The sequence below is a fragment of the Symphalangus syndactylus genome, chromosome 19 (genome assembly GCF_028878055.3).
Source record: "Symphalangus syndactylus isolate Jambi chromosome 19, NHGRI_mSymSyn1-v2.1_pri, whole genome shotgun sequence".
Lineage (NCBI taxonomy): Eukaryota > Metazoa > Chordata > Mammalia > Primates > Hylobatidae > Symphalangus > Symphalangus syndactylus.
Window position 1 is genome coordinate 56,900,040 of NC_072434.2, and position 144,179 is coordinate 57,044,218.

Sequence of the window (144,179 nt, forward strand, 5' to 3'; positions counted from 1 at the left end):
TATGGTCTAACCGTGATTGAATGTGACCGTCTGGAATACTTAGAATCTTTCAGAAATGTCACCTGCATAGACCTTTCCCAGGCTGCCTTCTGCCTTCTCATGTCTCTCAATTGTATGCTTGACCTACTTTTCATTCTAGAGTATCAGTTAAAAACTAAAGTGACACTTGGCTATGATAAACCTCTTATCAGCCATGGCCACTGAAAAGTGTGCCTTGCAATCAATAGTTCTGATTTCAGTCAAAAGTTTGAGGTTGAACCACGATCCTCATATTAGAAGGATGTGTTTAGAATTGCAAGCGGTAACCAGAAGAGAGAAAATTTGTCATTAAATGTCTCCTAATCCTCTTTGATAACTTGTAGATCAGTGAACAGGTATTAGCCAAGCCCTATACAGTATTCAAATATTTTCTGCCCATTATGGGCTCTTTTCTACATGCCATGTTTTTTCTAATTGCCAGGTCCTGTTGTATAAGAAGAAGATAACCAACTAATGGGGCCTACTATATTTCAGACACCATTGTAGGCTCTGGTGATACTTGATGAATGCAAGAGAGAGATTCTTGCTATCAAACTTATTCCAATGTAGCATGAATATAAGCAAATTCACTAGTCCACATGAAAATGATCATACTACTAAAAGGGACCTAAATAAAGGGGTCAGGTGTGCCCAGGGTACAAAGATATAATTCTTAGATTAATCAGGGTCGCAATCACCAAAAGTGAGTGAGCAAAAATTTAGAGGTTAAGGAGTAAGCAGATAGCTAACAGGAGGAGGCAGCCATGAGCCAGATTCTGCTGGGGACTTCCTCAGAGGCATGTGGAGCAACTCTACCAAATTCCCAAAAGATGAGAGGCAAGAGGACTTAGCCATCAGTATGTCTCCTATTAGCTGAGATTTGTCTCCACCTGTTAATTTTCAATGTAGTATATAAACAAAATTTTCAGGAGTTTGGAGTTGGTTTTTCTGACTCAAGCTTTCAAATTTCTTTACTAGACAAAGAAATGCCTGTCATCCTCCCATTTGAGAAATTTAGCCATCTTGAGGCTGGTGCCTAAAGGGAACATGCTGGTTGATTATTCCTTTGACTATTTACTCCTCAATTAGATAATCCTTCAGATCTGACTTCTGAGGCAGACAAGCAAACAGATGCTTTTCTACTTAACTGTAATAAGCACCAGAAAAGGATGCAAATACTCAGTTGACTGAATTATCAAGTGCTGCTTCTCTTTTCTGCAGTGACTTTTGGAGGCCTTTGATCTTTTGAGACAGAGACAAGCCTCCTACTTCCCCACTTTGTACCTTTCCCTTCAGTTCATCCAGTCTGTTTTGCTTTACCTGGCTAGAGCAACTGGCCATGCTGGCCAGATATTCAGAACCTAAATTATGGCTTTCCGTCATATCTCTGAACTAGACAGATCCCCACACTCTGCACAAAAGTACTAGAGGAACTTCTTCCCTGTTCTGACTTGGTGATCTATGCCCATGCCAAGAATTAGGGGTTTGTGGGGATCAGATCATCCTGGGTATTAGCACACTTTGATAGCTGTGTGCTTCCCCACTCCCCCACACCCCGTTCCACCCCTCACTTTAAGTCCAGGTATTTCCTTAACACAGAAACTTCTAAGTCTCAAGTTTCCATTTTACTTAAAGTTTTACTCCTTGAGTTTATTGTCATGTATGGCATAAGGTTGTATTCACTTTCTGATACCAGCCAATTATGCAAGAACCAATTTCGAAATAATCTTTCTACCTGAAACAGAAGCCCACTGGGGCTGCCAGGCCTCACACTTGACGTGACAGTGCTTCATTTGAGTATGAAAATGTGAGAAGAGCCAGAGTTTCTCTAGGCCTGCTAGAGTCCGGCCTGAGTGTTGAACCTGCCTCAGTCCCTGCCTAGGGTGGAGTGAGGTGGGTCACACCAAGTCAGGCTGAGGACAAGCTGAGGCAGTTGGTGCTGAAATATGATGGCAGTGGTCAGGCTCTTTTTGAGCAGGGGACTGGAGGGTACGGAAGGCAGGAGGCCTAAGAATCTAGGAGGCATGTGAATTCCTACCATATAATCACCAAAAGGGTTTTACATCAAGCTAATAAAAGTATCATATCCTCATATATTTCTGAAGTAGTATAGAAATTCATCTGATATACACAGGTTCCTTTTGGTCATAAACCTTAGAATTAGTGAGTACTGAATTCTCTCTAATATTATAGAATCGAAGCTAAAAGTTATTCTAAGGGTCATGGAAATTCCAGGCTTTTAGTGTAAAACCTGAGCATGGCGTATACCAATGTTTGAAGAAACCTAGATTTGTGGGCCAACTGAACAGACACCAATGTTTACCTGCACAAAAGGTGACTGAGTCAAAACTTGGTGAATAAGTATATCTTCACTCAAATCCAGATAGAGCATGAGATCAGCTAGGTGATCTTGGAATCATTTCTTGCGGGGTCTAGTAGAGAAAAAGACAAGCCCTCAAATGTGCTTTGTCATTCTATACTCAGACCTGGCAGGAACCTGGAAGAGAAACCTGCCTCCTGGAGGTCATCTCTCCTGTTTTCATCTGCTACTGCCAGTGTGTAGAAGACTGTATTCTAGGAATGACCAGCATGGGCACCAAAGGATAAACTCCTACATATTTAACTCTGCTACTCTTAGTTTACCAATGTGTCAGTGAAGGTCTTTCTGAAAAGACACCAAAATAGAATTGGACATATTAGAAAATGGCCCTTAAATGATATAATGAAGGTAGTAGAAGGTGGGGAGAGCCTTCAGAATGGTCATGAAGGTTTATACCTATTAGGAAGAGTGGGAGAAGGCAGAAGTATTGAGTAGAAAGAGCCTCTGAGCTACAGCTCAATCTCACACAGGCCACTGTGGAGCCCTAGAGCAGAATTCTGTATGGGACAGGACTAAGACTTAGACTGGGAGCAACCTGGGAAGAATGTGGCCTTGACATGAACATGGAAGTAGATCCTGAAGGTATGGAAGCTGGAGGCCATCTACACACCTCCATGGGTGGCACAATCAGTATTGAAATGGATATGGCCAGGCGCGGTGGCTCACGCCTCTAATCCCAGCACTTTGGGAGGCTGAGGTGGGCTGATCACCTGAGGTCAGGAGTTCAAGACAACCCTGGCCAACATGGTGAAAACCCCGTCTTTGCTAAAAATATAAAAATTAGCTGGGCATGATGGTGGGTGCCTGTAATCCCAGCTACTCGGGAGGCTGAGGTGGGAGCATTGCTTTGAACCTAGGAGGCTGAGGTTGCAGTGAGCTGAGACTGTGCCACTGCACTCCAGCCTGGGTGACAAAGACTCTCTCTCTCAAAAAAAAAAAAAAAAAAAAAAAGAATGGATAATTCTTTACTTGGTTTTAAACCAAGAAAAGAACAAATAGGTTTCATTTCAGGGACCAATGGTAGATGCCACTTAGAACAACACTGGGATCTCAATATAGTCTGTGAATCAAGACTGTTCGGTTGAATTATCAACGCACATTCTCGGAGAAATTCAGGATCAGTGCTTTGCAAATCCATGATTTGCTTTCCTGTTCTGGAGACTTTCTTTTTCAAGCTGTGTCCCTCAAATTAATGAAGAGAATTAGACTTGCAAAGCAGTTTCAACTCTTATCTAAACACTGTTATTAGGCAATCACTTAGATTTTATGTTGACTCTTTCTTGCCATATCTTAGAATTGGCTATACAAATTTCATGTAGAAATGTAAATTTTAACATTTTAACTGTATAGCACAGTAGCAGAATATACAGAGAATATTAGTACTCATGCTGAGTTTTCACTGAATTTTGTACTGGCCAAATCTGATAATTTGAATTTGATGTTCTTTAATATGTTAAACATAATGTATGTTATATATTCAAAAAATCCAAATTCTCTTTACAATAGACATTATATGCATGTATTTTACCGGGATAGGTAATATGGTATACCTGGTAAGTTATCTTCATTTAAACCCATTCTAATTATAATACCTGACTGAATGGCACTTAATACCTATAAGCTCATCAGTGTGACTGCTGGAAATTCATAGTATTAAGAATAATATCCACATTGATAAGGCTATTTATAAGTAATACATTCAATGTGTTAGCAACTGTTGAAGAACTTGTCAATTACATGAACTCTATTTTTCCACTTCTGAAAATTTAGATTTGGCGGAATATAGGGTTGTCACTATGCATGGCATTGGGGAAGGGCCAAACCCTTCTAGAGTTAGCAGATATGTCTTATATTCTGGTCTCCCTGCAGATTATAAGCATGTATATTGAAGAAATGAAGTTGTTTTGACTTATTTCTGAGCATTCCAAAATATCCAGGGTGGCTTTAAGTAAAAGGAAGACCTCGACTTAGGCTCAAGTTCCATAATTTCTCATCTTGTCTCTTTAGCAGCAAAGTTCTCTTCTGGATAGAGGGACATGTACTAGCTCCATTCAAATCCAGGCTGTTGGATAGCTGGAATTTTGGCAAGCTGTAACACATCCTAGGTAATTTAGATGTATAGGGTCTTAAGAGATCATGGAACCTTAGTGGTACCAGACCACAATCCTAATAGTCATATTAGCCTACGGAATAAAAGATATTATAGTGAAGAAGACCAAATAGAATATTCTAAAGCTCACCCTCTAATGGTTAAGACAGAAAATAAAATATTTATACCTTGAAAGGAAATGACATTACTGTCACATTTTAAAATGCCACTATTTTATCACATCTCCGTTAAATCAGTCTGACCACTACAAAAGTCAGGATCCTGGAAAGATCTGGGAGAAATGAAGTAGACAACTATAATCTCAAGAATATGAGGTATCTGCTATACAGGTTTATACAGCCTCAGGGATACATTAGCATACATGTATAGTCCAAGGGCTATCTCCACTACTATATCTGCAGTTAAAATGCTGTCTGAAGGGACCTGGTATACCTGGACATCACAGAATATCACATTAGCTATCTATATCAATGAGATCATATAATTGGCCCAGATAAACAAGTGGGAAATCTCTTGTAGGAACTCCAGAGGGTGAGAATTAAAACCTATGAAGATTCATGGGTCTGTCACTTCACTGAAGTTTTTAGGAGTCCAGGAATTGTGGGGCATACCAGGACATCCCCCCAGAGTAAAGGACATCCTTACCATGAAGAATGAAGGCTGACATGACTCTTCAGGATCTGAAGGCAGCATATGCTACCCTTGAGAGTAACGTTCTGACCTACATATTGGATGACACAAGAGGCTGCCAGCTTTGAATGACAGAATTGGAAAGGGCCCTGCTGCTTGGACCATACAACCTAGAAGATCCTATGGCATTAGAAGTGTTAGTGATGGCAGAAAAATATCATGTAGAGTTTATGGCATGTTCTAATAAAAATCCAACATAGATCTGTGTTACAGCAAGGGTATGCCTTCCATAGCAGAGAACTGTATCCTATTAAAAAAGTAGCTCCTGGCATGCTATTGGACCGCTAAAGATGGGGCATCTTATACTGAATGCCAAGGGAATCCTAGAACTGCCCATCTTGCGTGGGTTTCTATCAGACTCACAAAGTAATAAGTTCAGGTAGGCCCAGCAGTAATCCATCAAAAATGGAACACATGATTGAACACAAGCAAACCATAGTACACAATTATTTGGCTCAGACCACCATGTCATTCACAAATGTTCTACTGATAGCACTCACTCCACTCACACCTATGGACATGTAGAGGATTTCTTATGACCAATTGACAGAAGTAAAAAATGTTTGTCTCCATATGGATCATCCCATATGGAGGTATAAGCAAAAAAGGACTGCTACTATACTACAGCTCAATTCATAACTTGAGAGAGAAATCATCCCAATGGGCAGAACATTGAGTAGCACATGTAGACATACTTAGTGGGGAAAAATATGTAATTTATAACGTATACAGAATCATGGACTGTAGTGACTTGGCTAGCTGGTGAGGGACCTAAAACAAGTATTGGAAGATAAGTGTGAAGAAGGTCCAGGGAAGAGGCATATGGACATACTTACGAGAGTGGACACAAGATTTTCCTATTACACATTAATATCCACTATAGAATGCTTTCCACTAGAAGATTTACAATAAAGTAGACAGAACGTCTTTCACTTGACATCAGTGCTTTCCCAATAAGTCCATGAGTGGAATAGCTAGTGACAGAAATTGTCTATGCACGGGCCCCAAACCATTGGCTTCCATTCACCAAAGCTATTCTAACAAATGGTACCACAAAATACACAAATTACAAGCAACTAAAACATTCTGAACCTCTGAATATGGCACCACCTGTAGAGACCTACTGGTCATTTGGCAGTTTGTTTTATAGGAATAGACATGTACTCCAGGTAAAGGTTTGCCTTTCCTGCCAGCAGGGTCTTGACTATTACCACCTATCTAAGGCCCATAGAATGTTGGTCCAGTGACAAAATAATGGAACAAGGGATTCACATTACAGCAAACTAGGCTGGCCATGAGCACATGACCATGGGGCTTACTGGTACTATTCCATATTGGAACACCCAGAGCTCCTGGCTGGACGAAATGACAATAGCCTGTTAAAAGTACAGCCAAGATCACAGCTTAAAAATGATTATCCTGGGAGGATTCTTAATCATATAATAGGATATAACCTAAATTGATAACCATATAATGGTTCTATATCACCAATAGCAAAAATACATGGAGGCTAGGAATGGAAAAGAGTGGTTCTACTTCTATCATTTCCTGTGACCAACTTTGGTAACCTGTCTCCAGTCTCTGAAACCCTGTGGCCTTGGCTCAGAGGATCTTGTTACTAGAAGGCCAATCTTTCATTAGCGGACACAGTAAGAATCTCACTGTATATCAAGCAACGGCTGTCATCTGGTAACTTCAGTGCCCTTGTGCTTTGAGTCTAATTTGGGACATGCCTTCAACGCTCTGCCAAGCAGTTTACAACTCTGCCTTAGCCATAGCTCCTGCTCATGCAGAGCCTCAAGGCTAGTTGGAAATTCAGACCTTTTCGGGTCCTCCTGAGGATGCATACCACTCTTAGTGTGTGCATAGTTCTGAACATGTGTGTCACCCTCTAGATTCTCAGGGATATGTTGGAGCTTTCTTAAACTCTTTATGAGCATGTCATTTCCCAACTCCTTAACTTTGCCCAGCTGCTTGATTACCCCAACTGTTATCACTGCTACAGATGTTAAATGATATTTTTGATAAATGCCCTAGAGAAAAAGCTGTTTGCAAAGATTAAGCTAAGTCAGGTTCAATAAAGACAAGCCCTGTGATTGAAGATTTCCAGGAAATTGCCAGATAGATCAAATAATTATAGTCTAGAAACTGGGCTCCTTGGGAAGAAGCCAATCCTATTTTGCCCCTTCAGTGCTAGGCTATTTTTTCTGGCAACCATGATTATGAAGCTCTTGGTTTACTAGACTACCCTGGATCTGGGGGAAAGGAAATGGAAACAGGACATGTCAAAGCATGAGTCTGCTGTTCTTATAAGATTCAGCTGTTCATGCCTATAATCCCAGCACTTTGGGAGGCCGAGGTGGGCAGATCACGAGGTCGGGAGATCGAGACCATCCTGGCTAACAGGGTGAAACCCCGTCTCTACTAAAAATACAAAAAATTAGGCCTGGTGTCTACTTTTTTGTATTCCCAGCTACTAGGGAGGCTGAGGCAGGAGAATGGCATGAACCTGGGAGGCGGAGCTTGCAGTGAGCCAAGATCATGCCACTGCACTCCAGCCTGGGCAACAGAGCCAGACTGTCTCAAAAAAAAAAAAAAAGAAAAACAGTTGAATTTATTTAATACTTCTCAGATTCTTGCTGGTTTTCTTAGACACTCCTCAAATTGTTGCAGACTTTGATTTCCAGAGTTCTTAGAGTTGATTTTGATTTTTTTTTCTTTTTTTTTCTTTTTTTTTTTGGAGTCTCACTCTGTTGCTCAGGTCGGAGTGCAGTGGCGCAATCTCGGCTCACTGCAAGCTCCGCCTCCTGGTTCACGCCATTCTCCTGCCTCAACCTCCCGAGTAGCTGGGACTACAGGTGCCCGCCACCATGCCCGGCTAATTTTTTGTATTTTTAGTAGAGACGAGGTTTCACCGTGTTAGCCAGGATGGTCTCGATCTCCCGACCTCATGATCCGCCTGCCTCAGCCTCCCAAAGTGCTGGGATTACAGGCGTGAGCCACCACGCCCAGCCGATCTTGACAATTTTTTGCTAGCGTTATTACTTTTGATAAGGCCTAGATTTCTCATAGCTCCTTACTCTGCCATTCTGGAAGTGTTATGCCAATGAAAGAAACTTTTAAAGACTTAAGCAAATGGAGAGAGATCATGCTCATTCATCGAAGGACTCAACATTAAGTTCTCAGTTCTCCCAAAAATGACTATGAATTCTATGCAATCTCAGTCATACTCCTCCAGGCTCTTTAAGTAAAAATAAATACGCTTATTTAAAAATGCACATGGAAATTCAGAGGACCTAAAATATCCAAAACAATCTTAAAAATTGGACTCAACTGAGGTCAAGTCTTACTACAAAACTGTTGTGATCAGGATAGTGTGGCATTGACATAAGAATAAACAGGTCAAAGTTAAGACATTGGTCTGTACTTAATGATAACTTTATATCTTTGTCAAAAAAATCATCTTTTTAGTAAGTGGTACTGGAAATCATCAGACATCCACTTAGAAAAAATAAACCTCAACCTCCACCCCATGTCACATCATACAGAAAACTTAGTTTCAGATGGATTATACAACTAAACTTAAAATTACAATGCATCTAGAAAACCTAAGATCTTTACACTTAGAGACAGGAAGGATTTTTTTTTTTTTTAAGAGAGGATAACAGAATGAAATCCTATAAAATACAACACATCAAAATCGGACATTCTCACCAAAAAGATCATTAAGAAAATAGTCATGGTATAAACCAGGAGAAAATATTTATAAAACATATGTCTGACAAATAACTCATATCCAGAACACCAAAATAATTCCCAAATTTAACAATAAAAAGACAGCTCAAACTCAGCAAAATATTTGAATGGAGACTTCTCAAAGACAGCCACAGAAATAGCCAGTGAAGTGATCTCCACATGGCAGAAGAGAAGGTTTCCGACTTATTCCCCCACCAACAGATGCACCAGATAAACATCCATTCACAGATCCAGGCCCTCTGAAAGAAAGTCAGAAATAAGTTGAATCTGGCTGGGCACACTGACTCAGGCCTGTAATCCCAGCGCTTCAGGAGGCAGAAGCAGGGGGATCACTTGAGGTTAGGAGTTCAAGACCAGCCTGGACAACATGGTGAAACCCTGTCTCTACTAAAAATATAAAAATTAGCCAGGCATGGTGGCATGTTCCTGTAATCCCAGCTACTCAGGAGGCTGAGGCAAGAGAATCGCTTGAGCCTGGGAGGCGAAGGTTACAGTGAGCTAAGACTTGCACCATTGTACTCCACCCTGGGCAACAGAGCGAGGCTCCGTCCAAAAAAAGTTGAAGCTTCTATGTACTAGTCAACTGAGAAAGTGAGAAAGTGTTCACATCAAATGAGTAGAAAATAAGGCACACTTAGGCGTGGACCCTGTCCCAGGGAGTGTGTCATGCAATCACAAGAATTCCCAACACTCAGCTTCTCTCTTAGGAGGATTTGGATCACATTTATAATGCTCTAAGCCTCCCCACAGTTTGCCTCTTCTCTCACCAACTCAGAGTAAAGGGTGTACATGAGTCTCTCTAGATCATAGAAAGTGGTAGTCTTATGCAGGTGTGCAAGCACTTCCAGTGGCTTCATCCCTCGGGATAAGGGTAGAGAAGGGGCTAAAACTCAAAGGTCTGTTTCTCTGGAAGAAACTTGCCAGCAAGCTCAGCCAACTGCTACTGTTGGCAGCTGAGTCTGTATCAGGGAGTTAATTTCAATAAATAGTAGGCTTCTGGCAGCCTGACCTGCCTCAGTACTTCTCGAGCTATCTCCCCAAGTTCACCCATGTGATAAATCGAAGTTTACTAATTCCTCCTGGAAGGAGCTTGTCCACACATCAAGAACCCCAACTTTTACAGCTTACACCCAAAGGACTATATCTTAAACCTCTAAGCTCTGGAAGTAGAGAAGACTGGGAATGTGCAAGTCTCCCTAGATCACAAAATGAAGGAGTGGTTTTAAATGGGTGCGCAAGCACTCCCAAGAGCAGTACAGAGAAGGGGCTAAAGCAGTTTCATGCTTCTCCCCAGAAGGGATTGACAGTGCACCTTCCAGCGGTGACTTGACGGCCTGGCTTCTCATTAACCTGCATTAGGGCACTAAATGTGCAGACAAAAAATAAACCTGGTGTCCTGAACAGGAGCTCAGCATTTGCTGAGCCTTCTCTAGCTTGTCCCAGTGATAAATCCAGGTCTTCTCATCCTTCCTGGAAAGAGCATATATGTGCACTGAGTGCCACAGCTTCCGTAACTTTCACTAAAGGGGGGACTGCTTTAACAACCTAGCTCTGGAAGCTGTTGGGGCTCTGTATTTCCAAGTCTTTCTAAACTGCAGAAAACAAAGGTGGACATAAAGCAAGCCCACTTCCAGTGGCTATCTCAAGATCAAAGGGAAAAGTCTGAATGTGAGTACGGGCATTTGCCACAGATTCTCTCCTCAACTTAGTGCAGAGACAGTAGGAGGTAAACATCTGGTCCCAGCTTCACCATGAGTATAGAAGGAACTAGAACATTTAATACCCCAATCTTTTCAGCTATATCTAGAGGGTCTGGCTTCTAATTTAACTGTCTCTTCTGATAGGACATGGCACATCCTGATCTCCTGGAGGCCACAGAAAAAGTTTGGACAAACACTAAGATTTGAGATGCAATTTAAAACCTCTGGCAAGGTTAATTAGTGAGATTCTTCTCAATAAGTCCACTCTGACAATATTGGGATAAGCAGTTATCTAAAAGAACATACAGTAAATGCTTCATGACATTGGTCTGGGCAGTGACTTCTTGGATGTGACCCCAAAAGCACAAGCAGCAAAAGCAAAAATAGAATGTGGGATTGCAAAAAACTTAAAGCTTCTACACAGAAAAAGACAATGAAGGAACAACCCACTGATCAGAAGAAACTACTTGCAAATAATAGGATAAGGGGCTAATATCCAAAACACTAATCTGAAACTATGCAATAAGAAAACCCTATTTAAAAATGGGCAAATAATCTGAATAGACACTTCTCAAAAGACATACAAATTGTCATATGTGAAAAGATGCTCAACATCCTTAATCCAGGAAATGCAAATTAAAACCAGGAGATCACCTTATACCTGTTAGAATGGCTGTCATCAAAAAGATAAAATGGCTAGGGTGTGCAGAAAAAGGAACTCTCATATACTGGAAATGTAAACTAATATAGCCATTTTGGAAAACAGTATGGCAGTTCCTGAAACTAAAAATAGAATTACCATACGATCTAGCAGTCCTGACTTGGTATATATCCAAAGGAATTGATCAGTATGTCAAAGATCTGCACTTCCACATCCACTGCCACATGATTCACAATAGCCAATGTATGGAAACAGCCAAAGTGCCTATCAATGGGTAAATGGCCAAATAGTGGTATATATGCACTACACTACCACTCAGTCTTTAAAAAGAGAATTGTCAATTGACAACAGCATGGATAAACATAGAGGACATTGTGCTAAGTGAAAAAAGCCAGGCACAGAAAGACAAATACCACATGATCTCACATTTCAAATCTGAAGGTCAAACTCTGTAGAAGTACAGAGTATAGAATAGTGGTTAAGAGGGGCTGAGCAGGGGTGGTAGATGGAGAGATGGAAGATGGTGGTCAAAGGGTACAAAGTTGTTAGGAAGTTCTGGCGATCTATTGCACAGCATAATGACTACAGTTACTAATATATTTTAAAACTCTAAAAGAATAGATTTTAAATGTTCTCATCAAAAAGAAATGTGTATAGTAATATAATTAGCCTGATTATAGGCTATTATAGCCTGATATTATATATTTAGCCCATAAATACAATTGTCAACTAAAAACATTCTTAAAAAGCTAATGAGCACACAAATGCTCAAATATTAGTCATGATAGAAATACAAATAACTGAATTCTAGGTTATAGGAATATACCCCTTTCAAAACTCACGTGGCAAGTTTTATTTCATGATGTATCAACACTATACAAATGTGGAATTCTTTAACTCACATGGTTCAGGGGTAAAATGTCTGATTCTAAAACTAGGAAATGCATTTTTAAAATATTGAATTAAGTGAACAAATACTTATTGTAGAATTTAGGTTATAGACACATTATTTGCTGTATCATTCACCTTTTCTGTATTTATCAATTTCATAAAATGTTGGAAAAATAAGTAAAATACAAATAGAGGCTAGATTCGTTTGTGCAGGTTTGGATCATAATCCTGAAAGACAAAACCCCAAATGCCATAATGCCAAATGTTAGAATCTTGAAGGATCAAAATCCCACAAGTTACTAAAATTCAAATACATTTTTAAATGTCACCATTAATTTTTACAGCTTGCTATGCTATGTATATCATCTTTGCATCATTTCCAATACTGAAGGTATAAATTGTGTACTTCTAGAGTTCTAATTTATATATTTTTGCAAGTTTGATTCCATGAAAGTTATCACATTAGCTGTGTAGTTAGTATGTGTAAACATTGAAACTTAATAAATGAAGAGATGTCCTCTTTGTACATCTGCATTTGTGAAAAGATAAAATTTCTCCACCTCAGCTCTAAGAGTGACTGCATATGAAATTGTGACCCATTGTGGGTTTTCATTGATCTCATCAGAAAACTTGAGTTATCTGCCATGGTATTTCAGATAACCAAAATTATAAATTCGGATGCACATAATTGTAAGTGATATGCACTTACATGTTTCACTTTATGACCTATTTCTTTATGAACATGGTTCCTCTGCTCATAACTGTTATACCCAGGCAACTGTCACTAGTACACCTGAGTGTTCATGCTTGCGAAAAATATATGTTATTGCCTATTTTGTGTAAAGTGACCTATGAAGTATTGTTGTGGTTTTGTTTATCAAATCCTCCTTTATAAATGTAAATCTCTTTAAATTTGTCATTTTTCTTCTAGAATTTGATATTTTGATCTGTCAGGATTATTTAGACTTTAGGGACTTTGAGCTTTCAAGATTTCAACATTCAGGATTATGGTGTTTGGGACTGGTGTTTTTATGGGGCGGGGGGCAGGATGTGGATTATTATTGGTTCATTTGTACAACTGTTCATATGGCCACAACTGGTATTTGGCTTGTTTTCTACCCATTTCCTGTTCCCCTTGGCGATCAAGTACAACTTTGATTTATGTGCCACTTCAGATCAGCCCCCACCTGCCCTATGACCCCTGATTTTTGCGCGAAGTTGCTGCAGCCACAGTGACAGCTTCACCTATCTATGAGTCAATGTCTGCTTTCTATCACAGTTGGCTGTCTCTCCTTCCCCCAGGCAAAGATTGACAGTTTGTAAGACCTCCATCTCCCTTCCTGTCTGGGGGTGCTGAGAAGCTCCACTGCCTAGATCTGACTAGATTGCAACCACAGGATTTGGCTTCCCTAGTGTCCTAACAGCAGAGTCAGATTATCCAAACCTGGAAGCGTGGAAGAGCTCACACCCCCATGAGTCCCACTTTGAAGAATTGTAGGAAAGAAATAGAAGCATTTCATCCTTCATCAAATTTAGGGGGTCCATGTGCCTTTCTCGAGGCCTCGCCGTGACTAAGCAATTGGCTGTAGAGCTTTCTCAAAGCCATGGCCAGCTCAGTAATACCCCACACTTTATGTGATTTTCCTCCTTTCTTCCCCACTTCTACCCTTCGTTCTTGCTTCCTTGGGGTTGTACCTCCAGTGTGTGAGCTTATATTCCCTAGAAAATGGAGCCTGAGGCAGATCAAACGCTATTTTGCTTGTTCTGCAGCTATGTTTTTGTTTACTTCTCTAGTGCTCTCTAAACTATACAGAGTAGTTCCACACAACTGTACTGGAGAATCTAAATAACCAACAACAGGGAAATTAAGTTATGGCAAAAGTATGATACAATCATCCAACAAAAATATTTAACATTCAGAACATATAAAATTTTGACAGCATTTTTATTAAGTATATTTACATATTGAAAAGAGAAATTAGCTGTAAAATCAACAATGAAGAGACAAAAATAAGAATATTCATAGAAGCATATATGTGATAGCCAATAGCTGGAAACAATCCAAAAGTTTAAAAGTAGACTCTTTCTTGAATTTTGTGTCATAAAATTAGGTTTTCCAGATGAAATAGAGGATGTCCATCTTAATTTTAGGTAAACATCTTTTAATATAAATATGTTGCAAATAGCATATGGGACACTTACACCAAAAGTTACCTAAAATTCAGGACACCAGGTTAAATTTGAATTATTTGCTATATCTGTTAACCCAATGTAATAGAATACCATACAACAATCAAAATGAACTATAGCTACATGGAGCAATGTGAATAAATTAAGCAATATTGAGCAAAGATGTGATTCTCCTTACACAAAACTTGAACTCAGGCAAAACTAAATAATAGCTTAGAAATCTTCAGAATAATGGTTACAAAGTGAAGGAAGGAGAGGATAGTGATCTATGAGGGGAGTATGAGTACCTCCTAGGTAATGTCTTTTGGGCTATTCGGGAGATGTGGTTACACAAAGATTTTCACTTTGCTTTAACTCACTGAGCTTCAAGTATAATTCACTTAATTCAAGCATAATGGATTTTATACTTTTCTACATACATGATAACTTAGTACAGGGTCTTAAGGTTAATAGTAGTTACTTGGATGGAGTTTCCTTTGCATTTTTCTATATTTTTAAACTGAATCTCAGACTTGGATTATAATCAAAACATTGAAGCAATATTGTACATAATTTCTTTGGGTGGACAAAAAACATTCTGCCACAAAGTTTGGCCATGGACTCTCTGAACTGGAAGAACTCTTCAAATATTGTAAGATGAGTTTATTTTTAATTGGCATATCTGTTGTTTTCCTCCTGCCTCTTCACCATTCCTCAATTTGGAGTATTCAAGGGAAAGAAAATAAAATGTCCTCCTAGTGGGCTACAAAAGTTTTTTGCGACATCAGGGATGCCTTTGAACACTTGTCAAAAACAAATTTAGAAATATAAACAACCTGTCTCAACATAGGTTCAGAGCCTGGAAACTTGGCAAAACCAAGACTGAATCCAGACCTGAGTAGTCATATTGGGCAAGACATTACAGCCCCCTGAGCTTGAATTCTCTCACTTCAGAATCACTGAAGCAGGCCGGGCGCGGTGGCTGAAGCCTGTAATCCCAGCACTTTGGGAGGCCGATGCGGGTGGATCACGAGGTCAGGAGATCGAGACCATCCTGGCTTAACACGGTGAAACCCCGTCTCTACTAAAAATACAAAAAATTAGCCGGGCGTGGTGGTGGGTGCCTGTAGTCCCAGCTACTTGGGAGGTTGAGGCGGGAGAATGGCGTGAACCCGGGAGGCAGAACTTGCAGTGAGCCGAGATCGGGCCACTGCACTCCAGCCTGGGGGACAGAGCAAGACTCCGTCTCAAAAAAAAAAAAAAAAAAAAAAAACCCACTGAAGCTTCAATGTAAGGAGTAACCCGCTTAGCCCAGTGCCTGGCACAGAGCAGGCCTTTATGTATTGACATGATAACCCCATAATTGCTTTGAAGGTCTCTAATGGAGGGCTCTTCAGCCACGAACTTCCCGTGGACCTAGGTTTGCCTTTCTTCCTCCTGCTAGCAGCAGGCCTGAGATTGATTTACTCACAATTTCTTCCTTCCTTGATTTTTAGCTATAAAATACTCCATGAAAATGGGAGGCTGATGAAATTATGTAAGTTAAGATGTTTTCTTCCCAAGCCCTCTGATTCATTCCCAGAACAATCATCTGAGAAAAATACCTTGCCAGATAGACCAGCATCTTTGTAAATCTTGAGCAATGACTGTGAAACCACCTAAACTACAGGATGCTTATGTTTTAGGAAAGCAAAATATCTGTTCTCCCCGCACCTAATTAAAAGGGCTGATTTCACTATAACACTGTGTCACTTGGCTGCCCTCCATGGTCTGTCTTTATGAATATGCTGGGGAGAAAGGGATGAGAGATGTGCTTCATTTCATTTCTCAAACTCCCAGGAAACAGTAAAATGACAGAAACAGCAGTCTGAGATATTGGAGATAATTGCTGCTTAATTCTGGATTTGGTTAGTTAATGAGCACTGTACAGAAGGCATATGACAAGACCTCTTTTACAGCACAAACTGTCACTGTATATATTGGGTATGTGTCATCTGTGTGTATTTTTGCAAATTACATTTTTCAGTGTAAGCAGTAATCCTGCCAAACAATTACAGTGTTTACAGAATCTGATGTAATCCATCTGTTGAAAAGGCTCTTCTGTGTTTAGGCTGATAAAATATAAAACAGTTGGTGAAGACTTAACAAAATCCATAGATCTTTATTCTGTAGGAATTTGTTTTTGTATGCCATACAATGGCAATTCATGGTGAAAAGCTTCCAGAATCCTGCTGGACTCTGACAAGTTCTGTGAGATAGAGTGGCCAGCACTCATGAGGCCTAACTGCCTTCCTGAATACATTACCTTCTCACTAGCAACTGAATACCAAGGCATGGTTAGGTGCACTTGAAATACAAAGTAGAGTTGACCCTTCAACAATGTGGTCTTTAACTGTACAGGTCCACTTACATGCAGATTTCTCTTCAGCCAAGCAAAAATCAAAAATATAGTATTCTCAATATTTAGAATCTGCATATATGGAAGGCTGACTTTTTGTGTACATCGGTTCTGCAAGGCCAACTGCAGGACTTGAGTACATGGGTTTTGGTATATGTGGGGGTCCTGGAACCAATCCCTTGCGTATACTGGGAAATGACTCTGTCCAAGGTACGTATTCTCAGCTGGGTGCAGCAGCACATGCCTATCGTCTAAGGTTCTCAGGAGGCTGAGGAGGAAGGATCCCTTGAGGCCAGGAATCCAAGGCCACAGTGTGCTATGATTGTGCTTATGAATAGCCACTGCATTCTAGCCTGGGGAACATAGCAAGACCTCATGTCTTGAAGATATAGACATAATACATATTCTCTGCCGTCTTCTGGCTTCTTTTCTTCTAAATTTGGCATAACACTATAACAGAAAAAGCAACTCAAAGAATCTTAGTTGAATGTCCCCTCTCCCATGAAAGGTGTTTTGCTTTTCGTCTTTTTTGTTACTTGTAGGGTAAGATGAAAAAATAAACTACATGTTTTACAAATGTTAACAGTGATAGAGAATACAGCCAACCACTATATTTAGCTACCACTATGGGTAACTAGGGCTTAATCTCAGAAGAAATAGTGTAGTACATACCTTTTCACGATTATCCAGACTGAGAGGCAAGGGAGCTGGGGTATTTGTACACCAACTCTCATCCATAACTGGTTGACTGCTGCTGAGCTGTGGTCATCCTTCAGCGTTTCCAGCCTCCTGCATGTGGCATCAAGGCAGCTTCTGAACATAGACATGTAGGTGCTGGAAGTTGGAAGTGGAGTGAAACACAATAAAACAGTAAATTCTAAGGGATAAAAGTGGGCACCAACAATGCCTGCTTTATTCTATTTCCATCTTCCATTTTTGAGGAACTATTAATACTACTCATACTGACTCAGTAGTTCTATTCATGAGGGTTATGTGGGCAATAAAAATATAAAGGGGGATGGAATACAGAAGACATGTCTTGATGCCCTCTTGGCATAGCAAGCAGCCTGTTTTTCATAGGTGGTACAAGTATTTGCTATAACCCATAGGGAGGAAGAGGGAGGAATCTGAGGATGTGGTAAGAGGTACAAGTTACCTCCTTGAATCTGTGACTGTATTCTTCCTGCCTTTTTCAAATGGTGATTACAAAGGTTCTTTGAGTTGAGTTGCTTCCTTAAGACTGTACAACAAACGAGTAATGCCAGGATTCAAAAAAAGTCCATCTGATAGAAAAAAGTGTGGATAATTATTGCTCATGAGATATCATACCTTAGAACAGTAGAGATGTACATGGCCATTTTGCTCCTCAAGGGACATAACGATGACTAGAGATACCTTTTGTTTGTCACACTTGGAGAGACATTACTGACTCTAGGGAACAGAGGCCAGAGATGCTGCTAAAAGTCTTAAAGTGCATGAGACAGCACCCTACAATGAAGAATTATCTGGTCCAAAATGTCAATGGTATGAGGTTGACTTAAGCCCAAAGCCAGTTTCCTCATTTGTCACAAAAAGGAAGAGGTACAAATTACCTACTTTCTAGCAAGTGACTCTCATATCTTAACTGTGCATCATATCAGGGGTGCTTAAAATGCAACACTAAAGATCTGAGAATTGGAGCCCTAAAGATTCTAATTTAAGTAATTCTGGGAAAGAGCCCAAAAATCTGTTTCTAAAAAGTACCCCTAGTTATTTGAGGTGGGCCATACTTTGAGAAACTTCATTATAGGTTATGTTCCAGAATGCTAAATGTGCTTATCATCTTAGTACTTAATGTGCTTTGAAGTACCTCTCAAGTGTAAGCTGCTATCATGACTACTTGTGCTGACTTAATGGAAAAGCCCCAGCAGAGAAGTCAGAATCGTCCAGAATAATCAGATCAGGAAGCTGATAGAGGCAAACATCAGACAGGGCTATGAAAACATCTGGTGACTATAATATTTAATGTCCTGCCCTGATGATGGCTTTGCAACTGGTAGATTGTGGGACTTGAGTTGCTGTACAAAATCTTAGTTAATGCTGTCTATAAAATGCTAGAAATGGAGTGCTTATAAGAGCAAGATTGATTTATTTCTATATCTCTAAAACATATGTCTGCCACAGTCAAGATTTAACAAATATGCTGTTGACTAGATCAAGTGATAGTACAGTGAGGAAGTAGAGATATTCTAGTCTTACAACTGCCTAGGTTTCCCAGATTTGGAGGTTGGAATGGGGCACCTTCATGCTTAGTGACTGACAATCACCCCAAGGTAATCCAAACCCTTCAAGATGTGGTGACAAGATATGGTAGAGTCAACTGTTGGGGCCTCATCCAGATCTTCTTTCCTGGGCTGGCATGAGTAGGGGCTGCTAATGGCTCCAGATGCATACTTCTCCAGAAAACTGCCCTCAGCTGATGAAAGCCACTTCGTCTTGCTGTGCTGGCCCCAGAGTGGCTCAAGACAAAGCACTGCCTGGTTTCAAGATACAAAAGCACAGATCCCTTGTCTCAGGGTTGGATGTTACTATGGTACCATTCATGTTACTGTGCCATGACTATGGTACCATTCGGAGATCAAGGCGTCACGTTCAAGTAAACTTCAGCTGAAACCATATCTTTGCTTACCCCTTCCTCTGCCCTAATTTCCCCCTTACCTCCTGATACGGTTCGGATGTTTGTGTCCTCCAAATCTCATGTTGAAATATGATCCCCAACGTTGGAGGTGTTTTGATCATGAGAGTGGATCTCATAAATGGCTTGGTGCCCTTCCCATGATAATAAGTGAGTTCTCACTCAGTTCATGCAAGAGCTGATAGATTGAGTCTGGCATCTCTGTTGCTCCCTCTCTTGCATGCATTATACCTGCTCCCCCTTTGCATTCCACAGTGAGGGAAACCTTCCTGGGCTTCGCCAGAAGCCAAGCAGATGCCAGTTCCATGCTTGTACAAGTTGCAGAACCATGAGCCAAATAAGCCTCTTTATAAATTACTCAGTCTTAGTTATTCCTTTATAGCAATGCAAATGGACTAACACAGCTCCTTATGGATTTCTCTTGAACGCATTCCCTTAAATCACTTGCACAAGAATGGCTGGATTTAGGAAACCTGGCATAAGGCACTGAATTCCAGGAGTGAAGGTCAAATCCACATGAGCACATGTGCATAGAGCCAACTGAGTCTACCATACAACATACCACCCAGAAGCTTGCTGACCTGATGGAGTACTGAAGCAACCTCTTACAGGTACAGCTGAAGTGCCAGCTCAAGATGATACCTACCATACTATCCTTCTGGATACAGAATATACCCTGAACCCACAGTCACTATATGGTACTAGGTTCTTACTAGTAAAGCACATCATGAGTCTGGGAATCAAGAGGTAGAAATAGAAATGTCCCTCTTGCCAACATTCCCAGTAATTTATTTGGGGATTTGTGATTCTCTGTAACTTCAGAATTTATGTATCAGGAGATCCTAGTTCTCATGTGGAATGCTTCCACTAAGGAACAGAGTCCCACTAATCTTGGCACTATGACTGATGCCTGGTCAGTTTGGGATCCCTGTGCCTGTACAAGGAGTTATCATGCTGTAAGCTAACTACTATCAGTCCTGCTCATCATGAAGAGATAGAAACTGTAGCCTCACGATAGAGGCAGATGAAAAAGTTCAGCACCCAGATAATTGACTGTGGCATCTGTTGGTACTTCCATGGTCGTTGTCACTCTACGTGGTCAAGCACAGGAATAAGGGCCTGATAAGGGTATAGTAACCAGGGTCCAAGATTCTTCAGAGAGTTCACATCACATCAGTTACACCCATCTAGACTAGTGGAATTGCATAGCCAAGTGGAAGCAGAATATAGTTAGGTGGTAGAGGAGAAAAATATGTATATTAGTGGCTTTTGGCTCAGTCATAGCAGTGGAGGATCTCATTCATCCCACCAATATTGCTCTTCTAAGTTTCCCCAGAAATTGTCACCAACCAGAATCCTAGAGAAACTGTGCCAGAGTTGAGTAAACTTCATGTGAGCAGTAGAGCTGGGTGGTGGGCTACAATACATGATAATGGTGTCTTACCCATATTTTTTTTTTTTTTTTTTTTTGAGAGGGAGTCTTCTGTCACCAGGCTGGAGTGCAGTGGCGCGATCTCAGCTCACTGCAACCTCCATCTCCCGGGTTCAAGTGATTCTCCTGCCTCAGCCTCCCAAGTAGCTGGGACTACAGGCATGTGCCACCATGCCCAGCTAACTTTTTGTATTTTTAGTAGACACGGGGTTTCACCATGTTGGCCAGGATTGTCTCAATCTCTTGACCTCATGATCCACCCACCTCGGCCTCCCAAAGTGCTAGGATTACAGGCGTGAGCCACCGTGCCCAGCCCCCAGATCTTTTTTACTGGTACAAGCATCTTCTAGCTGCTTTGTTTGCTTAGAGCTCATAACAGCCTCCTTCTCTAGGGAATTTCTACATCTTCCCAAAGTGCCTAGGAGATTACACTTGCCCTCCTTAGGGCAGTGTACAGCCTATACCAATGAAAGATAACACAATCCCCTTCCTCCAAGGTGGGCCAACTCTGTAATACCACTTACACTCCAATACCCTTCATAGAAAGAAGGCTGAGATTTAACTTCAATTGACTTCACATCTTTGAAGTTCTGCTCTATTCTTTGGGTATTTCATCACTAAGTCGCTTTTACAAGAATACTTTTTCTGGCTCTGCTTCAAAGGAACCCGGCCTAAGACAAGGTACTTCAATCAAAATAACAGTCTTCTGCCTGCCTTTGAGATGCAGAAGTTAATCCAACACTTAATTTGCCAGATGATAAAACTGAGATCCTGAGAGGTTAACTGAATTACTCAGTAAGATGCAAATCTGATCTTGAACCTGGATAAGATTCAAAGCCTTTTCCCTTTCCACAGCAGTATTTCTGTTGATTGCCCAGGCTATCTCTTACAGTAGTAGGACTCACACTGCTTTGTTGCCATATCTCACCACCCTCTTATCTGGCCTGGCTGGAGAAGGGTAGGCCTGGTCAGGAAAATGAGAATAAGATAACCATCAATGGGATCTTAGATGGTCACAATAAACTAGAAATGGCACTCTGGAGGTGTCCCTTCAGCTCCAGCAGTGTGCACAGCTCTAACCTAGCATTTCTCTTGGAGCTAGGCATATCAATCTGATGTCTGGATATTTCTAGTTATCCCTCAATTCCAAAGATGGTACAAATTATGTTTCATCAAATATTGACCATTCTATCAAAGTTCATTTGGGCGCATCTCAAACTCCTAGTCCCTTTTCTAGCCATGACTGGTGCTAGTGAAAGTGAGGTATATGCCTCTCTCAAAGTACCAGGTTTACTTGCATTTACTCTGTTCTAGTCTTAAATGGACTTTGAGAGATGGAGAGTACTTAATGGACAGAACAAGGGGATGGAGCCCAGCACTGATGGGAAAGATTATGACTCATTTGCAGGGAATGAACAATCGTGCAGTAAGCATGCTTGTTGATGTCCACCTCATTCCACAAATCCAATTGCCAGGCAGGCTTTGTGCAACATATGATATGTCTCAAAGCCAGAAGGGGCTGGACTTCATATGCGTGGGCTGGTCTGGGTCTGGGAGACCCTTTGGTAATTTGAGACAGGAGAAAGTATTTAAAAAGTCACTCTGGGCCAGGAGCAGTGGCTCACGTCTGTAATCTCAGCATTTGGGGAAGCTGAGGTTGGCATATATCTTGACCCAGGAGTTTGAGACCATTTTGGGCAGCATGGTGAGACCCCATCTCTCCTAAAAACACAAAAAATTAGCTGGATGTGGTGGTGTGGGCCTGTGGTCCCAGCTACTCGGGAGGCTGAAGTGGGAGGATCACCTGAGCCCAGGAAGTTGAGGCTGCTGTGAGCCATGATTGTGCCACTGCACTCCAGCCTGGGTTACAGGAGCGAGACCCTTCTCAAAAACAAATGTGCTGGTAGCCAATGTGGAGAAGTAACTAGAAAGATTTATGGATGTTCTTTGCTGTCCAGTCACAGCAGACCTGTATCAAGCAAACTTTATGAACCTTCCCAGATTCTCTTGATTCCACCCACTTCCTGGACTCACAGCAGCTTGTTCTGCTCAGCTCGACTAACAACCCTAGGATCCACCTGAGGCCAACCAGTCACTTGCTCTAAGAATGCCAGAGTTGCCACCTCATAGCCAGGCTGACCAGCTGCATGCCTGGAGTTTCCGGCTGCACTTGATATTTCTAGTCTAGGGTAAATCATCACAGCCGAGGATATGGGGTCTGGCTGCCTAAGTAGCTGAAAGAGGATCCAGATGACACAACTTCTGTATGGCAAATTTTGACCAAGAGAAAATAGGACATGGGAGGTCACTGGGGAGATAAAATCTATTCCATCATAAATTGTCAGGTGCAGTTTTTTCTCATGGCTTCTCCGGAGAAGTCCCACATGCCATGCAACACGTGCCAAGCAATATGCTGTGTCTCCAGTTTATCATAAAGCAGTTGCCAGCATGACCATGTATCACTTCACATTGCTTCGGTACTTCCTTGCCTCACATCGCTTCTGCCTCATCCTTGCTGCCCTAGTTCTGCACTCTAATTAAATCGTCACAATTTTAACTCTTGTTTCGGGCTCTGCTCTCTAGGGAACACTGGCTCACTTAATTTTAGGCATGTTCTGCCTGCTCTTGGTTTGGTGAATTTCCCACCTACCCTTCATTAACACTTTTTTTTTTTTTTTTTTGAGCCTTTTCCATGACAATGACTGCCCCCTTTCTGGCAAACTGAGTCAATTCCCACTTTTATATGACTTTATAAGACTTTGGAATCTCATATCTCTTAGCACTTCACATTTATTGGCTTTGGTATCTAACAAAGTATGACATGTCTCATGCTCTGACTTCCCCCATTCACTTAATCAGGTCAACCCTTACTATGAGAAGCTCAGATATATTGTTTGTTTTACAAGCATCATCCACAATGATTAGCCTAGGTCTGTTGCTCAAATATTTATAAAATAAGTGTGGGGCAAGAATGAATGAATCTAGTCAGTTACTCCAGTTGGCTAACTGGGTTTCCTGGAACCATCTTAAAAGGAGCTGGAGTAGTTTCATGTAATTAGGGCAGCTGGCTCAGGAGCAGGGAGGATCAAACAGATTTTAACGTAGGAATAATTGGGTGGTTCAGAGCACCAGCCAAGGGCAGCTCTTATATAGGCATTGAGTATGGTTACATGTGAATAAATGCTGCCCCTTTAAGATGACAAAGCAATGCTTCCCAGACAACCCTCCTCTGACCTTAGAGTGCTGTCTTGGCTGTTTGAGGTTAAATAAGGGCTCTTAATATTTACAGTCCCAAAGGAAGGTGATGTTTTAATGGGCCATAATGAAACGAAAGCTGCTCAGGGGCAGGGGTTATTTGATTATCTCAACTTCCAAGACCCACATGCTAGGTGCTCAGTGACTGTTTCTTGAGTTAATGACTATCAGAAGACTCCACGGACCAAATTTTAAAATGGTTTCCAACAGGCTTATTTGTATACACAATTTCTAGTATAGTGTTTAATTAAATTGCCTAGGGACCATTATATGCACAGTCAAAGCTCATTCTTTTTACTAAGGGAATTTACGATACTCTGTGATAGATGGATCTCTAAAACTGACAGGGAAAAAGTTAATGTAAATATTCACAACCCCTTTGCTTCAGTCATACTCTCTCCCTCTGTCACATATCCTTTCCAGGAGAATTCAGTCTTTATCAGCTTAGTTCCTGAACCCTCTGTTTTGCAGAATTTGGTTAATTAGCATGGGAGAGAATTGAGGCACTGCATGACCAGGGCAATAATTTATATTGGAGAAGGCAAGCATTTAATGGCAGAAGAGAAACTAACATATCCAGAGAGTAAGTTAGATGTGAGCCACTGAAGGTCCAGGTTTGAAAATATGGAAAGTCTGGAACAAGGGAAGAGACTGCCAAGCATCTCTGCATGTGAGAGAAATGGGAATCTCTAGAACATGTGGCAACATATAGAACCTCTACCTTTTGCATTTTTGAAATATTTCTAAAAATGTGAAATAATTACTGACTTTCTTTTTTTCTTAAATGTGACATTCTTCTAAGGCTGAACCACTAAGGCAACTCAACTTTATTTGGATTATAATTAATCTTAATTCTACCAGAGAATTCAGAATCATGACTGGTTTTAAGGTGGTTTTTAATCAGTACCCACTATCTCAGAGAAAGTAACCTATTATGAGATACTGATATGTACATTAGACTGATATGTACATCAGATATCAATTTCTTCTAAAATGAGAGCTAAGATTTATCACTATTTTTTAAGTGACAATACAATGAATGGGTTCTTCTTGTGGACCTAATTCTTTTAACAAGGTTAGTATTTTTGAGTGTGAATATTTCAACATGATTATTAAAATACAGAATACCTACCCTATGCTCAGTGGGATTTGTGATGTCCTTAGCCAAAAGCAATATAATTGGCTAGAGCTGACTTAGCAGAAACATTTGCTTAATCCTCTTAACCTTCTCACTAATAAACTGTCCAGTGATCTAACAAGGGGGCCAAGATATCCAGGTGCCTCCCATCACAGGGCTAATTGTTAATATTTTTCAGTTACTTTGGTCCCATATAGCAACATAAGAACTGAGTGGGAGATTCTACATATCATCTTATTGGTCAATGACTTCTCTGACAAGCAATTGAAAATGGAAAAAACATGTTTTAAAGTCCAATTAGCCAAGGAGTTTCTTTTTTTTTCTTCATTATGGATTTAGAAGTTTTGAAAAGTCTTTTGGAAGATTTCCCGTTAGCTAGCATTTCTACCAAAAAAAGTAAGTGTGACAAAGCAGACATTTCAGTAATTATATAATCTGTTGACTGGACTTTGGAATTAAGCATTTGCAGAGCCTGGAATAGTGCACAGCAGAAAGATAGAGATAGGAGTAGCAACATTCTAAAGCTAGTCTGGAGGAACATAAGTGTGGGAGGGTAAGAATAAAGAACTTGGCACAGGGCATTCCCTCCACCACTGCCCAGAAACCAAATCCCCTAACTCTTTACCCGCTGGCAGGTCACCCATCTGCCTCCCACTTGCTTTGTCTACTTACTTCCCACGTCTTTAAGATCTCTGCTTAGTTGTCACTTCCTCTGGGACCTTCCATCTCAGATCAAACATGTCTGTGATATACTTTTTTATGGTACTGATTGTAGTCCTTGTCTTACATTTGTCATGTATGACTCATCTGCCAGTCTCTAAGCTCCATAAGGGCAAGAGTTCTTCTCCCACTATGTCACAGTGCCACAAGCAGTAAGGACTCATTTTGCTGAATGAAATTGATTCTCTAAGCCTACATTTCCCTACTTTTTAAAAGGAAGATTTTTAAGAAACTACTCAGCACTAATGTGATGACTACTTAGTTTTCAAGGAAGACATTCATCTGCTCTAGGGCATACCAGCTTTCTACGTCTAAAAGATGCTCTGTGTCCTTCAGAATTTACAGAGCAACACTAAGACAGGCCTGATGCCTTGATTTCTCATGAGAGGGCTTCAAACACCGATATTTGCTCGGGATCAGAGGCTTGCTGCTAAAACCCATTTGGGGCTGTTTTGGAAATGCGGACTCACTGAAGCCCTGTTGGCTTTAAAATATCACTCTGTGCAGGATGTTGCATGGATGCTGATAGAAATAGATCTAACATTTTTTTAAACCCCAAACATGCTCAAACGAACCTTAGATTAGAATCTCAAATGGCTGTTTTCTTAGTTTCTTTCAACCTTTTTTTTTCCTCTTGGCATGTCAGTGACTAATAAATTGCAGCTAAGCTTGAGTTTATACTAGCTTATAGGTGATTACACTGGACAAGTCGTTTTCCCAAACCCTAGGGCCCCTTGGAAAATGAAATAACCCACATATGGAAGGAATCAGCCAACAGAGGGGCCTCTACCTACCCGCATTCTCTAGCTGCTGAAACTGTGTTTTGATAAGATAAGAGGAAACAGGGCAAGAAGGAACTTAGTGTCCTGGAAACTGAACTATAGCTCTTGTTGCTGTAAAGCCCTCACCAAACGGGTCAGCTAGGCCTGAGTGACTGTGTTGCAGTATTGCTGAGTTTCATCCGAACTTAATGTTTAGTCTCCATCCCATCCCTACCTACCTTTATTACCTTTTACCCGCTACCATGACACTGTTACCAGCGACCATATATTTCGAAGTCCCATGAGAATCTGTTTCAGTGCTTTGGTCCTGATATTTTCATGACTGTATGCATTTTCATTGGACTAGATATTTTGATATTTGCCTTCTATAACAAGATCCCTGGAATCACACACAGGGTAGGAGTGCAGCCCTCAAAGCTGATGGCAGCGGCGGGGGGGTGGGGGGAGGGGAGGCGGATGGTCAACAGAGAGGAGTAAAGCCACCCCAGTGTAACAGGGCAGCTAGTAGTACAGGCCTGGCCAGTTGTTGACAGGGAGAAAGCAGGATCAACTTTTTAGATCTTCTGACCTTTCAAAATGCTGAATGCCCAAACTTCTGTGGGAAATATTCTAATTTTTTAAATGTCTATAACTAATTTAAAGTATGAGTATGCCAAGAAACAAACACAAAACTCCGTTTGTCTATGGGCCTCATTGGGCCACAGCTTGCCACGTTGTTTCAATCTTTTCCTAAAATCTCAAGGTTTTATCCCTGTTCATGAATCTCCCCCTGCACGAATACCATGTTATCAAATCTTGTGACAACTTTGTGAGATAGCTCATCATGTCCTCACTTTTAATTTGAGGACACCAAGGCTCAGCTGTTGCCAATTCATCCCTGGTTATAAATTTCAGACTAGATTTCGGGTTTGAAAAGAATTATTTCAGATCCCCATGTCTCTGCCATTTGTCCTGTTATGTCATTATCTGAAACAAATCATGCCCCCTCTACATTTAAGACACTACAATGGCGGCCCCTCAAATCTATAAAAAGTGAAATAAGTCTTAATGTGGAGTTATTTACCTACAAGAATTGGGAGTCTCGGGTGAAAAACAGTGAGAAGTAGACTCAAAAAGAGTAAGAAACAGTCAAATGCCTAGTGGCCAAATGGACACAAGACTGAAGAATAAGAATGTTGAAATACTTGAGTTGGTGTTGTGATTGCTACCGTTAAAAACTTTGTTCAATTAAACTCCTAATTCAGCTAAAGAACAATTTGTGAGTTGGGCGGCCTCCTGAGCCAGAGTAGGCTCAGAGACCCCAGTACAGCCCTGTGATGGAAGAAGATTTATGGTCAGAAAAAGGAAAGTGACTTACAGAAATGGCTGGATTGGTTATAGCTCAGCATTTGCCTTATTTGAACAAGGTTTGAACAGTTGACCATCTTTTAGATTGGCCAAAACTTGGTGACTGGCACAAGAGTAGGCTACAGTCTATTTACAACTATTTAGGTTACAGTTCATGATGTGCAGAGAAACATTTAGGCCGAAATTAAAATATGCAAGGAGGAAGCTTTAGGCTAAACTTGATTTGACACTACAATTTGAGACCCTTCTCTTTTCCAGTTATTTAGGAAAAGTCTGATGCTAGATAGCTGATGTCAGTGGCATTTAGAGGAGTGAAGCATGGGGTGGTTTTCAGTGTAGGAATTATGCAATGTGAAGAAAACGTGTGTGAGAGCCAGGCATTGATGAAATGGTCTAATTCATTAGAATCAGGAACCCATAGCCATTGTAACCAGGAAAAATATAAACCTCTTCAGAACCCTCCCATTCAAGATCTCAAGTTTTAGAAGGGCAGCGAGTTTCTCATCTTGTTTAAGCTAAAAAATGTTGACTCCCAAGGAGCAGGATGACTCATTGTGTCTGCATTATACCTGGAAATAAAAGGTTTCCATAACCACTCCCCACTCATGACAAGCAAAACGAATTGCTTTGGTGTGTGTTCCCATTGCACTTTGTTTTATATGCATTATATTGTAACTATATAATCCTGATAGAAGAGAATGAATCATTATCCCCATGTCTCTAGTACCTATCATGATAGGATACAAATGCTCAGTAATAACTTGATGTTTTTAAAATCCTACCAATCTCCAAATTAGTAGCCGTTTATATTGTGTCTGATTCAATCCATTGTGTTTATACTTAATATCCTTTTGTAACTCTGAGTTTAATTTGCCAGAAGGTACTAATTTTATTGCTTCCAAAGTGGTCACTTTTTCTGTTTATATGACACTTAATGTTTCAATTTTCTTTCAGACCCCTTTGCAGACAACCAGTCAGAATACACACTTGGTAACATAAACCCAAATTAATTTGCACAGTTTTGCTTGACTGGGCTTTTTTCTCAAAGTCACGCTCCATGAAAAATTCTAACCAGGTGAGCCTTGGCAAAGCAGCTGTTTCTCCCACAGTATATAAGGGAGGAATCCTCAAGGCATGAGCCTAAGAGGAGGCAGGTGATTGTCTGGCTTACTTGGGGTCTTCGTCTAATATTGACTTTTAATTATGAAGGCCAAATGTTTGTTTTCTTATGGGATCCATTTCTGCCCCATGGTATTGACACAGTTGCAAAATGAAACCTGTTTACGTTTTTAAACGGGGTAGATAAGTTTATATTACAGTAATACATTCTGAGTGTCAGCCCTTGGAAACTCGGATCCTATGTCTGTCTTGTATGAGTTTCTAACTAAATGTCCTACATGTCTTCATCAATCTACTTAGGTTTTCATTATACTTTGCAAGTTCACTAAAAATATATTAGAGATGCCATCTATTTTTGAAAACTCTTTGGAAATATATATATATATATATATAATACCTTCTGTGTGCTTATTCATTTAATATTAGGTCTGGCACAAAGAAGGGGTCCTTAATTTGTCAAGTGCTAAGCATTCAATGAAGAACAAAAAGGCCTGGCTCCTACCTCAAGAACTTTCATCTTATGGATCACAGGCAAAAATAGGCCATTACAAGAAAGGGTGTTAAGTGCTTACAGTAGCAACAGTCAGGAGGTATTTGGACCCAGAAATCCTACTTCTAGAAATCTATCCTAAGGAAATACTGTGTAAATCATGTCTGCATTTCAGATATGATTTGTTCACTCAGCAAACATTATTGGCAGACCAAATTCATGCCAATATGGTTCACCTAGTGCATTGCTTCACTGTGAAAACACTGTGGAAAGAGTAGAAAAACTGTATTTAGCCAATTTGCTATAATAAAAATAATAGAAAACACAATGTGTTAGCAATTCTGTGCCAGGCAAAGTTTAAAGCACTTAATCTGAATTAACATTCTCTCAAACTGTATGAAGATTATTACTATGATCTATTTTATATGTAAGAAAACTGACACTGTCTGGGAGCAGTGGCTCATGCCTATAATCCCAGCATTTGGGAGGCCGAGGCAGGTGGATCACCTGAGGTCAGGAGTTCATGACCAGCCTGACTAACATGGTGAATCTCCATCTCCACTAAATACAAAAAAATTAGCTGGAAGTGGTGATGACGCATGCCTGTAATCAGAGCTACTTGGAAGGCTGAGACAGGAGAATCACTTATACCTGGGAGGCGGAGGTTGCAGTGAGCCGAGATAGTGCCATTGCACTCCAGCCTGGGCAGCAAGAGTGAAACACTCCATCTCAGAAAACAAACAAACAAACAAACAAACAATAAAACATTAAAAAGTTAAATGATTTGTCCAAGGTTACATAAGAAGTCATTTGACAGGTAGTGTGGCTTGAGAGTCTGCCTTATGTTACAGCCATTAGAAATGTTTATGTACTTTATACTGATATAGAAAGGCTTATGATATTCAGAGTTGGATACATACTACTTATCTTAGCCTGAGTTCTCCTAGAAAGCACAGACTCAGATAAGGGCTTGCTAGCATGCAATTTATTGGGGAAAGTTATTTCAAGAAAGAGAGGAGTTTTGGAGATAGAAACAGTAAGACAGAAAAAGAGGAAAGCCAATGCAAGGATGCACCATCCATTTCATCACTGAACAGCCGGGGCTCAATCCCACTGGGACCTCTGAGGAGCTGTATAGAATGTGCCTCAGAATTATCCACTCAGTAGATGGAACTGGGGGGCAGGGGAAGATATAACCACTGATTCCATTCCTCATTGGTGAAGGGTTACTCATGGGTATCACCCCTCTCTATGTCCAGGTCAGCCTAAGCATGAGCATTGAGTGAGTACCCATCGACCTAACTCTGAGGTGCCAGGGAAGACCTAGGGCAGAAAGCAGGAAACAGGAGCTGTTGAGAGTTAATGGGTGAAATGAAAGGAAAGCCAAGAAGACAGGAGGCAGAGCAAAAAACATTTAATACCGTCCATCCTTTCCACCAGTCATGCCCATCACTATTTCTACTCCATTTCAGCCTTTGAGGTTACTCACTGCAATCGCCACAAGACTTAGTACAGGTGGATTAATCAAGATCCAATCTCCTCTATTACAGGTAGTCCCCAGGTTGTAATTGACAGTCAACACCTCCCTCCACTCTACCCATCCTTGTTTCCCTCCTGTTCAGCTTGCACCTGGGGAGGCCTAGGGTACTTATTTAGTAGAGCAATCCAGATTCTCTTTATCTAAAGACCCAGGCCTATTTCAAAAGGGAATCTGGGGGCTGTGGGCTTTATCACGGGGGAAGATGACTATGTTACAGGAAAAGACCTTTCTTCCCATGGTAGGCACTAAACTGGAGCCTTATAGACCTCTGGTCTGTGGTTTCTTTGGGGATACCACAGAAGCACAGCAGATGCCATGTCCATTCCACATTTCCTGAACCTTGTAGTGCACTCAGCAGACTCCTAGCTGCTGGCTCTGCATCCCTGAGCCCTCATCACTTTATTCTTATCAGGCTTTGGTTGCTGAACTTGGCCTTTTTGCAGCTATCGTAGGCATGGAATTTCCCAGAGATATGCTGTTGGACTCCCACCTGTGCCCTACACAATGGGGATAGGTAATAGCTGAAGGGGTGTTACTGCTACCAAATTGTGCTCTTCATAGTTAAAATGGAAACTTACGCACATTTTGCCACAATAAAAAAATACCTTAAAATGAGACGATACACTGTTCATATGCAATTTTAATTCCTTTTTTGCTTAACATTTATATGATGCCTCCCTTTATGTGGACATGTATATAATACTATGAATGGCTATTTCTAGGTATTATACAAGTGATTTGTTTCTTCCTAATACTTTTATATATCTTCCAAACATTCTCTAGAGTTTCTACAATGAGAATAATTAGCTTTCATAGTTTTGAAATTTTCCCAAGGAAAACAGTGGATATTAAGAAATGGCACCTGATCTTCAGAATCTAAATGGTTATAATGTTCCAATCAACCCATCCTTTCCATACTGACTTTTTGGTTAAAACATTTTGGGTAAGAAGGAAAAACAGATCTGTGTCCCTCAATTGTGGGAGATTTAGATTATGGCCCCTACAGGGTCTGCCCTCACCCAGCTTTCCGACTAGCTCAGCTCTAGAGAGGGCTGGTGTTATTGGCTTGATCTTGGACCCCCATCTCTGCAGCTTCCAGTGTTGCTATTAACAGGTGCTTGCAGACACTACTAGGAGCAGAGTTGATTGCTCCTAATCCCTTGGGTCCCTCAAGGGTGTGCCTTGTCAGTGCCTACCTGAAGCCCATACCACCGCCCCTTGCCTTCTGCCCTGGAGTTTTCATATCACAGTTCAGATGAGCCAACTTCCTCAGTTGAACAACCTAGAAGTTTCCAGTGGAGTCATATCTGTCCAGTGTGAGGTGGTGAACAAATTCTTGAAGAGACAGTCTGGAGACATAGCAGCTTCATAGGGTTCCTATAAAGGAGCCCAGCAAGACTAAGTAGTTGGCTTGTTGCCAAGCTGTGGTAACCCAGAATGCATGGTTACACTGATCTCCTCTCCCCTTCCCCATTCCTTTTTCCTTGCCTCTTCCCTTTCCTCCAACTCCTGTTTCCTTGGAATTTTATTCCCCAGCAAAGTGTTAGCACAGAATCTTTAACCTCAGGCTAGAGGTCTAAAGTTTCTAGCAGAACTGGGTAAAAATTCTATCCACACATTTTTTTAGGCCATGTGTGTGACTTTAAGCAAATCACTTAAACCTCTGAGTTACATCTTATGTAAAATGAAGCCAACAGAGCTTAAAGATTGAAGTGGTTGTACGTATAAAGAGTTGAGTGTTTGTTTAATGTAAAAAGTGCCCAGCATATTTCCTGACAAACTATACTCAACAAAAATTTATCTTTCTCATTTTGCCCTTGGCTATCGTACAGTTTTTACTGTGAGCCTGCTTGTGTGGCTGGTAACCTATAACATAAGTGGAAATTTAGGAAGGTGAATCAAAGGGAAAATTGTCAGTACAGAAGAGAATAGGGTGTTGGTGATTTCATGTGGTTCAGTTTCATGTGACCTAGGGAAACAACCACATAACCCACTACAAAATGCACTTGACCACATGAATCCAGGCCCTTTTAGGCAGAAGTCAGCCTGTGGGGTTTTCTGGGAGGTTAGCTGCGTCAGCATTTTGCTCAGTGTTTTCTTTGTAGGGCCAAGACAAGAACAGGATTTCCTTTCTCATCAGCTTGTTTCCCACATGTTGAAGTTACCTCTGTTAACCTTCCCAATTCCAAACAAGCTTGCCCAGTAGGGCTGTTTATCTTTTAAAGGGCCAGTTTTGTATGTATTTACATCTTACTGAGGTTTCATGTTATAATGGAGAGAGCATGGGTTGTGGAGTCAGACAGAATCTGGGTCTGAGTTGGCTTACTGTTTAGGTACATGACCTGGACAAGCCACTGAGTCTCTCAAGTGAGAATGAGAAAGGCTAATACCTGTAACATAAAAGCTGTTGAGAGAATGGTGACCTAATAGGAGTTTCCATTTAACATAATGCCCAATGTTTAGGGGATACTAAATCTTTATAAAATATTCTCTGTTCTTATTTTGGACTGTTAAATGGTTGACACATCTATTAGCAACCAGAGTTTTAGTTGAATGAATTCTAACATACAGTTGCCATTTCCTTCTGCCCAAGCTGCAACTGTGCAAAGCAGCTTCTGTTTGTCCTTTCGGATCCACTCCCCAGCCTTCCTGTTTTGCTCTCTGCCCAAGAGACCGGCTTATATGAACTACATCAGTGTGTTCCCCTGCTCTTTGACATCTGGCTGAGTTCAGCCAATGGGGGACCAGACAGAAAAGAGGGAGTGACGTTCAGTGTACTTACTCTAACTCCTTCCCTGTGAAATTGCCTCAGGCTGGCTGTGTTCCTCTTCTCTACAGTCTCTCCTTGAAGCTTCAGGAACCACTCCCATTCCCTCATTCTTTAGCTGACCCAAGGCCCAAGCTGGACTATGCCTCATGGTTCCTTTACTGCTACATCTCTAAAATAGCCAACTGTAAAAACTGTCAAACTCATCCTAATTGTGACATTGAGCAATACATAGAATCTACACATCATAGAAATGTTATTTCACCTATTCTTGTGTTGAATACATTTACTGTTTGTGGGGATTGTATTCCTGTTTAACTGAGGTGTTAGAAGAGGTTTGGTAACTTCCATGAGAACACCTGGGTAGTCAGTGGTGGTGATGAGACCTGTTTAGCTGCTCTAAGTCAGTCTCTTCTGCAGCCATTCCTTACCAGCAATGGTAGCAATAGCATAGGTTAATCCTTTCATCTGTCACCCTGATGTGAAAGCCTTTAGACAGAGCTAGCCAACAAGGATCAGGACTGGGAGCAGTCTTGCAGTCAACCTGAAAGACAAGCCCCTGGATGATTGCTATGTAAGGCAGGGAGAAGTGGGCTATAGATCTAGGCAGACAGAGTCCAGTGCCCAGAAGTTCAGGAGCGGCATGGGGAGAAAGAGGGATATGCTTTGATTCTAGAACAGTGACTACTTTGCTCAGTGGCCTGATCTATTTGCTCAGTGGCCTGATCTTCTCTGACCAGTATCATTTTACAAACACACATACCCACAACAAATAAAGAGACTGCAGAAATGTTTATCATTGTGGCAACTGTCCCAGGTGCCCCTTATTTTTTCCCCATCGTATTTATGATCCCATTTGATATTTATAATCTTGAACATAATGCATGGAATATAGATGCATTTGGGTTGATACCTCTGAAGATTTCGGTCCCCTAACCTATATGAATCTTCTGTGCTTGCATATGAGGCCTTCCCTTGTTTACTAAGAACTGGCACCCATCCCCTTGCCAAATAAAGTGCTGTAAGAATTGCAGAGATTTTGTGACCTAACTGCACCTCTTCTATCCTCCTGGTGACCAAGCTTAGGTTATGCTATAACTAAGCCTAATCATATCTGGAAACATGGATAGGAAGCCTTCTCCTAGCCAATATGTTACCAGAAAAGGATAGAATACACGGAGAACTGACTTCTGATATGGTTGATCAAAGAGGGCAAATAAAGAAAAGTTTATTTGGGCACAATCTCCTATGATGGCAGGACTTAACAGCCCGCCAAGGATCTCAGGAAATGGTATGAATCTGCTATTATGATGGCTTCTAGAAGCATGGACATTGTAGCTCATACTCAGTAAAGCTTAAATGCAAAAAAAAAAAAAAAAAAAAAAAAAAAATGCTGTGCTTAAATGGCAAAGGAAGATATTAAAAAGCTTAGAAACAGACTTGCTGAAGGGTATATAATGTATAACTGGAAGACCCAACACATGTGTCCCATAGGAAAATGCTGAAGGCAATTTTAAGAAGGCAGTAGAAAATGTGCCAGTGAGTAGAAAACTAGGATCACTAAAACATGCAATGGCAGCTGTCCTGTTAGCCAGATGGAATGAGCAATATACATTCACTGTTATCCCCAGGCCTAAGTTAACTTTCCTGCCTTATCTCATAAGTTTAAAGTTATCTGGACCATCTGGATACTCTGTAGAACATTACAGTGATCTATTACATCAATGAACTTCTGTTGATTGATCCAGATGAGTAAGAGTTAGCCAGCATACTGGCAGCCTTGGTAAGACACATATACTCCAGAATATTAAAAGGTTTGCCATATTCATAAAATATTTAGAGGTCCAATGGTCAAAGGTATTCTCAAATTTCCTCTAAAGTAAAAAAAAACAAATTGCTGCCACTTATATCTCCTGCCACAAAGGAGGAAGCACAATGCCTGATGGGCCTCAGGTTCTGGAGGAAGCTGATCCCACACACAGGGGAGCTGCTCTGGCTTATGTCCCCAGTGATGTGAAAGCCTGACAGCCTTGACCAGACCCAGAGCAGGGAAAAAAAAAAAAAAAAAAAAAAAACCGACGCTTGTCCAGGCCATGACGCAATCAGCCCTGTTGCTCGGGCCATATGATCTGGCAAACCCTATGATAGAAGTTTCCACTAGGGAAAAATGTGTGTGGAATTTATGGTAAGTCCTAGGATGACAATCACAACACTGGCCCCTGGAATGGACAATATACATTCACTGTTATCCCCAGGCCTATGTTAGCTTTTTTGAGCAATGCCATATCATCTCTAATGGATAACTGTACAACTCTTTATTTTACCAATTTAGAACTTCCTTTTTAAAAGGAATTCACGTAGTAAGGCATTTAACATAGTAGTTCCTCATAGATAGTTCTTTCTTCTTTATTCTCCACATGCTTAGTAATCTTTTCTAGAATTTACTAGGAGTCGACATTAAGCTCACTGACCTATAACTTTCAAAACTACCTTATCCTTTTACAAAAGTTGCATATTTTCAACTCTTGCAACCTATTCTTTCTCTGATTAACAGAAGTATCCTTATGTCAAACCTACAAGTTCTTAAAAATTACTTTCAGATGTGCTTTTCTGAGCCTAGAAAAAGTAGAGATAACTTTATAGTTTATAATTTAGTTGATCTTTTCTCTTAACTTTGTTTCTGCCCTCATAACTATTTCATACCTTGAAAAATGTTTTCTTTGATAGAAGTAGAAACAGAAGAGAGATTGAGTATTTTTGTACTATCACCAGTTAGTCCTTCAAACTGCTCTCAACTACCACCACCAAATTGAATGTTATAATACCCCCACACTCCCCATCATGAGCTGAATCCTGCCAGACCCACCAAGTCATAAGGTCAGATGGGCCCAGCAACACTCCATCAAAAGATTGAAATGGTACATTAAAGATCAAACATGGGCAGAACTGGAAGGCTCAAACAAGCTAATAAACAAGTATCTCAGACCCACCACTTATGCAGCAGCATGTTTCCCTTAGCTTATGCCTATGGCCCTGGGTTTGGCCATGTACAAGGTGGGAGAGAATAAAGTGGAGATACTGAGTCTGTGGCTGTATGTGTGATTCTGGAGCTTGGGAGAAATTCGTCAGATACTCAAGTCTTACTCTTGACACTAAAGTGCTCCACAATTAATATTAAGTTAACTTTTGTTACAACTCTTAGCCACCTTGGCATCTGGTGACCCTAATATCAGCCAAGTCCTTACTGTCTTGAGGTTTCATTTTTCAACTATGATGCAATGCCTCCTGACTTAGGATATGACCTGTAACCACTGACCCTTGACAACTGGCCTTGGTTTCACCTCCTTGGTCACTCCCTTTGCCTCCTAGGTAATATTTGCAGTCCATTTACCACTTTTTTGGCTCTTATCTCTGACTTGTCCTCAATATCCTGAAATTACGATGAACTGCTTGGTTCTCACAGAGTAACTCTACAATGACTCAGTCACAGCCTCTTCCAAAGACTGGAAAAAAAATGCTTTTTTTTTTTATTGAAACCAACAGTTTTGATAAGCGAAGAGTAATCAAAGAATCTCTTGAAACTTTATAGGATCATACATTTAACTTTTCCTAATGTTTGTGTACATAAAAAAGCATAGACGGTGCTTCTTTATTTTTGCCATTCACCGAGCAGTATTTTATAAACATCAGATACACTCAGCTCTCTCTGACTGCTACGTTTTGTTTCGATACTATCCATAAAGCAAAGGGCAGAATCCAGAAGCAGGTGCCCTTGCCATTGGAAGTAAGGGAGGATAGACAATTGACAGGGATACTCCATGAATTATTTGTGGGCAGGAGTAGAGGTGATGCATAGAGACCAAATGAAAGTCTTTTTTTCTCATACATAGAGATTATTGGGAGATATTTGATAGGCATAGGAACCATAGTTGCTGGTCTGGTCAGGGTCCTTAGGTTGACGTGTCAGCCCCAACACTTTAATTCAATTCCTATTCTTACAATGGGTTTATTCTTTGAAGCTAATTCTTGATATGGCTCCTCTGACCAACGCTCATAGCTTCTCTTATCTATACTCTATACTGATTTCCCTTCTTTTGGGTATATAACCAGCAGTGAGATTCCTAGATCACATGATAGTTAAACTTTTAGTTTTTTGAGGAACCTCTAAACTGCTTTCCATAGTGATTGTACTAACTTACATTCCCACTAATAGTGTACAAGGATTCCCTTTTCTACACATCCTCACCAGCATTTGTTACTGCCTTTCTTTTGGATATAAGCCATTTTAACTGGGGTGAGATGACATCTCATTATGGCTTTCATTTACATTTCTCTAATCAATGATGTTGAGCACCTTTTTCTATGCCTGTTTGACATTTGTCTTTTGAGAAATGTCTAATTCAAATATTTTGCCCATCTTTTGATCAGATTAGCTTTTGTTCTAGAGTTTGAGTTCCTTATATATTTTGGTTATTAATCTCTTGTCAGAGTAGTAGTTTACAACTATATTTTCTTTCTGTGGGTTGTCTCTTCACTTTGATTGTATCATTTGCTATGCAGAAGCTTTTTAACTTAATGTGATCCCCTTCGTCCTTGTTTGCTTGGTTGTCTGTGCTTGTGGGATAGTGCTCAAGATGTCTTTGCCCTGACCAGTGTCCTGGAGATTTTCCCCAATGTTTTCATAGTCTGTAGGAGTTTCATAGTCTGAGGTCTTAGATTTAAGTATGTAACCCATTTTGATTTGATTTTTGTATATGGTGAGAGATAGGGGTCTAGTTCCATTATTTTCCATATGGATATCCTGTTTTCCCAGCACCATTTATTGAAGAGACTGCCTTTTCCCCAGCATATATTCTTGGCACCTTTATCAAAAATCAGTTTACCATAGGTGTGTAGAATTGTTTCTGGGCTCTCTATTCTGATCCATTGGTCTATGTGTCTGTTTTTATGCCACTACCATGCTGTTTTGTTTACTAAAACTCTGTGGTATAATTTTGAAGTCAAGTAATGTGGTTCCTCCAGTTTTGTCCTTTTTGCTTAAGATAGCTTTGGCTATTCTGGGCCTTTTGTGATTCCACATAAATCTTAGGATTTTTTTTTCTTTTTCATGAAGAATGTCATTGGTATTTTGATAGGGATTGCATTGAATCTGTAGATTGCTTTGGGAAGTATGGACATTTTAACTATTGATTCTTGCAATCCATTCACAGAGTATTTTTCCATTTTTTTGTGTCCTCTTTAAATTTTCATCGGTGTCTCATAGTTTTCATTATAGAGATTTTTCACTTATTTGGTTAACATAATTTCCAGGTATTTAATCTTATGAGTGGCTATAATAAATGCAATTGCTTTTTAATTTTTTTTACATTGTTCACTGTTAGCATATAAAAATCCTCCCAGCACTTTGGGAGGCCGAGGCAGGCGGATCACGAGGTCAGGAGATCGAGACCATGGTGAAACCCCGTCTCTACTAAAAATACAAAAAATTAGCCGGGCGTGGTGGCGGGCGCCTGTAGTCCCAGCTACTCGGAGAGGCTGAGGCAGGAGAATGGCGTGAACCTGGGAGGCGGAGCTTGCAGTGAGCCGAGATCGCGCCACCACACTCCAACCTGGGTGACAGAGTGAGACTCCGTCTCAAAAAAAAAAAAAAAAAAAAAAAAAAAAAAAAAAAAAAAAAAAAAAATCCTACTGATTTTTGTATGTGGGTTTTTTCATCTTGCAACTTTACTAGATTTATCAGTCATAACAGTTTTCTTGTGAAGTCTAGGTTTTTCGTCAGCAAACAAGGATAATTTGACTTCTTCCTTTCCAATTTCGATGTCCTTTATGTCTTTCTCTTGTCTGATTGCTCTAGCTAGGACTTCTAGGAATATGTTGAATAACAGTGGTGACAGTGGACATCCTTGTTGTGTTCCAGATTTTAGAGAAAAGGCTTTCAGTTTTTCCCCATTCAGTATGATACTAGCTGTGGGTCTGTCATATGACTTTTATTATGTTGCGGTAGGTTCCTTCTATACCCAGTTTCTTTAGGGTTTTTATTATGAAGGGCTGTTAAATCTTATCAAATGCTTTTTCAGCATCAACTGGAATGATCATATGGTTTTTATCATTCTTTCTATTGATATATCATATTTTATTTATTTTTGCATATCTTGAACTATCTTGCATCCCAGAGATAAATCTCACATGGTCATGATGAATGGTCTTTCTAATGTATTGCTGAAATTGTTTGCTAATATATTAGGATTTTTGCATCAATATTCATCAGATATTGGCCTGTAGTTTTCTTCTGTTGATGTGTATTTCTCTGGTTTTGGCACTACTAGCCTCATAGAATGAGTTTGGAAGTATTCCCTCTATCTCTTGGAATAGTTTGAGTAGAATTGATATTAGTTATTCTTTAAATGTTTGGTAGAATTCAGCAATAAGCCATCAGGTCCTGGGCTTTTCTTTACTGGAAGATGTTTTATTATGGTTTTGATCTCGTTACTTGTTATTAGTCTGTTCAGGTTTTGAATTTCTTCCTGGTTCAATCTTGGTAGGTCATACATATCTAGGAATTCATCAATTTCTTTCAGATATTCCAGTTTATTGGCAGATAGTTGCTCATGGTAGCCACTAATTATCCTTTGAATTTCTGTAGTATCAGTTGTAATGTCTCCTTTTTCATTTCTGATTTTATTTATTTAGATCTTTTTTTCTTTGTCTGGCCAAAGCTTTGTTTTTATTTAACTTTTCAGAAAACCAACTTTTTATTTCATTGATCTTTTGTATTTTTTTCACTTATTTCTGCTCTAGTCTTTGTTTCTTCTAATTTGGGGTTTGGTTTGCTCTCGCTTTTCTCGTTCAGGATGTATCATTTAAAGTTTTTCCTCTTTTAGATGTAGGGACTTATAGCTATAAATTTCCCTCTGATTACTGCTTTTGCTGTATCCCACAGTTTTTGGCATGTTGTCTCCATTATCATTTGTTTTAGGAAGGTTTTCAGTTTCTTTAACTTCTTCATTAACCCACTTTTCGTGAGAAACATTGTTTAATTTCTATGTATTTGTATAGCTTCTCAAATTCCTCTTGTTTTCAGTTTTATTTCATTGTGGTCAGATAATATGCTTGATGTTATTTCAATTTTCTGAATGTTTTGAGAATTGTTTTGCGACCTAACATATCATCTATCCTTGAGAATGATCTGTGTGCTGAGGAAATGAATGTGTACTTTGCAGCTCTTGGATGAAATGTTTTTTAAATATCAGTTCCATTGGGTCTATAATGCAGATTTAAGTCTCTGACTTTCTGTCTGGAATATGTCTAATGCTGAAAGTACGGTGTTGAAGTCTCCAGCTATTACTCTATTAAGGTCTATCTATCTAGCTCTAATACTTCCCTTATGTATCTAGGTACTCCCATTATTTTGAGTGCATATATATTTAAAATTGTTACATCCTCTTGCTGAATTGTCCCCTTTATCATTATACAGTGACCTTCTTTGTCTCTTATAGTATTTGTCTTGAAATCTATTTTGTCTGATGTAAGTATAGTGTCTCCTGGTTTTATTTTTGTTTTCATTGGCGTGAGATATTTTTTTATTTTCAGCCTATGTGTGTCTTTATAGGTGAAGCAGGTTTCTTGTAGGCAACAGATCAATGAGTCTTCTTTCATCCATTTGGCCAGTCTGTCTCTTGGAGAGTTTAGTTCACTTACATTCAATGTTATTATTGATAAAGACTTCTGTCATTTTGTTATTTTCTGGTTGTTCTATGGTATTTCTTTCCTGTCTCCCTCTAGGGAAGATGATTTTCTCCGATATAATTTAGTTTCTTCCTTTTTTGTGTGTGTATCTGTTGCATGTTTTTTGGTTTGAGGTCACCACAAGGCTGGCATAAACATGCAAGCAAAAAGAGAACTAAAAATTCATCTTAAGTTTGCCCCTCACTTCTTAACTTTTTGTTTTTGTTTGTACTTATTGTACTGTTTCTCGAAGTTGTCGTTGTTATTTTTGTTTGATTCATTAGTCTTTCTACTTAGGATAAGAGTAGTTTATACAGTTAGTGTTTATAATATGGTGTTTTTCTGTGTACTATTACCAGTAAGTTTTATACCTTCAGGTGACTTATTGTTCATTAATGTCTTTTTCTTTCTGACTGAAGTCCTCCCTTTAGCATTTCTTATAGGATGGTCTGGCATTGATGAAATACCTTAGGTTTTATTAGTCTGGGAAGGTCTTTATTTCTCCATGTTTGAAGAATATTTTTTAGATGTACTACTCTAGGGTAAAAGGTTTCTCCTTCAGCACTTTAGCTGATGATGAATGCTGGCAGGACTGTTCTTTCCTTCAAGGCAGCTGGTTCTGTTCTGACCCAGGGTGTGTCTCTAGAAATGTTGTCTGGGGGGCTATGGGCTCGAAAGGGGGCTTCTTGACTCTGGTGCCCTATCCTTCTGTGGCTGAGCTGGTATCCAAAGTACGAGATAAAGTCCTCCCCGTTCTTCCTTCTCAAGTGGAAGGAAGGGGTCTCTTTTGGAGCTGTGAGCTGTACAGCCTGGGATTGGGGAGGGGTGAGGCTAGCACTCCCTCTGCTGCCCCAGTTGGTGTCTCAGTAGGTGGTGTGTACCCCTCGAGAACACTGTCTCTGGGCCTAGTTCAGCTCTAGGACTTGCCTACAGGTTGCAGTCATTATGGCCTAGACTGCCTTTCAAGTTTACTTGGAGACCAAGACCACTTAGGCCCTTGGTGGTAAGGTTGTGGGAATTCAAGTTCAGACTGCTGAGATCGGGGATTCTCCTCTGGCTAGGGGTGGATTAAATGCTTCCTTCATGGGTGTGGATCAGCTGAGTTTGGTCCAGGTTTCCTTTCTGCTCTAACAGAACATCACTGAGTTCATTGCCTCACAATCGCTGTGTTCTCCCTCCCTCAGCAATTTATTTTGCTGTGTTCTCCCTCCCTCAGCACTGACACTCCACACCACAAAGGTGTTGCTGGGGCTAGGGGAGAGGTGGTGATGGTGATTTAGGACTGTTTCTCCAACTCTTCAGTGCCTCTTTCAGCAATATGAAATAAAACCAGGTACTCAGAGGGCTCAGCTGACTCTTGGTTCTTCATAAAGATGTCTTTTTCTGTGTAGAGAGCTGTTAACTTGGTGTCCTTGTGGGGCAGGGGATGTTTGGTGGAATTTTCTGGTTTTTTTTGTTTTTTTTTTTTTGTTTTTTTTTTTGAGATGGAGTCTCGCTCAGTCATCCAGGCTGGAGTGCAGTGGCGCACTCTCTGCTCACTGCAAGCTCTGCCCCCTGGGTTCACGCCATTCTCCTGCCTCAGCCTCCCGAGTAGCTGGGATTACAGGCACCTACCACCATGCTCGCCTAATTTTTTGTATTTTTAGTAGAGACAGGGTTTCATCGTATTAGCCAGGATGGTCTCGATCTCTTGACCTCATGATCTGCCCACCTCAGCCTCCCAAAATGCTGGGATTACAGGAATGATCCACCATGCCTGACCAGAACTTTCTATTTCACCATCTTGCTCTGCTTCCACCTGTGTTCTTTTTCCCTCTGAAAATAGCCACTCTATTTCCTAAGCCATGAACCTTAGTCATATTAGACTTTTCCTCTCCCTTCTGCTACATTCAAGTTTTACTAATTCTACCTCTTCTACCATTGCTCCCCAACCTTCATCCAGGCTGTCATAATCTCATGCCTCAATTATTAAAGATGTTCCACCATGGCTTCCTGCCTGTTTCACTCATCTGGAGTTAATCCTGATGAGCAACATGGAGACTTGGTGACTTGGAAGAATGTTTAGAGGACCTCCTGAGTGAGGCAATCAAGGCCCCACACCCCTGCTACCTTTTCTAAACTCATCTTCCATCAGGTGCCCCTGGGAAAACTGCTTTCTCTATCCCGTTACAATTATCCACTTTTATGTGTGGTGATCCTTTCCCTTGGGGTGCCCTCAACCACCTCTACCCCATTTTTTCTACCTTTGGGTCTCCTTTAAAGTATCATTTCTTCTGAGACTTTTCCTTATTTCCTTAATTGACACCAATGCTTTCCCCTACACCTCCCTATTCCGTTATAGCATTTATCACAGAATGCTCTGATAACTGGTTTACATATTTTAAAAGGTAAGGGCTCAAACATATTTACTCCCTATATCCCTATTAGATTAGTTGATGTCCAATTAATACAGGATACAGGGAGGTAGCAGGAACCTAATAAAAACTGAATCAATGATTCTAACCTAAGCACTCTTGCTCTGGCTTCTATTCATTGGCTTAAATCCCTGAAACCATGTGAAAAGTATGTATATATTGTTTAGGATGTTGAGACTCTTTTATTATTGAAACACCAATGTGATAGTCTATCTTTCATGTCCTTTGTAATTCCACGTTTCAGATAACAGATACCAAAAGAAACTCAGAGGACCAGATCCACGACTCTTGGGATCCAGGGCAGATCAAGAGAATAAGAAAGGATAAGAATGTAGAGAAAACAAAGGATGTATGAAGAGAGCAGTTACTGTCTTGGAGATTCCACCTCCATCCAAAAGAGTCAGGGAAGGGTTGTGGGGGATGCTAATTTCTTCAATTTCAGCCTAATGTCAAGGAAGCTTCCATAGTACCATTGAAAGATGTGGGGAGACATAAGACTAATGCAGGACTCGCTCCTGGGAAAGCTGAAGCTACCTGTGGTACAGGGACAGAGACTGCTTTAAGGTCAATCTGCACCCCCCCCAGACTCTGTTGAGACTAGAGATATGGGAGTGTTTCCTGGGGCCAGAAGTAGGAGGGAGACCAATGCTCAAAGGTGATATGAAACCTCCTGTATTAGTCTATTCTCACACTGCTAATAAAGACACTCCCAAGGCTGGGTAATTCATAAAGGAAAGAGGTTTAATAGACTCACAGTTCCACATAGCTGGGGAGGCCTCACGATCATGGTGGAAAGCAAAGGAGAAGCAAAGGCTCATCTTATATGGTGGCAGGCAAGAGTTTGTGCAGGGCAACTCCCACTTATAAAACCATCAGATCTCATGAGGCTTATTCACTACCATGAGAACAGTATGGGAGAAACCTCACCCATGATTCAACTATCTCCGCCTGGCCCTGCCCTTGACATGTGGGCATTATGACAATTCAAAGTGAGATTTGAGTGGGGACACAGCCAAACCATATCACCTGCCCAAGAGCTTCTGCCACAGGTCTAGAAAATTTGAGAGCAAGGATCTAAAATCTAGACCTTAAGAGGCTCCCAGAAGCCGTGTAAAGAGAATGTTCCTGGCCCACATCACAGGTGGTGCCCAGCAAGAAGCTCCAAGGCCCCAAGGACAAGGAAACGAGTCTACTCCAAACATCTGCCACAACTAGAACATAAGGCCAGCTCCAGTAAGAACTTTCCTATCACCTTACTTCCCTCTTTCCCTTTTTGAGCCTTCCAAACAAGCAGGCCCAAACTGAGAAAGAACACACTATAAATAAAGTTTGGAGTTTAGGTTAATATCTTGGATATTCTGACTTCTAAATGAAACCTATGCTTTAACATAAAGTGACTACAGGCATAATATTTAGGTGTGAAGTAATCTGTTAGGATTTACATCCTGGGAAATAGGATCTGTTAGGATTTACATCTAGGTACAGGGGGAAAATGTCCCCAGTGATTTATACTGTAAAGGAATAGTGAGATAAAAACCAAGTTTTAATGTGGCTAAGACATAAGTTGCACTTATTGACTTCCTGAGGATCCATGGCTTTCTTCAGATTTCCAAAGGGATCTGCGATGAGAGAAAAGGTTAAGAACCAACTTGTGTTCTTTATAGAGCAGGGGAATGAGCTGAAACATGTTTATGTGTAAAGACCTGAATAAATGTCTCCTGCTCCCAGCCTAGGTCTCTGAGACCAAAGCCTTAAAAGTTTTAAACATTAACTGGACATACAATTCTGCATGTAAGAAAATCAGATTTGTATGTACTTTCACCTTTCTCTCCCTATGAGCAATCTCAGGGCTGCAGACCGATTGGAAACATAGGGAAAAGGGGAGAAAAAAGAAAGGGTCTGGTTTTCTCCTAGCAAAGCACACAAGGATCATGTGTCTCCATAATGAGACTCCAGTACTTGCTAAGCCATAGCCCCACTCGCTGCCAACCACATATGTCTGCACATTTGATAGATTGCAGGCTTCATTTGTACAGGAGTCCCTAATTACCCTTGACAGGGCCAGAAACCCCAAGGCTTTCAGTCTCTAGGAGGCAGGGGGTTCCTGAAGGACTGGTCAACCCAGGGGAGTTGTGTCCTGTGCTTTAATGGCCTGGCTTATGGCTAGGGGTGGAAGCAGTTTGTAGATGAATTTCTCCTTGTAAGGATACAGAAGAGAAGTTTGAGGTCTCTGATAACCACCCTGCTCCTGGTGGTAGAAGAAGGAAGGATTATACTGAAGTGGAATGGGGTACAAACCTGGCTCCATAGATGACCCTTTCACTCATTAATTGGAAGAGGAAAGATAATTGGTGGCAGAAAGTATCACAATGATTTTCTTCAAATAAATGAAGACTTTACAGCATGGTTGTTTGCATCTTCTCATGCTTATCTGTGGCACATTTGCCCCCAATCCTCATACCAACTTCTAGCCTTTTCTCTTTTTGGTAGAGCATTACTTGCTTGTGTCTCCTAGTGAATCTTAAAAGCAGATAATTTATGGGTGTAAAAATATGGATAAGACCATTATGGTTTCTGGCTTGTGGGTATGTGTGGTGTAATTATTTGCTGAATGTCTTTTCTTTCCTGTGGATAAATAAGCACTAAATAAAAGACATTGTGTTATAGATACCAAGACTGAAATATAATCCCTAACTTCTAGCAGCTGCAACCTCTGGGGAGTTCAGACAAGTAAACAGATGAGTATAAGGCATGACATGAATATATGGTGACATGGAAGCATGGGCAAAGTACATCCAACCAGACAGGGTGATCAGGACAGCTTCCATAAGAAGGTGAGGTATGAATTAATGCCTAAAGGATGGGTGAACATGAGCTAGGCCAATTGCAGGAAGAAAGGAAGAAAGGGTCACCAATGAAAAAGGAACATAAGCTAGGATACATCCTAGGAAAGAGCCAGATGTTCAGTGAGACTAGAGCATGTAATGAGAGAGAGGAAAGGCTGAAGACTTTGGGGCCCAGTCATCAGGAAGGGGCAGCCAGGTGATATGGGGCTTTGGTTGTGTTCAAGCACACATTTCTGCTTCTCTCTGCCTTCCCCTTTTATCACAGGGATTGAAAGACTAGGAACTACACTTATCAAATTCCCTTGCTCCCAGAGTTGTGCATCAATTAGATGCCCTCATATGAGAGTTGGAAGGCAGAAACAAGGCAAAGGTCATATTCTCTGGCAGTTATAACAGATACAAGGGTTTCAGCAAATGAGTTTTTGTGACAGACTTTGGGTTCCCATGATAGGAAGTTACAATTCCTTCTAGAGACTGTGGAGGAGTTGTGAAGCTAGTCAAGCTGAGCTAGAGACAGGGAGACAGAGTGAGGAGGCTACTACAGTTAAAATGAGGAGAGGAGACCATGAAATAAACAATGACTGTTGTAACGGGCATAAAGGGCAAATGGAAGGGTCAAGGGTGCTAACAGCATAGAAATGTTTACAAAAACCGAAATGCTATTCATAGAATAAAATTAGTATTGCATTAGCAAGAGCAGCATTTGATTATGCTTAGCTCGGAAATCTTGCATCTAAGTCAAAAAGAGATTCTGGAGAAGTCTTTTGGAGGAAGTGAAATATATTTCCTTGGTTCTTGAGGAATGAGAATGCTGTAGATGATTCCCTTTGTCCTCCTTCCACCTTTAGCATCTATTGTGCTTCTTCTTAACTAGACTGTTGGATTCTTTCACATGTTATGAAAGCTTCCCCATAACCTACGTAAGTAGGCATTTTTAGCCACTTACAAGAGACATAATAGCTGTCCCAAGGTTACCTAGTTAGAAGACAAATCTAAATGGGATCTCTGGACTCCAAGCCAAATACGTACATTTTCCAGTTTTTCCATCCCATCACAAAAATATAAGATCTCTGAAACTTTATACCAAGTAGATCTGCTGGGGTGGATTGGAGGGAGGTGGAAGAAGGTGAAGAGGGTGGGGGCAGGGGAGTCTGTGTGCCTGTGGAGAAATTGTACTGATCTTGCAGAGCAATCTATTCCTCTTCCACAGCACCTTTGCCCTATCATATCTGAAGTTCCACACATACGAATTTACTTCCTTAGGCTATCTACTTACATAAAGAGCTTAAACTTCAATATTACAAAGGCTAGTAACATAACTTAATATGCAAAAATCATGAACAAAGTTTCCACTGGCCAAGCTTAACCAGAGTTGGAAGATAAAGACTGATGTCATCCATACTGATCAACTTTTGGGATATAAGGCAGACAAAAGCTAGGTGGAGAGTGGATTTGGAAGAATGAATGGATGATACCTAGCAGTTCATTTAATCCTGCAGATTTCTCTGAAGAGTCCCTTCCTTAAACTCTCCTTAACTACCACTCTATATGTGCTAAAACAGGGCAAATACATATATAAACATTTTTCATAAAACTTTTACTTCATAAAATGTCCTGAATCTGCTTTTATTTTTAAACTTTTAAAACTTTAATTGTGGTGAAATATATATAATGCAAAAATGGCTAAGATGCTAAGTTTTTAAAATTTCAACTGTTATAGATTAAAGGGTACACATGACAACTTGTTATATGAGTAAATTGTGTGACACTGAGGCTAGTGATTCTAATGATCCCATCACCTGGGCAGTAAGCATCGTTCCCAACAGGTGGTTCTTCAGCACACAACCCCCTTTGCCTCCCCCAACTAGTGGTCCCCAGTGTCTGTTGTTCCCATCTTCATGTTCATGTGTATTCAATGTTTAGCTCCCACTTATAAGTGAGAACATGTAGTATTTCATTTTCTGTTCTTACATTTGGTCACTTAGGATAATGGCCTCCAGCTCCATCCATATTGCTGCAGAAGACATAGTTTCATTCTTTTTATGGCTGCATAGTATTCCAATGTATATATGTACCACATTTTATCCAATCCACTGTGATGGGCAACTAAGGTTGATTCCACGTCTTTGCTATTGTAAACAGTGCTGCAATGAACATACGGGTGTGTGTGTCTTTTTGATAGAATGAATTATTTTCCTTTGGATATATGCTCAGTAGCAGGATTGCTGGGTCCAGTGGTATTTCTATTTTAAGTTCTTAAAAGAAATATCCAAATTGTTTTCCGCAGTGGCTGAACTAGTTTTCATTCCTACCAACAGTTTATAAGCACTCCCTTTTCTCTGCAGCCTTGCCAGTATTTTTTTATCGCCATTCCGACTAGTGTGAGATAGTATCTCATTGTGGTTTTGATTTGCATTTCTGTGATTAGTTATGTTAAACACTTTTCTACATGTTTGTTGGCTTCTATGTCTTCTACATCAATATACAAAAATCAACATTTATACACACAATGCTCTAGCTGAGAACCAAATCAAGAACACAATCTCATTTACAATAGCCACAAAGAAAATGAAATACCTAGGCATTCACCTAACCAAGTTGGTGAAAGATCTCTACAAGGAGAACTACAAAACACTGCTGAAAAAAATCAGATGATGTAAATAAATGGAAAAATATTTCATGCTCACAGATTAGAAGAATCAATAGTTAAAATGGCCATGCTGTCCAAAGCAACTTACAGATTCGACATAATCCCTATCAAAATATCAATGATGTTTTCCAGAGAATTAGAAAAAACAATCCTAAAATTCCCCTGAACTCAAAAACAGCCCAAATAGCCAAAGCAATCCTAAGCAGAAAGAACAAAGCCACAGGCATCACATTGCCTGACTTCAAATTATGCTATAAAACTACAGTAATCAAAACAGCATGGTACTGGTACAAAAGACACATACACCAGCTGACCAGAATAGAGAACCTAGAAATAAACCCACACACCTACTGCCACCTGGTATTTGACAAAATCAAAAACAATGCAGGAAAGGACTCCCTATTTGGTAAATGGTTCTGGGAAAACTGGCTAGCCATATGACAAAGAATGAAACTGGACCCCTACCTCTCACTGTATACAAAAATCAACTTAAGATGGATCAAAGATTTAATGCAAGACCTCAAACTATAAATCCTGGGAGAAAACCTAGGAAATACCCTTATCAACATAGGCTTTGGCAAAGAATTTGACTATGTCCCAAAAGCAATTGCAACAAAACAAAAATTGACAAGTGGGACCTAATTAAAGACCTTCTACACAGCAAAAAAATAAAATTACCGTCCAGGCACAATGGCTCACACCTTTAATCCCAGCACTTTGGGAGGCCAAGGCAGGTAGATTACAATGACAGGAGTTTGAGACCAGCCTGACCAACATGGTGAAACCCCCGTCTCAACTAAAAATACAAAAAGTAGCTGGGCATGGTGGTACATACCTGTAATCCCAGCTACTCAGGAGGCTGAGGCAAGAGAATCACTTGAACCTGGGAGGCAGAGGTTACAGTAAGCCAAGAGCATGCCACTGCACTCCAGCCTGGGTGACAGAGCAAGACTCAATCTCAAAAAAAAAAAAAAAAAAAAAAAAAAGATATTACCAACAGAGTAAACAGCCTACAAAATAGGAGAAAATATTCAAACTATGCATTTGACAAAGGTCTCATATCCAGAATCTACAAGGAGCTTAAACAACAAACATCCAGTCAAAAATATGAGCAAAGGACATGAACAGATGCTTCTCAAAAGAAAATTTTAAGTATAGTGTTCAATGACATTAAGTACATTTGCATTGTTCTACCATTGCCACCATTCATCCCTGGAACTTTTTTCATATTGAAAGACTGAAACTCTGTACCTGTTAAATAATAGCTGCCAGTTCCCTCTCCCTCCAGCCCATAGCATCCATTCTACTTTGAGTTTAACTACTCTACCTCATAAGTAAAATCATACAATTTTTATCCTTTTATGACTGTCTTATTTCACTTATCTCCAAAATACATTCGGATTGTAGGAAGTATCAATTTCCTACTTTCTTAAGGCTGAATAATATTATATACATACATGTTTTGTTTATCAATAAATACTTGGGTTGCTTCCACCTTTTGGCTATTGTGAATATGTTGCCATGAACATGGGTATACAAATATCTCTTCAAGACCATGCCTTTCTTTTGGGCATATACCCAGGAGTGGAATTGCTAGATCATATTACCTTTCTATTTTTTGAATATCCATACTGTTTCTCATAGTGGCTGTACCATTAACATTCCTACTAATAGTGCACATGGCTCCAGTTTTTCTAAACTCTTTCCACTTATTAACACTTAACACTTTCTGTCATTTTTTCACAGTAGTGATTCTAGAGGATATGAGATGGGATCTCACTGTGATTGATTTGCATTTCCCAGATTATCAGTGATGTTGAGCATCTTTTCATGTGCCTATTGGCCATTCATGAATCTTTAAGGAAATGCTTATTCAAGTCTTCGCCAATTTTTGAATAGGGTACTGAGATGTAAGAGCTCTTTATATATTCTACATATTAGCCCTTTATCAGATATGATTTTCAAATGTCTTCCCATGCCATGAGTTGCCTTTTTATCCTGATTAAGTCCTTTGGTGCTCGCAAGCTTTTAATTCTGATACAGTCCAATCTATTTATATATTTGTTGCCTGTGTTTTTGGTATTATATCCAATAAAAAGTTACCTAATCCAACGTTATGAAGCTTTTACCCTATGTTTTATAATTTTAGTTTCTGTGTTTAGGTCTTTGAGCCATTTTGGGTTAATTCTTATGAATAGGGACAGCATCCAAACTCAATTTTTTCCACATGCTGATATTCAATGTTCCTTCTTTTTCCTAGTTTTATTCCTTTGTGATTAGAAAAGATACCTTATACATGAGATTTGTCTCAAACTTATCGAAGACTTACTTTGTGGCCTAACTTACTGTCTATTCTGGAGAATTAGAAAGTTCTATGTGTACCTGAGAAAAATGTACAACTTGCTTTTGGGTAGAATGTATATGTTGGTTAGGTCCAATTGGCCTATATGTTGTCCAAGTTTTTTATTATCTTCCTGGTGTTCTGTACGATTGTTCTATTATCAAAAGTGAGATATTGACATCTCCTACTATAATTGTAAAGCTATTACTCCCTTCAATTCTGTCAATGTTTGCTTCACATATTTAAGAACTCTGATGTTTGGTACATTTGTTTAGAATTATTCTATCTTAATGAATTTCCCCTTTTATCTTGGTTTAATGTTTTTGTCTTTTAGCAGTTTTTGACTATTGTACATTTTGTCTGGTATTAACATAGCCAATCTTGCTCTCTTCTGGTTACTACTTACATATAATAACTTTCTATCTTCTAATTTTCAGCCTATACTTGTATATCCTATAGTGAATTTCATTTACACAGCATTTACTTGGATCCCGTTTGTCTCTTTAAAATTAATTCTGCCAATCTCTATCCTTTGGAGAATTTAATCTATTTACATTTAAAGTAATTACTTATAGAGAAGGAGTTACTATTACCATTTTGGCATTTTTCCTATATGTCTTATAGCTTTTTATAACCCTAATTTCTTCCTTTACTACCTGCCTTTGTGTTTAGCTGACTTTGTAATTCTTTTTTTTTTTTTTTTTTTTTTTTTTTTTGAGATAGGTTCTCCCTCTGTCACCCAGACTGAAGTACAGTGGCATGATCACAGCTCACTGTAGCTTTGACCTCCTGGGCCCAAGCAACCCTCCCTACCTTAAACTCCTGAGTAGCTTGGACTACAGGTGTGACACCACACACAGCTAATGTTTTCTTACATTTTGTAGAGATGAAGTCTTACTATGTTGCCCAGGCTGGTCTTGGACTCCTAGACTCAAGCAATTCTCTTCCCTCAACTGCCCAAAGTGCTGGGAGTCCAGGCATGAGATACTGCACCTGGCCTTGATTTCTTTCTCACTTTCTTCTATATTCTATATATAGTTATCGTGGAGATTATGGTATATCTAACATCCTAAAGTTATAACAACATATTTTAAACTCAAATCAACTTAACTTTAATCACATACAAAAACTCCTTTACAACTCCTCATGCCTGTACTTTGTTATTGATATCACAAATTACATCTTTATATATTATATGCCCATTAACATAAGATTAATAATCATTTATATTAGTGTCTATTAAATTTGATAAAAGAATTGAAAATTGAGCTACGAACCCAAATTTTAATAATACAGGTTTTTGTTTCTCCATGTATTTACCTTTACTGAAGAACTTTGTATTTTCACATGGCTTTGAGGTACTGGCTAGTAGTGTCTTTTCATTTCAACTTAACCCTTTATCATTTCTTACAGGGCAGATCTAATGGTAAATGAATTCCTTTAGGTGCTTGGTGATATCTCATAGTGCCCTTAGAGTTGGTTCACTTTTCTTTTTTCTTTTTGCTCCTCAGACTTGATAATCTCAAATGACCTGCCTTCAAATCTGCTAATTCTCCTGCCTGTCTACTATTGAACAACTCCATGAATTTTTCAATTCAGTTACTGTGTTGAGTTCCAGGCTTTTTTTTTTTTTTTGGCTATTTTTTGTAACTTTAACTTTTTTATTGCCATTCTGTTTGTTTATACATAGTTTTGTTTCCTTTAGTTGTCTGTCTCCTGTTAGCTCTTTGAGCATATTTGAGAAACTTATCTCTAAGTCTTTGTCAAGTAAGTTTAAACACTGTTTCTTTAGAGTCAGTTTCTAAAGATTTTTTCTTGAAAGATCTGTTTTCCTGTTTCTTTATATCCATTGTAGTCTTTTGTTGAAAGTTGGGTATTTAGAACAAAAATAGCTATCTTTTCAACCTTTTTCAGACTGGCTTTCTGTAGGGGAAGACCTTCATCGGTCAGCTAGCCTAGGATGATGACTAAGAGTCTTCTCAGGTCTTTCCAGGGAATTTAACTTTCTTGAATCTGTGCATGTTCTTTTCCTCCCTAATTCCCCATATCAATGGCTACTTTTAAACGTCTTCATTTCTGTAAGAGTCTCCTCTCTGCTTCTTCTTAAGGCCTTGAATGTTCTACTGTATTTCTCTGCCCATAACCTCGGTCCCCCAAGAACCTACAGGTCTGCGGTCTGTGCACCAATCAGGTGCCATGGCACTGACCACTGCTTTCACCCTCCAACCTCATACTCAAACTGTGGAAACTGTTCCCATTGGAGTTCCAAGTCAAGTAAGACAAATGGTTTCTTGGATATTCGCCCCCACCCCCCACCATCCCACCTGACAATCCAGAATGTTGAAAATAGTTTTTCTTCTTCTGTCCCAAGGGAGAAACTGGGAATTGGATGGCTTCCTCCTTCTGACTGTTCTACCAGACCATGGAGGAACTGGGGCAAAAGTGAGCAAAATTTAACAATTTTCTACCATTTAGTATGACTTTTTCTTGGTTGGGCATCCACTTTATTTCTGCAGATTCTCACCTGGTTTCTAGAGCTCACACAAAGCTATTTCAGATAACCTATTGTGCATTTGATGTTTTCAGAGGGAATGAGAGCCTGGAGCTTCACAGTCCACCATTTTGCTGGTGTCACTCACATAAGTAACATTTTGTCATAAACTTTTCAGCTATGTGCAATTACACTAATTTCTATGAATACATTTTCTTATGATCGTATTGTTATGGGATCTCTGGGGTGTCAATTTTCTGGCTGGAAACCTCTGACTTCTGTGGCCATGGCACCTTTGCCCGTGTTCTTGTCCTGCGTCCAGAAAGAATGAGGTACACAGACAAGTGAAGGGTGAACAAGATGAAGATGAGCTTTATTGAGTGTTAACAACAGCTCAGAGGAGACCTGGAATGGGTAGCTCCTCTGTAGGAAGGTCATCCATTGAGTGTTCAGTTCTTAGCAGAGAAGAGGCCGTGGAAAGGGTAGCTCTTCTCTGCAACTGGTCCTTCTGATGTCTGCAGCTCTCAGCAGAACGGGTAGCTCCTCTCTGCAACTGGTTGTTCCCTCATCTCCAGCTATCAGCAGAGAGGGTAGGTCCTCTCTGTAGCTGATTGGCAGGTAGTCTCTCTGCCTTCTTCATCCTCTGGCCATCCTCTGCCCTGCTCTGGCTGAGCTCAGGGCTTTTATGGACCTCAAAGGGGAGGGAGTGTGTACCAATTGGCCCATAGCTGCCCATGGACAGGTTGGAAAAGGCACCACAAGTTCCCACTCTGGTCCATGGAACTGGCAGCCAGGCCCCCAGCCTTCAGGCCCTCCCTGCCCTGAAGGTGGGGCCTTACTGGGGACCTACCACCCCCTTCCACCCAGGAATCAATCTGCTTCCCACTGCCATTCATGAACCCAGGCCCCAACCCATCACAAGATTGGAGCAGGTGTGGGAGAGGAGAGAAGCCAGGCAGCAGGAGCAGACATCCCAGAGCCAGCAGGGATGTGGGGAAGGAGGTCGCATGGACCTTCCAAGGCCCTGGAGGATGCATGCTGCAAAGATGCCCAGGTCCTGCACCTGGGAGGGTGGCTGTACCTGGGGAGCTCCCACCTCAGAACTCAGAAGAGAGTGGGTTTCCTTCTTCTTCCTGGCTCCTGCCAGCTCAGTGGAATGAGAGGCCCAGGTCTGCAGCCACAGGCCTGCCAACTGCAGCTGCACCCAGGAGAGGACATCCTGCCTGCTCCTGGACCCCTCCAGGAGCACAAGGAGGCTCACACCCACAGCTGCAGTTTGGGTGGCTATAGCTCTGCCCAGGAGGGTGGGGCTCCTGCCTATTCCATAGAGCAGAAAACCTGGGTCTGCAACCATGGTTTGAGCAGGCTTCTGCCCCCACTCAGAAGGGGCAGAGCTCCCACCAGCTCCACAGAGTGTGCAGCCCCAGCCACGCTTCCCTGCTGCAGCTGCACCTTCCTGCCGCAGCTGGCATGATGGCAGCAGCCACTGCCATCAATATAATATACATCATTTGTATAACCCGTATTACGTACTGATCTGCTATTATGACTTGGTGTGGAAGAGAGTATACTTTCTTTGAAGCTGAATAGATCTAGACCATACACTGTTTAAGGAAAAATACTAATAACAGAGCTAATTCTTTATCATACATACTTGTTTTTCAAATGTAAACACTAATTTTTAGTGAAAAAGTTACCACTTAAGATACACCTATTATGGTAGATTTTTTAAAACTGCATTATTCACTATTATTGATTTGTGTTCGCTATTCACAAATTAGAATTTTACTTGTATTATATATTCATTTAGCATAGAAATTAGACATTCTGATTGGACTTAAAAGAATACTGATTCTTAGAAATATTAGACCTAGAAGACGCCTGGGGTTCTTGACTATGAAGAAATACATTTAGTGTGTAGCAATTAGTTTTTGATGTATGCTACAAGTAATTTGTTGTTTATATCACCTTTATACAAGCTATTCAATCTGTAATCCCCTTTGTTATAGTATAATAAGAAAAATCAGACTAGCATCCAAAAATAAGAGGTAGCCTAAATTTTTACCACAGACTCTTGAGCAATGCCAAGTGTTCCATTCACAGCATACAGCAAATTAACAACATAAATGTGTTCTCCAGTTAATCAGCTCATCTACATGCGTTCCCAACACACACACACACACATACACACACACACCCAACCTGCAGCTATAGCCTGATCTTTTTTTTTTTTTTCCAAAAGTTTTCTAAAGCCTGCCTGTGACATCTTTTCTTTGTCCAAATCCCATTTTCACCTTCCTACCTACCTGTGACTTCTTATTCAATTTTCCCTGGGCCCAAACCCATGTAGGATGGAGTTAACCCATGTTCTTCCTGTTTACCACAATATCTTCACATTAAACAAGAAAATACGTGAAAGGACCTTGTAAATTGGAAAATGCTACAAAATTTAGTATATGTTAGATTTCAGAGTATTAGAATATACAAAGTTATTTACTCCAAGTTTTAAAAAACATGAGGAATCACGCCTGTAATCGTAACTTTGGGAGGCCGAGGCAGGTGGATCATGAGGTCAGGAGATCGAGACCATCCTGGCTAACACGGTAAAACCCCGTCTCTACTAAAAATACAAAAAATTAGCCAGGCGCGGTGGTGGGTGCCCATAGTCCCAGCTACTTGGGAGGCTGAGGCAAGAGAATGGCGTGAACCCGGAGGCAGAGCTTGCAGTGAGCCGAGATTGTGCCACTGCACTCCAGCCTGTGCAACAGAGAGAGACACTGTCTCAAAAAAAAAAAAAAAAAAAAATGAGGAAAAACATAACATCCAAAGCTCCAATAAGCATATTAAGAAAATGTGGCCCAGAAACATGTAAGACCTGTGATGTTGCCAAGCTCTTGACCAGGAACCATGAGTTTACATCTCCATGCCTGTGAGATTTACCCAGTGCCTCTGGCTGGTGTACTCAAGGGAAGAAATGTAGGTCTCCAAATCTTCCTCAGGAATTTTGATTAGAGGTTTGGCTTATGGACCAAAAGAACAGCTTTCTTCCTGTCTCAGTTTGTGTTTGAAACACCCAAAAAGACAAATCTGCCCAAAAGGGGAATCTTATGTTTGGGGTAGAAGGAGCATCAGAGGAAAAAGAAGAGGAAAATTGAATTCTTATAGTAGACATGGCATATTTTTTTTGTTTTTTTTTGGTTTGGTGTGTGTGTGTGTGTATTACTGGGTCTCACTCTTTCCCCCAGGCTGGAGTGCAGTGGCACAATCTTGTCTCATTGCACCTCCGCCTCCAAGGTTCAAGTGATTCTCCTGCCTCAATCTCCCAAGTACATGGGATTACAGGTGTGTGCCACCATGCCTGGCTAATTTTTATATTTTTAGTAGAGATGGGGTTTTGTCATGTTGGTCAGGCTGGTCTTGAACTCCTGACCTGTCTCGGCCTCCCAAAGTGCTGGAATTACAGGTGGGAGCCACTGTGCCTGGTCTATGTTTATTTTTCTAAACATATAACTCATGAAACCCTCACAGGTAGAGGTAATTATAATTATTTCTGTTTTACTAAAGAGGCAACTGAGGTACCATAGAGCTAAATAATTTGCCCAAGGATACGTGGCCAGTGACTTGCAGGGCAGGAATTGAACTCAAGTCTATCTCGTTCTAAAGAGCATGGTCTTAACTTTTGCTACTTGCCTGTAAGGGAGGATGAGTGCTTTACTCTTCTCATTCTTACCTTTTTTCTCTCTGAAATAGTCACTAGTATCTTTAAATCCAATGAAGGCCTGAATAGAATTAAAAGTCAGAGGAAATGTGAACTCACTCCGAGCTGTGGCATCTCTCTACTTTCCTACTGTCAGATATTGGTGCTTTTGATTCTCCTTAGGACACAGGACACAGACAAGGACTTACACCATTGGCTCCCCAGTTCTCAGGCCTCTCAACTCAGGTGAATTACACCAGCTTCCCCAGCTTTCCAGCTTGCAGACAGCAGGTCATGGGATATCTTGACCTCTGTAATCATAGGAGCCAATTTCTATAATATTTTCGTGTATGTATGTTATACTGGTTCTTTTCTTTCCCTGGTGAACTGTCTAATATAGGTTTTGGTACTGAAAGAATGGTTCCAGAGAAAGAAAATAAAAATACATTTTCTAAACTGGTTCTGGGGTTTCTGAAATTGGCTTTCTAATCTGATTAGATTTAAAGACACTAATAACTCTTTCTAGTAACAGAGCAGTGATATTCTATGGCATAAACTCTTCATAGAGACACACAAAATATCTGCATTCAATACTTCTAATCAACCACTTATATCAAGGAACTTGCTTAGAAACAAGGAGTTAAGTGACTCTGTACGTACTTTCAAACATTTTTGGAAAACTAAAAAATGGCATTGGGTTGTTGCTGCACTGGACAAAGTGGAAAAAGAAAAGGGTGAGCTCAGGGACTCAAATTCCCAGCTCAAGCACTACATGAATGACCTCAGAACTTTTAGGCCTGCCTGGAGGAGAACCTTATCTCCTGTAGCTACAGGGCTAAATAATTAAAAATCAAATGCAGAACCTGATCCTGAAATTAGCTGAATCACAACGCAAGTTGAATTCCCAGCTTTGTATGGTATCTACTGTTAAAGCTAGGGAATTGACTGGGAACAAACGGGATCTTATAAGTTGGAATGGGGACATGTGGGAAGATTCTGATGAAGCTGGGAAAATTGAGTACCTAAATAAGTCCTTTTTCCCAGAAGAAGGGGGCCTCCCGATTCCCAGCAATAACAGCCTTTCTCCCTCAATCTGAGGAGATTAACCCTCCCTTGCTTGAGGAAATGGTAATGGCCCACCCTGAGGAAGTTACTATGTAAGACAATGCTGGCTCTGCTCAGGACCCACCAATACCCCTCTTTGCTTTTAGACCTCTCACTAGACTCAAGTTCTGGGAAATATCTAAAGGTAAAGTACAAAGTATTACCCAGGAGGGGCTACATTACATTCAAAAAGAACTACCTGAGTTTGCTAACTTATATTAAACAGAAATCCAGAGCCACGTATGGGAATGGGTGTTAAAGGTGTCAGATGATGGTAGGAAAACTTATAGATCAGATTGAATTTATTGATATAGACTCACTAAGCAGATTCTGCATTTAATGTTCTGGCTCAAAGAGTTAGGAAGGGCTCTAACAGTTTGGTTGATTGGCTGAAATATGAATAAAATGATGGCCTACCACAAAAAAATGTAAATGCCCAAACTCCCTTGATTTAATGTAGAATAAAGGAATTCAAAGGCTTAGGAAGATTGGAATGTTAATGTGGATCTCATTTAAGACCTACCCACCCACTCTGGGAGGGTCCTGAAGACCTACCTTTCACTAATATGTTGAGAAATACATTAGTTAGGTGAGCTCCAGTGTCCTTGAAGAACTCCATAATTATTGTTTGTAGGCTAGACCTTTCAGGGGTGACTGCAGCCACTCAACTGGAAAACCTAAATGCAATGTGAATAATTGGATTCCACAGTGGCAGGGGCCAAGTGGCAACACTCAGTCACCAAAAGCAAGTTGGGAATAATACCATAATGGACAGCAAAGTCAAAGCCACAATCAAAATAGTTGGACTCACACAGACCTGTGGTATTGGCTAATCATAATCCTAGAAATGAAATAGACAGGAAGCCCAGTAAACTTTTACTTCATCTATATAAGCAGAAAAGTCCTAGATCAAGTAAACAAAGAAGTCTAAATTGAATAATAAAAACAGACATGGTCCCTCAATTCCCAGGGTTGAGCCATTTTATAGATGTATATCCCTTGAATGAAGGAGAGGCAAGGGACCCTCAAAGAAGGCCCTCAATACACTACCAAAAACATATACTGTTCATCCTTCACCCTGCCTTTCCCAAAGGGACCTACCTTTTTTAAACCACTTTAACTATACATTGAACAAAAGGAAATCAGAACTTTCAAGAACTACTAGACAATGACTCAAATGACATTGATTCCAGAAGCCCAAAACATCATTGTGGCTCTCCAGTAAGAGTAGGGGTTATGAAGGTCAGGTGATCGATGGAATTTTAACTCAAGTCTATCTTACAGTGGGTCTTGTAGATTCCCAAGCCCACCCTGTGTTTATTTCCCCAGATTCAGAATGCATAAATAAAATAGATATACTTAGCAGCTAGTAGAAACCCCACATTGGTTTCCTGACCTCTGTAGGGTAAGGGCTATTACTGAGAGACAGGACTAGCTGAATTTCCTAGGCTAAGAATTCCTAAGCCTAGCTATGGAAGGTGACCACACCCACCTTTAAACACGGGGCTTGTAACTCAGTTCACACCTGACCAATCAGGTAGTAAAGAGGGGCTCACTAAAATACCAATTAGGCTAAAGGCAGGAGATAAAAGAAACAGTCAATCATCTATCAACTGAGAGCACAGTGGGAGGGACAATGATTGGGATATAAATCCCAGGCATTTGAGCCAGGAGTGGGCAACCCCCTTTGGGTCCCCTCCCATTGTATGGGAACTCTGTTTTCACTCTATTAAATCTTGCAACTACACACTCTTCTGGTCCGTGTTTGTTACGGCTTAAGCAGAGCTTTCACACGCCATCCACCACTGCTGTTTGCTGCCGTCACACACCTGCTGTTGACTTCCACCCCTCTGGATGCGGCAGGGTGTCCACTGTGCTTCTGATCTAGTGAGGTGCCCATTGCCACTCCTGATCAAGCTAGAGGCTCACCATTGTTCCTGCATGGCTAAGGGCCCAGGGTTCGTTCTAATCTTGCTGAATACTAGTTGCTGGGTTCCATGGTTCTCTTCCATGACCCACGGCTTCTAATAGAGCTATAACACTCACCGCGTGTCCCAAGGTTCCATTCCTTGGAATCCATGAGGCCAAGAACCCCAGGTCAGAGAACAAAAGGCCTGCCCCCATCTTGGGAGCGGCCCATCTCATCTTGGGAGCTCTAAGAACAAAGACCTGTCCGTAACATGATGTACAAGGTCAAGTAGAAGCCATTTTAACTGCCTCTACCTAGGAAAATAGTGCATCAAAAGCAATATGGCATCCCTGATGGTATTGTAGAGAGTAGTGCCACCATCAACAACTTGAGAGATGCAGGGATAGTGATTCCCACCACATCCCCATTCAACTCTACTTGGCCTATGCAGAAGATCTTGGAGAATAACAGAAGGTTACTGTAAGCTTAATCCAGTGGTAACTCCAATTGTAGCTGTTATACCAGATGTGATTTCATTGCTTGAGCCAATTAACACATCCCCTGGTACCTGGTATACGGTTATTAACCTGGCCTTTTTATCCATACCTGTTCATACAACCCACCAGAAAGTTTCCTTTCAGCTGGCAAGGCCAGAAATATACCCTCACTGTCCTACCTCAGGGGTATATCAACTCTTTTGCCCTGTGTTATAATTTGGTTTCCAGGGATCTTGACCATCTTTCCTTTCTACAGGGCATTCCATTGGTTCATTACACTGACATGCTGACCTAATGAGCAAGAATTAGCAATCCTAAGCTTATTGGTAAAACGCTTATGTGCCAGAAGGTGAGAAATAAATCCAACTACAATTCAGGGGCCTTCTACCTCAGGGAAAGCTTTAGAGTCTCAGTTGTATATCAAGATATCCTTTCTGCCAGGCGTAGTGGCTCATGCCTCTAATCCCAGCACTTTGGGAGGCCGAGGCGGGCGGATCACGAGGTCAGGAGATCGAGACCATCCTGGCTAACACAGTGAAACCACGTCTCTACTAAAAATACAAAAAATTAGCTGGGCGAGGTGGCGGGCACCTGTAGTCCCAGCTACTCGGGAGGCTGAGGCAGGAGAATGGCGTGAACCCTGGGGGAGCAGAGCCTGCAGTGAGCCGAGATCGCGCCATTGCACTCCAGCCTGGGTGACAGCGAGACTCTGTCTCAAAAAAAAAAAAAAAAAAAAAAAAAATCATTTCTAAGGTGAAGAATAAGTTATTGTATCTGGCCCCTCTCACAACCAAGAAAGAGGCACAATACCTAATGGACCTGTCTGGATCTTGAGAGCAATGTGTCTCTCATTTGGACACGTTACTCCAGCCCATTCACCACATTAACTGAAAAGCTGCCAGTTTGGAGTGAGGCCCAGAATTTTTGAAAAGGCTCTGCAATAGGTCCAGGCAGCTGTGCAAGCTGTTCTGCGACTTGGGCCATGTGATCCAGCAGATCAAATGGTGCTTGAAATGCCAATGGAGAGAGATGCTGTTTGGAGCCTTTGGTGGGGCCCTATTGGTGATTTGCAACATAAGCCTTTAGGATTTTGGAACAAGGCCCTGCCATCATCTACAGATAACTACTCTCCTTTTGATAGATGCCTTTTGGACTGCTACTGGGTCTTAATAGAAATAGAACACTTGACCATTAGTCACCAAGTTTCCATTGCAACTGAGCTTACCATTATATGCTAATTATCTGACTAATCAAGCCATAAAGTTAGATGTGCACAGCAATGCTACATTAAGTGGAAGTTGTATGTGTGTAATCAGGCTCAAGAAGGCCCTGAAGATACAAGTAGGTTATATAAAGGAGCGGCCCAAATGCTTGTCATCCCAACTCATGCTATACTGCCTCTCTCTCCCAGCCTGCACCTATGGCCTCATGGGAGTTCCTGATGATCAACTGACAGAGGAAGAGATTTGTGCCTCATTTACAAATGGTTCTATATAAAATGTGGGCGCTGCCTGAAAGTGAACAGCGACAGTGTACTACAGCCTCTCTCAAATACACCTAAAGAACAGTAGTAAAGGGAAACCCTGCCAGTGGGCAGAAATTTGGGCACCGTACCTGGTTGTGGACTTTGCTCAGAAGAAATGGCCAGATATGGTATACCAATTCATGAGCTGTAGACAATAATTCAGAGTTGGAAGAAAACATGACTAGAAAACTGACAAACTTGGAAGAGGTGTGCCAATAGACCTCTCTGAATGGACAAAATGCGATATTTGTGTCCCATGTGAATTCTCAAAGTGACCTCAACAGAGAAGGATTTTAATAAAGTGATTGGTGTTCACAGAATGGGTCATTTTATCAGTCTTTTTCCCCAACTACCACTTTGCCCAATGGTCTCATTTAAAAAAAATGGTCATAGTGGCAGAGATAGAGGCTATGCATGATCTCGGCAATGTGGACTTCCACTCACCAAGGCTGACTTGCTGAATGCCGATCTGATAGCAGCTAAAGATGATACTGAGCCTCCAATTTGGCACCATTTCTTGAAGTGATCAGCCAGCCACCTAGTGTGGCAAGGTTGATTACATTGGATCTCTTCCATCATGAAATGGGCAGCATTTTGTTCTTACAGAGCAGACATTTACTCTGGATATGGATTTGCCTTCCCTGAACACAATGCTTCTGCCAAAATTATCTGTAGACTTACAGAATGCCTCATCCACCATAATGATACTCCACACAGAGGCTTATCAAGGAACTCACATCACAGAAAAGAAATAAGGCAATGGGCCCATGCTCATTGAATTAACTGATCTTACCATGTTCCTCATCATCCTGAAGCAGCTGGCTTCATAGGATGGTGGGGCTAACTAGGTTGCAATACTTTGCAGAGTTGGGGTAAGGTTCTTGAGCGACTGTATACTCTATGAATCAGTGTCCAATATATGGTGCTATTTCTGACAGTCAGGAATCAAGGGGGTAGAAATAAGAGTGGTACCTCTCACTTACTAGCAAAACTTTTGCTTCCTGTTCCAACTTTATGCTCTGCTGGCCTAGAGGTCTTAGTTCCAGAGGGGGGAAAATGCTTCCACCAGGAGACCCAACCATAATTCCTTTGAACTGCAAGTTAAGATTGCCGCCTGGCCACTTTGGACTCCACCTGCCTCTGAGTCAACAGTAAAAGAAAGGAGTTATATGGGCTGGAGTGATTGATATGGACTACCAAAAGGAAATTGAACTCTACTCCACAACTGAAGTAAAGTAGAATGTCTGGGATACAGGAAACCCCCTAGGGTGTCTTTTAGTATTACCATGTCCCTTTGTTAACATCAGTAGAAAACTATAACCCAATACAGACAGGAATTGTCAGGAAAAGTGACCCAGACCTTTCAAGAATGAAGGTTTGGGTCACCCTGAAAAGTAAATAACTGACCAGTTAAGATTGTTGCTGAAGGCAAAGAGAATACAGAATGGGTGGTAGAAGAAGTTATAAATACCAGCTACAACCATGTGACCAGTTATAGAAATGAGGACTGCAATTGTCACGAATATTTTCTCATTTTGTTATATATACATTTGTGTATATATATAGATAGATATATACATATTAAGCAAGTATTTTTCTTTCATTCTGTTACGTAACATAAGACATTGACTTTATTAGTATTTAATATTGCTAATTTCACATCATAGTATCTAAGTATAGGATAACAGATTAAACATTATTCAGAATTTTTCCTTTTGGGGAGAAGGGATTAATTTTAGGTTATACACAGGATTACATCATGTTAGAATTCTGACCTTACTATCTTTATTTGGAAACTATGGTTTGGTATGGTATGGTAAAGAGATGTCTAAGTGCCAAGTTGACAAAGGGTAGACTTGTGATGTTAATTTTATGTGCCAACTTGACTGAGCTAAAGGGTGACCAGATAGCTAACAAAACATGTTTTCTAGGTATATCTGTGAAGATGTCTGTAGGAGAGATCAGCAATCTAACTGATCAGCTGAGTAAAGCAGAAGGGCCCTTTGCAATGTTGATGGGCATCATCTAATCCACTGAAAGTCTGAACAGAAAAAGGCAGAGGGAGAGCAAATTGGCTCTCTGCTTGAGTTGAAATGTCCATTTTCTCCTGCCTTCAGACCTCAGACATCAGTATTCCCATTGACCTCTCAACTCACAGGCCTTTAGATTCAGGCTGAATTACACCACCAGCTTTCCCAGTTTTCCAGCTTGCCGATGGCAGATCATGGGACAACTTGGTCTCCATAACCAATAAGCCAATGCTTATTATCTCTTTAAATATCTCTGTATACATTCCATTGGTTCTTTTCCCCTGGAGACTCCTAATACAGCTATATACATTTAAACTTCAAATCCAACAATGATGGTCATTTAGAACATGTAGTGTTTCCTTAATCTGCAAGAGATGGTGAGGAAGAAGAAATGACAATTTATGAAAATGATTCTACTGCAGGTGTGATGGCTAAATTTTATGTGCCAATTTGATTGGGCACCATGGGGTGCCCAGGTAATTTCATTAAACCTTGTGTCTGTGTTTCTGGAGAAGACTAGCATTTGAAGTAGCAGACTGGGTAAAGCAGATGGCCCTCCTCAATGTGAGTGTGCATCATTCAATCCATGTAGGACCTAAACAGAACAAAAAGCACAGGAAGGGAGAATCCTCTGTGTGTGTATTATGTGTGTGTGTGTGTGTATGTGTGTATGTGTGTGTATATATATATATATACACTCCTGTTTCTCCAGAGAACCTAACAGCAAGCATGTTTCTTACTCTAGATCAGGGGTATCCAATCTTTCGGCTTCCCTGGGCCACAGTGGGAGAATTATTGTCTTGGATCATGTATAAAATACACTTATGATAGCTGATGAACTAAAAAAAAAATTGCAAAAAAACTCAATGTTTTAAAGCTTACAAATTTGTATTGAGATGTATTCAAAGCTGTCTTGGGCCACAGGCTGGACAACCTTGCTCCAGATGAAAGATTTCCAAGCAAGTAGAATACAAAAGGGACAGCAAAGAAACTGAAAAATTGAACTTACTTGAAAAATTTTTAAATATCAAAACTTGTTATTCCCAGAAGATGCATTTGACAATTCTTGGTTATAAAACAGCTTATCTATCTTCAAATCATCCAGCCCTTTGCTTTGATCCATGTTTTTCTGTATCAGAATTATAAGAACCAATAAAATGAAAGATAGTAATCTCCTCAAACACTGCCTATCCAGCCAATATGAAATTGATACTGTTCTTAAATGAAATCTGAGTTTTAAAAGTACAATATTAAGTTTTTATGAATTTTTGTGTACAGTGTTTAGTTTGCTTTTATCCAATGTATTAGAATGGTGTGTGTTTAGCATTAATTTAACTTGATTTTTACTATGCATATAAAAATATTTTAAAAGTATCAAATATTCCATCTTGTTTTTAAGTTTTATGAATATTCTTATGAAATACTCTTAATACCAGCATTTCATTGCATTAAAATAAAATCCTTAAGTATGCATATTATAGGTTTCGGGGTTTTGTGGTTTCTTGTGCTTTGGAATTGCAATCACTAAAACATACGATCTCTTCTATGTAGTAGTTCATGATTTAGCGGAGAGACAATCTATCTAAACTGCTGCTAGAGATCATTGAGCTTTAACAGAATCTTGAAAGGTGTACGAGTTACAGAGTGACATCCCAGGAGGAGGGGACAGCAGGGGTAAATACAGGGAGGCAGTGAATGGCAAGCATGAGCACTGGAATGAAACTAGGAGCAGCCAATGGCAGATTCTACAGGTGTGGACATACACAGAAGTGTGGTCAGGCTTCCAGCAGCTGCCAAATGACTTGTTCTCACAACACTCACCCCTGACTACTTCTGCTACTAGTTTTTCCTCATTCTCCTATTGAGAACAACTTTATATTGCATATGTGCATGTATGTATGGGAACCATACACATATGTGGCTTGTTTGAGTCTTGCCTAGTAGCTGATCCTCAGGCCTGTTTGATCATGATTTTTACATTGTACAGCAGCCCAGACATCAGGGAGATATATGCGATAGAAACTGCAAAGACAAATGTGAATAAAAAGGCGCCTGGCTCACGGGCCAAACTTGATTTCATAGTGGGTATTGAAACCAGGACCGAATCAAAAGGTCCACTCTCCAGGCGATGAGATGCTGACATATCCTCTGTTGCAGTCCAAATAAACCCAAGACCCTGCACTGCATCTTGATACCTATGCAATGTTCTCTGAACCACCGCTTTCCCTCATCCATGTGTGTGTGAGTACACACTACACACACATTCTACAAAGAATTCATGCTGACTGTCAACAGGCTTGTTTCGATATTGCTGTGGTCAGGTATACCAAAAAGTAAAGGGGAAAGGGCAAAGGAAACTTAGATTCAGCACCAACTACATTCAAAGACCAATGCTGTGTGCTTTGCATATACTGTCTCAAGTCCCACTATTCCTACTCCTGTCAATTCCAATTTGTAGTGGAATAAACTAAAGTTTGAATCTTATTCCTGTCCCTAATAAACTGTAGGGCCTTGGGTGAGTGAACAGTGAAAACAGGAAGCAGCTTGCATTGAGGTGAAAACGTAATACACATAGAGTTGATATACACTTATTGCAGACCCAGGCTCATGGTAGACTCATGTTATATTTACTTAGGTCTATGTCCAATGTCATATAAACTTATGACTCCCCCTGCAAGACAAATCCCCAGAAAACCCTGTTTCCTAACCCACGTTAAGAAACTTAAAACAACCATCTCATTGCCAACCATCTCCCATACCCAAAGAGAAGCCAAAAAAAATGCAGTCTTGTCACCAGAAATAAGTCAGTGTTCTGCTTATAAGGCAGAAAGAAAAATGGATTCAGGTAAGCAGCTAGCAATTCCTGCCACAGTGATTGAAATAAATTTTAATGTGACCAATGCTTGTAATTTTTTTTTAGGAGTAAAACATGGAGTATTAAAAATGGCTATGTCTGGTAGTGAACATATGAATGGCACAGAAAAGTATAGACAGTAATATATTTTTGAAAACTCTAGGACTAGTAATATATATTTTGAGAGTTTAAGAAATATAGGAAAATAGGATAACTTTAGGAATGTATATATGCTACTGATTTCTTCTAGACTGGCCCCAACATAAACTTCCTCCTGCCCAGATCCTTCCTACCAACTCCTCCTAAGAACCCAGATCCACTGTCTTCTCCTTGGTGGTCCTTAGTGAGCCAGTCAAGTAAAGACAACTATGCCCACCCATGTTCCAGTGTACCAAAACATATAGTTGAAGCAGCAATCACATTATACAATATTGTTTACTACCTACTAAACCCTAACCCCCATGAGGACAGTCATTGGGTCGTATACCACTCTCTGCCCGTTGCCTAGCACAGCAACAGGTGCATAGTGAGTGCTCAACACATTGTTGAATTGCGTTAAACACCAGTTTTATTTCCTAGACTGGATTTCTTGTATAACTTAACATGGTGCCTGGGACAGAAAAGACACTGGGGGAATGAACTAACAAATGCATGAATTCATGACAATGAAAAATACACAAGTGACAAAGTAAACAAAACCAGTGCACACCCTTTTATGTTGATATTATCCCAATTTCACAGATAATGGCTGTCAGAAAAGTGAATAGTTTCTCCAACAAATTATCCAAGCTTGTGATGGGATTGAGATTGAATTCCAAGGATGTTTGGCTCTAAATATTATATTCTTGTCTCTTGATAAGATTTTTATACCTGAGCTCTTAAGACACCCAAGCATGGATAATTTCAAGTGTGTTTTGCTTCTTTTTTCCCCAAAACCATGTCATAAACTTATATCTCTTGAATAATCTGCTATTTGCTCAACTTCTAATATATGCCTTGGGCAGCTTTCCAGCTAGAAAAGAAGCCAAAAATTGTTTTGTAGAACATAGCTTTTTGTTATGTGAAGATGCAATTAACAGAATATTACCCTCTTTCTGAAGGGCTATGGCTGTAAAAGGGTTAAAATCCATGAGGCTCACCCTGTGCCCCTAAACAATTGCCCAAGCATGTCCTCCTCTCAAGGAATAACTGGTACAGCAATTACTAGGCTTCAAGGATATATCCTTACTCTCTCTAGAGCCTAGCGGCAATAGAGCTATTTTCTGTAACAGCACAGTTGATCCCTTTATACTCGTTCTGTGACCCAAGTAGACAGACCATTCACAATGTCAAATTCATAAGCCCCTCACAGTGACCTCTGAGAGTCAAGGTCAGCATATGCTTGCTCCCTGTGAATGCATATATTATGGTGGGTGCTCCAATATACAATGCCTCTCAAAAGTCCTGGTTTCAGAATATGTCTCTGCCATCCTCATAGCCCTTCAGCATCATTAGTGATCCCAAGATAGCCAAAATATAACGAGTTGCAGGGAAGCACAGACTGTGAGACCATCTGGAATGAGTTTGGAGCCAGAACCCACCTGTGATGCATTAGGCCTCAACCCCAGACTGGCTCGGTGGAGAGAAGCTGCTGGGGCCTGCTAATCGAGGAACCTGGGACAGTGTAACTGGAGAAGGGTGATTTTGGAGCAAAGAGCTTGCCAGGATCTGTTTGTCTCCTGAGTGTGCAGGCAGGCTGTCTGTCGAAAGGGTTTAAATTTTCCACATTGTGAAGGGAGAAAATGGCTACCCATAGAGATGGTTTGTCCTTTTCCACACACCTTCTGTGAGAGAAAGAACACCCTTTCAGATACACCACTGGGCAAAAGATGGTGGAGCCTGGCATATTGAACCCGAGGTTTGGGGGTCAAGCAAGCTAAGTTCTAGTTTTGGCTATGACTCAATTTGTGGGGTGATCTGTTTCCTCATCTGGTTTATGACAGCTACTGTATTAGTCCACTTGGGTGGGTATAACAAACTCTTAGACTAGGTGACTTACTTCACAACAGATATTATTTCTCATAGTTCTAGAGGTTGGGAAATCTAAGATCAAAGTGCTGGCAGATTTATTTCTTGTGGAGGACCCTCATCCTGGCTTGCAGGCAGCTGCCTTCTCAATGTATCCTCATGTGGTAGACACGTGAACTCTGGTCTCCTCCTCTTATAAGGACACTAATCCTATCATGGTGATCTCACTCCTTCCTCTGGGGTCCCCTAGTAAGGTCCTAGTAGAGTCCATACCATACACATAAGAGTCAATAACCATGTTTGAAACAAAGTATCACATGCCTCACAAATAGAGTTGTCTGGTAACATGAAATTAGATTTTCTATACCAACATTAATGTTACCTACAAATAGAGACAGTTTTCTTTTCCCTCACTAGCATTTATACTTTTATTTCTTTTCATGCTTTATTGCAATGACTAGGAGCTTCAGTAAAATATTGAATAGAACTAATGAGAGTGACCGCTTTGCCTAGTTCCTGATCTTCTGGGAAAGGCATTCAATATTTGATCACCAAGTATGATATTAACTGTTTTTTCATAGATACCTTTACCAGATTGAAGAGTTTCCTTCCTATCCTTAGTTTGCTAAAATTGTTCTTTAAATTTTTTTTATGACTTGATTTTTACTGGGAATAAAAGAATAGAGATTAAGTGACTGATACTTGGGAAATTATCAGCATAATTTTAGTAAAGCAAATATTTTTGGAGACAATCTTATTTGAGAGAAAAGTATAACATCTAAGTCTTCATATTTCTGTAAAAAGTATTATATATCTTAATTTGCCTGAGAAAGTTCTAGTATATTCTGGTTGTCTTAGCATCCCATCTATTTTAGGACTTGCCCTGGACTTTACATTTTTAAAAAAATGTTCTTAGTAGTTACATTAAAATGCCCTGAGATGGATCTGACAGAAAACCACTTTGTACATCAAGCTTCTGCCATGCTGTTGCCAAGTATGCATAGGAAAAGTTCTCACTTTAGCACATGATGAAATAGGAATCACAATACCTCATACATTAATTTTTTCCTGACATTTTTCAGATGCAAGGTAAATCAAATGTTCTTCTTCAACCACAGTTTGCTGGGTACTCTCTGATAAAATAAACTACACTCAGACATGATTGGATAGTTAGCTAACTCCTTTTGGTCCCAGGTAGTGGTGGCAGAAAATTCATTCCGCTTTCCCCACCAGCCATTTGAAGTTGTGCTGTGGCCCTTGCCTTGGGCTTTCAGATGCACAAATCTTCCAGGCTACTAGTCTGTGGGGTAAGCAGAAAGTTTGTGAAATTATAGATTAAGTGTAAATAAAGTATGTGCAAAGGAAAAAACCAGCTGAGCAGTCCTGAGGTAGATTATATATATCCAGCAGTGTAAACACACAGGCTACAATGGTCTTGTTGTCATATTTTGTGATAAACATTTCAGCAGCAATCAAGAATGAAAGTGCATGTTTAATGAAAAATTATGTATTAAATTCCCACTTCTCAAAAAAGTTGAACATGAAACATTTACAAAACATTTTGCAACATTTCTTGTCTTCCATAGGGGCCATAGTGATATTACTGAACTCATGAACATCAGGATACACAAATCTGCAGAAAGATCATAATAACTTATTTCACAACTTAATTGTTCTTTCAAGAGAATATTTAAAAACCTCTACCTGAAGTCCACATGCACAGCTGTAGAAAGCACTTCTACATAACATTCTGTGAAGCATGACTTCTCATTCATCTTCAGGGATTGGCTCTATCGGATTCTTTTTTTAAGATAATTTTGTTCCTATTTAACTCAAGGTTTTCTTGTACTTGCATAAAGGTGAAGTAATAACTATTAATATATTGTCTCTATGAACAAAAGCAAAATTTTGCAAATAGTTACATAAGTGTGATGTTACAAATAGAAATAAATAATCTGAATGGGCAATTTTAAAATCAAATGTATAGAATCAAAGTAAAAATTTTAGTTCACTCTGACAAAAATGAAATATCTAATTCTTTTACAAAACTTTTATGAAAAGTTAAATATTGAAGATAAAAGTATTTTTGTGGTGGTCATATGAATAATTTTGGTAGAATATTCCATTATAGCAAATAATATTTTTACTAAATTGAGAAATCTATGGTGATATGCAAATGTATTTGAAACTGATTTTGGTACACGCATAATTTACACTTGTATTCTCATTGTCATATTCTACAATTGAAATAGAATCTGTAGTTATCAAAATGTATCAATATTTTCAGAGAAATTAGCAAAGATAATGTTGAATATGAAATGAACAAATTTTTTTCTGAGAAGGAATTCAGAAGAAAAACTTTATTCCACAGAACAGTTTGCAAACCAGGGGAGATGCTTCCTTCCCTGTAAAAATGAGGGCTTTACACAAAAGAGAATAAAGGCAAAGGCAGGATTTGGCTTTTATACAAAGTTCCTGTCCAGGTTCCCTATCAGTTCTGTTTATGCAAAGTAAGGATTCAAACTTGCTCAGGTCTGATTGGTAGGAGCAGCGGAGTTCTGACTTGTTGGTTCAGGTGATGTGAACAGGAACAGTTGGCTATGAAATTCCCAAAGTTAAGCAGCCGTGAGGGTTTTCTGGGACCTCAGAGTATGGGTGTGACCTCTAGTCAGCAAATGAACCCTTGGTTCCATTTTAAAATCAGGCCCAGTTAGCCACTCAGGATTCATCTTAAGGTATTGGCTTTCAGGTTCTCACAAATACAGAAATGAATAATAATTCATATCTAGTAATTCATATCTATAATTTGTATATTTATAGAAACATGACTGAGCTCTTTGTTGTCCTATTATCAATTGGATTTTAGAAATGTTTGAGCCTGGGAAGAGCTATGTAAATCAACGTCAGAGTCATTTGTAAATTACCACTCTAAATTGTGATTGCATTTTTTCATTAATCATTCAAAGAAAAAGCATTAAAAAACCAGCTTTTGAAACCCTAAGTGAATTGCAATGATAGAAAACAAAGCTTAAAAACAGAAAGAGATTGAAATGTATCTCCATAGAAGCAAGGGAGAAACCAAGCAACTTAGATAATGAGAACTCAGTCAGCAACATTTAACTTTGAAATTCTATAATTGCACTTTGGAATATCTTGACTTGGGGAAAGGATCTTTTGCTGGAGCTACTATTTCTAATTGGATAGATGTGTATTCTGTACTAGAATACAACATTGAGAATACTTTTGAAGCATCTAAATTTGGTGGCATAAGAGTCTATTGGATGAGTTATAAAAATATTTGTCAAAGCTTTTCTAAATGGAAAAAAATGATTATATCCATGAAAATATTGGGGCTATGCATATTTTAATACATAAAAATAAAAATTATAACTATTCCCATTCAACAGAATTTCCTGAGCTTACCACATACTGGTAGAGTTTTCTCAATTAAAAATATTTTGCTCTTAAAAATCAAATTGAATTTATTAAGCAAAAAAAAAAAAAAAAAAACAACTTGAAGAATGCTCAGGCAATTAAATGGAAAAAAAAATGACTATACTAAAAAAAGAATCCATCAGAGGGATACTGTGAAGGAATTAAAATATGTGGGTACATATAATTTATATTACTTTCACAATGTTCACATAGCCAATATAAAGACATTGTCAGTTATCGGAGACATTACTCTTAAGAAATAATTTTATTTTCAGAAATAATTTGTGAATACAATTATTTCTAGATTGACGACAGATGCTAACCAATTTTTTTAAGTTTGTAAGTTTAATTATTTTAGTGTACTCAAATGTCCCACCTTGGTAGTAACTCATGTGTCACTCTACCTATAATAAGAGGAAAATCTCTGGCCCATTCTGTGAACAATACGATCACCCAAAACTTAGTTATGTGGTCCCTGAAGGTTATATATTATGCTACCTCTCTCAGAAAGGTATTGCTGATGGCAGGCAAATCTGCCCACTCTAAAATGCCAGAAATTATATCTTCCCACTCAATTCTTTTTTTTTTTTTTTTTTTTTTTTTTTTTTTTTTTTGTGAGACAGAGTCTTGCTCTGTCGCCCAGGCTAGACTGCAGTGGCGCGATCTCGGCTCACTGCAAGCTCCGCCTCCCGGGTTCACGCCATTCTCCTGCCTCAGCCTCCCGAGTAGCTGGGACTACAGGCGCCCGCCAACACGCCCGGCTAATTTTTTGTATTTTTAGTAGAGACGGGGTTTCACCGTGTTAGCCAGGATGGTCTTGATCTCCTGACCTCGTGATCCGCCTGCCTCGTCCTCCCAAAGTGCTGGGATTACAGGCTTGAGCCACCCACTCAATTCTTTTGATTCAATGGGCCAGGACCCTGGTGTTGAAATTTCCATTCACAAGGGAGCTCACAAATCAAAGAAAATGGCACAGATAGGACTCCTGCACTAACTAGACCTGGGGGTGGGGGCTTTGTTATCCACTCAATCAGTAATCAGTGTGCTCAGTCTTCTGGGGTGCAGAGATAGAAAAGTCACAACTCCTAGGCTTAATCTATTGGAGATGGTAAAAGCGTATTCAACTAATTTTAACACTTGACAACATGAAGTAATGCTAACTAGGCAATCATATCAAAAGCAGTGCAAGCCAGAGAAGGCAGCAACAAATTCTAGCTAGGGCGTCAGCTGTGGTGACAGTGAGCTGAGGCTTGTGGGATTTCCATAATGGAGGCAGGTGTTTAGAGCTTGAGGGAACAGTAGATAAAAAAAGGCAGAGTGGGAGTGTGTCATGCAGCTGGTGTCCAAAAGCAAGTGTTGGGCTGAGAAGTGTTTATTTTCTATGAACAGATCTCAACAACGCACATGAGAACCAGCAATAATGGGTAGGCAAGATGTTGTGTGAGAAATTGCACCCAGGATTTTAAAAGGGCGATCCAGAGGAGAGATATGAACATCTGATATTCTCCTCATGCTGCTAGAAAGCCCATAAGAAAGATCTGGATGGGAGCTAATGAGGCTTGAGTGACCCTGTGCTGCAGATATCCCATAAGCTGGCTCAAGACAGCACAGAAAAGGGTGGTGTTTGACAACAGGAAGTTTTCATTCTTTTCGGGAAAAAATTCCTGTACCTTTTTGCCCTGTTCTTCTACCCGTAAAGAGTGTGTTCTGACCAGACAGTGGGCTTCAACTGCATATTCATTGCTATACAATAGTCTAACTTTCCAATACTGTGGCTCCTTCCGGGACAGAAAATGAGGACTGATAAAGAAAGGCTCATATTCAAGGGAAGAACATAACTCTTTATTCTCTTTATTTCCTTGGGCACATGATAAATGTGTGACATGAGAAGAACATAGTTCTCAGAACTTTGGCTTTTTCATTGCTTTAAAGGCAGGGTTTTTTTTTTGTCATTTCACAAAATAGTGTTTGAAAAATAGATAAGGTTAATAATTGGGGGGTCTTAAATGCCCTTTTAAATATTTCAATGTTTTCATATTGCCTACAGCATTGTCTTAGTCCACTTGGGCTGCTGTAACAGAATACCATAGACTAGGTGGCTTATAAACAAAAGAAACTTATTTCTTACAGTTCTAGAGGCTACGTCCACAATCAAAGTGCTGGCAGATTTATATCTGATGAAGCCTCTTGCTTCCTAGTTCATAGACAACCTTCTTCCTGCTGTGTCTCCATGTAAGCAAAGCAGCAAGGGATCTCTCTGGAATCTCTTTTTTTAAAGGGCACTAATCTCACTCATGAGGGCTTCCCCCTCATAATCTAAGCACCTACCAAAGTCACCACCTACCTGTTAACACCATCACATTGAGTGTGAAAACTTCAGCATATGAACTTGGGTTTGTACTAAATGTAAACATTTAGTCTACAGCAAGCATCAAATTTAAAGATTTGTAACAAGTATCGTCCCCCAACTTACACTTTAGGGGGATCACTTTGGTAGCAATGTGAATAACTGATGGGAGAGGAGGCATTACAATGAGTGTTTAATCAAGAGGCTGATTGACAAGCTATTTTAATGATCAGCATTATTTATTTCTATTAAGGCAGTGAAATAGCAAACTCAAACTATTTTAAAAGTCAATAGAAGGCAGTGACTTTGTGGAATGTCATAAAGAGTAGAGTCGAATAGTGAAGAGATTTCTAATTGGCTTGTATGGGTGGATAGTGGTAACAACATGAATTGAGTATATACAAGGAAAAAAAGATATCAGAGTTGAGGAGTGAGTGATAAATTTGCTTGCACCAAACTGAGCTTAGGCCTGGTGGGGACAGACCTCCAGATTGGAACTATTAAGCAGATATTTAGATACATGAATCTAAAGCTCAGGAGAGTAATCAGGACAGTTTGGCTAGAACCACATGGGAAAGAGAAACACCCTCTCTAATTGTCCTATCACCTTTTAAAATTTTAAAGCTTTATATCCAGAAATCTGGCAGGCACCCCAGATAAAATCTGGTAACTGGATAGACATTCTCTTCAGATGCCCAGAAGTAAAAAAAATTCTGGAAATGCCAATAAAAGCAGTTCCATGCCTTGTTCTTACAAACTTATTTTATTAGTTAGCTGCCCCTAATTTTTCAAAACCCTGTGTTAATGCATGTCTGCTCTTTTTCTTAATAAAGGCAATTATATTTTAATGCATTCAGTTGAAATACTGCCAAGAAGTTGCAGGCAACAATATGCAACTGTAACTGGAAATACGCAGCACCTACTTGGCCAAAAACAACCCTGCCAGAGACCACCCATTCACATAGCAAGAGAGCTCTGTATCATACATGTTCTGCCCCATCCATTGTTCCAGTGGTCCAGGGAGGGGACCCCCAAGCCTGCTGGAAACCTGGACCCTACTTAGGAAGGTAATGAAGAAAAAAAGAATATGTCATGTGGAGACTGTAATGCAGGGATGGAATTTAGGAAGTCCACACTCTGCTTTGTTCCTGGCCAGACTTAAAGACTGGCCAACTCCCTTAGCCCAGGGCTCTTTCCACATCCCCTGCCACTGTAGGAGCAGCCCTGGCAAGGCTTGGCTTTGGCTATGCCAACATTTGAAGAGTGAATTTGAGTAATATCAAGGTAGTTTTAGATGCTTGATGTATTAGTTAAGGTTCTTTGATTTCAAATAAATAGAAACCAACTAGCACTGATTTGGGTTTAAGAGCTTTTGCAGGAAAGAATGCTGGAATATCACATGGAATCCGAAAGAAGTTAATAAAACAACAAAATGGGATAAGAATAGGGATTTCTCTAGAGGCACACAGTAGTTTATAGACCTTTTTGGAAGCATTTCAATGTATGTTAATTGGCTCCTAATTTCCAGGCTCCAGGCCTTGGGTAAAATTCTCAAAGAACGTCACCTATTTTAACTAGCTTACAGCCAAAGGGTGCTACAGAGATAACATGTCAATATGGCTCTCATGACCCTAATCTATGGATCAGGACCCTTTTCTGCAAAAGAAAAGTGGCTGGGAAGATATTCCAATGAATGTCTACCATACTAGAGTAGTGGCATCAATTGGGGTGTTCAGTGTCAAGGTTTATCAGTGCTATCATTAGGTTATTCCATAACATCTCAGTGGTAACGAAACTTATTTTTCACTCACATTACATACTGACTTCAAACAGGCTGTGGCTTCGTTCCAGGTTATGGGTCAGCTGCAGGAATATTTCATGGGTCTTTTTTATTCTGGGATTCAGGCTGAAGATACAGACCCTATCTAGGACATGCCATTCTTGTGGCAGACATAAATGAACAAATGTTGAAGCACAGAACAGCTCTCACAGTTTCTGCATGGACATAATTATGTTACTTTCTCTCACGTTCTATTGGCTAAAGCAAATCACATGTCCAAGCACCACATCTGTGTTGCTGGGAATAGTTCTCCCATAGGGAAGTACTGCAAATTTATAGTAACAGGTAGATATGTATAATCCTTTACAAGGAAGTGGATATGTATAATCCTTTATAAGGAGGGGAGTGAATACCAGATTACTATGATAATATCTACTGGAAGTAATTGAAGTTGGTCTTCAGATTGAGGTACTGAAGTCAGCCTAGCTTCTGATGCCTTTTAGAGCTGGTGCACAAGATGTGGCCCTGATCACTAAAATAAGCATGAGCCACTTACTTGGGCTTATGCCTAGCTCTCATTCCTACTGTTCCCATCACTGTGTCTAGCTGTGCTTTGAGCTACTGATAGGCTAACCTACCTGGTAGCCCTGTTATCACCACTTTGTGTTTAGGCCAGTCTGACTCCTTTATATGGAACATAGCTGGCAGCTAATAGAAGGAAAGGTCAGGTCAAATTGTTTGATAATTTTGCTCAAGTCTTATAACAGCTAGACAGAAAATCAGTAAAGATATATATCAATTACTTAGAGGGGATTGCTGAAAGCTCTGTGCTGATTAATTTTATGTCTTAACACAGCTGGGCCATGGGGTGCCCAGACGTTTGGTCAAATATTGTTCTGGATGTGTCTTTGCGGGCAATTCTGAGTGAGATTAACATTTGATTTGATAGACTGAGTAAAACAGATCGCCTTCCCCAATGTGGGTGGGCCTTGTCCAGTCGAAGATCTGAGTGGAACCAAAAGGCTGAGTAAGAGGAAATTTTGCCCACCTAGCTGTTGTGCTGAAACATTATTCCTGCCCTCAGATAGGAACTTACCCCATTGGATTTCGTAGGTCTCCAGCTTGCCAACTGCAGAACTTGGAACTTCTCAGCCTCCATAACCACATAAGCCAATTTCTTATAATAAATAGGTATATATATATATATATCTATGTGTATATATCTGTGTATGTGTATGTAAATGTGCACTCGTGTATATATGTATATATATGCTTGATATATATACTAATGGTTGTATTTTTCTGAAGAACCACAACTAATATAATATCCAACTATAATATTTCAATTGTCTATTTCTCCTTTCAATGCAATCAGTTTTAAAATGTATTTTGGAGTTCCTTACTGGCATTTTTATCACTATAAAATTACCCTTTTTGTCTTTAGTAATATTTCTTTTTTTTATTATACTTCAAGTTCTGGGGTACATGTGCAGAACGCACAGGTTTGTTACATAGGTATACACGTGCCATGGTGGTTTGCTGCACCCATCAACTTACCCGTCACTTACATTAGGTATTTCTCCTAATGCTATCCCTCCCCTAGCCTCCCACCCACCAACAGGCCCCAGTGTGTGATGTTGCCCTCCTTGTGTCCATGTATTCTCATTGTTCAACTCCCACTTATGAGTGAGAACATGCAGTGTTTGGTTTTCTGTTCTTGTGTTACTTGCTGAGAATGAGTCCAGCATCATCCATGTCCCTGCAAAGGACATGAACTCATTCCTTTTTATGGCTGCATAGTATTCCATCACGTATATGCACCACATTTTCTTTATCCAGTCTATCATTGATGGGCATTTGGGTTGGTTCCAAGTCCTTGCTATTGTGAACAGTGCCGCAGTAAACATACGTGTGCATGTGTCTTTATAGTAGAATGATTTATAATCCCTTGGGTATATACCCAGTAATGGGATTGCTGGGTCTAATGGTATTTCTAGTTCTAGACCCTTGAGGAATTGCCACACTGTCTTCCACAATGGTTGAACTAATTTACGTTCCCACCAACTGTGTAATTCCTATTTCTCCACATCCTCTCCAGCATCTGTTGTTTCCTGACTTTTTAATGATCACCATTCTAACTGGCATGAGATGGTATCTCATTGTGGTTTGATTTGTAACTGTAACTGGAACTATGCAGTTGACCAGTGATGATGAGCTTTTTTGAATATGTTTTTGTTGGCTGCATAAATGTCTTCTTTTGAGAAGTGTCTGTTCATATCTTTTGCCCACTTTTTGATGGGGTTGTTTTTCTCTTGTAAATCTGTTTAAGTTCTTTGTAGATTCTGGATATTAGCCCTTTGTCAGATGGATAGATTGCAAAATTTTTCTACCATTCTGTAGGTCATCTGTTCATTCTGACAGTTTCTTGTGCTGTGCAGAAGCTCTTTAGTTTAATCAGATCCCATTCGTCTATTTTGGCTATTGTTGCCATTTCTTTTTGTGTTTTAGTCATGAAGTCTTTGCCCATGCCGATCTCCTGAATGGTATTGCCTAGGTCTTCTACAGTTTTTATGGTTTTAGGTCTTACATTTAAGTCTTTAATCTATCTTGAGTTAATTTTTGTATAAGGTGTAAGGAAGGGATCCAGTTTCAGCTTTCTGCATATGGCTAGCCAGTTTTCCCAGCACCATTTATTAAATAGGGAATCGTTTCCCCATTGCTTGTTTTTGTCAGGTTTGTGAAAGATCAGATGGTTGTAGATGTGTGGCATTATTTCTGAGGCCTCTATTCTGTTCCACTGATCTATGTATCTGTTTTGGTAACAGCACCATGCTGTTTTTGTTACTGTAGCCTTGTAGTACAGTTTGAAGTGAGGTAGCATGATGCCTCCAGCTTTGTTGTTTTTGCTTAGGATTGTCTTGGCTCTTTTTTTTTTTTTTGAGGGCTCTTTTTTGGTCCCATATGAAATTTAAAGTATTTTTTTCCAATTCTGTGAAGAAAGTCAGTGGTAGCTTGATTGGGATAGCACTGAATCTATAAATTACTTTGGACAGTATGGCCATTTTCACAATATTGTTTCTTCCTATCCATGAGCATGGAATGTTTTTCCATTTGTTTGTGTCCTCTTTTATTTCCTTGAGCAGTGGTTTGTAGTGCTCCTTAAAGAGGTCCTTCACATCCCTTGTAAGTTGATTCCTAGGTATTTTATTCTCCTTGTAGCAATTGTGAATGGGAGTTCACTCATGATTTGGCTGTCTGTCTATTATTGGTGTATAGGAATGCTTGTGATTTTTGCATATTGATTTTGTATCCTGAGGCTTTGCTGAAGTTGCTTATCAGCTTAAGGAGATTTGAGGCTGAGACAATGGGGTGTTCTAAATATACAGTCATGTCATCTGCAAACAGAGACAATTTGACTTCCTCTTTTCCTAATTGAATATCCTTTATTTCTTTCTCTTGCCTGATTGCCCTGGCCAGAACTTCCAGTACTATGTTGAATAGAAGTGGTGAGAGAGGGGGCCGGGCGCGGTGGCTCACGCTTGTAATCCCAGCACTTTGGGAGGCCGAGGCGGGCGGATCACGAGGTCAGGAGATCGAGACCATCCTGGCTAACACGGTGAAACCCCGTCTCTACTAAAAAATACAAAAAATTAGCCGGGCGTGGTGGCGGGCGCCTGTAGTCCCAGCTACTCGGAGAGGCTGAGGCAGGAGAATGGCGTGAACCCAGGACGCGGAGCTTGCAGTGAGCCGAGATTGCGCCACTGCACTCCAGCCTGGGCGAAAGAGCAAGACTCCGTCTCAAAAAAAAAAAAAAAAAAAAAAAAAAAAAGAGGTGGTGAGAGAGGGCATCCTTGTCTTGTGCCAGTTTTCAAAGGGAATGCTTCCAGTTTTTGCCCATTCAGTATGATATTGGCTGTGGGTTTGTCATAAATAGCTTATTATTTTGAGATATGTTCCATCAATGCTTAGTTTACTGAGAGTTTTTAGCATGAAGGCTGTTGAATTTTGTCGAAGGCCTTTTCTGCATCTATTGAGATAATCATGTGGTTTTTGTCATTGGTTCTGTTTATGTGTGAGGGATTATGTTTATTGATTTGCATACGTTGAACCAGCCTTGCATAACAGGTATGAAGCCAACTTGGTAGTGGTGGATAAGCTTTTTGATGTGCTGCTGGATTCGGTTTGCCAGTGAGGATTTCTGCATCAATGTTCATCAGGGACATTGGCCTGAAATTTTCTTTTTTTATTGTGTCTCTGCCAGGTATTGATATCAGGATGATGCTGGCCTCATAAAATGAGTTAGGGAGGATTCTCTCTTTTTCTATTGTTTGGAATAGTTTCAGAAGGAATGATACCAGCTCCTCTTTGTTCTGGTAGATCCACTGCTCTCTTCAGAGCTGCCAGGTTAGAGGTGTTTAAATCTACTGAAGCTGCACCCACAACCGCCCCTTCCCCCAAGTGCTCTGTCCCAGGGAGGTGGGGGTTTTATCTATAAGTCTCTGACTGGGGCTGCTGCCTTTTTTTCAGAGATGCCCTGCCCAGAGAGGAGGCAGTCTGGCTGCAGTGGCCTTGCTGAGCTGCAGTGGGCTCTGCCCAGTTCTAACTTCCCACGGCTTTGTTTACACCATGAGGGTGAAACCACCTACTCAAGCCTCAGCAATGGCGGATGCCCCTCCCCCCACCAAGCTTGAGGGTCCCAGGTCGAGTTCAGACTGCTGTGCTGGTGGGAGAATTTCAAGCCAGTGGATCTTAACTTGCTGAGCTCCGTGGGGTTAGGTCCCACGAAGCCAGACTACTTGGCTCCCTGTCTTCAGCCCCCTTTCCAGGGGAGTGAATGGTTCTGTCTTGCTGGCATTACAGGTACTACTGGGGCATGAAAAATAACTCCTGCCACTAGCTGGGTGTCTGCCCAAACAGCCGCACCATTTTGTGCTGGAAACCCAGGGCCCTGGTGGTATAGGCACCAGAAGGAATCTCCGAGTCTGTGGATCGCGAAGCCCGTGGGAATAGTGCAGTATCTGGGCCAGAGTGCACAGTACAGTCCCTAATGGCTTCCCTTGGCTAGGAGAGGGAGTTCCCTGACCCTTTGTGCTTCCTGGGTGAGGCGATGCCCCACCTGCTTCGGCTCACCCTCCTTGGGCTGCACCCATTGTCCAGCCAGTACCAATGAGATGAACCAGATGCCTCAGTTGGAAATGCAGAAATCACCTGCCTTCTGCATTGATCTCACTGGGAGCTGCAGACCAGAGCTGTTCCTATTCAGTCATATTGCCAGCAACCCTAGTGATATTTCTTAAAGTATTTTCTCTGATAAAAAGCCACTCCAACTCTCTCATAGTTATTGTTTGCATGGTTTGTCTTTTTCCTTTATAAAAAATTTCAACTTATCTTTAAATTCAAGACTTACAGATGGATCTTGCATTTTTATCCAGTCTGACAGTCTAGGCCTCTTGATTAAATTATTTAGTCCATTCATGTAATGCACTTATTGATATGGATGGGTTTATGTCTACCACTTTGCTATTTGTTTTATACATGTCTCATGATTTTTGTTCCCCTTTCTGTCCTTTATTTGCTTTTCTTGTGTTATACAAATATTTTCAGTACACTATTTTAATTACTTTGATGTTTTAACTATATTTTTGAAGTGTTTTTTTAGAGGTTGCTCTAGGGATTTTAATATTATCTGTAACATCACAACTCATCTCAAGTTAATACTGACTTTATTCCAGCAAAAGATAGCAACTTTAAGCCAGTATAGCTTCATTTCCTTCCCCCTTCTTTTCATTTCCTTCCCCCAATATTGTCATCTATATCACAACTATATGTATTGTAAATTCAATTTTACTGAATTATAGCTATTGCTTATGCTTTTTTGAAGAAATTAATAGGTGAATTTTTTAAAGAAATTAATAGATGAATAAAAGTACATATTCTGGAATTTTTCATTCGTTATTGTGGATCCAGGTAATCATACAGTATCATCTCTTTTCAGCCTTAAGGATTTTGGTATTTCTTGTAGGTCAAGTATGCTGGCAAAGAATTCCTTTAGTTTTTGTTTATTTGGGGAAATTTCTTCATTTCACTTTTAACTTTTGAAGAATAATTTTACTGGGTATAGAATTCTTGATTGACAATTTTTCTTTCAACATTTTGAATAAATCATCCACTTCTATCTGGACTCTGTTGTAACCATGAATTGTTTCATTGTATGTGATGAGTTATTTTTTTCTTTGTTTTCAATATTTCTATTTCCTTTGGCTTTTAACAATTTGACTATGTTATGTCTAGATGGGGTTATCTTTGTGTTTATTCTACTTGAGGTTTATTAAAATTTTTAGATCTGTAACTTAAAATTGTCATTAAATGTGTGGAGTTTAAAGCATTATATTTCAAACTAGATTCTTTTTCTTCTTCTGGGTCTCTGATACATGTATGGGAACACCTGGCATTGTCCCATAGGTACCTGAAACTATGCTCAATTTAACATTTTCCTCTCTTATTTAGTCTGAATCATTTCTACTTATCTTCAAGTTTACCGAATCTTTTCTCTATCCTCCCAACTACACTGTTGAGGACATCCAGTGATTTTTAAAAATTACTTTCAATTATTTAACTTTACTAGTCTAGAGTTTTCATTTGATTCTTTCAAATATCATTTTCTACTTATTAGATTCTGTTTGTTGATTTACTGCTAGGCTATTTTTAATTCATTGAACATAGCTTACTTTAAATACTTAAACATATCTATAAAGGCTACTTTGAAGTTTTTGTCTAGGAAATATAACATCTGGATTATTGCATCTCATCCCAGTTATTCTGTGTGAGTTGAGGATACATTTAAAGTGTCAGGCAATTCTCAAGGCTCCCTTGGCTTTCTTTTTTTTTCTTTTTGGTGGTTGGGGGCTCTCTTTGGTCTTTCCATGCATGTGCAGTTTTCCATACAGCAGAAAAGTTTGGAAAAGCTTAACTTGGACCTTCCATGGCTTTTTTCCACGATCTCTCCATACAGCTTCTGACTGGTCTGTCAGTCAACCCAAATTGGAATGGCACTCTTGGTCTTTCAGTGCTGTGGGTTGTCTCCATCCAGTCCCAACTAAGTCTGACATTTTAGCTAGCAAAACGATACGTTTTTGCTTCCTTCCCCAAACTGAATTCATTGCTTCTGGCAGTAAACCTGCAGGGCTTAGTAGTCAATTCCAGGCCAGCAAAGCTACTGTTTTCCCCCAGTAATCTGGTGGTGGAAGAAAGAGGGGAGAAACCCCACACAAGAGTACCGCAGAGTTCTTATTTTTACCCAAAGCTGTAGCAGTTTTTCAAAAGTAAATGTTTCTCATTTTTTTGTCTGCCTTTAGTCAATTCCTAGTGCCCTGAAGTAATTTTTTTTTACAATTTTGTCTAGTCTTACTTTTTAATGTAGAAGAAAATTACCAATTGCTTTGCTCACCATTACTAAAAGTAAAGTCCTTCTGTTTCCTTCTGCTTCAATGAAAGATAATACCTACCTCAGATTTCTGAGTGTGAAGTATCTAACTTCACATATTACAAGCATATATCAGTCATGTAATATTCCACAATTTTGCTGACTTACTATACTGAGGATGTAGGCATAGCTTGCAGGTATATTTCAAAGTAAACATAAAAGAAATGCTATTCTCAAATCTTTAAACTTGATCATAATTTAATAATAAAAATGAAACATAGTACACCTATATATTTTGCAAAACACATTAAGAAAAAAAAATCAGCTTGTTTACTAGCTAAACATAGGTATGGCAGAAATATAAATGGAACAACATAAAACAAAATACAATTATCAACTGTTCTGAATTATGTTTTAAAGTATATTTTTAATGAATATACTATGATATGTGTATTGGTCAAATTTTAAAATAAAGCATTTTTAATAACTTGGCAAAACTTATAGGTAAAGATTAGAAGGATTTATTAAAATGTAAAAGCAATTGACCTTTTCACAGCTGAAGGCCTTCTATTTCATAGCAAAATTTATTATCAACTCTAAAGTTATTATACACATTTTCTAAAGTTAGAACATAATTAAATAGAAATTATCTTTCTATGCTAACAATCTCAGTCAGTTTCAACTACAGGACCCAAATTATTACCATCATTATCAACCTGGTATCAGCTTTGAATTGCAGAAAGGAGGTACTTGTAATATGAGGGAACTTACAAAGCTCAAATCTAGAAACATTGAAAACGCAGGCTGCTTCTATGAATTCATTCATTTCAAGATTTAAGACTTATGCTAGTTCCTTTCCTTTAGAATATCTGAGACAAAAATTAACACGAATTTCTATAAAATCACCCAAAAATAGGATTCTGAGAAGATGGTGGAGTAGGAAACAAAAGCAGTCTGTCTCCCCATCCAGACAATGTTTGTGCTGCCAAATCTATCTGATATAACTGTTTTGGAATTCTGAAGTCTATTGAAGCTTGAAAATTTCAGGGGAGGGCTTTGATGGTAAATTACCATTAATTTTGGTCCATTTTATCTCTTAGGACAGTACCCATCCCGCCCCTAGACCAGTGGTAGGCAGCTGTTCTTGAAGCAACCTGCATACAGCTTGTGAAAGCTGAAGTATAGGAAAGGACTCTGTCCTCCAAATATCAGGGATCTGTGCTCTGATTGCTGATTTCTGCTACCAATCACAGAGGTGCAGACAAAGGGGCCAGTGGCCATTGTTTTAAGTCCCCTCATATCACAAGCATGTCCCACTCTGGCTGAAGTGACTTCCAGGGGACTTAATGGGCCAGAATTCTTTCCTCTTGCCCTTTTGTCTTTTTTCCTTTCTGGGAGGCAGATATTAGAGACTAAGACATTCAAATGCAACTGTACATATGAAGAAAATTAAAAAGTGACTTTGCATACCCAGGGAAAGGTTCAGGTTCAGGAAAACCTGTAAAAACCTGAAGTTTATACCTCAGGCTGATCCTTAGCACAGAGACAGCCTAGGACAATCCAAAAACAAAAATAATAAAAACAATAACAAAACCAGCACACCCTAGAAAATGGAAAGAGTCTGATTTCCAGAGTTACTAGAAATATTCAGTTTTCAACCAAAAAAAAAAAAAAAAACCAAGGCATACAAAGAAATAAAGTATGGCCCTTTCAAAGAAAAAAATAAAAATCAGCAGAACTCTCCCTGAAAAAATATCTGATAGCAGATCTACTAGACAAATACTTTAAAACAACTGCATTAAAAATACTCTGAAAACTAAAGGGAGATCTGAAGAAAATCAAGAAAATGATATATGAGCCCAATGGAAATATCAAAGAGAACCTAAAATGAAACCAAAAATAAATTCTGGAGCTAAAAGGTAGAATAATTGAAATGAAAATTTCACCAGGGGGACACAAAGGCGGATTTGAGTAGACAGACTAAAGAATCTGTGAACCTGAACATAGGATGATAGAAATTATGAAGTCTTAGAAAAAAGAGAAAAAAAGAAAGAGCAAAGAAAAGTGAATAGTGAAAGGGACCGATGGGATACCACCAAGCAGATCAACATATGCTTTGTCAGAGATCCAAAGGAGAATAGAGAAAGGAGCAGAGAGAATATTTGAAAAAGTAATGGCTGAAAACTTCCCAAGTTTAATGAAATATATAAATATAAATATCCAAGAAGCTCAACAAACTCCAAGGAAGATGAACTCAGGCCCATACAGAGACACATTAAAATCAAACTAAAGACAGAATTTTGAAAGCAGCAAGAGAGAAAGAGTGACTCGTTGCATATAAAGTATCCTCAATGAGATTATTGGCAGATATCAAAAACTTTGAATATATTAGTACACTTCCTTCTGGCCTCCAAAGTGTTAAAAGTACCTGTCAAGCACAAATCTTATATCTGGTGTAACTGTTCTTCAAAAGAGAGGAAGAAATTAAAACACTTCCAGATAAACAAAAGCTGAGGGAGTTTATTACCACTAGACTTTTCCTACAAGAAATGCTCAAGGGAGTCCTGCAGGTTGAAGTATGAGGACACTAGACAGTAACTGGAAGCCATATAAAGAAATAAACACCTCAATAAAGGTAAATACATAGGCAACTATAAAACCTAATATTATTGTAACAACAACAGCTTGTAACTTATTGTTTTCTACATGATTTAAATGCACTTCCTAAAAATGTATACCTTTAGAAAAACAGTCTAAAAGCTAGTATTACTGCAACTTTGGTTCGTAACTCCATATTTTGCTTTCTACATAATTTAAGAGACTTGTGCACTTAAATAATTAACTTATGGTTTGAGGCACACAATGTCTAAAGATAAAATTTTGTGACAACAACCAAAGGGGTGGAAACTGAGCTGCAGAGGAGCAAAGTCTCTGTGTGTTTTTAAGTTAAACTGGTATAAATTCAAATTAGAATGTTATAATTTGAGAATGTAAAGTATAATTCTTGTGGAACCACAAAGAAAATAGCTATAGAATATACACAAGGGAAAATGAGAAGGTAATTTAAACATTTTACTACAAAAAATCAAAGTACAAAAGAAAATAGTAGGGCAGGAAATGAGGAACAACAAAAGCTTTAAGGCATATAGAAAACAAATAGCAACATGACATAAATCCTTCCTTATCGGTAATTAAATATAAAATGGATTAAACTCTTCAATCAAAATGTAGAGATAGACAGGTTTTTCTATCCTTTTTGTCAATCTCTTATATTTGGAGACTGAATTTTACCTAGTCTTGGGGTACAGAAATCCCTGCACCAATCAATGAACATAAAATTGATCATTGATCAGTAATATTCTTGGGATGTATGGCAAAAGCAAAAACAACAAAATATTCTGGGGATATACTTTAAAAAACAAGGCCAAACAGGATCCCATCAGGTGGGGAAAACACAGCTAAAGATCAGTTTATATTAAAAAGTTTTAAAATGTGAAGAAATAAATGATTACGGAATAACAATTAATAGCCAAAGAGAGTGAGAGGCTCAGACAATCCCCTCCCCAAACTGGAGATAATTAGATTAAAATTTTTAACTTGAAAGGGAAAATATCAGTGTTTAAAATATATAAAAACTGCACATATCACAGCTACAAAGAATATAACATATAGTTTACTTTGACATTATATACTAATATCTGTTTCTCCTCCTCTTTCTCATCCCCAGGAAGAATGCATTTTCTAGCTACATTATAGATAGATGGAGCAATGTGACTCATTCTATCTGACAGTCGTTATCAGAAACGTCCGTCAGTTTGGAGTCAAAGTACTAAAAGCTGGTGCATGACTCCTCATGCTGTATTGGTCTGCTCAGGCTGCCATAACAAAATACCATAGACTGGATGGCTTAAACAACAGAAATTTATTTTCTCATAATTCTGTAGATGAGAAATCTGAGATCAAGGCAGATTCAGTCCCTGATAAGGGCTTCCTGACTTGTGGACAGTCACCTTCTCACTGTGTCCTCACATGGTGGAGAAAGAGAGAGCAAATTTTCTGTCTCTTCTTGGAAGGTCATTAATTCCATTATCAGGGCTTCACCATTATGGCCTCATCTAACCCTAATTACCTCTCAGAGACCCTCACCTCCAAATCATCACATTGTGGGTTAGGGCTTAAACAAATGAATTTGGGGGTGAAAGTACACAAACATTCAGTCTGTAACACATATTTTCTTCCCCTGCCATCATGACTGAGAAACCACCTGTTTCAGATTACACAGAAACAAAATGTTGGTGGTCCCATCATCTTAGATTTATAAGTAACTATGTGGAAGGGACCATTCTACTAATTTTGTCAGGACATGAAACATAAACAAAATCCTGTTGTTTTAAGACAAGTTTAGGATGGTTTGTTATTGCAGCATAACCTAGCCTAATCTATTCTAAGACACTGTGGAGAAAAAGATCAATGTGAAAGAGAATGAAATAGATTATAGACACAAGGAAGAAAATAGAAAAATGCAAATGAAGAATTAGTAAATGAAAAATCTGACAAATTACTCAGAATGCAGCAGAGCAATTATACTAGAGGTCCTAAACACAGCCATAAGTCAAAACTCTGACTTAAATACAAAAATACAAAATACAGAATATCAAGATTGGAGAAGATAAGAAATTGTATCATAAGCAGAGATAAAATTATCTACTTAAAATCCAAGAGAAACTAAGATTTCATCATGATTTCAGGTTACTGTATCAACAAACAAAATTCGGTTGTTGCTGTAAACCTGAAAAAATTTAGAAACTGTAAACACCATTTACGATACAACAGTACAAAGCACTTACACATAAATCATTCAAAACATATGGAAGTATCTGTTGACATCTTTACTAAGGAAATTATAAAACTTTATTGAAGAGCACAAAAAATGATCTAAATAAATGTAGAGAGAAATCATGTTGGCTGGGCAGGGTGGCTCACGCCTGTAATCCCAGCGCTTTGGGAGGCCGAGGTGGGCGTTATCACTTGAGGTCAGGAGTTCAGGAGTCCAGTCTGGCCAACATGGTGAAACCTCATCTCTACTAAAAATACAAAAATTAGCTGGACGTGCTGGTGCATGCCTGTAGTGACAGCTACTCAGGAGGCTTAGGCGAGAGGATCACTGAAACCTGGGAGGCGGCAGTTGCAGTGAGCCAAGATTACAGCACTGCACTCCAGCCTGGGTGACAGAGCAAGACTCTGTCTCAAAAAATAGATAAATATTTTTAAAAATCATGTTTATATCAGGGAAGACAGTCATACTGATGACATTTTTCCATAAATTAATATAAAAATCTATATAATTTCAATATGATATCTCTAAAATGGGCTTTTCAGAAAGTCAGGATGTTGATCACAATGTTTTATAATAGACTGAAAGGTCAGGAATAACAAATCCAATGGAAGTAGGAGATGTACCTTACCAGATATGAATAGTTATGAAAAAACAGTAGGGTATTAACACAGGGATAGAAAAACCATGAAGAAAAGAAAAAAAGAGTCTTTATAAAAGGATCTATAGAAATATGGGAACCATGAAGATAATATAGGACATCAGATGTCTGTTAGAAAAGAAGGACTAATCAATAAATATTGGGGAAACTGGCTATGTGGAAGAAAGTAAAATTAGATTTTTTTAAATTTAAAATTTATAAAAGCAAATTCCAGAAGGTTTGAATCCACAAAGGTAAAAGCAAAACTCTGAAACTGTTAGGCAAGAGAGAAAATATCTCATGCCTTCAGAGTAGGGAAAGATTTTTTGTAAAACACAAAGTACATAAAAAAAGAGATTGATAAAACTGAATAAATTAGAAAAACAAATGTTTTAATGAAAGCCAGCATACTTGAAGAGGAAAGACAAGATAGGATACATCTGGCATGCAGATGTAGTAACAGTTTTTAAAATGTATGGGAATGATACCAACTTCAGGAGTGCTCTGACCTCCGAGACGGATAAAGGAACAGGCTGGAGGAGCCAGGCTTTAGTTGTATATGGAATTGTTGTATTCTTGGACATGAGAGAAATGCAGCACAGTTTGCAACATGATTCTGTTAAATCTGGAAAATGAATATACCTACATGTTTTCTGATTTTTGTATATTTGGAATATTTCATAATTAAAAGAATAGTTGAAGTCTATAATAATCATTCCTACCTCTGTGCTACTCTTGTACTGGGCTACACTCTCTTGTTATACTGTGCTTCTGCGGGCATAGAGATTAGAAAAAACTGCAAATCCTAAGTTGTTTACAGTAGTAGGCAGTCCCCCATACCCTTATGGTACCCGGTATACGTGGGTGCTCAATAAATGTTTATTGATAAGAGATGTCCGTCCTTCCCAAGATTTCCTGTGTTTTCAAAGCTCAAAACACCTGGAACTCTCAAAGCTCCCTGTACTTTTCCATTCCATCCAACATTCACCAAACCTGACTATAAATACTCAGTTAACATCTACTTAGCACTGTGAGGACAGGGAGAGTATCTGGTATAAAATATCCCCAGGTGATGCCCTGACACTTATGAACTGAAACTAATTTACAAAGTTCTTAGTATCCATTCTTCACTATCGGTAACTATCCAAGATTAGCCATTCCCACCAGACATGAAACATAAATGGGGTTCACCTCATCCATTACTTGCCTTCAAGAGTGACGTTCCAGGTCTGCTCCTTCTTGGTTCCTTACCGTTGAACTCTGCCCATCTGAAGACCTTTCAAAGTGTTTGAACTTTGAACACCTTTCAAAGTGTTTGAACTCAGGTTACCCTCCAACTTTAGTGGCCCAGCTCTGTACCTAACTCATTAACCCGTTCTCTCAGACTCCACCTGGAATTCTTTTCATCATCCTCTCAACTTGGGCCATCCAGAAAGAATAATTTGGCCTGAGGAAAAGTTTGTACTTGCATTGATTTTAATATTGGGCCATTTGGATTTAGCAACCTGCCTACAAGAAAACTATCACTCAGAGCCACACAACTGGACAGGTCCTACCCATGAAGGCACCAAGAAAGCCCTTAGAATCCCTCAAACTTGAATCAATCCCAAATGGCCAATTTCTGAACCACATAAAAATGCCTGGTGGCCAGAAATGACTCTAGGACTGCTTGACTTTGTGCCCTGGAGCCAGGCCCTGCATTGGGCAGGGACAACCTTGTGGTTGTCAAACAGTAACAACAATGCTTGCCAGTGCTGAAAAACGTACTACATTGGACTAAGAAAGCTGGGATGGGTGAAATACGCCCTCAAGGCTCTCTTCAGAAATGAATTTGATGGGGTGCTTGTTTTGTTTTCTTTCCAGTAGCTGAGGTTCAGACACTGCCATCTCCTAGCACTTAACATTCCTACGTTGGGCAGCACCACTGCAATCTATCACTTACACTCCCTGCTGACATTTTATGGGGGTTTAAAGCAGCAGGTGTGTGAGATAGAAGCCATTGTCAATCATTTTATGAAAAATGCTCCACCCTTTCAAATGCCTAATCAGAGTTTTGATGGGTTACAGCTGGCTGCTAACCAGCCAGGATTGGAAGCTTTCAAGGCAAATAGCACTAATTCACTTTGGAAGGTGAGAGAGTATAAGGCTAGGGAAAGGGGGTGCGGAGAAGCTGGGTCTGGGTCAAGGCCAACGCACTGCAACCTCATGGCTGAAAGTGGTGGGTGAACTTATCAATTAGAAGGAAGTTAGTGTAAAATTTATGGTCTTGCCTCCCTACCGTTGCTGTTTGTGTGGTGTTAATCACTTGGAAGTCTCCATTCGGAGGAAAGCAGCCCTAGGCAGTGATTGATTCCCTATTTAGATAACCTGAGGGAACCCCCTCTGAGGGTCTTGCTGAGGTCTGATCTCCTGCCTAGAGTGTATTAAAGGAAAGAGGAGAAACTGAGCCATTCCATATTAACATCCAGATAGGCTGTAGGATCACTTTTAAGTTTGTCTGATAAAATTGTGTTCATTCAGCTTATAGTATGCACCCCCTTCCTTATTTTGCACAGCTTTTGAGGATAGCACCATAAGCAATGCCTGTGGCCGTAGATCCTTGGCCCTTCATCACCTTCAACATCCTAGTCCACCCTCACTTTTCAATGTCAACAGCTTACATAGTCTTAATCTTTTTTTTTTTTTAATAAAACTCCAAGTGTACTACAAGGGTCCTCTTCTGATCCAGCTGGCAGTCCAAAGCTCTGCCTATTTATAAATATTATCACGTACCAGAATCAGGGTACCATGCTTCTAAGTCAAGCTGAAGAGCTCTGGAAGTATGTACTCATCACTGGATGCTTGCACACTACTGAAAAAAATTAAGTTCTTGTCAGTCTTGGTTTTGTCCCTTGCTGATTGTCCATTCTCCCTTCTTGGACTTCCTGTCTCCTTCTTTCAACTTGGTTCCTGACCTCAGTTTGCTTACTTAGCATGTTCTATGCATGCTAGCTGGTGACCTGACTATGACTCCTGCATTTGACCTCAAGTGCATACCCTATTTTCATCTTTGAGTGGGTTCTGGCAGCTCATAGGACCTTTGTTTATTAATGTTTTATCCCTACTCAATACCTTTCTGTAAGGTAAGGACTGTCTTTCAGCTATACTTCCTATGTAGTAACTCAAATACAAAGTGATCATCTTCTTAATCTCTGCATTGTTAGTCCTTGAATCTCTATTATAACCTTAATCCAAATAGGATCAACTTCAAGGAGCTCACAATCCAGTACAAGAGCAAGAGAAGACAACTTAAGGAACTATTTACATTTACAAATGTCATGGCTGGGTGCAGTGGCTCACACTTGGAATCCCAGCACTTTGGGAGGCCGAGGCAGGCAGATCTCTTGAGGTCAGGAGTTCGAGACTAGCCTGGCCAACATGGTGAAACCCCGCCTCTACTAAAAATGCAAAAATTAGCTGGGAGTGGTGGCAGGCATCTGTAATCCCAGCTACTTGGAAGGCTGAGACAAGAGAATCGCTTGAATCTGGGAGGCAGAGGTTGCAGTGAGCCAAGACCATGCCATTGAGTTCCAGCCTGGGTGACAAGAGCAAAACTCCATCTCAAAAAATAAAAAAAAGTCACAAAGCAGCCAGAAATGATGACACATGTCTGTAGTCCCAGCTGCTTCTGAGACTGAGGCAGGAAGATCACTTGAGCCTAGGAGTTCAAGCTATAATGCACTATGATTATGCCTGTGAATAGCCACTACACTCCAGGTTGGGTGACATAGCAAGATCCTGCTTCTTAAAAAAAAATTGCCACAAAGGATGTGTGGCAATGTGGAAGGGACAGCCAAGACCTGAAGAGCTAAAATATCCTGGGAGAGGAAGATGATAATTTTCACATGGGGATCCAGGAGACCTTGCTTAGAACAGGTGATACTTATATTGCAAAGATGAGTTAGTTTTTCCCTAGCAAAAGAGGAGTTGATGCTGAAAAGACAAGAACCTAAGCTGTGGAGGACTGTGAATGCTAATGCAAGGACAAGGTTAAAAGATAATGTCTTCACTAAACACAGAACTTTATTCTTCTCCCCCATAGCCTGTTCATACCCACTCTGGCTACTTTTTTCCCACCCAATGGTTGAAATCTAGGGCAATTCTCTTAATCCTTCTGCTCTTTTTAATCTCAGCAATAAAAAAAAAACCCAGATGCATGTAAGACGCAAACTTTTCTACTTTCATTGAAAGTTAAAACATCTTTTCACAAATCTGAGGAGTTAGTTAGCATCTTTTCTGGGTCTGGTCCCCTGGTTCACTTTTTCTCCCTACCTTGTTAGCCCAGAATGTGGGCAGGGTCACAAAAGAGAAATATTAAAAAAAAAAATTCTGATTGGTATGGCTGTGATTTGCCATCAGTGCCCTCTAGGATTGGCAAATGTTCAAAGCTGACATTTTCACTAGTGGGCTGCTTTTGTGGACACTTCAGTGATTACCTTTTGAGAACAGTCAACACTTTTTTTTTTTTTTTACCAGAAAGTATTAGTTATCTGTGATCTGATAGGTATTTATAAAATACCCCCAAACTTAGCAGTTTAAAACAATAAACATTATATCTGTCTTCAGTTTCTGTCTTCAGGAACCCAAGAGCGCAGCTTAGCTGGATGGTTTTGGCTCAGGCTCTCTCATGATGCTGCAGTCAAGCTGTTGGCCAGAAATGCAGTCATCTGAAGGTGTGGCTAGGGCTGAAAGATGTTGCCAAGATGGCTACATTCAAATGGCTGTTAGTTTGAAGGCTCAGTCCCTAGCTGTGTGAATCTCCTCTTAAAACTGCTCCCGTGTTTTCATGACATTGCAGCTGGTTTCGTACAACACTTTCACCCAACCTCATCATGAAGTCCTTTTGAGTCACATCTCATACTCAATCTTGTCACTCCAAAAGAACACATGGCTGGTATTTACGAGAAACATATGGCTTTGGGCTGGACACCAGGGGAGTGAGGCTTGCTCCCAAAATAGCCCCTTATCTTTACTCCACCATTAGGGAAATAGCAAAACCTCTTGTTCTTAATACTTCTAGATATGAATCAAGAACAAAGTTCAGGGAACACATACATGTCTCTTGGATGGACTTTTTATAGGCCTTCTTCACTAGCTGCTATCATTTAAATGTGTCCCCTCCAAAATTCAAGTGTTAACACTTAGTGGCCATTGTGATAATATTAAGAGATGGAGCCTTTAAGAGGTGATTAAGCCATGAGGGCTCCTCTTTCTTGATGGGATTAAGGACCTTCTACAAGACGCTTTATGCAACATTTGGCTCTTGCCCTTCTGTCTTCCACCAAGTAAGGACACAGCATTCCTCCCCTCTGGAGGATGCAGCCACAAGGTGCCATCTTGGAAGCACAGAGCACCCCTCACCAAACAACCAAACTTGCCACTGCCTTGATCTTGAACCTCCCAGCCTCCAGAAATATGAGAAAAAAATACTATTCTTTATAAGTTACCCAGTCTCAGGTATCTTGTTATGGCAGCATAAACAGGCTAAGACAAAAATTGTTACCAGGAGTTGGGTGTCACTATAACAAATACTTAAAAAATGTGTTATTGAGCTTGGAACTAGGTAATGGGTAAAGACTGAGACAGCTTTGAAGTGAATATTAGAAGGACCCTAGGTTGCCATGAATGGACCATTAAGTGTGATTCTGATGCAGGCTCAGAAGAAAAGAGCTGGAGAGAGAGTTTCAGTTGTCTTAGAAATTACCTAAGTGAATGTGATCCGCATACTGGTAGAGATGTGAATAGTAAAGGTCATTCCGATGAGGTCTTAAATGGAAATGAGGACCATCTTATCAAATTAGAGTGATGGTCATCCTTGTTACCAAGTGGCAAAGAGCTTGGATGAAGTGTGTCTGTGTCCTAGGACTTTGTGAAAGGCAGAACTTTAGAGTGATGAACTGAAACATTAGGTACAAGAAATCTCCAAGCAGACAGTGTTCAGGGTGTTGTATAGCTTCTCTTAACTGCTTATAGTAAAATGTGAGAAGAGAAAATAATATTTAAAGACAAAATTTATAATTAAAAGGGAAGCATAACTTAAAGATCTAGAGAATTCTCAACCTGGCCATGTAAAGAAAAAACCATATGTAGAACAAAACCAAGGGTATGGCCAAGTGACTGTTTGATAGTGATTAATATGGGTAGAAGAAAGCCAGATGCTATTCATCAAGACAATGGGAGAATAATCTCAAAGGCATTTCAGATATCTTCAAGTCTACTATGCCTACCACAGGCTTACAGCACAGGAGCCTTGAGGGTAGAACAGGTTTTGGTGGGGTGGGGAGCCAAAGCAACTGTGAGACCTTACGACTTGCAGCCCAAGGCTGCCTAACGTCTCTTCCATTCCCTGCATTTTGGTTCAGTACTCCTTGGTCTCCAAGCCAAGGTACTCCTGTGGCTCAAGTGAGCCTGAATATGGCTCAGGCTACCACTCTGAAAGGTACAAGCTGTAAAACTTGATGGCATCCACATGGTGCTAATTCTACAGGCTTGCAGAGCATATACACTGTGGAAGTACTGTTTACCTCCACCTAAGTTTCAAAGGATGCCTCAGCGAGCTCAGGGCCCAGAGAGAGAATGGTCAGTGGAGCAGGGGCACTGAAGAAAGCCTTCCTAGGGTAAAGCTTTGTGGATCCATGGTGGGAGGGACACCTCTACACCCCAGAGCTGTAGGGCCACCAGCATGCAACACCAGCCTGGAAAAGCTCCAGGCACCCAACTCCAACCTGTAAGGGCTACTGTGTGGGCTATGCCTAGTAAAGCCATGGGGGCATGGTCCCCTGTAGCTTTGGGGACCCAACCCCCACCCCAGTGTTTCTGGAAGACAGGACATGAAATCAAGAAAATTCTTCTCAAGCCTTAAGACAATATTGTTTGCCTGCTTAGGTTTGGGACTGATTTGGGATCTGCTACCTCTTTCTTCTTGACTATTTCTCCCTTTGAATTGGAAATGCCTATTCTATGGCTGTCCCACCATTACCTTTTAGAATCATATAACTTGTTTGATTTCACAGGCTCACAGCTATAGGGAAATTTGCTTAAGGATGAATTGTGCCTTGAGTCTCACCCATATTTGATTTAGGTAAGACTCTAGACTTTTAAGTTGATGCAAGAATGAGTTAAGACTTTGGGGGCTATTGGGATGCGATTAATGTATTTTGCACATGAGAAGGACATTAATTTTGGAGGATGGGGCAAAATGCTATAGTTTGAATGTGTCCCCTCCAAAACTCAGGGGTTGAAACTTAATGCCTGATGTCATAGTATTAAGATGTGAGGGCCTTTAAGAGGTGATTAGACCATGAAGTCTCCTCCCTCATGAATGGGATTAAGGCCCTTATAGAAGAGGCTTCACAAAGCATTTGGCTCTGGTTCTTCTGCCTTCCACCATGTAAGGACACAGCATTCCCCGCTCTTTGGAGGATGCAGCAACAAGCTGCCATCTTGGGAGCAGAGACAGCAGCCCTTACTAAATCATTAAACTTGCCTGCACCTTGATCTTGAACTTCTAAGCCTCTGCAACTGTGAGAAATAAATTGTTCTTTAAAAGTTCTTTAGAAGTTAAAAGGTATCATATTAGCAGCATAAATAGACTAAGATACTAACCTTGAGATGAGAAAATATCCACAGAGGAGCCAGAGAAAAGAAAATGCCTCAGCATTCCAAAAACTTTCTTCTCAGCCAATACACACCTCTAGGGTATAGAAACAATTGAGGTTGAACAGGCCAAGAGTCACAAAAACCCCCTTTGGTTACCATCTTTGTTAGGCATATGTAGAGTTTTCACCAACTGTTTTGTACCCAACTATCGAAAGCTTCATCCAAAAGAGAGAACCCACTACATTTGAACATGGTTATACCAGGATGAGGATTTCATCAATGCAAGTGTCAGCCAAGCTCTGCAGTTTGTAAGTCATTTGGCTTCAGGTTTTCCCAGAAGCAAGCAAACCCTAAGACAAGAATTTGAGGTGCAAGTAGTTTATCTGAGAAGGAATGCCAGGAAATACCTATAGGGATGTAGAAAAGAAGAGAAAGAAAACAAGGGAACAAATAAATGTAGTATTATCAGATCAGCTACTGCTGTGGGCAACTGTGGTTCAATTCTGCTGAACTCTTAGAAACAGAAGAAAACACACCTGTAGTTATCCAGTTTTTTTCCCATTTGATAGAGGATATTCATCCACCAACTCCCTGTTTCTCATTGATTGAGGGCTGCTTCCTGGGCATTAATTTTCTGAAACTTCTGGCTTGCCCTTTTTGAAGGCTAAATACCATGCTACTCCAGGTAGAGTGGCCAACAATCTCAGTTTGCTTAGGACTGAAAGGCTGAAATGCAGAACCTTTATTGCTAAAATCAGGATAGTCCCAAGCACTCTAGGATGGTTGGTTACTTTACCCCTAGACAGGACATTTTGGATATTGGTAGAAGCAGACTTCTTCATGTACAAGTTAGTGCCAAGGAGATATATTCTGGGTAACAGCAACACCAAGAGAACATGGAAATTTTTGAATAAATGTTTTATTCTCCTAATGGTTTTCTTCTTAAACCTATCCTCACCTCCTCTGAATACGAAAGCCAAGCAATAATCCATTGCTTCAGATATCTTGGCAGGTGCTGGAAACAGAAGCAGCTAGAAGTCTGTATCTCTTCCTTTAGATTTTAAAGGCCTAAGTCTGTTGAAGAGAGTACACAGGTATCTCTGGGGAGGAGGAGAGAGGGCAAAAACAAAGGAAGAAGAAATTTTGAAGACAAAGTCATCAGTTCTCTTTATGTTCAGGTCTTAGTGCTGCCTAATGGTAAAACCCATGGAGACAAATCAGCAAAAGGGGATTGTATTCTAGGCACAGGAAATACTGCTTTCATAGAGCTTACATGATATTTGATGAAGGCAGAACATGATCAAACACTAAAATATAAGATATTGGCTGGGCATGGTGGCTCACACCCATAATCCCAGTACTTTGAGAGGCCCGAGGTTGGGAGGGATTTGAAACCACCCTGGGCAACATAGGGAGACCCCATCTCTACAAAAATCTTTGAAAAATTAGCCAGGTGTGGTGGTGCATGTCGTAGTCCCAGCTACATGGGAAACTGAGGTGGGAAGATTGCTTGAGTCTGGGAGGTCAAGGCTACAGTAAGCCATGATTGTGTCACTGCACTCCAGCCTGGGGGAGAGAGCAAGGCTAGGAGTGTGCTAGAAAGAAAATAAAACAGCATGACAGGGGAGGAGTGATTTTATATTATTGGTCCTAAAGCCTTCTCTGAGAACATACTTGAGCTAAGAGCCTTCATGAAGACAAGAGCCAGTCATGAGAAAATCTGGTGAGATGGCCAATGGACAGAGAAGACCTCCCTTGTCCTCGACTTGCATAAGACTTTGGAACCATTCCACAACACTTGGAAGAATAAAGCCCCAATAATAATTAAGACTTATATTCTTCCCAGCTCAGTTGGACAGAAGCTCAATCAAAATGAAGTTTACTCTAAGGGGAAAACAAACACAGTAATATATAGTTTTGCACACCTGAATGGATGGACTGCTTCACTCAGTAGAAAAAATTGCATATGAGAAATGTGAAGACATTTTAGTGACAGATACATTTAAATACCTATATGTTAATCTAACTACATTGAATGCAATCCTCACTAAAACAATATAAACTTAATGTTAGTATCTCCAATTCACATGTAAAGAAAATGAGGATCAGAGTAGTGAAGGAATTTACCCAAGTAACACAGTTGAGAGCCCCATTTGTCGATAAAATGCATTGCTTCTCTATAAAACCCACTATTTTCCCCATTTGCCACCGCCACCTCCATCCCTAATCACTGAACCTCTCTAGACCCCAAATTCCTTTTACCTACTTGTCTATTTATCTAATATTGAGTTTCTACTGTGTGCAAGGCTCTGTATTAGGCATAGATGAAGGCATGTAATTACACATGAATATGATGTAGTTCCTGCCCACAAAGAGCTCGAAATGCAGTAAGGTAGACATTCTCAAACACAATGCTTCTTTAAAAATTGTGAATGAAGGGTAAAGTTGGGGTGCAAGGAGATGGTGGGGAGTTGATATGCTAAATGTAAGCACATACTACCATAACTTAGCTACCCACTTTCCAGACTGACTTGGAGCCACTTTGAAGATTTTTCCCAGCTTACATGGTCCATTGCACCATTGTTTTGGATGTAGGAGTCAGAACAGGCTGTGTTGGAAAATTCCTTCTACATATGTGTCCTGCAGTGTGGGGAGAATTCAGGCAATCCTCAAGTGCCACTTCAGCTACCTTTTCCAGCCTTATCTCCTGCTATTCTCCTCCCTAAACCCTAATTTCCAGGCCAACCTATTAGGTTTGTGCAAAATTGCAGTTTTTGCCATTATAATAATTTCATGCTTCTCCATAACGGTGTTCTAAATTATCTCTCTTCCATGTTGTTTTTCCCCTTCTGTTAAAACCAATCTGCTCTATTCCCTGGAAAAGAAGACAGTGCAGCATACTTGCTGGAATTCCTGCAGTCAAAGGCAGGGCAAGGGGTAGTGTGAGACAGGGTAGTCCTAAACTCAGAATACATAGACCTGAATTCAATATCCTGCAATAAGGCTTATAAGCTACATACTGAAAAACTTTCTCTCTCTCTGGACCTCAGTTTCCTCATCTGCAAAATATAAAGCTCTGTCTATCTGTCAGGGCAGCTGCAAGACTGAAGATAAAGACTCTAAAATACTTTGCATATTGTGAAGCAATCCCTTATGCATGTTTTTGCTTATGCAAATATAAGGGATTGTCATTAGTATTCAGAATTTTTCTAACTGATGTGTTTTTGCAAGAGTTTGGCTAGAAATATGATTAAGAAATGTCCCAGCTGGGCAGCTTCTTCCACTGCAGCTTCATTCAATAGCCACAAAGGGGATAGAATAGGCTTTTTGTGATTGTTTTTCACATAGTTGGAAACATTTCAAAGCATCAGATTTTTTTTTTTTTTTTAAGCAAACTCTGCTTTATTTGCATTCAGTCTATTTCCAGTGCATAAGGAGCATTGTAAATGTATGGTTTCAAAGTTAAAAGTGTAAAATAAAAAGACATATCTTCTATTTTTTAAAAGACTCAGGATTTGCAAAGAATTTATGTATCACTGACAATACTGATGGGACACATTCAAAAGGAGAATTGAGGAAGTAATTTTGGTAAAACAGGAAGTTTTTCTAGGCTGATGTTAATGAAGTGTAAAGCTTTCTCCTTGACTGTTGGAAAAACACAACTTAGGCCTAATCAATTAGTCAATAAATCCTTGAGTAAACAAACAAAGAACCAAAACTTATAGAAGAATATTGCTAAGTGACAGATACTGGGGAAGGAGCAGGTTTAGGGGAGAGTATGATGAATTCACTCTGGAGTATATTGATTTCAAAATTCCTTTGAGAGAGACCATATTGGAGTTTGGATACACAAAAGTATGTATGAGTGATGAGTAGATCTGAGATACAAAGACAGCAGATATTGGCAAAGATATGGATTGAAACTCTGGGAGTGGAGATGGTGCCGGAAGGGGAAGAGTTGCCAGCAACTAGGGGTCAGGACAAAGATGAGGATCCAGCAAAGGAGGCTCAGGAGGAGAAACCGGAAAGGTGTTAAGAAAGTCAAGGGAATGTGGTGTCACAGAGGCAAGGCAAGAGTAAATCAAGACAGAGAGGCCAGTGTTCAATAGTAATAAGTTCTTCTGATAAGGCTAGTACAATGATAACTTGTTGTTCACTGGGTTCAGCACCATGAAGGTAACTCTAGTGAGAGCTATTTTGGTGGAATTATAAGAAAGAACCAGATTGCAGTGGGTTGAAGAAGGAATGAAAAATGAAGTGGAGACAGAGCATAGACAGTTTTGTCAAGAAATTCAGCACTGAAGAAAAGGAGAGAAAAATGTCAGTATCTGGAGGTGTATGTGGGCTTCAGAGAGTCTTTTATAAATTGAAAGAAACTGAAGCATGCTTGATTATGGATAGCAAGGGTCCAGTTGATGGCTAGCCATATGCAGAAAACTGAAATTGAACTCCTTTCTTACAGCTTATACAAAAATTAACTCGAGATGGATTAAAGACTTACATGTAAAACCCAAAACTATAAAATCCTAGAAGAAAATCTGGACAATACCAGTCAGGATATAGGCACAGGCAAAGATTTTATGACAAAAAAAAAACCATCAAAAGCAATTGCAACAAAAGCAAAAGTTGACAAATGGAATCTAATTAAACTAAAGAGCTTCTGCACAGGCAAAGAAATTATCATCAGAGTGGACAGGCAGCCTATGGAATGGGAGAAAACTTTTGCAATTGATCCATCTGACAAAGGTCTAGTATCCAGAATCTATAAGGAATTTAAGCAAATTTACAAGAAAAAAACAACCCCATAAAAAAGTGGGCAAAGGACATGAACAGACACTTCTCAAAAGAAGACATTGATGCAGCCAACAAACATATGAAAAAAAACGCAACATCACTGATCAGTAGAGAAATGCAAAACAAAATCACAATGAGACACCATCTCACTCCATTCAGAATGGTGATTATTAAAAAGTCAAGACACAATAGATTCTGGCAAGGCTGTGGAGAAATAAGAACACTTTTACACATTGGTGGGAGTATAAATTAATTCAACCATTGTGGAAGACAGTGTGGCAATTCCTCAAAGATCTGGGACCAGAAATACCATTTGATCTAGCAATCCCATTGCTGGGTATATATCCAAAGGAATATAAATCATTCTATTATAAAGATACATGCATGTGTATGTTGATTGCAGCATTATTCGCAATAGCAAAGACATGGAATCAACCCAAATGCCCATCAATGATAGACTGGATAAAGAAAATGTAGCACTTTTCGCCATGGAATACTATGCAGCCATAAAAAGGAATGAGATCATGTCCTTTGCAGAGACATAGATGGAGCTGGAAGCCATTATCCTCGGCAAACTAACACAGGAACAGGAAACCAAACACTGCATGTTCTCATTTATAAGTGGGAGCTGAACAATGAGAACGCATGGACACAGGGAGGGGAGCAACACACACTGGGGCCTATCAGGGAGACAGGGGAAGGGAGAACATCAGGATAAATAGCTAATGCATGCAAGGCTTAATACCTAGGTGATGGGTTGGTAGGTGCAGCAAACCACAATGGTACACGTTTACCTATGTAACAAACCTGCACATCCTGTACATGTATCCCAGAACTTAAAATTAAATTAAAAAAAAAGAAAGAGTACAGTTGAGAGGGATAAATTGAAGACACAGGGGAAAGAGGCATATGATTTCCAAGAATACAAAAGAACATGGAAACCAACACATAGATCAGGATTACCTATCCTTCCTGATGGTACAGGGAGGCAATAACACCTGAGTCAAGCTACCTAAAAGATGAGTAAAATTTCTCCATGTAAGCGGAGCAAGTGGAAAAAAATAAGGAATTCCTTATCCAGTGCTCTTCTCTATTTCAGCACTGTGGACTCTTAAACTTGCTTGGATTGAATGGAAGAAAGTGCTCCAGAGTAACGTTTTGTGCAGTCGTAATTTTTCTAGACTCATTTTTATAAATAAAATGTAGGTTTACCAATAGACACTGCAGACTCCAAAAGGAGGAAGGGAGGAAAAGATCGTGAAAAACTACCTATTAGGTACTATTTTCTCTATTTGGTGACAGGTTCAATTATAGCCCAAACCTCGGCATCACACAATATATCCGTGCAGCAAACCTGCCTATGTATGTCTTGAATCTAAATTTTTTTCTTGAAATGTGAGTTTACTTACACAAGGCTTATATTGTGTGTCTCCACCCAAGGCATATTTTTCATCTGGGTTATTTCCTTTAGAAAATGTGCAGCCAATGGTAGTGAGTCTTAACTCCCAGGTGTCTGTAACCATTTATATAATGCAATGGATTTCCTCACTCCCTGTCACATTTCCTCTATATTTCATAAGTGAATAGTTTCCTTATAATCATAGTACTGCCTAATTAGAACCTGTCCATCTCAACTGGAAGGGACAACTTGGCCTCTTAGGTGATCAGGTCTGAACTCACTTGATGAAAAACATCTTTCAGTGGTAAGAAGTTGGGAATTTGGTCTGGATAGGGAAGGAAGCTTAAGATGCAGAATATTCTGTGACATGCACTATCCACAAAGAAAAGCAAGCTGTAAAAAGCAATTTATTTTTTCAAAGTTAATTGTTACCAACTAAAACTCAATACACATAAGAAATTTACTTCACAGATAAAGGCATGGCATAAGATTCAAAATCTCTAGTAACTTTGCTGAAAGGAAGTAACATTTTCCACTACTCAATTGGCAATATTTTCTTTTAAAATACTAGTAACTAAAGTTAATAAATATCGGTCTATCCAATCATTCTTAGTATCAGGGTAAATTAAATTAATTCTTGTGGAAAGAATTATCCAGCTGGAATAAGTAGGTCTAAAGTGACTAATCCACTCCACCATCCCAATCTCCCTAAGCTTTTGGATCCCTTCCTCTTCATTAAACCAAGGAAGATCAGGTATTTCCAGCTTGCTCACAGTGGGCTATCTTTTAATCCATATTTCAGCTAACCAAGCAAACAAACTATTAGAACTTTTTTTTTTTTTTTTAACTCCCTGAGCTGCAACATTAAAAGAAGAATCCCTACTTAGTGGGCCCAAATCAACAAATTCAGCCTGATCCAACTCTGTTCCTTCCACCATTATCCCATACCCTTAATACCCATTCCCATTTCTGTTGTCCAGGTTGCCGTTTACATAAATTAGAGAACTCCAACAGTTATTTTTGAGTGTAGCGCACCTCGTTGTGGGTCACACTCTCAACCTCACCTCTAGGGGCCTGCTTGGACTTTAATCTAGTTATAGGTCTAGAAGCAAACAGAGGTGTTAAGGTGGCTCCTGAGGAGAATCAACATTATCTTGCCTGGCAACTGCCTCAGGGGAGGCCATCACTGTTGCCTCAGGCAGTGCAGGGTTTATCTCCTCAGACAAAGGTGGAAAGGCTGATGGCAGCATGGGTCGGGGAGGGGATGTTGCCACTACTGGGGATGGGAAAGCTGTTCCTTCTGGCACAAAGGTTCATGTGTGTATATATATACATATATATATACCATATATATATAACCTCATATATATATGACATATATATGACATATATGAGGTTATATATATATGGTTTTATATATACATATGAGGTTTTATATATATATGAGGTTATATATATATATAGTTATATATAAGATTCATACATATATATGGTTCATATATATACATATAAAGGGGAGTTTATTAAATATTAACTTACACAATCACACGGTCCCACAATAGACCATCTGCAAGCTGAGAAGCAAGGAGAGCCAGTCGGAGTCCCAACACTGAAGAACTTGGAGTCCAACGTTCAAGGGCAGGAAGCATCCAGCATGGGAGAAAGATGTAGGCTGGGAGGCTTTATATTCTCTGGCAGCTGATTAGACTGTGCACACCAGACTAAGGGCGGGTCAGCCTTCCCCAGCACACTGACTCAAATGTTAATATCTCTTGGCAACACCCTCACCAACACACCCAGGATCAATATTTTGTATCCTTCAATCCAATCAAGTTGACACTCAGTATTAACCATCACACATGGTGAGGCACCCAGGGACCAGCACCTAAAGGAAGGATTTACCACCCTTAGGTCAGAAGGGAGAAGGGAAGAAGGTGTTATCAGAAGCTAGCTGAGAACTAGCACCATCTGACAGGGGTGTTGGGGAGACAGAGAAGAGCCATCCCAGTAGAACATTTGGGATGGGCTAAAGGGCCTGCAGAAGCAGATGGGGGGAAAAGCCAGTGAAATGTGGGTTGTTAAAAGGGACACAATTTACATGAATAGACTGAGGAGTCCTAGAGACACAAGAATTACACCAAGAAACTCAAAATCTAAGAAGCTCAGATTTAAGTATTTTCAAATATCAGAAACTCGTGATTCACCTGGAGAAAATAATTGGGTGAAATTGAGACTCCCGTTCCCATTTCTATAGCCCATCGAATTTGCCTCCCATTCATTTATGCAAAGCATGCTGAGTTAATTTGTGTGTGCCTTCTTTTCAGCATTCCTCAGATGGGACACTTAGAAATAGTGGTAGCACATTTATTTGCTTAAACCTTTCCTGTGGATGAGTCTGCCCACTGCACCTGGGAAAGGGATTATGCCTCAGGAGGAGGCATAATCTACCCTAGCTATTAATAGGCTATCAGCCACCCCAGGGGCCATTCGCTAAAACACTCAATGAACATTTGTTCTTGGGGATCAGGTCCCCATGTCCTTTTCAAAAATGTGCTTGGAAACCACAGGGATGCCTGGATAGTAGCCCAGAATGTGTGGAACGCAGGGCTCCGGATTTTGCTGACCAAAAATAAAATGAATAAAGTCAGACATGTCTCTGGGAGTGGGCTCTGCATGGGGAAGAGAAGAAAGAGTGGCCACGAAAAGGTAAGGCAACTCCAACACTAACCATGGTAGAAGGCCACTACCACAAGGAGAATGAGGGAGATGGAGGAACGAACTATTGTTTCCAGAGCTCCAAGGAAGCTGGAGCCTCAGAAGGTCTACTCAGTAAGAACTTGGACCCACAAAGAGAGGAATGTCCAGTGGTAGCCAGAATCATGGAGAAGATGCAAGCCCTGTTGGAGGGGCTACTCAAAGCAGGGAGAGACATATTCTAGCTGGTATTTTCCTTCTGTCCATCAATTTTTTGCCAGGTTCTCCCATAAATACAATCTGCTCTGAAGCCACTTGGCAAGGAATATTAGAAACTGAATTTCCCTGCAATGTAAAACTAAGAAGTGTGGGATGGGATGGATGTGAGATCAAACAAGCAAGTGATCAACACACCCTTCTGTGCAAACGTTCATCTCTGAACTGCCCTCATCAATATTACCAGTCACCTGCCCATTGCCAAATACTATGGTAAATTCGTGTTTCTTAAACTCTCAACAGCACTTGAATCAATCATTTCTTTTCTTCTTTTCTTCACTTGGCTTCTGGGACACTTCCCTTAACTTCTGGCTTTTCTCCTAGAACACTTGCTATGACTTTTAGTCCCTTTTACTGGTTCCCCCCCCCCCCCCATTTTCTATGTTGGAGTGCTTAACGATGCTTTCCTTTGGTTATTTCCTATTTTCGGTCTTTACTCTTACTCCTTTGGTGATCCCACCAGGTCCTATGGACTTAAATGCCACCTATTTAGATACTATCACTCTGAAATTTCTATCCATAGACCCACCCTCCCGTGTTGCTCTGCCATTTGTATATCTGGATGCCTACTAGAGAGCTCCAGTTGGATGCTAGTGGGCATCTCAAATAGTGTATGTTCTAATTTTTAAAAATTTTTCTGGCTGGGCACGGTGGCTCACGCCTGCAATCCCAGCACTTTGGGAGTCTGAGGCAGGTGGATCATCTGAGGTCAGGAGTTCGAGACCAGCCTGGCCAACATGGCGAAACCCCATCTCTACTAAAAATACAAAAATTAGTAGGGTGTGGTGGCTCACTCCTGTAATCCCAGCTATGTGGGAGGCTGAGGCAGGAGAATTGCTTGAACCGGGAGGCAGAGGTTGCAGTGAGCCAAGATGGTGCCACTGCACTCCAGCTTGGGTGACAGAGCAAGACTCGGTCTCAAAAAAAAAAAAAAAAAAAAAAAGAAAAATTTTTTTCTTCTGCAAATTTGCCCTTTTCCCACTTTTAGTTCAGTTCTGTGCTCATAGTAGATGTGGAATGTATATATACTCTAACAGCTATTGTGAATACATTTTTCATAATCATTATGAAGTATTTCACAAGCCTTTCATTCAACAAATACTGGCAGAGTGCCTGAGAAATGCCAGACCCTGCACTAGTCACTGAGCAAACAAAAGTGAATCAGAAGTGGTATCTGATCTGGAGAGAGAGAGAGGGAAAGATGGACATTTGTGCCTATTTGTGTATATAAAATTATATCCTCCACCCAGCTTTAAGTTACCTGAGAACTAGGGTACTGTAATGGTTCATGGAGTGGAAATGCCAGCTAGTTTGAGTAAGAAGCAGGATCTTGGGGGTCTCTTTCAGAAGCCAGGGAAGGTGCAATAATCAAACCCCAGAAAAGACGGGGACTTCTTCAGCAGTTTGTGGGTCTTTTCTCTAGTGGGCTGTAATAACAAGACTTAGCTTCAACTTCCATTGACACTGGAACAACAGAATCACAATGTGTAAGAACAACAAAGAAGATAATCTCTGTGCACCCCAGCCTCCTTACTTGTAGAATGGAGAGATGAATAATGCCCACAGTGTGGTCGTAAGGATTAAAGACTATAGAATACGTGAAAGATGGAGCATGACGCTTGACCACACAAAAGCAGCTACTATTCATGGGTTGTTTGCTATTTTTGTTTTTATTATTATTTATACCAATTTCTTGTTTTTTTATGTTGATGGAAGACCCAGGGAGAAAAAAGCAACTGACTTAATGTCACCCTGTAACTTAGGCAGGCACAGAACTGGGCCTGAACATTGGGCACCAGATTACGAGCCCAGCGTGGTCTTGAGGACATCGTTGTGCCTCTTCATGATGTTAATCCTCTGGGCCACAGAGAATCCTAGAATCATCATGTTTGAAGGAATCTTCATGTTTATAAATGATTCATCCACATTATGCAACTAGAGATTGAACCTATCTGTGAATTAATGAAGTCCCTCCCCATCAGAGCCCATTTGGGGCAACCTTTAGTAGAAATCTTTCAGCGAATGCTGTATTTACACCAAACTCAAATCTACATTTCCCAGTTTCAGCTGCCTTTGTTTTGCCTTCGGAAGACATTCAGAAACTGAATCATCAGAGTTTTTTTTCCTCTGACAGCTCTTGAGGTATTTAAAGAAATATTTCATCTCATTGCATTTTCTGTTTTCCAGTGTAAATGTTTCCAGCCATTCTAAGACAACAAACCTTTTCATTATCCTAGATTCTGGTCCTTCTCATCCCCTGGACCCTGTTAAATGCCAATCCTTTTATTTCTACCATATTACTGTTTCTCACACCATCCCATCTGCTCCATCTCCACTGTTACCACACTACTTAAGTTTATGATACCCTTTCACAGAGATTGTTGCAATTGCCTCTTTAGCCTGCTCTCTCTCTCTTCTACTCATATATCTTTTAGTTCACTATCTACACTTGCAGTAAGAATGATTTTTCTAAAATGCAAATCTGTTCCCATCACATGGCTCCCCATTACTTACCAAATAAACTCTCCTTAGCATAGCATACGAAGACCTTCATGATATGACCTCTGATATCTTTCACCTTTACTCTCCAGTGATACTGAACTTTTGGAGGCAGACTTGGAATGGTTATTTTAACAGTTGAAGTAGGACATGAGAATAGTCATAATGAGGGTAGTGAGACTGGAGCTTAGAAATGGGCTAGATTTGGAAGGCCCTTCAAAGTTACACTCCAAAGGAAATGGTTCTCCTATCTCCACCATCCGAAGATGACCACCAGATTTCTGTTGTGATTGACAACAGTGAGGTTGTTGTCATTCGCTGAGACTGAGATGCCCCAGAAGGAGCAGGCTGTGGGGACTGGGGGTGTGCAAGATAGGTGAGCACACTTTTCAGTGAGAAGTAGGGACCATGTAGCATGCACAGAAGCAAGGGGCCATGGGGGATATGCTACTGGAGGCTGTACAGCAATAATGCAGCCTTGTATGTAAACAGCTTTTTTGTTGGCCAGAGGCATGCTTGGTTCTTATTAAGCTACAAATTAAGTAAATTCTGGAGATGAAAGAATAATAGAGTCCTGACCCCTATCTGACCTTGGACTGGGAAAACAGCTTCAAAACAGCCATTGTATGTGATTGGGGAAGATTGTTTTAATTGTCGTAAAGAAACATTCTATTTTGCTCGAAAAACTTGTGTGTTTATTCTTTAATCATGAAGGATGCCTCTGGGTGCAGCAAGTCTTCATAACTTGTTTTACTTTCCATGAGTAGGAGGTCACCTATAAAGGAAGGAGAATGGTTCATTATTTGGCATAGGAATAAGAGTTTGGCCAGAATAATACCTTATGTCTCCAAGAGCAGTAGAACACCACATAGTGACCTCATTGGTGGCCAGTTGAAGTCAAAAAGTCAGAGTAATCCATTTTAATAGTGAAAGCCACCATTTTGTTATAATAGGTACTAACACATGATCAATAATTATACAAAAATATGTTCTTAAGATAGAGACATTAAGGTCCAGACAAGTGAAATAGCTTGTCTGTGGTCACACTTCTGTTGGGTATAAAAACAGACCCTGAACCCAGATCTGTCTGACTCATCGAACACGGCCTCCTTATGCCCTTCAAAACAATAAAAAGGTTAAGAAATGGGTTTGGCTTATTCACTAGCTGTGTGCAGAGATATGTAGTGGCAAGAGTACACAATAATTTGCCACAAGACATGAGTTTAGGTGTAGGGACAAGAATTACTTTCTCTTAACTGCGTAATTCTAAGCAACCCACTTCATCTATTTTGCACCTGCAGCGTAAGACTATTGTCTTTTTGCCTAATGATTTTGCTTTGATGTTCAAGCAAGAACAGTTAAATAAAAATGATTTATAAGCTTTAAAACCTTATACACACGCAGAGATATTAGTCATGATAATTCTTATTACGATTGTGATTATTATAATAGCAGTCATTTCCTTTTCCTCTGAGCCCCAATTACCACATCCATAAAATGTTTAGATTTCACCAAATAGTTCCTAGGACCCTCTGAGCTCTATTAGCAAAGAATCATGAGATTTTTAAGTACAGAAATTAAGGCTCTAGGGTATAAGAAACACTGGGGAGACCTCCTTTGGCTGAGACGATTGCAATGTAAACTGAAAACAAGGTGCTGTCAAATACTGTCAACTTAACAACCTTGATTAAAACTCAAAGAATAAAGCCATCAAAACCCTAGAAAACCAATCTAGAAAACGAATTTGTCCAATTAGTTTAGAAAATCAGTTCACACGTGCTTTGGGGCCACCTAAATAGGATTACATTTGTGCATGATTGGCAATGAGCGTTAAGCCATAGATGAAAGCTTTCCCTGGGCTAGAGAGGGTGATAATATGGAAGACTTTATTGCCTGAAGAGTCTCCCCTAGGGTAGCCTTCACCCATGAATACTTCACATTAGGTAGGTTGTAGAGATGTGTACATTTTAAAGGCTTTAAGGCATTGTCCTGTGAAAAGTCCATGTGACATATTTATCCCTCATGTTCCTACAGCTCTGGTCCTTTTCTAAGCACTTTCACATCCATTTGCTCATTTGAACACAGCATGACCCTATGGAGGGTCCCAGCTGAGAAGTGTGAAGGGTGGGATGGGGCCCAAAGCCTGCCACCTACTTGCAGTGTGGGACTCAGAGGAGTCTGAGTTTAGCTCAGGATTCCTTTCAGGAGGACTTCCCCGATAATCTTTTCACAGGACAGCCTCTTCATTTCTGTAAGCACCAGGCACTCTATTGAGTACTTTGAGGAACTTCAAATGAGCTAATAGCCCTGCTGTGGTCAGGAGTGCTGGCCTCAGGATCCCTGGGTTCAAATTCCTAATATCACTACATCCTGGTGCCATCTTGCAAGAAGAACCTAACTTCTCTGTGCTTCAGATTTCTTGTCTTAAAGGGACAAAATTATATCTACCTTGTTGAGTTTTATTTTTTTGAGATGGAGTCTTGCTCTGTCGCCAGGCTGGAGTGCAGTGGCACCATCTCAGCTCACTGCAACCTCCGACTCCCTGGTTCAAGTGATTCTCCTGCCTCAGTCTCCTGGGTAGCTGGGATTATAGGCATGTGCCACCATGCCCAGCTAATTTTTGTATTTTTAGTAGAGATGGGGTTTCACCATGTTGGCCAGGATGGCCTATATCTCCTGACCTCATGATCCGCCCACTGCAGCCTCCCAAAGTGCTGGGATTACAGGTGTGAGCTACCATGCCTGGCCTTAATAAAAATGAAAAGACATAATCCATTGAAATTATTTACATTAGGGTTTCTCAACATGCACACAATTGGCATTTTGGACTAGACAATTCTTTGTTGTTGGGAACTGTCCTATGTACTGTAGGATGTTTAGCAGCATCACTGGCCTCTACCCACCAGATGCCATAGCACTCCAAACATGTCTCAGACATTGTCAAATGTTTCAGGGGTTGGGGGGCAAAATTAATTTCCATTGAAAACCACTGCTTAGGCTGGCACAGTGTCTCACATCTGTAATCCCAGCACTTTGGGAGGGTGAGGCAGGCAGATCACTTGAGGTCAGGAGTTCAAGACCAGCCTGGCCAACATGGTGGAAGCCTATCTCTACTAAAAATACAAAAAAAGAAAACCAGGCTTGGTAGTGGGCACCTGTAATCCCAGGTACTCAGGAGGCTGAGGTATGGAAATGCTTGAGCCTGGGAAGTGGAGGTTGCAGTGAGCCGAAATCACACCACTGCGCTCCAGTCTGGGCAATATAGTGAGACTCTGACTTGTGTGAAAAAAAAAAAAAAGCCTAATAATAGCTCAATGAATGTTAACTATTACTGTAATTTGTATTATTGTGTTGTGATTATTAATGTCTTCTGAAGATGACGTACAAATCTCCCCATTCTATACTACTACAGAGAAGAAAGAATTCAGTTTTTAAAGCTGAGATAAATCAAATAATTCTAGTATCACAGATTTGCTGGCTCTAGTTCCCCCCATGTATTAAATAGGCACAATGTGGCTATTTCTTAGGCTAGTTGAAGATTCAGTGAGCAAGCGCAGATCAAACAGCCTGGTGCTAAAGAGTAGGAGATCAGCGGCTGTTACCTGAATCACATTGTTTGGCCCCTTTGAGGAGGGGTGCTCTGGAAAGAGCCCCTGCCAGCCTCAGAGGAAGGGACATCGCTGGGCAGCAGGTCACATGCAGTGCTTGTCTCAACAGAGCAAAGTCACATGTGGCAAGCACAGCTGGGGGCAGCTGTTCTCTCGTTCCCTGAGGATAAAGCCCCGCTCTGTGGATGAGCATTTTTTGGCATCAGGATAGACACAGCTAAGCCTAACTGGGTATCTGCCAGGCTTGAAGCTGGCCCAACCTTGCCCACCCATCTGCAATTCTTTCCTGATTAGGAAGAAAGTAAATTCACCTCTGAGTCCTCTGCCTCGGGGAAAAAAAAACTCTACTTTGCCTGACTTTCAAGATATACAATTAGGATTCCCTAAAGGTTATTGGTGTCAGACTGGCACACAGTAGGTGTTTAACATACTTTCTAAAACCTTTTATGATGCTAGTTTTATGTATCTTGCTTCACTTAATCCTCACACTAATCTTTTGGAGTCAATATTATTGAATTTTGTAGATGAAGAAAAGGTTCAGAGGGTTAAGTGGATTTTCTAACAAAACATAACAAGCCCAGTGGTGAACCTTGCATTTGAACCCACATCTATCTAACTCTGTGCCCTGTGATCTTTCTAATATTGCACCTGTAATGTACAAGTCTGAGAAAGAAAAGTAAATCAGGAGGCTATCTCATGATTTTTTTTTTTTAACTCTCAAGCAGGTGAAAAGATTGGCCACTCACACAGACCGAAGTAACAGATTAGTCTCTCCAACTTCATTAGGAACAATTTCATATCTCTGATGATTGTGTCTCATTTATTTGCCCTTTTTCCAGGCAGGCCCAGTGTTAAAGGCTAAGAATTCCGATCTGAAAAGCCCAAATCAAAGGCCTCTCCGAATTTGAAAAGCCCACAGGAGAAAAACAAAAGATAATCCTTTGACATTTCTTTGCAAAATCCCAATTGTGGCAAATTTTGTGTTCCCAAGTGCTGTGGAGGCACAAGGCAGCAATGACCTTCTCTGTCTGTGAGAGTCAGAGCTTCCCAGTAAAAGAGAAATGAACTGAATCTTAAAGGGGGAGTAGGAAGATGTGCACAGTGACTTGTCCCTGAGCCTGGTCCTGGTAAAGGGAACTTAATGTTTAAAGGCATAGTGATGTGTAAAGCAGGTGTTTAGGGAGCAACAAGTAAGGCTATGTGGTTGGATTTTAACATCTGTCATTAGGATGCAGACCTGGCTAAACATTTGCCAGCTCACCCATAGCCCTCTAGTATGTCAGAGCCAGACATTCACGAGGTAACTGAAACCAGAGAAGGAAGCTGGCCTGTTCAGGGACACTGGAGAGCAAACCTCACTCCTGATTCCCAGAACAACACTTCACCAAACTGAGCTGCCTCTTGTGTAATCACCCTCGTTCTCATTTGGAGACACCGCCTATGTGTCTCCTGCCTGGCCCAGATTCCTGGGGTCTCAAACCACATGAGACCTCAGAAGGGTGCATTAGTCATTTGCATTACTATCCGACCAGCATAATTTCCTGGCCATGAAGCCTCCTGGCTTTGGAGATGCGTAACATGTGCTCATTTCCCTGCAGGGTTCAGCTTCGTTTAAGCTTAAACAAATGAGAAATGCTATGAAAAAATGTACAGTCCTTGACCTTTGAGCTCTTCCAGTTGGCTGATGGCCTTGGGTGAATTCCTCCCCCATGAATCAAAGTCAGGAGCCAAGTTGCATTGTTTTAAGGACTCCAGGCTCAATGCCTTTCCCCTGTTGGCAATGCTCTCTCATTCCCTCCAAGTCCTACTGAGTCTTTGAGGCTCAGGCCAAGTGCCATCTCCTCTGGAAGCCTTCTCCCATTCCACTTCTCCACAACATCCAGTCCAAAGCTATCACTCTCTTCTCTGAACTTCTAAAATACTGTCTCTAATATCTATTCCACACCCAGAATATTTTAATTAAAATGTAAAAAGGAAAATACAAATTTATGTATTGTTACTTCCCCAAGATTATACACTCTGAAGGCTTCCCCCAGCCGTATGGCATTGTCTGTCTCAGGCCAGTGGCACATTGGCTTACTTCCACCTTGGGATTGATGTCATTCCTACCTCCCAACACACTGTTCTCACTTTGTTTTCCTTCTCTCCACCTCCATATCCACTCATCTGGCTTTCCCTACTGGGTCTTAGTAGATATTGGACATTTAACCATGGGCTACAAGTTACCAGGTGACCTGAGCTTCCCATGATGAACTGGCTGTTGTCTGGCCCATCAAGCCATAAAGTTGGGTGTGTTCATTAGCACTCTACCATCAAATGGAAGTCACGTATAGGAGATGGAGTTCAAACAAGCCCTGGAGGCACAAGTAAGTTATGTGAAGAAGTGACCCAAATGCCCATGGTCCTCACTCCTATGTTACCTTCTATCGCCCAGCCTGCACCCTACATCCTCATGAGAAGTTTTCTATGATGAGTTGACACCTTTACCTACTTCCTGAATGACTACAGAAGCCTCTGAACTGGTCCCCTTGACTCTAGTCCCTTTCACTTCCCTTTCTCCACTATAACTTGCCAACATGATCTTCAAAAAATGCTGCCCTGAACACATTGTTCTCAGAAAGCTATGGCCCATTCCTACCCCTGTTGCTTGCAGAATTCCTGCTTACTATTCAAGGCCGTGCTCATACTCTGCCTTCTGATAACACTCCCCAGAGGGTGCAGCTGGTTGGTGCTTCTCAAACATTATTCCCAAAGGACCCTTAAGGGCACAGAAAATTGATCAAGTGTTCCTGAAGGTCCTAAAGGTAAAGCCCGAAACAGATCTCTACAAGAGTCCTTCCAAGACCAATGGCTTATCTAAGAATTATGTCAACTTTACCTTTATTCTATGATATTTCTGGATGATTCAATATTACCTAATGTGAAGTTACTTACATTTTCCTAGTAAATGTGATATTCTGTAAAAATATGCTATCTTTATCCTCTCTTTATGTAGCACTGACATGCCACCATTCCTCCCCCACATAAGAATTTCCAAGTTTGAGAAACATGAGCCCTTGAGTACTTTTTTATTCTCCTATATCTCTCGGGCATGGTTCTGTGCCTGAAAAGTTCAGGAAATTTCACACTATGCTATGGCGATATGCACAGGACAGTCCTAGGCATTTGGAGTGTTCATAGATTCTCCATATCAATTAAAGATTGCTTAAAATTGAAGATAAGTCATGACTATACACAGTGAAAATATTACTAAACATTGTGCCAGGAATGACAACTTACATAGTGCTGACTAACCAAATACTTCCCTAAGCTCTTCATGTATATAAACACACTGAGTTCTGAGAACCATACCATGAAATAAATACTGCTAATATCCTCTTTTCAAATACATGATAAGAAAACTGAGCTTGGCTTTGAAATAGGCATTCCAGCTTCAATGACCATCACCTTAACCACTACATTAATACTTCTGAATTGTCATTAATATTATCAATAAGAGTAATAACAGTAATAGTAATAGTAGCAACTGCAGTAGCAGCTACAATCACAGTAACTGCCCACACACATGCACACCCCTTAGAATTTAAATAAATCATATAAAATCTTCTTGAAATCCTGATAGTACTGATTTGTTTGCCATAAGACCTTCATAAACAACTGCTCTCTGAGCTCTATCTTCCTTTTCTACCCACAGAAGTTCATGCAGAGGTCTCCCAAGATCCCTGTGGTTAAAAGTTTCAGTGACATCATGTTGAAACTAGATTGCTATGCATACAAATTGAGGTGGCTCTGTGACTATAAGTATCATGGGCAATAAGAAGGTGAAAATTCAAAGATCTCAATGCTTCTGACTGACATTCAAGAATCCACTTTAGTCTGGCTCCTACTAACCAATAGGCAGTCCTTAAACTTGAAGTCCTTTCCCAGAATAGAATACTTGTTGACTAAATGCAGGCTGGTATGCCCAAATAAATTATGGAATAAAAGGAAATAGGATGCGGCTGTGTGCTCCATTGACCTCCTCCCACCTCCCACACTGACCAGGTTCCAACAGTGCCTGGGTAAATGGGGTAAAATTGTTTCTTCATTGATTCTTAGGTAGGACAATATTAACTATTGTCAAGTGCAACTGGGTTACCACTCAAACAGGGAATACGGGAGCAAATGGAACCAGCTCCTGGTTTTGATTCCAAGAAAAGACTCTTATCAAAAGAATTCGAGGGAGCCAATGTGGGCATGAAGGGGGTCACTGATGGTGTGTGGCCCTGTGCTGGATCATTATAAATCACTGACATCATTGATGTCAGTGTAACATGTGTCCATTCCCACAGCGGAAAGGATAGGGCAGTGCTGGGACTGGAGTCAGTCAGTGGCAATAGGAGAAAGTCCTAGCAGAAGAGAAGCACCTCCAAAGGTCCAGCAGTAGAAAAAGGGAGCCAGGGACAGACTAAGAGTTGTCTTTTAGCCACATCTCTCAATCAGCTGGAGGGAGATCTGTTAAATGGATGGCGGACCAGTGATTAAGGTTAGGATTCTAAGATTAGGGGAAGAACCAAGAAAAGACTTTAGGCTTGGATTTAATTGGATTAAATCCTCAGTAAAATGATGGTGATGTTACCTCTGTCACTGGGACATCATTGATTCCTCAATGTCCCAGATGTGAGGATACTGGTGCTCAGAGAGATAAGGTAACTTACCCAAGGTAATACAGAAACAAATGTGTGGCACCAGTATTTGGAGTAATATCCATCTGACCACAAGGCTCATTTTTTTAAAAAAATATATTCTAACAAGAAGTTCTGTTTCTGACCAAGGATATACTGTTCTTTAAAACTTTAAAAAGGTGATGGCTTAAAACACACTAGAAAGTTTAAATTTAAACTTTCTGGTCCTTTGTATAAGACTATAAGATATGGCTTCCTAAAATCTAAAGCTCTCAGAAGTGCCTTCATTACTGCACATGACTAGGTGAGCTGGTTCCTGGCCTCAGCAGGATGTGGGTGAGACTGGGGTCCATCAGCCACATGTCCATTCCCGGAGCGGAAAGGATAGGGCAGTGCTGGGGCTGGAGTCAGTGGCAATAGGAGAAAGTCCTAGCAGAAGAGAAGCACCTCCGAAAGTCCAGCAGTGGAAGAAGGGAGCCAGGGACAGACTGAGTTTGTCTTTTAGCCACATCTCTCAATCAGCTTGAGGGAGATCTGTTAAATGGATGGGGGAGGAGTGATTAAGGTTAGGATTCTAAGATTAGGGGAAGAACCAAGAAAAGACTTTAGGCTTGGATTTAATTGGATTCCCCCCCAAAAAAGTTACCAAAATGTGGTATCAGAAACACATCTTAAGGCTAATTTTTTAGGAAGGTGAGCAGAGTGCGAATATCAAAAACAGGTCAAGGCAGGAAAGGGATAAGAAGAACAAGTAACCTGATGCACTTGAAATTCCAAATAAGGACTCCTTATGGTCTTGTACCTAGGGACAGCATGCATGGGATTCACCAAATGCTGGTATCAGAAAAGGCATTAGAGGCAGAGAAAATAGCATCCACCAAAACATAAAGGCTTGAATGTATATGGCATTTTGGGAAATATTGGGCCTGTGACTGAGGAAAGTAGTACTTAGAAAATGTCAGGTGGAAGCAGATTATATAAGACCTTGAATGTCAAATTGCCTGGAATTGCACTGTAGGAAGTCAACAAATCTGGGTGATGCTAACTGGTGGATGACAGAGGGCAAGAGGAAGACACAGGGCCTGTGGTTGGTGCTTAGCAGAAAAAAAATGAATAGTATGATAAATTCTGCTGTAGGATGGCACACACAGCAAATAAGTGAATTAAGATATTTAAGCTAGAAGAGATCTTGGAGACTAATTTCTTCATTTTATAGTTCAAGATACAAGTCTATAGAATAGGAACTCATGGTCATGTTAGGCAACTAGAACCTAGTGCTCTTTCCATTCCATTGTACTTTGAGATTGCAAGGTTAACAGAAAACCAATTGAGTTCTCAAAAATTTGATATTGTCAGTTATAAAAATAAATGAGAAAAAAAAGTCTAAGTTGCTTGTGGCCTGGGAGTGGGACTGAATAATAAAACTCAAAGCCAATTTTCTGACCTAATTTCAGAGTCCAAGAACTTGACCATGGACCACCCTTGGCTCTTCTCCCCAACTTCTGCAGGTTGACCTCATGTGCACTTGATCCCTCGGTCTTCAAGCCTTTTAACTCAAAAATTGCATAAAACATTGCAAAGTCAAAAATATAATTGCAAGAGATTTTCTGTTTTGCATGGAAATGAAATCTAATTCCAGGAAACAGCTAGATGCCAAATCCATGGAAAGGTAAGATCAATATGAAGATAAATCCACTCAAGTTACTAGCCACTAGCTGGCAACCCTAAACAGAGGGGTAGAAAACAAACTTTAATACCTGGGTTTCCCAAGAGAGCAAAGACCCACTGCTTATTTCCATTTATTTTCTCAGCTACACTGGTGCCATAATTGAGGTAGAGATACTCGAAAGAGCAAATGGAGCCCAGAGTAGGAAGCCACCATTACTGGGGAGACCAGAAGGCTCACCAGAAGAGGTAACATTTGAATCTGTTTTTGAAAGATTAGAAGGTATTTCTCCTGACAAAAGACAGGAGGAAGGTTATTCCCAACAGAGGAAATAATTTATGCACAGACATAAAAGGGACAGTTGAGTAGACGGCCAATATAGTTCAACATGACAAGAAAATGAGATTGAGAGTATGGAGAAAGAAAAGCATTTCAGGCTTGTGCAAGGGCAGACGTATAGAAGAACACAGTGTGTCAGAACAATGTCAAATAGTTACGTGTGGGTCGAACCGAAGTACAAGAAGGAATATAGAGGGAAATAAGGCTGCAAAGGGGAGGGGTCAGGCCAAGGACGGCTGTGAATACCTGGCTACGGAATCTGGCTCTTATTCTGCAGCTGGGGACAGGAGGCCACTAAAAGTGTATGAGCAGGAGAGTGACACCATTCGAAACGTGCTTTGGGGAAAATAGACTTTTCCTCAAGTTTCCTCACCTGCACCAACATCACCCTTCTCCGAGCAACTTACCACTAACGGGAAGCCTGCTCATGGGACCCTTAACACTGCTAACTGGATTTGCCTCTTTTGTGCTGTGAACAGCTCAAAGACAAGCATGAGGTCTAAATAACCTCTGTATCCTGGGCACCCAACACAGAGTCAGCCCTATGGGAATGCTTGTTGACTGAATGCAGGCTGGTGTGCCCAAATAAATCATGGAATAAAGGGAAATAGGATGCAGCTGTGTGTCCTGTCGACCTCCTCCTACCTCCCACACTGACCAAGTCCCAACAGTGGCTGGATAAATGGGGCAAAGTTGTTTCTTCATTCTTTGGTAGGACAATATTAACTACTCTCAAGTGCCCCTGGGTTACCACTCAAAAAGGGAACATGGGAACAAATGGAACCAGCTCCTGGGTGACTGGGGGAATGTATTTCCTGAGATCAGGACATCGTGAATGCATCCCACTACATTCCTCAGGCCCCACTTGGTTCTGCCCACACAGACTCCTATCCTGCAGAGCCAAGACATTTCTGACATTGAAGGTAGCTGATTAAGTGTGAACATAATCAGTGAATAGCTGCCTTCCTGAGACCTACGTGTATTTAGCTCAAGGCATAAGATCCTTCCAGACAATTAGCTGTGCCAGATGGCAATACATCTATTATACATCTGTATTGGTTGTCGCAGCAGCATTGCAAAGTCGGTCTTAATCTCCCCATTTTACAGGCGAGGGACCCAAAACCTAGAATGGTGGAGTGGTTCTTAACCCTGGTTGTAACAGAGAATCACTTGAGGGATTGGTAAATACTAACGACCAGACCCCAGCCCAGATTGCTTGAATAAGAGTTTCTGGGGTGAGGCTCACACATCAGTGTCCAGGGTCACACTGCTGGTGAGTAGCAAACCCAGGACTGAAACTCAGCTTCCCCTATCCTCCGTGCTAAAAGCCCCATTTGCAGTAAGCAAAATTCTGCTTGAGAATTGTCCCTGGGAAGTTTAGGTCTGGTGTAAACATTCAGAAGCTGGGTGGGAGGCAGAGAAGGGGATAGGAAAAAGGCGTCGCATCAATTTTCCAGTTCCCTAGGCTGCTTGCTTTTGATCTCAGACCAAAGGATTGATTTGTGGCTTCTGTGGCCCATTAACTGTTTAGATTCCTGCTCAGAACACAGCACAGTCTCTTTCCTGCCAAGCAGGGGTGTCCTGGCACTGGGGCCTTGCTCTTGTGTCTCTTTGATTGGGGCATTGCTAAGGGCAGTTTTGGCAGCTTTATGGGCTGCGTCTCAGGCTGCTGACGTGGCCGCCTGATGGATGGCCTGCCATGCTGTGCTTCTGGGGCCATGCCCTTAACTTCACCAAAGGAACTTGCTTGGTCCATGTGTTTTGGCTTCTTTTTATGAGAAGATTTGTGTTCACCCATGAATCACAGAGTAACCATGCTAGAAAGAACCTTATAGATCATCTGATCCACCACCGCCACTATTATCACTCTCCAGACACTTCTCTGATGAGAAAATGGAAGTTTATTTGATAATTAAGTATTAATTATAAAGTTCAACAGAGTAAAATATTTCTATACCAAGAAATTATTATAAAAATGTTTATTTCATGTCAACTATATGCCAGAGACTTTATTATGTTGCTTAATCCTAAGGGCCACTCATATTGCACAAATCCAGGGGGCCCCATTTATCTCATAGAGGATATATTACTTTATGGATGTTCAAGAGCCTCCTAGAATAGTGCTGTTCATAACTTGGGTGGCCATACCTGGTAGCCCTCTTAGGATTGCTGGCAACCTTATGAGGAAGCTGTCATTCCTGTAGTGGTTCCAAGTACTCAATACCTGTTTCCTTCTGCAGCAAAAATGGCTCATCACTGAAGATTATCAGCCAAATGGGAAACAAGCACCACCTTTCAGATGTGTCACTATAATGTGTATCAGGCAGTTTTTGCTACATAACAAATCACCCTGCAATGTAGAGGCTTAAAGAAGTTAACTATCTGTTATTGCTCACAAATCTTAAGGTCAGCTGAGCAGTTCTGTGGATTTGGGCTCAGCTCAGCTGATCTTGGTTGAGCCTATTGATACATAGTCACCACCTCATGTGTAAACCATCCCATTCTAGGACGGCCTTGGCTAGGCTGGCTAAGATAACTGGGCCTCTCTCCATGTGGTCTCCCTTCAGGAGGTTAGCCTGGGCTGTTCACATGAAGGTCAGAGTTTCAGAAGAACAAAGGGAGCAGGTAAAACCTCTTGAGGCCCAGGCTCAGGACTCATATAATCACTTCTGCTTCTCTGTTTGACCAAAGCAAGACACAAAGCCAGTTCAGATTACAGGGGTAGAGTAATGAAGTCCACCTCTGAGAACAGGCACAAAAATTTGTGGCCATTTTGGTAACCTATTGTCCCTATAACTCAAAATTACAGAGTTATGGGTTAACTCTGTTAGAGAACATGGCTTAGGTTTCCATCTGAAAGTGGTATGACCTACACTTGCCCCATAATGTACCAGTCTGACTAGCAGCTGTCCAGTTACAGGTGGAAAAGCTGGAACACAGAACAAAAGATTGGGATTGTTGTCCAAAGCAGTGAGTTCATCTAAAAGGAAGGGGTTAGCATTTGACTTTCATTGGTACCTATCACTTTAGATATTCTGGTGCATATCACGTTAGATACTACTTTTCTCTTAAAGAGAAGTGTGTAAGGATCTGAAAGTCTATAGGTGTTCCATTTAGCACTGAGACGGGAGTAGAATGTAAGTTCTTCTCTCTGTGGTTCAAGGTGGGAATGTGGGAAGAATAGAGGAGAGAGTCCCTTTTTGATCAACAACCCCCAAATCTAGACAAGGAAATGGAGGCTCAGGGAGATTAATATACATACCCAAGAACACAGAGTTGACAAGGTTAGGCATACTACCCAAATTGTGATACCAAGGCTGACTAAGATCAGCCTTGCTTGGGTTTCCATCCTTAATAGCTTCTAGCCTTCTGCTGAGGGCCCGACAAGGCTCTCAAAAGTACTGAGCAGCTAATTTGAGCTGAGCATCCTTCTAAACACCTTCATATAAATTACAGCATAAAATCTTCACCACTCTGAATGACAAGCATGATTATCTTCATAACTAAGAACACGAAATGCAGGTAGAGATGTTTAAGATCACACAGTTAGTAAACGGGGTAATATGGACCTAATTTTGAATTCAGGCTCTCACCAAATCCAAATGCTTTCTTCGTTATAGTGTATTTATTCAGTTTTCTTGTCATGCATTGTATGTGCCAGGCAAACAGGGTTATTTTTCTCCCCAAAAGATTGTTTTATTCTTTAGTTCTTGCTTTTGCTTTACCTGAAATGTACCAGCAACTACTTTTTTTATGATGTAAATTTCCCCATTCCCACACTCATTGGCTGCCCTAGCTCTACTTATAAGATCCTTATTTTTTAAAGACTAGCTCACATACCACCTTCTCCAATATCCAGAATTAAAATCTACTCTTCCTTCATCTTTCCAGTAGGAAATCATCTCTCCCACTCCCTCTGTGTTCCTACAACACCTCACTTCACACCACCACTACCATTTACTTGTTTATGTCTACTATTTACTTGTTTATTCTATTATGCCTTGAAAGCTTATTCACAGGACTCATGATCGTAACCTCAATGCCCAGAATACAGGTTTGTCATTGACTGGGAGGATAAAAGCAAAAAAAAATTAAATTAAATTTAAAAAGAAAAGAAACTACATTATTTCCATGCTCAGGTGGCTGGTATTGAGTAAATCCCCATTAGCTGCTAGCCAACCTGGGAAGACTGCCTGCAGGAAGGAAGCTGTGGGTCTGAAATCCTAAGAAACGTCTGAATTTCATCAGTGCTTTCAGCTCTTCTCATCCTTTCGGTCTCTGACATCTAAAAGGCTTTGAAATTGCTTTGATAGAAATCAATAGTTTGTCAATCTTAGTCACAGCAGTTTTTGGAAAAGAGAAGGGAAAAATGTGTGCAAAGACTGCTGTAATAATTTAAGTTTTATCCAAATAAGATGTTCCATGAAATGCAGAAGACTGCTTAAAGTGACACATTTCTGGCAGCTGCGATTGTCCCTGCAAAAGATAAAAGGAGGATGGGAAGACAGCATTTTGTAGGATCTCTCACCACTTCTAAACCAAGTCCCTTTTGTTTCTAATTCTCAGAGGAAAGAGGGGATGAGAATAGAGGCTTTCTAAAGATAAAAGAGTAAATGTTCATGCCGTGTGTGTCAGGCATCTGATCAATTCTAGCATGTGTATGTCACTCTATAATCTATAAAGTGTTTTCCATCTATTTTCTTATAATAAGTCTATAGAGTAGATAAACCCATTGATAATCAAGGAATGCTGGAAGCTTGAATTCACAGTATAATTTAAATTTTTCATTGTCTTTTTTGAAGAGACTTTTATCATGATGCATGTTTTCCTTTACGATGACCTTTGATTTTTCTTCCAAGACATAAAGGCTAGCTCTTTGAAGACAACTCTCCCCCACCAGGCGACCTAATCCAAAGGAAGTGATCCAAGACACAAGAATAAAAGGAGCAAGATAAAGGCTTGAAGTAAAAGAAACATTTCTGGTCCTAGATTCTAGTCTGGGTTTGCCTGTGACCCACTGCATGGCTTTGAGCAAGTTGCTTCAATTGTCTTAAGTTTCCCAGCCAGAGAGTTAACTATTTTCTCCTCTCTGCTCCCAGAATATTTTCAACACTGTATTATAATTTAAATTTTATAACACGTATTTATGTTACCTACTCAGAGAGACTTTCCCTGACCATCCTGTGTACAGTGGTTTCTCCCACCCTTATTCTATCTCTGCCCCTCACTTGTGAACTTCATAACACTTATCATAATTGCTCATTATTTTCTTTGTTTCCCTGCTTACTTGGTAGAGGTTCTGGCTGACTCCCCATCTAGAATGCCAGCCTCATGAGGACAGTTGCCAGATGGTCTTGTTCAGCAGGCCGGTGCCTTGGTGAAGTAGGTTCTCATATTAATGGAGTGGATGATGCCTTCTCTAGGAGAAAAAGAACTCTTCTTTGACTTCTCTGTTGGCCCAGAGTTCTCTGTTAGCACAGAGCTGATTCTCAATAAAGGATGATGTTGAGGGGCAGGAATATGCCCCTGTCATCCCTCACCTCACACTGCAGCCTTGGCCCATGAAGGAGAGAACAACTCTTATCCTTGTACTCAGTGCCTCTGCCCCTTACCGGTTTCTTCCCAGAGGAGGAGGAATTGTCCACCTGGTTGGATAGACCCTGACAGTACCATACCCTGAACTGTGAGTGGGTAATGACACACCATGGAAATGCAGCGTGCAGCTGTAAACACATCCTATTGTGCTTCCTGAGGCATGAGGAGGAACAGGAGGCTCTTCCCCCCCACTCTTCTGGGTCCAAGCATGGTGAACTATTGTCCATTTCCTGTCTGCCTACAGTAAGCATCTGCCAGGAAGACATCCCTCAACTATTCTTCCATGTGACTTGTGTTAAGGTGAAAGGATCAGGCAAGACATCCTCATTCTTGTGGCTGTTTAGGTAATTAAACCTGGGATTGGCTTCACTAAACCAGGTATCTTTCTTTGTAGATCTGAAATTGTAGACTCAAATCTAAGTCCAGGATGGGAAGGAAGGCATGTTTGTTTGCACCACTTTCTCCAATACATCCTTTGCCACTGTTTTGCAGTGAGGTATTCTGTGATTGCCCAGACATTAACAAACTTGGAATTTTATTTTTTGTTTTGTTATGAATGTGTCTATAGTGTACCCCCAGAAGGCAGGAGGGATAATTCTGAGGACTTGAGCACTAAACTGGACCCCCAGTCCCCAAGAATGCTTTGTTTTTCTGTGTATGGTTCCAGACAACTTGTATCCCCAAAATGCAGAATTGCTGAGTGTTGAGTAAGAGACTCTAAATGTGAATATCATCCTAGGTGACTCCTATACACTTTGAAGTTTGAAACCATGTCCTAGCAATTGGCTGAATGAATTGGAGTTTGACAGATGGACCTCGTAGATTGATTAGCCTGCTCTGAGATCATAAGTTTACTACCTCACTCTCAAGTGACAATCCGATTAGCAAGAGGGGGTTGCTAATTGAAGACTTATGGTCCTTGGCATTAGATCTACAAGAGTTAGCCACAGCACAGCTGTCCCCTAGCTGTACAACCTCAAGCTGGGTACTGAATCTCCCTGCATATCAGTTTCTTCAACTTGTAAAACAAGAAGAATAGTACCCATTTCTCAAGGAGGGTGTAAGGATTACCAATAACATATGTGCAGTTTTTGATGCATACAAGTAGTTAGTGAATATATTATGAAAGAAAATGAACAAAAAATAACCTCCAACCCTGTAGGGCAAAGAGATAGAATGATGGGAGATATCTTGTACTGTGAAGTCTGTAGGAGGCTTTGAACTTTTATCCAGATTCTTGAGTAAACAAATGCAAAGACACGCTTGGACATGACCACACATCAAGGCCACTGCTACAAAATAGAACACAATCTATTGTGATCACTGATACATCTGAACCAATTCTGTTTTTTTTCCAGCTGACCTCTACCAAGACCTTATGGCAGGAATGTCATGTTTCCATAACCTTGAAGATACCAAGTACATTATCTGCTCTGCAAAGAGATAAAGTACACAAGGCCTCCTTGTTTCATCTTAGAAACTTCAGTTAATAGAGATCAGTAAAGCTAATTGGAGCTCATTAGTTGTAGAGGTCAAGTATTCTCATAGAAAAATTATTCCCAGGCCACAACTAGAGAATGTCAATGCTAGAAGATACTGAAGGGTGATTTTTAAAAAATTCAACCCCCTTTTTTTTTACAGATGAAAAACAGGCCCAGAAAGGGGAAGTGACTGGCTGCAGGTCAGCCATGTCACCCACTTCTGATTAGACCTAGAGTCAGGAACTAGCTGGAAGTCAGGGCTTCATCACGGCTGACCATAGCAAGCCATGGTGCAAGACCTGGGCAAAGTTCTAGAAATCCATACAGAAAATATCAAAGAAAAGTAGTTTCCCTGGTGTGGCTGGGTCCTCAGCTGGGAGGGAGGACTCTGCACTTTTGCCACACAAAGCCTGGTTGCTCATCTTTTCCCCGTAGGAAACCACAGAAGCCCTTTTATTGTTGGGGGCTGGTGGGGACTCAATACATTCTTTCCCCAGGAGAACAGTTCCTAGAAAGCCATAAACCAGTCTTTTCATTTTATTTAGGCCTCACAATTATCCATAGAGATGGGCATCCTCATTCCAAACCAGCAGAGGAACAGACAGAAAGCTGCAAATGGCTCTGAGCCTCCCTGTCTCATGGCTCAGGGTGGCCAGCCCCGACTGGAAGCACAGCTACCTAGTTCTGAGGGCCTTCTGTTCTCACCATACCCTGCTGCCCATGCATATTGCTTATCTCAATAATAGAAACCATGTTTATTTGTTTGCTTTATTTGTTTCTCCGATAGAAAATATGCTCCATGGGGGCAGGGGGATCTTGTCTGTCTTGTTGTTTAGCATTTCCTTAGGCCTTTGGGCAATGGTGGATACTTCTGTAGGTGTTCAAGAAGGGGAAGATAGAGGACAGGCAAAGGAGGAGGGAGAAAAGGAGGAAGGGTAGAGAGGAATCAAGGAAGAAATTCTGCCTAGGTGCCCTGTACCTCTATTTTCTGTTCTAGAATCAGATCATTATAATGACAACCCCTCAAGCGTGCACAGCTTCCACCATTTATAAAATGTTTTGGCATTCTTTGGATTCTCCCTATAACCCTGTAAAGTAGAAAGAGAAGGGCTCTTTATCCCGATTTTATAGATACATTCACAAATTGATCATCTCCTGAGAACTGCCAAGTACTAACAACTGTGATAGCCACGGATGCACCCATGACCATAATAACCCGGTTCTCATGGGGATTTCTTTTGACCTGTCTCCCAAAATAGAGTATTGCAGGCAACAGGAAGGCCATAATGGCGCTGCGTTCAAAGAGAGGGATTTGTTCTTAGAGTCTTCCCCAAGCTCCATGCTCCAAACAAGGTAGAACCTTGAGATGAGTTTTAGAAGGGCATGTGCAGAAGGAACAGTGCATACAAAGGTGTACACATTTGAGAAGTGTGGGGCCTTCCAGCAATGTGTCTGGCACCTAAGATGCCTGCAGAAGAGCAGAGGCACTGACCTTGGAACAGAGAGCAGTGACCAGACCTCAGAGAGCCCTCAATGCCAGGTGAATAAGCTTGGACTTCAGCCTGGAGACATAGGGACCACTGATGTGTGTACACCAGAAAGTGGCCACATCTGATCTTCGAGTCAGAAGATCACTTTCAAGGAGGCAGTAGAGAAGATAGAAAGGAGAAGAGCAAGGCAGAAAGGGCAGCGAGAACAATTCCAGAGCTGTAAGGATTATCCTGGAGAGAGAGAGGAAGAGAGCCTGCACCAGGCAGCCCTGGAACTCTGCAGCAGAGAGACTCAGGTAGGGTCAACAACAGAATGGGCTATGCTTCTGGGAGAGGAGAGATCTGCCCAGGGTCTCCATAGCAAATAGATGGTAAACCTTGGTCTTCTGTATCCTGGGTCAAAATTCTTCCCATTGCAGGGCAAGTGCTGCCTCACACATGAACCTTCTGGTCAGTCCCCCCAAGGAGTGCTGCGTTCCCCAGGAGCCTACCTTCTGCTCAGCTACCAGCTCCTGGCCCTATCCTCCCTGCCTCTGCTTACCACAAATAAAAGCTGCTTTACCTTCCAGGGAGTGTTAGAGATTACAAAGCTGCCAGCCATAGGCAACAATGTCCTCTACCCTTGAGGGTTAAGGTGGGCCACTACCACCTACTGAGGTACCTCCTGTTCATTCATTCATTCACCATTTATCTTGTTTATTTTGTATTGAGCACTGGGACCCATTTGGCCTCTTCAGGACTTCTCTACAGTTGTCCTTTTGAAGATTTGTTTAATGCTAAAGCTCAAAGAGACTTCTGAGCTTTACTTGGGCTCATGGTAGCCATGTGAAGTGTCCAGGGCCACAGCAAGCAGGTTAACAGCTCAAGTCCTGAACTCACTTCCAACCCCATGGGATTTCCAATGACCTCTTAGTGGCCTAGGCAATTAGGACTTCATCTCCGGTCTGATCAAACCAGAATGGTTTTCAAGACAGGAAGAGGGAGGATGTTGACCTACAGAGGATCCAACAGGGGAGTGACTGTCCTCGGTCCCTAGGAGAGACAACGGAAGATCTGGTTGCTCGACACCATGCACACCAGCAGCACTCTGATACATATGGTGTTTATCCTTTCCTCATTCTTTGGTGATGTGCTCGTTGATGAGCTGTGGAGCATATCCAGAATGTTTTTGGAGCTGTTAGCTATTATGTCCTAAAAAATAATAAATTGCACACTGTGGCTCTGTTTCTTTCTTTCAAAGCAACTGGAGAGCTAAAAATACCAAGCTCCTTCCAGGGCCCACATAGTGTCAGAGTTACCACCAACGGGAGGGTCCCACTGGCCCTGGAGACCTTGTTGACTTTGAAAAGCTCACTCAGCACCAGCTGGGAGCCCTCCTGGCCCCAGTGTCTCCTGGACACCCAGCCGGGCAGGCTCCTCTGTGCCGACACAGACAGCAGGCTGCCCGTTGTTGGCAGATCGCAGAGCTGCACCCCCAGCCCGTGGCCTGCCCGCTCTTGGGCCACCAGGTCTGTGTTTATTATTCCAGATGATAAAGCATACTGTCCCGAGGAGTTCAAAGCCCCAAATAACACGCTGGCTCATGGGCAGGAAAGTTGCCATTGTTCATTTCCTAGAGCTGTAGGCTAACCTCTTGCTCCCTTCCCTCTTCTTCTCTTCCTTCCCTTCCTCCCTCTTCTCCTCTCTTCTCTCTCTCTAGCCTATTCTCTTCTTTCCTTCTCAGGCCTTATCCCCTATTCTTCTCTTGGTCTCTCCCGTTTCTTTTCTCTCTAGAGCCCCTGGGGCATATGGGTAGAAAATAGTTTGAAAACCCCTGGGTTAGAGGCTAATGGCCTTGTTGCCACTGAGATTGTCTAAGAGTCATTCCTTTCCATTCTGTCTTAGGCCACAAGTTTTGAATGAGAGTTTAAAAGGTGGGTGCTAACTGATAAATGTCTAGCTTTCAGACCAGGGGACAGAAATCCTTGGCCCAGTCTGCCTAGGATCTTAGTATATTAAAAGGCCTGAAAAGAAACGGGAATATCTTTATGTAGCGAAATTGATCAGAAAGTTAGACAATTCTGCAACCTTGCTAGATTTGTGATTATAGGGAAATTATTTCTCTGTGGACCTCAGTTTCAAATATGTCTAAAGGAGTTAGGAATCCCTGTTTTGCTTTCTTTCAGGAAGGATTAAAATCACCTAAGATCATAGACAGGAAAATTCTTTGGTGCCTATGCAAGAGTATAGTAATATTATTACAGGCAACCTACTGCCCATGTTTATTGTGAGAATAAAATGAGGCTGTATGTAAACTCTCTCATATACTGTCGGGCACAAACATTAGCTACAATTATTTGCCATTGAATAGGTCCCCAAAAAAGCAGGCTGAGATGGAGATGTTCAAGCAGAAACTATATTAGAGAGTGCTTTCAGGATGCTCAGATGAGATAGGGAAGGGTAGGAAGCAGAGTCAGGCAGAGGAAGAAATAAATTTCAGTGCAGCCTCAACACACGTCTCAGCCAACATTAAAGAAAGCTCTGAAGCCGAAGGGTCTTTAAGAGTTGCCCTAAATGAAGATAAGGGGGTCAGGCATTTATACCTCCACAAAGTTTAGTCACTAGATATGGGCTGCCCCAGAAAAGGGGTGTGATCTTGGGAGAAGCAGCGCTCTTCAACTGCTACAATCCTCAAAGGGGACTAAGAGTTGAGGGTTGTCTGCTGGCAGCCCTCTCAGCAACTGGAGGAATAACTCCAGTTGCTCTCCTCTTTAGAACAGAGCAGAGGTCTGAGCCATGCATCCCAGTGTCTCCTACATCATCATTATTATATAAATTATACACTATATATTATATAAATCATACGTTAAATTAGTGATTTATTTTATTGCCTCATAGCTGACAAAATCTGATACTGGCCTGAGTCTGTAATTACAAGAGAGATGTAGGAAAATTATTTCTACCTAAAAAACCGGTAACTACTACCAGTTCCCAATGGAACATGTCAGACTGACTGATACAATAGGTCCACAACATAGAATCATGATTTACAACCTTCCTAATGTTCTCCCAGCCTTGTGCTCTCTGTCATACCCTACTGGCCAATTCTACGTACTGCCTCTCGGGTTGATTCTTGCTCTCTACTCTGATTCTGTCACTCTACTACTTAAACATAACCAATGGCTTCCATCTCCTAAGGAAACAGTCAAGATTCCTCTTTACAACCTGGTCTCACTCTGCCTTGACAGCTTCCTTCCCCACCTCTCCTTCCATCCCTCCACCTCTTGACCCCTGCAGCCTTCATACATTCCAGGGCAGCCCTGTGCCCTTGTCTGGAATTCCCTCCAAGTCTTCCTCAGGATGGATTGCTACATATTCTCTGAAGCCCAGCCCAGGTGACTTTTCCTTTGTGCTTCCTCTGTGACCTGTCATCACCTTGATTATAACACCTAGATAAAGGAATAATCGAACAGATTCAATGTGAAGCTTCTGACACTAGATAGAAACAGGGCACTGTGATGAGGAATTAGCTTGGCTTTAAGGCCAACTGACCTTAGTACCAATCTATCCTACTGTTTCCTGACTTTAAGCTGTTAAGCAAATTATAAGGACTCAGGCTGTTTCCTTACCAGATAATCATAATAATACCTACTTCAGAGGACTGTTGTGAAGATTAAATGAGAAGACAGCTGTAAAATACACAGCTAAGTGCCTGGCATGGAGTCAGTGCTCCACACACCATACCTGCTGCTGGGGGACAGGAAAGAAGGGAAGTCCTCCACTTCTGCATTTTCTTCTCTGGGCATCTAGACACTCACCAGACTGTAAGCTCCCGGAGGGCAGGGTCTACAACTCCTTGCTCATAATTGCATTCCTAGTGCATAATTCAGTGTCTAACTAACGTATGTTTAAATATATTTAAAATATTCTAGAAATGCTGAAATATATGGATTTGAATTGAATTCCTTAAGGTTTTCAATGCGAAGGACATATCTCTCACTTTTAGAGAAGAGCAAAATAGAAATCCTATAAGATGGTGACCAGACCTGCAGCCTTGGCAAATAGACAAAGGAAGGAAAAACTGGCCTGCCACAATGAAGAACACCCCCATCTATCTTCTTTTCAAGGCAGCTGTACTCTGTAGTGAGGCAGCCATGCTGGACAATTTCAGACTAAACACATATACATCATTGTCTCCATGTTAGATGCTCATGTGTCTGCAGGGCTCCTGGGGACAGTACATAGGACTGAGACCACCTCAAAGTAATTTCAAATACACATCCCTGTCATCTTCCTGTCACTTCTTGGAGCAGCTTTAGGGTACCTCCATGGGGCAATGATTCCACATTCAACTTATCCTTCATGACTTGGGCTCAAGCCAGCTCACCAGATCCTGGTCCTAAGAAGAGAGCAAATTGTGTGGTTGCCATAAATTCCACTGAGAAGAGTGTCACCTCTTGGCTCTTTTAATTGTTCCTCCTAAAAAACATTTATGATACAATGATAGGTGTTCAGAGGAACTTACATTCAGATAGTAATTGGGCGGGAACAAAAGCCTTATAAACACTGTAAAAAAGAGAAAGGGAAAAGATTGCATTCTTCTCTTCACTTGATACTGAACAAATATTTATTATATGTCTACCATGTGCCAGCTATTGCCCTGGGCACTGGATGCCTAAGGAAATGAGACATCAACCCTGCTCACATGGAACTCACAGCTAAGCAGGCAGTGTAATAAGCACTATGGTCAAAACATGCAGATGAGGGCCCCCACTGCAGAGTTGGGAAGGTTCCCAAGAAAATGGCAATCAAACTGAGACCTCAGGGATCATCTCAGAGTTACTCATGTGAGAATGGTCACGAACAGAGGAGGGAAGAGTGTGTTCCCGTCAGAGGAAATGGGTGAGAAAGCACAGAGGTAAGAAAGAGCATTGGCTATTAAAACATGACATGTCTCTGCAGGGGGAGCATTGAGAATGCAGAGGAGTGATCATCGGGAGGCTGCAGAAATAGGAAAAGGCCCTACAGTGAAGGGACTTAGGAGCCATACTGGATGCTCAGACCTTTTCCTAAGAGCGCTAAAGATCTAGTCCTTTAAGAAAGATCCTGACCACACATCCTAACCAAAAATCCTCCATAGAAGGATCCTATCTGCCACATTCATTACTCAGGAGTCTCCCAAGTCCCGGCCCCTATGCCAGTCTTTATGTGCACTCTAAATCAGCAACTGACTCTAAGAGAACTTAAGAAAGCTTTCCTTTAGAGCTCACCTAAGTCTGAGAAAGTATGAGAACTAGGGAGGAAAAAGACTATTTTAAAAGTTAATTTTATGTACCAACTTGGCTAGACTATGGTGCCTAGTCACTTTGTCAAACACTAGATGTTGCTGTGAAGATGTTTGCATATGTGATTAACACTCACAAAATGTTTTATCAGTTGACTTTCAATAAAGTAGATTACTCTCCATGCTTTGGGAGGTCTTATCCAATCAAAGACCTGAAGTGTAAAAGCTGAAGTTTCCCAGGGAAGGAATTATGCCTTAAGTCTGTAATACAGAAACTCCCCCTGAGTTACCAGGCTGCTGTCCTGTCCCATGGATTTGAGACTCAAGATTACCACATCAACTCATAGCTGAATTTCCAGACTGCCAGCCTGCCCTGCAGATTTTGGACTTACCAGCCCGCATAATTGCATGAGCCAATTCCTTAAAATAAATCTGATTGACAGAGAAAATGCATGCAATGTATACATGCACACGTGAATATATATGTATATATGTATATATATATGTGTATATATATGTTTGTGTGTATATATATGTATACACATATATATATACATATCCACACACATATACTATTGACTCTGTATCTCTGGAGAACCCTGATACAACTAAGATTCAGAAAACCTATTCCAAACTCCCCTCTTACCATTTAACCTTCCTGAAATTATTTTCTCATCAGCATGATGGGGACTAATCTCCCTCCCTTTCAGGACTGCTTTGAAGATTAACTGGGTATGTAAACACACATAGCAACATGGCTAGCACATAGTAGGTGCTTCACCATTGTTTTTCTCTTTCCTTGATTGATTTATGGAATAGATGCATACCCAAGGAAGGGGCATTTTCCTGCTGACACAGGCTGCCCTCGATGAAATCTGATCTAGAATGGGAAGTGCTAAACAAATAAAAAAGAATTTGCTTTCGGAGTGTGATTGCCACTGTGATGGATGGCTGCTCCAAAGGCTATTTCTCAAGAGTTCACCGTAAAGAAAAATGTTCAGGTTTGATTTTATGTGTGTGTAGAAAATAAATTGTATGACAAGGGTGGTGACATTTGGATGGGGAAAGGGCTTAGCCAAGGAATTAAACATGTCAAGAGCCTCAGAATGAAAATAACATTGAAATGGAGGGTGAAAGGGGACATATTTGGAAAGCTTGACAAGTGGCACAATGGGAGGAAAGGTGGCATTCTGGAATGGGATGTTGGCCGCTCTCTGCCACTAAAGCCATGGTCTGCTCTTAACAACTCAGCAAGGTGCAAAGGAAAAAACATGAGCTTAGGTTCTAAAGCTCTATTATCACAACTGGCTTAAATTATTATTCTTTGCCTAATTAACCACAAAGCAACAGGGAGAGTTAAAACCAGGCAGGCCTTTTTATGGAATCTTTACGTAGGTAATCTCTCAGATCTGTCAGCAAAACTCAACATTAGAAATATCTGAGACACAGAGAAAATATCTGGGATAATGTCACACAGCACATGAATGGAAAACCCAGGTCTAAAACCCAGTTCTGTGAGCTCCAAACCACAGCTTTTGTAAGAAATTGAAAGTACTATCTAGATAAAGATGGCAAAGAGATTGCATTCAGCGTACCAACTCTGATTGATTGATTAGGGCTAGTTTGAGGTGTGGGAGAGAGAATGCAGCCTCAGCATGAAAAGGGGGCGTGATTGATTAGGGATGTCTGTCATGGGAGCCAGAGGGTCTGCAGGAAGGCCAAGAATTGTCATCCCTAACCTGGTCCAAACTATTCCCCCCCTATACCAAAGGTCAGCAAACATGCAGCTCATAGGCCAAATCAGGCCCACTGTCTAATTTTATAAATAAAGTCTTATTGGAACACAGCCCTCCTCATTCATTTGCATATTGTCTATGGCTGCTTTTGCTCTACAGCCACAGAGTTGAGTAGTTGCAACAGAGACTCTGTGGTCCGCAAAGCTTAAAATATATACAAACTGTCCCTTTGCAGGAAAAGTTTGCCAACAAACTCCTGTTCTAGAGCATACTGAGACCCAGATTGACTTGATTCCAGTGAGATGAGTGCATTCATTCATTCGTTCATTCATAGTTCATCATATATTTATTGCGTGTCTAATATGTGCCAGAAACTATATTAAGTACATTCACTACACACACATGCACACACACACACACACACACACATATATAATTATACATACACACATATCTCCAATCCATGTCAGCCTAAAGCTGTTTCTCTTCATAGTCACAGCATGGCTACCAGAGGCATTCTAGTCTATATGCTTCCTTATATGCAGCAGAAAAGAGGGAGAATCTTATCCTCCCTTCAATCTAATTAGGCTACTTAGGTCATAAGCCTAATCCAAGTCTAATACTATTTGCTGGGGATATCCCATGCCCGGAGTGGTGCTACTAGACCGCTGGAGGTGATGGTAGCTTCTCCTGAGTCATGTGTGAGAGAGATTAATGCTTACACAAAATCAAGTTTCAATTAAGAACGAGAGGAACGTGAATAATAAATGGACAACCACCAGTGCCCACCACAGTGGCTACTGCGATAGTGCAGGAGAATAATGGCCTTGGGTTAGGGGTGAGCAGGAGAGAGAGAAAAAGGGAAGACTGGAGCAAATATTGGAGATAGAAAAATTTGTGAGATTAGATGTGACAGTGGTAAGATAGAACAGAGTTGACCGTAGCAATGATTCAATCACTTTTACCAACAAGGTGCAAGAATGGAAGGGTGGGGGAACCCTAAATCAGTACTTCTTAATCCTGCCGGCCTGTTAGAATCACTGGTACACTTTTATAAAATACTATGTCTAGGACCCTCTCCAAATTGATTGAAACAAAACTTCTAGAAAAATATTTGGGTATTGGTGTTTTTGAAAAGCTCCCCAAGAAATTCAAATGTGTAGCCTGTATTGAGAACCACTGCCCTAAAGCATACAACTCTCATCAACCATCTCATCAACCTCCTCCCTTTATGAATAGAAAAACCTGGGTCCTGCCCAATGTCACGCACTTCATCACATTTTCATTTCAGTTAAGTTTTGTTTGTGTATCTACAGTGTTTCAGGAACAGGCCTATCTTACTGGAATCTAAAGTTAGCAGAGGATCTAAAATGACACATGGGGTGCAGAAATCTTGGGAAGGAGGCAGGACCACAACTCTGTCTCATGCGATAGAGTGAAAAGAGAGGAGATTCTAGAGTCAGACCAACCAAAGTTCACTTCCTGGCTCTGCCCCTGTGAGGTGTTGGGCAAGTCACTTAAACAATGAGAGTCTTTTTAAACTCATTGCAAAGTGGGAACAATAGTGTCTACCTAGTGATGGTGTGGAGAGGGTTAACCAAGAGACTGAACAGAAAGCCTACAGAGGACATGAGAGGCACTTGGAAATTATTAGCACCTTTTAAGCAGTTTGAGGATGATTAGGGCTTGGTCTGGAAAATAACTCTGCAAGTGAACTGGAGGTCTTGCTGGCTAAGCTCCATGGGCCAGGGGCATATGAATTCACAGCATGATGAGCTATTTTGATTTCAATTCAGGTTTTCCTAATGAAATGACATCTCTCTAAGATGACCGATCCCAGGAGAGAGCCCAATCTAAATTTAGAGGGTTTGAGTTCTTTTGAAAGCCCAAAAATGTGATCTATCTTCAGGCTTCATAGTTTCCAAGATCATCCGCAGTAGCCAAGCAGACCCTGGCGTTCTCTCTCACTGCATTTTGAGCCATGAGTCACCGCATCCATATAGTCTGTTTTGGGGCCGAGAGAGGCACTCCACTGGAGCCCCTCTCCCTGGAGCCCTCCAGCTTTCCACGATGATCAGCTGTCATTAGGAGAGGATGTGAGTCATTAGGAGCTTGCACATGTGCGTGTCAGTGCAAGGGACTCACTCATTCCCTCTACAAGAATCACCAAAAGCAATAACAAAGCTATGAGTGGCCTGGAGTGTGACATGATGCCAAGTAATCTGGGCCCTGGATCCCCAGGCCTGATTCACGATCAATAACAAGCACACATCTTGCTTCTTTTGTAACTTTCGCCAATGAATATCTTGCCTGAAGCTTCCCAGTCAGAAAAAATAACTTTTATCCACAGGGAGAGGATTTCAGCTCCTTGGGGAAAAAAAAGGTCAGACTAAAAATGTTAAAAAAGCAATGCGTCTCAAAAGTGATACATGGACTAAAAATGACATTTATCTGGAGAAGGATAGAACAAATACATATCGAGTGCTTCTTAGGTGTCCCGCATTGAAATGATATATATGAAACATCACAATAAATTAGTTACCTCTCTGACTACTAATTTCTTCATCTTATAGCTCTATTTTTATTACATATCTCTAAGTTTGTCTTGAATTATAAAAATATTTGACAATAATAAAGAAAATGTATTAACCATGTACTCTGTGCCAGGTACTCTACTAAATATATTGAAAACATGCTAGCACTGAATACAACAGTGCTCCCATGAAGCGGGGGTAGCCTAGAGAGATTGCACAAATGAGGAAGCCGAGGCTTTGTAGAGAGACTCATCCATCAGATTTCACATAGTAAGAGCGGAGCCAGTACAGTAAGCTGCCTGACTCCAAATCTCTTCCCCTGACAAATGCAGAAACGATAACTATGTAGCACTCTAATTTTTCTGAGCCTCAAAGTGGCAAATCAAGGGCTTCGACGTGGGGTTTCCTGGCTCCTGGTCCACTGTAATTTCAATTTTTTTCCTTAACTTGGCCTATAAAGTATGAAGCAGGGTCAAATGGCCAAGGAGGCTGGGCAAAGCTCCCTAAGGTTTCAGGGTGTTTGTTTAGGAGTCTCCTCTGGGGAGTGGGCCTTGGAAACATGAAGGTAAATAGGCCAGATCAGAGCTCGTGATGTCATGAAAGACACTTCATAAATGGCAGCCCTGTACCAGGCATCTTGTCCTGCGCCATCTCATTTAGTCATCACTGCAATGCTATGAATTAGGTATAATTTTCTCTATTTTACAGAAAACTGAGACCCACAAAAGTGGAATGACTCGTCCAAGGTCACCTAGCTGGAATGTGACAGAGTTTCTATCAGAACAATGATTTCTTATCCATGTTACTGAAATTCCTTGAGGTCAGAAGCATATTTTGATATATTTATTTTCCTAGCACTTGTCATGGTGCCTTAAACATCCTCAACAATTGGAAGTTTATGTTTCTCTTTGACACTAACAATATTCATTCAAGAATACGCCTGGCATTATATTAGATGCTTTATAACATATCATTTTGTCACTGTTCAGAATAAGCCCATGAACAAAGTTTTAGATATACTTTTAAGAGGGTGAAACAGAGAGAGACTAAGGTTAGGTCATTAGTACAAGATGCATGAAGAACTTAAATCCAGGTCCATGCAACTCCAATACTGTGTGTTGCCCAAATCTGTGCACCTCTGCTCCTTGGAAGAATGCTGTGATCAGGTCTGACCACTGGAACTTCCCAGTACCCACATCCTAAGTGCACTCAGGAGTCTGCCTCCATTGGCACTGTTCTGCCTCACAAAATGAGAACCCAGAGGATTCAAGGCAGGAACTGAGTTTGCCAACACTTTCCAGGCTGTCTTGGTGTTCCCAGAGTCTGAAGTAAGAGTTATTGGAGCTTGGTGCTTCTTGTAAACTATTTTTATACCTGGAATGTGTTGGGAGCCAGCTGGCTGCTGCCACAGCTCAGATATCACCTGGCGCTTTCTTCTAAACTAGGGGAATAAATCACGTGGACAGCCAAGCCAGACTGTGTCTGTCTGGGTCTGTATCTGATAAGAAGCACTTGGCAACAAGTGAGCTGTGTTTCATTTTCTGCAGAGCTGGCTATGTAAAAGGCATCAGCCAAGAGGATAAGAATCACCGGATTGCAAAACAGGAAGGTCCATCCAACCTCCCACTCTACAGGTAGAGCGACAGACCAAGAGCCTCAGGCTGACATATTGAGTTGCAAGATATGGAAATACATTCAGCTGAATGGAGAGTGCTGTATTGAAAATAGGGAAAGGAATTTTATGGAATCCACTTACAGGACAGACAACCAGAACACATAGAAACCGGGAAGTCCTCCCCCAGTGTTAGACATAGAGCTACAGAGCTATAGAGACCAGCCTCATCCATGCCCTTGCCGGTAGCACACATTCCATGATTAAGCAAGGTAGGGGATAAAGGCACAGTCCTTTCAACCTTACAATGAGCAACTCTGATGGGCAAACTTCACCCCAGATCACCTACTGGGTTGGGTGAGGCTTTGTCAGGCCCCTAGGATGGCTCAACTTCTCCCTCTGTCTAGTATTTCTTTTTCCCACTTCCTTTTCCATGTGTTGATCCTTAATAAACACCATGCACCCCAAACTCTAAGTATCTCCTTTGGACAACCCAACCTGCAAAACCCTGACTCTCTCTGGCCAAATGGTATTTTCTTTCTGCATTTCTTGGTTTGTCTGCTCCATTCAACAGTTCTCTTCCTTGTGAACTATCTTAGACTTTTCTTCTTGAGTATAACCCATCCTGGGACCCTCCATAAGGCCTACTCAGCAGCTGTGGCAAATTGTATTTTCCAAATTGACTACAGCAACATTTTCAATTCTACAAGTTCTTCCAGAAACTGGCCACTCCATATCAAGAGGCAGAGTCTATTTCTGGGCAGGGCTTTGTGACTGCCTTGATGAATAAAATGCAATGGAAGTGACATTGAATGACATCCGAGGCTAGGTCATAAAAGGAAGTATGGTTCCACCTGCTTCTCTCTCTCTGGAGACACTCATTCTTTCAATCCACCACCATGTTGTGAAGGGGTCCAGACTGGCCCATGTGATCAGACCACATGGAAAGGTACTGAGGACATCAGCTGACAGCCAGCATCAACAGCCAGACATGAGTAAATAAGGTTTTTCAATAATTCTAGCCTCCAACTTTTACATGTTCAACTTAGGACCCCAGATATAGTAGAACAGAAATAAGTTGTCCCCACTGTGCCCTTTCTAAATTCCAGACCGTCAGAATCCATGAGCTAAATAAATGATTGACGTACACTACTAAGGTAATTTGTTTTATAGCCAGGGGAACAGAAATAGCCTTGAACTTCACAGGACTTGGTCTTGTTTCCCACAGTCAACTGACTCCATCTCCAACTCTCAATTTCAAATTCCTTAGAGAAAGAAATCAAATGGACCCAGGATGGACACCAGACTCAGGTTGGGCCAACAGCTTTGGCCATGTGGCCAGGAAGGCAGGTATTCAAATGTAACAGGCTTTGCTATTTGGAATCATTTCATTCATTAAACAGTTATCACATGTATTATGCAAGTTATATGCTGGGTGACTGCTGTGTTTATGGAAATGATTAAGATATGGTCCAGTCAGCATAAAGCTTATATGTAGATGAATCAGATGATAAACAAGAAAAATATATATTCTTTTCCTAAGGTGGCATGTTGGAGTGATAGAGATTATCAATGGAATTTAATTTATTGGAGAGTCACAATGTGCCAGGGAGGAAAGGGCTATTACATATACTCCATCCAGATTCAGATTCAGCAAAAAAGCACTTATTGAACATCTATTATGAATCTCAGGGGCTATATCAGAAGGTATTTCTATATAGCTGATCCTGCATGATGAATATTTGAACCTCTCAGCTTGTCTTGAACATAAGTCCAGAAGGGTGATATAATTGCTTGAATCTGGGCTCAGACCTGGACCTTCTGTGTGCCATTCTTGTGATACCTCCCCACACCATACTGCCTCATACAGCATCCTCCAACATAGTTAAGAGGTGGAATGAGTCCGGTCTGACTGAGATAAAGTAATACTTAAGTACATGGGTTCTGGCCACAACCTGCCTAGATTCAAATCCTAACTCTACCACATATTAGACACAGCTGACAAGGAGGCAATAAGGGACAAATTTGGTCTCTCTGAGCCTCAGTCTCCTTGTCTGTAAACTTGGATAATAATAGTACTGACCTCGTTGAGCTCTTGCAAGGATAAGAGATAAAGCATATCATGAGCTTAAGTCCTCTGTTATGACACATAGTAAGTGCTCAATAAATGTTAGCTCTTATGATCCACTTTGAGGGGCCAGAGGGTGTGTAGATTTTTAATCCTTAAATTAGAAAGAGTTCCCCATGGGGAAAGAGGCAGGAACAAAATTGGGAAAATTGTGAAATATTTTCAAGAACAATATGCAATTTCATTTGACTCAAGCGTTAAGTGTATTGGTCTACTTTTTATTTTCTGCCTCTTTCACTAGAAAATCAGCTGCATGAGATAAAGGGCTTTGCTCCACCTACAGCAGTGCCTGTACATGGCAGGTATATAATAAAATTTTACTGACTAAATTAATGAGACTACTGTGTGGTCTTGTGCAAACTACCTCTCCACTCTGAGAATTAGCACCCTGCCTTCCAAAAAAGGGATAAGGACATCCCTTCATGGGTTGCTGAGAGGCTTAAATGAGAATCATGCAAATCCTGGCCCAGAGCAGGTGTTAAATACCTGCTAATTCTTTTTCCTTAGAGTTGTGTATCCAGTAGAAAGACAAAGTGGTGTGGGATAGACAATAAAAATGTAAAGAGGTGAATGAGGAGAGGCATTGGTGCATGCTAGAGAAGTTTGGGACATCTTTCTGGAAGGAGCAGAATTAAAACTGGACCTTGAAAGGTGAAGCTACGCTGAGTTTGCATTGGAACCTCAGGCTGGACCCCAAACTCATAATGAGGCAGGGACAATGGTGCTCTGCATGTGCCACCCACCTGGCTCCCCATCAGAACCCCCAGGGAACAGATCTGTGTTAACGGAATGTGCCCTCCCTTCAAGCTTCTTATGTTGTACACTTCTGGCGCCAGAAATGGACACAAACCTTTTAAGACACCAGTTTGCTATGTGGCCTGAGCAAGTCACTATACTTAGCTGAACTTCAGTCTCCCCATCTGCAAGATAGAGGATTTGATGGATGAGCCCCAAGGGCCCTCTCAGCTCAGGCACTCTAGTCCATGGGCACTCACCCACCAGCCATCTCCTGAAGACACTGACAAATTCAATTATGTAATCGTTTGCACACAGTGTTCTTCTGTATGAAATTTGAAAGCAAACCCTGAAGAAAGACCTAAACTGATTTGATTCGAGACATGGTTTGGGAGTCAAGAAATATAGAGTTAACACAACAGAGGTGAAAGTTGAGCAGCTCTTGCCTTTTTTTTTTTTTTGCCTTTCTCTTTCCATAAAAGGAGGGAGCTGGGTGAAAGATGGGAAGGCACTTATGAGTGTTTTAGATAACGAGCTTATGACTCTCCTGGGCTGAGATCCTTCAGGAATAAATGGCAGGAGGGCTGATGAGTCCCTCAGTAGCCTGCCCATTTGGAAAACCTGTGGGACTGTGGAATCTGGATCCACTGTGGACACACCAGGATGGCCTCACCACTGAGCTCATTCTCTGGCACATCCTCTGTTATGACAAAGACCTTGGTGTACTCAAAAGACCTGCCCTAGGTCAGGGGCGTAGCTGTAGCACATCCAGCTAGCTTCAGCAGAATTTCCTAAACCTCAGGAATTATTTCCCTAGGAGCCAAGCTGATGCCAGTAATAAGCGCAGATAGATAGTAACAGCTCTCAAAATCTGCCAAGGGCAATGAGGAGGTGCAAAGGATTCCTGATGTTGGAATGAAGAAACCTAGAGCCACACACCAGGCTTTGTCCCCACCAGCTATTTGTCCTTAGACAGGTGTTTCCCCTTTCTGATCACCCCTTTCCATGTCTCGGAAACAGAATGCAATGCTGCACACCTCACGGTGGGCTTGCGAAGATCAAATGAGATCATAGATGGAATATTGTTAACACAAACGGTTAAGACAATGTTTTAGATAGCTCATGTCTACAGAGCGCTTGACAATTTACAAAGCATGTTACTGTTAACACACATTTACGGCAGTTATCTCATGTTCCCCTGACAGTCCATAAGGAGCCAGGGTGAGCCTCATTATCTCTTCACCCCTTATCTGCTCCTCTCTCAGGGCACTTAGAACATTAAACTTTCAACTTTGTATTTTAGTTATTTATGCACATGTCTAATCTCTCTACCTTGAACAGAAGCCAGAGCAGGCACCAGGACAGACCAACTTTTCTCCACCCCACCCCCTCATCCATGCTCTGCCTTATATATGGTTGGACCTCAGTAAATAATGAATGTA

General features: G+C 40.7%; 1 pseudogene; it reads left to right on the forward strand.

The window, feature by feature from the left end:
- Window positions 1-42,427: 42,427 nt before the first annotated feature.
- On the forward strand, window positions 42,428-116,257 carry LOC129458267 (uncharacterized; annotated as a pseudogene).
- The last annotated feature ends 27,922 nt before the right edge of the window (window positions 116,258-144,179 follow it).